The 144,179-nt window shown below is 40.1% G+C and overlaps 3 long non-coding RNA genes across 3 annotated transcripts; 1 reads left to right on the forward strand and 2 right to left on the reverse strand.

Moving 5' to 3' along the window:
* Window positions 1–9,911: 9,911 nt before the first annotated feature.
* On the forward strand, window positions 9,912–66,417 carry LOC123619255 (uncharacterized). Its single transcript, XR_006727805.2, has 3 exons — window positions 9,912–10,060; window positions 62,924–63,205; window positions 64,046–66,417. It is a non-coding gene; the product is annotated as an uncharacterized LOC123619255 (long non-coding RNA).
* LOC123619256 (uncharacterized) lies at window positions 60,379–64,146 on the reverse strand. Its single transcript, XR_006727806.2, has 3 exons — window positions 63,867–64,146; window positions 62,341–62,427; window positions 60,379–61,977 (listed from the first exon to the last, which is right to left on the reverse strand). It is a non-coding gene; the product is annotated as an uncharacterized LOC123619256 (long non-coding RNA).
* A 1,386-nt stretch (window positions 66,418–67,803) lies between the features above and the next one.
* Window positions 67,804–72,980, reverse strand: LOC123619254 (uncharacterized). The gene is made up of 3 exons (XR_006727804.2): window positions 72,345–72,980; window positions 70,279–70,515; window positions 67,804–69,354 (listed from the first exon to the last, which is right to left on the reverse strand). It is a non-coding gene; the product is annotated as an uncharacterized LOC123619254 (long non-coding RNA).
* Between the last annotated feature and the right edge of the window lie 71,199 nt (window positions 72,981–144,179).

Here is a 144,179-nt window from a genome sequence, read left to right on the forward strand (position 1 = left end):
CATGGACCGAAGTGCTCAGCGAGCTTCCCGTACCTGTTGTCCTCCCTCCAGGCAAAGCAGCCTCGAATTCCTGAGGGCTCAGGGAGGGAGTCCGGGGGATCGATGGCCTTGACCAATTCTACTCAGCAGGAGGTAGCCCCATGGAGGTAGACAGGGTTGAAAAATTATTCGGATTAAACACTAGTGAGTTTTCTTTTCTCAAAAGGTTTGGCATAAAGAAAGGGAGAACTCACAAACAATAAGCCTGAGGAGAAAGCGTCACGGATGACGTTACAGAGGCAGCTGGCCAAGTTCCAGTTTGTTGTGCGGCGTGTTGGGGACACAGCTAGTGTCACAATAAACGGTCAATAGTTCCTTGCTTTTGTGTTATCACCCTGTTTGGTATAACTGAGGCCCCTGACGAGGTCCCAAGGAATATCAAAGTGTGAATACAAATTGCCCATCTTGAAAAATCAGTTTGACACTCAGATAAAGCAAATTCCTGACTTTGTCTTTGTCTCCTACGATGCAAAGAACACCAGTGCCATGGAGCTGGTGTGAGAACAGAGACGAGGAGATTGTCAGGCACTAGGTGTGGCCCTGGCGGAGGAAAGCAGTGCTTGAGAGGCCGTTTATTACCAATTCAATTCAGCTTTATTTGTAGATACAAACATGTTACGAGTGTTTCTCCATTTCTCTTTTTTTTTCTTCTTCTTTCAGTTTTTTTTTTAGACAAAACAAAACAAAACAAATCTACAACCCTTAATTTTATAGGGAACAGAAAACACTTGTATCCATGAAGATACCGAGACAAGGAAATAGACAAATTCATATTTGTGGATCCAGGAATTTTCCCGAAGACTGTAAGACAGAGTGAACACAGACGCAAAACCCATCATGCTTCTTGATGAGTATTTAACTGTATGAGCCCCACATCTCACAGGCACAAACTTGGAGACCAGTTTTCATGCAGGAAGAACAAATCTCTCTGCCACTTCTGCCTTGAATCACCTGCTGGATGAGCTTGGGCAAGCTTCTTACTGGCTCTGAACCTTTAATTAAAAAAAAAATGTATATATGACTGAGATAATAAAACCCACTTCCTCGAATTGTTACACATATAAAATCAGGAGTTAAATACCTAGTATGGGATCTGGCCTGTGGACTGGGTTCAAGGCACGGACACTATTACTGCTATGATTATTGTTTTTGTATGAAATAGCACTCCTATATAGTTCTTAATCTCTCCCCCTAAAGCTCAAGACACATCTATTAATGTCAATGCACAGACAGAGAAATTGGCAGAAATACGCAGAACATTGTTAAGAAAGGAAATTCCAGGTGTCCATATGATACAGGACAAATGAATGTGGGCCACGAGGATGGCTGTGTCCCAGGTCTTGGTTGAGCCCCTGGGATGTGCCCTGTTGAGTGTGGGTCCTTGGCTTCATGCAGGAAAGAATTCAAGATTGAGCCACACTGAGTAAAGTAAATTCAAGATTTATTCAGAGAGATGCCTACTCCACAGACAGAGTGCAGGCTGTTTCAGAAGGCAGAGAAAGGCCACGCGGCGTGGCGGTCGGGTACTCAGTAGATACTCACTCTGTAGGCAGAGTGTGGTTCGTCTCGCTGAGAAGGGAGAGCGGCCACAAGGCGTGGCGGTTGGTAGTTTTCATGGGCTCGGTACTTCCTATGCTGACAAGTGGGAGGGTTATTCCAACTACTCTGGGGAAGGGCTGGGATTCCCAGGAACTGGGCCACTGCCCACTTTTTGACCTTTTATGGTCAGCTCGGAACTGTCACGGTGCCTGTGGGAGTGCCGTTGACCATGTTACTGTATTACAAAGAGCCTATAATGAAGCTCAAGGTCCCCTGGAGGTCAAATCTCCTGCCATCTTGGGCCTCAAGGCCTGCTGCGAGTTGAATTTTCCGCCACCTTGGTGTTAATTGCTGTGTTATTTTTTGAATGGCTGTGCCCTGCCCTCTTCCTTCCTGTCTCACGTGTTCCTTGCTGTGCGATTTTCCCACTGAGATCTAGCCTGTCTCCTACGTGAACATGGCCTCGAGGGGACTGCCTCAGCGCTGAGGCTGTTCCATTCATCGCGTGGCATCTGTGAAACTTTCTGGTCGAGTTAACTCCTCTACCTCTGTACCAAGTGGGAGAGAACGTTCACTCCTCTGCCTGTGGCTCTGGGACTCCCCATGCTCACTGAGAGCAGAAGAGCAGAGAAGAAACGGTCCTTGGGGATGACGCTAATCCTATCTCACAGGAGCAAACAGCTCACCTCTTCATTCACAGCCTGATTTCTTGCATCCCCAGCATCCACTGGTTTGACTTTGGATTGTTAGCCCTTTGCTGCCTGAAGCTGTGTCTGACTCCTTCTGCCTCTGAAGTCTGAAAGTCTTTGTGTATCATCCTCACTGACACTGGTTCCTGTTTCACAAGATGTGCATCCCACAGACCATCATCTTGCACTTACTCATGATCCAGATGGCCAATCTGAGCCTTAAATACTGGGAGCAGTCTTTTCCAGCTAACTTTTGCAAATTCAGGGGAAGGAAAAATAAAAAGAAATGTGAAGGCTCTTGGATGTTACTTCTGTTACGGGAAGAAGGAAGCACACAGGTCTTACTGCATGACCCCTCTCCATGGTACCAGCATTATTAACCTACTGCTCACCTGGCATCTTACAGAGGAACTCATCGTTACCTTCAGAAAAGAGCGAAGCATCGTATGGATAATTGAAATTCACATTCAGTTGCCTTATTTTGCCAGAAAGGTTCAACATTTTTTTTTTAAGTTTATTGAGCCATTTGCACAAGTACTGCTGTAAATAAACCTGACAGGTCTGAGCACATAGACCTGTCAGGTTTTCTGTGTGACACACACATGCACTTCCCTCCCACCACACACGTACAAACACACCTTGCCATCAGCATGTCAGATTGGTGATATTTGACTTTTTTTTTTTTTTTTTCAGAAACTGGTAGAACATTTGTATAGAATATCAGCTCATGTTTGGGGAAACTTGACAGATTACTCAGAAATCTCTCTCTCCCCACTAATGTGTACTTGAAACATCCTGAGACGTTCCAAGATGGTCTTAGTGATATGTCTTATGTTCACGGCAAGCATTTTGCTGACATCAACAGGAGTTTTACTCTTGGAAAAGGTCCTAGATCAGGACCCCAGACACGCACAGCAGACAGGAAGCATTCTAAAGGTGCCAGAGAATCCAGGGGTGTCAAGCAAGTGTCCACCATGGGGGCCCCTGGGTACCCATTAACTGCAGTAAACAGAGTGCGGTTGGCAGTGTGGTGTCTGACACGGGTTTACAAAACAGTTTGCCGACCTTTTCCTTTTTCTGTATAAAATGTCAATGAAAGAAAGAAAAGAGGGGGCTGGTGGTCCCATTGTTGGGTAATTGTATAATACTGTATAACAGGGATGGGTGTCCTCATAGTTGAGATATGCATAGTGCTCAGAGGAAGCCATTTGCTGGAGAAATCAACCCCTCTCTCACCCACCTGCTAAGCATTGGCTTAGACAAAGCCCGTCCTGTGACTTACGGTCCCACTTTGGACTAAATAACCATTGTAGACTGCCATATACATAGGTACAAGCATTTCTGATGGAAATTTAATTTAGCAAACTATAAAAACACCCTCTCCTTGGAATACATCTTGTAAACTAGGGCATTGAGACTGCCTAAAATATATTAATTCAATATCTCTTGATTGGTCTTACAAAAAAACCTGTTTAAAACAATGACTTTTTGTTTTTGTCTTAGCAGTTAATTTCATTTACATATGACTAAGACTGTTTCTTTTTGGTAAATTTAATTTGCTGGAGTTTGGCACCCCACACAGAAGGAAAAGCACCCTCTGAGACAAGGCTGCCAACCACGGCAAGTAGCATTGCAAATAAATTTGCTCTATATACTTTTCAGACTTCTCAGATGTGATCACTGACATTTGGCCTGATGAAGGAAACCCTGGGGACTGGAAAAACACAAAGCATGCTACTGTACTGACATGCAAAATGTCTTATAATCTGTCTTTATCTTTCGTGGCTGCAGTGGTCTGGATAAATTAGACCAAATTGGGCTGAACACTGTCCTTGGTTACCCTCACGCTGCTGTTTTCAAAAGCTAATAGGATCTGTGCGTGCACATCCAGGGACAGAATTTGGCCCCTTTTGTCTTCGTACAAACAGTTGCTTTAGTTAAGATGATTTTTCCTGAGTGACTGTTTTATAAGCAGCGTTTGCCCAGTTTAAATCTCTTTTCACTTTATTCTTTGGAGTCAAGACATTTATGAACATGGAAACATGTAACTCAAAATCTTGTTTCCGGAAAAATAAAAACCTCTCCCATAAAACCTGTGAGCATCGCAAACAGACTGGGAAAGGGGTAGAACAAGTCACATTAACGGTGGCGAAAACAGAAGTAACACCGAGAAAAAGTGTTAACGCTCATTAATGGGAGCAGTCTGATCAATGTTTTGGAAGCACATCGATCCTTGGTCTTTCAAAAGGGAATCGCATCATTAAACAATATTTTCAAGGAAAATATGGACTTTCAAATACACATATTTATTCAGATGCAAAAAAAAAGTTGAAATTAACCCTCAGTGTAACTCTCTCCTTTTCTCTCAAAAACACATTGCATAAATCTCACTTTTTCCCGAAGGCCAAACCTTTTGAAATAGAAGAGAAGCAGTCTGATAGAAAAGTTTTTATTATTGGAAATTACAACCTTGGGTCATCTTTGAATTTCCTACTAGAAAATTCACAGACAAGCAGGGCTATAAGGTTTTGTAAGGTACTTCTTGCATAAATCAATACAGAATATAAATAATATGAAAGACATCCTAGGATGTCTTGACTTTTTGAAGCACAAGGGTTACCTCATTTCTTTTGTGCTTGGAGCAAATCTCTTTATTTATGGTTTTTTTATTGCCCTTTTTCTGAAGATGATCAATTGACGAGTGTATTTAGTTATACTTGGGAACACGGGCTTCCAAAAGTTTGTAATTATATATATTACCCATGCATTAATCAATAATTGTGATTTAATATTTTCACTTTTTGCACGGTTATAATTTATACAAAAATAATTCTCCACTGAGCTCTTTGACTGGTTAATAATTTCCTAAAATAGTGAGTCTAGATATATTTTTACCCTACCTGCCGATGTGAACGGATTCCAGGTCTTTGAGACCCATCATATCTCTGCTTGAAACATTTTGAATACCAGCTCCAAAAACTCGACATTAATAAAACATTAAAGTTCCAACTTAAGCCCATAAAAGTCAAGAAATCCAGAGTTAAGATCGACCCAGCTCTCTTAACTCTGTTCTCCTGCATGTATGCATGGGTGATGGGACAGTGGTGCAGGCTGTGGCTTAAATCAGTCTTCCTGCATAATCTGAAAATGTAATTGAATTAGTGTATAAAGTATTTACATACCCTGCAGTGGGGAGCCCCCCACACTATATTATCCACGTCCCCTCTCAGGGCCCTCATTTTAACTCCTCTCCACAGCATTCCTGTGAGGCTGCCTCAAACATTCAGAAATTGGACTTGCAAATACAATTCCCTTCTTTTACGAGGCTTCAAGATGAGTGATGCACACTCAGCTCTCCTAGTTGACTTTCAGCTCCTGGCCAGACAGATACAGTTTAGGTAACATTCTCCCCTTTGGTTCACATCCGCAGGGTTTGCTGGGTATTAGACAGTGCCATTCTGTGGTTAAGGATAAGGTTATGCTCTGATTCCACTAGATGCAAGACAGTTTGCCACATTAATACGAAGATTAGAAACATCAGATTGAGTTTAGGAGCATCTAATTGAATAGCTGGGTTTTAAGAGCGCAGACTTTGGTTTCTGGCAGACCCATGTTCCAAGAGAGTCCCTGTTTTGCCACTTCACTATTTCTTAAACTTTCCACAAACATCTGTTTTCTATTCTGTAAAATGGAGATGCTAATAGCCCTTCTGATCTTAATAGCCCTAAGATTCAGCGAGACTGTGAGGATTTAAAGAGTTGATGCATATGAAGCGGCTGATACGCAGGAAGCCCTTTATAATTGGCCAGTGCAGTTGTTGTTTCCCATTTTGGTAGGAAATAGCATATTGCTTCAATTCATTCTTTTTCCTTCATTTCTCATAGAGTGTGAGACAGGAGCCTCAAGTAGGATTTGAGTGTTCAGAAGTGTTAAAAGTGAAATTTAATAATAAGCATAAAAAGGATGTTTATCTTAGGCCATGACATATGAGCGTACAATGAAATCCCTTTTCATTGTTCAGATTGGCAAAGATTTTTCACAGATCCAGTGATGGGTATGAAGAAACAGGCTCTCTCAGACACTGTTACTGGTGTAAACTGGGTACCATTCTGACAGGCAGTCTGGTGATACGTATAAAAAATGTAAAACATATATCTTGTTTGACTCAGCAATTCTCCTAGAAATTTATCTGAGGAAAATAATCAGATAAATTTTCAGGAATATCCGTATTCATATTTCTTAGAATGTCATTACCAACTTTCTGCATTCAAAGCAAGTTCTGGTTTGAATAGAAAGCATGGCTTTTGGGGGCTGTCAGTGGCCCCACTCACTCGCTGTGGTTGGAACTCCCTCACCTTGTACTTGCTTTGAGTCTCACTGACTCCCACATACCGTGGGTTAGCTGGAGCTCTGCTCAGGCCGTCAAGAATGCTGTTTGTAGATGGAGCAGCAAAGGATGGCGGACACACTTGTATTTCACTTATAAAACACAAATTCAAAACTAACATTTTTAACAATTTCAAGAAAAGAATTCCAAGACAGCAACAGCCGGATATTAAACCATATTTAGGGCCCTTCTGAGTGCAGGGCTTGTGCAGTGACACAGGTCAGAGGCCCATAAGCTGGCCTTGGGTCTCAACAAACAGAATGAGACTCTAAAAAACCAAAAGTCAGGGTTATAGCTTGGTCGGAGAGTGCGTGCTTGGCTTCAATCCCCAGGAAGGAAAGCCACTGCTCAGAAGGAAAGAGGTTCCACAGAGAGCAATGATAATAATTACTGGAAAAAAGTAGAAACCATTTCAAATGTCTGCTCAGCAACTTATGACTCCTTAATCAAGACTATTAGACATGCTCAGTGGTAGAGTGCACGCCTAGCATGCACAGGGTCCTGGGCTGAATCCCCAGTACGTCCATTAAAATAAGTAAATAAATAAAATGTTTCATCAGAGATATGATGGGTCTCAAAGGCCTGGAATCTGGCATTTTCAGTTATGTGAGACCCTTTATGCTCAAGCTAGCATGAATTAGGCTTGGTCACTTGCAACCGAATTCCGACATAGCATCCTTTCAATTAATGTTGGTGACAGCGGATATCTCCACAGATACATCCAAACTGGTCACAGTGGATATCCCAGCCAGGGGAGGTTATGAAGAGATCTCTCATTTACAGTTTTGTGCTATTCTCTAGTGTTAGCATTTTTAAAACAGGTATTTCTTTTTTTTAACCAGCAAAAGCCGTAAAAGTGTTTCCACCTTGGGGAAGAAAAAAAAAGGCAGTGATGCTTAATCTCAGTATAATAGTTTCCCATACTGACAAAAAAGCAAACATCTTTCAGCAGGTCTGACGTGGATTGTTCTGTCCTAGAGCGAGTATTCCCATGCCAGCTTCTCTACAGAACGAGATGGCAACCACAGAATCACAGCTCACGCCTTTAACCGGCAATTTCACTGGTTGGTGCCGCGTTGTTATACTGCAAAAAACAGCCACGAGGAGGAGACGGATGATTCTGGCCTTACTAGTCACTTGGAGGGGAAATATTTAATTCTCAAGGAGGCAATCTTTTGCCTTACTGCGTTCGAACCTGTATGTGTGAACAGAAGGGGAAACTTTGGAGTTGAGGCAGTACTAAACTGGGGGGAGTGAGAAGGCAGAAAGGAGGGAAGTCAGGCAGCTGAGGAGGTCAGAGCAATCTCATGGAGAGCATTCAAAGCGGCCTGCAAAACCTGTTTTCACCCACCTGGGGTCCTGCTGGGTGCATTTGACGCATATCATTGGGCTGAGGCTCCAGTGGACACCAGCAGCGTCAGTGGGGTTGGAGGCCGGCATCCCCGTTTTCCCGGCGTTCTCCCCGAGGTGTGGTCAGTCGGCCTGGCTGCACCCCCGGGGGCTGTTCTCCAGCACAGCATCCCCTACACTTGCTAACCCGTCTGTCTGCAATCTCAGCCCTCCATCCCTTCCCTGCCTAGACGTCCCTCTCTGTCCCAAACCAGAATGTACACAGACCTCTTCCCCAACTGTTTAATCTAGGACAATTTGTTTCCGGTGTTCTCACAATGAAGCTCTGAACAGTTCCTTTCAGTCTGGCTTTGCTCTTTGCCGTACGTGTACGAAAGCAAAACTGTGATTGTTCATTTATAGTCAATAAGTCAGACTTTTTTTGGAACTATCTTTGACAGGGTAAAAATCTAAGGACACTGGCTGAGGTCAGGAAGGCAGGGGGACAAGAGGAACCCACATGAGGGGTCAGCAGGGAAAGGAATGAGGGGTGGGCCTCTGGAGGGCGACCCTGGCTACTGCACCTTGTCACTGCTGCTATCTTTGGGGACCATGTGGGTTGTCGCAGTGCGTGGAGGAGGCAAATATTATTTAGTTATTTGCTAAATACTTTTTTTTCTATTGAGTTATAGTCAGTTTACAACATTGTGACAATTTCCAGTGTAGAGCACAATTTTTCAGTTATACATGAACATACATATATTCATTGTAGCATTCTTTTGTTAAATACTTTTTCATATCAAGTGATACGAACATCAGATAAAATGTTCAAATGGAACAAAAGATGCCCCCATGAAGAGGAATCTTCCCTGTCGTCCTCATCGCTCCTCTTCTGTCCCCAGAGGCCACCGCCGCTGGGCTTCTGAGTCCTTCTGGACAGCCTGTGCCAGCTAAGCACGCCTGTTTGGTTCATCGCCTTGGCTTGACCTTGACTTTGACCTGTTAAGTGAGGGCCTAAATTGCAATTTGAAGATGACACTCAGCTCTGCACTTTCGCATTCTTTTCTTAAGCAAAGTAATGAAACATATGCCAGAGCTTGAAAGCCCTCACTCTGGGTACATGATTCACTTCTGTACCTGGTTTTCCACACCTTTTGTTGCATAAAGCTGAGCAGGTGACTGGAACATTCTCTTTCTGCAGCGTGCGATATTTCCAACTCACTGCAAAACAAAGTTCAAACTGCTAAAAAAGCTAGTTTTTAATTACCTTGAGATACAAGCTGCAAGGAGGCAGCCTGACAGTTTCCATCAATGAGCTCAGTAAACTGTGGAGACATGTGGCCAGATACGTCTTGTCGTTAATGTATACAGTGTGATCAGACACTGTCATAATTGTTTTATTACAGGATCATAACGCTTTAGAGTAACAGAAAAAGCAAGAGCCTTTGTTCGAAAGGTCAGCCAAGAAAACAAACTGAGCTCATCAAATAGAAAAGGGTGCAGAAAGAGTTGAATACTTGTAAGCAATTCTTCTGAAAATCAAGTGAGTAAAGACATTTACAATTGTGTTCAACTGAAATTAGGAGGTGGGCAGATGAGGTCCTGGTAGATTGCTCCACACTGGTGAAACATTCAAGTAAATAATAGCAATGATTTTCTAGTGTCTGTAATTAGCACTGGCTGGCAATATAAATTGGTTTTTTCAGATAACTGTGTATTTGACTAAATTTTCAAGATTGATGTTTTATAAATTTAAGCAATGGGATACATGTAATTCTAAAGTAACTGAGATATGTTTTCTCCATAAAGCAATAATAATGCCTTTCCCTTTAAAAAAAAAGTGCCTGTGTGTGTGTGTGCGTGTGCGTGTGCGTGTGAGCTTGTACACTCTGCCTGCTTTTCCTACAGATCATCACAGGGAGGGCTTTCAAGAGGATCTTTTTCTTGCTGTAGTGTCAGATCTTAAAATAAGATTTAAGGGCTGGAAAGTCTGATTGAGTGGGACTGAGATGTGATTTCCAGCAGTACCGCTCACCAGAGTGTGGAGAACAGAAAATACCGTTTCTGTGTGCTGGAGGTGAGACATTTCTGGACAGACATATTTTAATTCAGCCTTTTTCTTTTGAAATCAAATCTATGCTGTAGCTACTTTGAGATGTGTAGTTGCTTATTATGGCTAATGGATTGTTCATCCTCTTTGTCCTTGAGATAATCCTGAGGATGTGCATACAACTGAGATCAGGCTACCCATAAAAACCAATCAGCCTGGAGGTGGTCCATAAGGTGTTGAACATTCCCTGGAGCAGATGGGAAAGATGTTTAGTCAAGGGTTGGAGGGTTGGGTGTAACAAACAGGCTAAGTGAAAGGGATAATTTCATTTCGGGTGAACCTCTGTGACTTATCTTGTATCCAAAGACAGATCGGAATGGCCCCAGAGCTCTGACTGCCGGGTACCGCCCCCCCACCGCTTACCCTGCGTACGTCGGCAGCCTCTGACTCTGCCAGCACCATTGCCCGAATCTGCGAATGACTCAAAAGACAGTTCCTCAGGTTTATGAAGATGTATGAAGTGAGTCATTCACAAATGAATATACATGTGAGGAAATGACAGAATTCTGCTAAATATGTTTATATTTGAGCAACTGATACATCTGAGGGTGAGGGAGAAAGGGACGTGTGTAAGTTTACACAAATGACTGTTAAAAAGATAACTGTCACAATGTTTACTGATGAGGTATCTATTTATCTTAACTCTGTGGAAGTTAAATGGAAAAAACAAAAAACAAAAAACAGATCGTGGATTACAGCCTAAGCGGTTTGGGGCCTGAATCTAATATACAACTTGTGGCAAATGGAGGGACGGGAGGGTAGGCCCAGGTAGCCAAGAGTCCTCTGAGGAGATAAGGTTGTGAGGCCTTTGACAACAGCAATAAAGCCTCACTTAGCTTTCTACAGTGAGGTGCAGGGTGGAGAGGTGGGGGAGGTGGCTGTCTGGGGCTTGCAGGGCTGGGTGCTGGCGCCGGAGGCGAGGGACCACAGATGCAAGCTGCGGCCACGGAGCGGGAAAGCGCTGGGGGTGGGGCCGGCTGAGGGCCTGGAGCCCTGCATCGTGGCTCCCGCTTTGTCCTTTGTTCCTGGCCCTGGGCTGTGCTCTTCAGCTGCTCTGCTTAGTTTATGGCAAACATTCCAGGAGCACTTTTCATTTTAGCTACTTGCCGTCTTAACTCTAACAGCCTGGAGCAAGTTGCCAAACAAATGTAGCCTCTTCTGTGGGCCTGGCGGCTCTTACCTGTGTTTGCAGAGTGGCTGGCCGTTTGGCAGTGCACGGCGGCCCGTGACCATGTGCTCGGGGAGGTGTTAAACTGGAAGGGGGAATATTTCAAGTCATTCCTTAAGTAATCGAATTGAAGTGTTGTGCTGCTCAAGTAGCCTGGGATGGAAATCTCTGAGTGAAAAGTTGGATCCTGGTTTTTCTTGAAGATGCAATGGAGCCCTGGGGTATCTGGTTTTCAAGCTTTCTCTATTTGTTAATTTTGGAAATGGACTTTTCACAGTTTTATTTCTCTTTTGTGTTAAGCCTTTGGTCTTGTCCCCACGTGCAATGCTGGCTGGAAAAGTTGGGATTGTGCTTTTTGCCTTGATTCTAGTTAATAGGCCCAGAGGCGAAGCCACAGTGGACACAGCCATTAAGAACCTTAAATAAATGCATTTGTTTTATGGTGTAATCAGTGTCCCTGACATGGTAACAAACAAGAAAGAGCAGGGTACCATGCGAAGCATCCTGCAGATAGTCAGGCGTTCACAAGCCCTGGATCTCAGTTAAGAGGCCTGGAAAGAAAAAGATCTAGCTTTTAAAAAATATCCTAAATGGATTTTTTTAAAGCAAAGAAATATAACTTTTAGAGAAGGACAGCACACAGATTCCCTGAAATTTAGATCTGCTGTTCAAGTCTTTCTTTAGGGTTTCCGAGAGTTTGTGCTAGTTTTGAAGGTCAGTGTCTCACAGGAAGACCCCATGGCTTGTGGTCTCTGCGTAGAGATGCTCAAAAGCGGCCCAGCTTTAGAGTTCCCGGGCCCAGGGAGAGTAGAATAACCTTGATTGATCTCATTGCAGTAGTTATCTTTGTCGTTATGGAATAACGTTTATCAGCTGTGGAACCTCCCTGGTGTTTGCCATGACTCAGTCCCAGCGATGCTGCTGCTAATATTTTTCTTCGGATACATTTGGCATGAGGTGTCCAGGTTCTAGGGCTCGGAGGGCAGCCCACAGTGGAGACATGGGCACACTCCTCACTCTGGTGGGGGGCCAGCCTGACTTGATTCATTTGATTCAGGGCAGCGGGGAGTTGCTGTCTTGGAGGACCTGCACCTGCATCTGGGAAGGATCACACACGCTGTTATGAAGCCATGACAGCTCCTCTGCGAGCAGGCTGGGCAAGGATTCCTTTTATGCGCTTTACCAACTATGGAAGAGTTGCTCCAATTCATTCTTCCCCGGTGGAGCCAGGGACTTCGGGAGAAGCCTGTCAAATCGGGCAAAGACCGGGCTTCTTGTCATTACATGCCAATTTCAGATACTGCGCATTTAGTGGACCCCTCATTACAACCTGAGCTAATTTTTAAACTGTCACTTTCCCCATTTGTTTTTTTGACTGTGTCAACCAAATGCTGCTGTCCAGTTTACTTACCCAGCAGCTCGTACTACAGGCTTCACGATGCTGGCATTGAGCTCAGGACGGTTGCCTTCCAATCCTCAGATCGGCATCTCAAAAGGAAAGTCTTTTCTCCCTTATAGTGCAGCTTCCGGTAGCCCGGGGCAGGCACCCCCTGCGGCGCCCAGATCATGCAACAGAGCCTGGCGTCGCCGTTTTCAGGGACGGGCCCTCACCAGCTCTCTCTTGCTTTCTGTTTCGGCGGCTCTGCTTAGAACATTTCCCCATAGAAAACGCAAAGCTGCCTCCTGCCCCCTCCACCTTTTGCCCCAGTACCACTTTCTGGAGCTACAGATACATGTCCCCCCCCCCCCCCCGTTAAATTAGCATTTAAAAATAGTAAACAGAGTTTTCTCGTTCTCCCGAAATGTCTCTTTTCCAGGCAAAACTTACATCACTCATTCATTCAAAAAATGTTTACTGAGGAGAAACCTGAGCCAACGCTGGGTTAGACGCAGGGGATGATGTAAGGGAGATGCAGACCACCATTTCTCATCCACTTTGCTTGCAGAACTGTCAGTCCACACCCACCACCTTCTTCTAGATAAACTGTCCTATTGTTTGTTCCTAGTTTGTGAGCTTGAGGGCTGAGACCACGACGTCACCGGGATACCCATGAAGCTGCGAGAAGACACATAGGAGGAGGCTCAATAGATGCTTCCTGCCTGTCCTCCACTCCTCTACGAATGAGGCCCCTAGGCCTGGGTGGCCTCACACCGCTTGGGCTGCCGCTGCCGCTGCGTGTGGGCTCACAGCCCTGGGTCCACACAGGCTGCTGTAAGGCTCTGTCTGACCCAGTGTCTCATTTAAACTGCCCAACAAGCCTGAGAGGTAGATACCATTCTGCCCAAGGAGAGATAAGCAAGTAAAAATGGTGGGGCCACAGGTGTGCTCCAGTTCTACGTTCGGGACTTTGAAATGTAGGGACCCCAGCCCCTGGTTTCCCACCACCTTCTAATGTTGTATCTGAGTCTTTGAGGCTGGCGTAGAACCATACCATTATCTTTATGAAATTATATCTTACTTTTGGCCTAAACTTCTAGCCCGCTGAGTCCTTCTGGATTCTTAAACACAGCTATTTTATCATTTTGGCGAGTCCTTTCAGTCTGTGTCCTTGTTACTAATATGCTAAGGCTAGAATGTACTGATGAGACCTGCTGATAGTCCAAAGATGGGAAGCTGTGTCATCTAAGAGTCCTTGCTCCGGGATGACGTCGACCCACTCATCAGTACGTTTTGGGTACATTCTTTCAACTGTTCTATTGTGTGGGCCACATTTTCCCATTTTGACCATAAAGATAACATGAAAGTCTTTGCCAAACTAAAGTGTGTTTTGTCTTAAATCAGATGTTTTTCTATACGAGTTATGTTGTTTTCTGTAGAGAAACGTACAACATTTTGTTTTTTATTTGCTCTCCCAGGGAACACGATCTGGTTCACTCTCCAGTTTAATGAATATACTAATGAACGGTGTTTTTGAAAGAAGATCTTTTTCCTTTCCTTCCTGCCTCCACATATTTCTATTTACTGTAGGTTTTAAAATATGGGGGGAAACGTGTGCTTAAAATAAAATGAAAAACCTTGACGCAAAATGATGTTTTTGCCAACAGAAACACACGTTTAATGTATACATGCAGCAGTTTAACACCTGATTAAAAAATGTATGAAGAAACTCTGCCATTCAGGAGCTGAATTATAGGATTTGCCTCTCTTTTTCTCTTGCCGTGGGCAATCTAGTCTAATTACAAAACTTGCCTTTCATTCTGTTTAGTGTTTCTCAGCTATGCATGAAAAAAGTTAATCAAAAAATAAAATGAAAACCTGTGATGGCTAATCAAAGTCCCAGAGAATTCTCTGCTGTTGCCTCACTCGTCTTTGGGGATGAACTCCACGATGTTACCTTTAGCGCATCATCTGATGTACTGTGAACAAAACCATGCTTTTCCCATCTTCAGTCTCAGAGATGGGTAATGTCTCCACGAAGAGCAGATAGAGAAAAGCAGTTTACACCCTTCCTTGTCCTCTAGAGTATTTTGCGGGGGAGGAAGATAACTCTTTTTCCTTCTACCCATCATAAGCTCATTGGCTGGGGCCCAGTACATCAGACTCACGAAGAAGAAACAAATGAGGTTATTAGCATGTGCATCATGCGTTCCCAGGGGAGCGCTCAGTGATGAGCAGCTCAAAGGGGTGGGTAGAACTTGGGCTTATGTAGCCTCTTAACAAACCAGAAGTCCATTTTTCAAGGAGTGACAAGATACAGGAAAAGGACTTGGAGTTTGTAGGGGGGCACGTTGTGGTGGAACTAACTGAAGAAAAGTTAGTAAAATTTGCTATGTGGATTCCTTTGGTGTCTTCTTTGGGCTGATAAAGGTCTAGAGTTGTCTTTGCTAAAGGCTGTCTTTCCTGGTAGAGAGGGGAGGGGGGCACAAATTTTTATCAGGCTTTTAGGCAAAGAGTGGGAGGGCAGAGAGCTTTTCTTTTCTTTTTTTTTAAATTGAATTATAGTCAGCTTACAATGTGTGTCAATTTCTGGTGCACAGCATAATAGCTCAGTCATATATATATGTACACATATTCCTTTTCATATTCTGTTTCATTAAAGGTTACTACAAGGTATTGAGTATAGTTCCTTGTGCTGTACAGGAGAAACCTGTTGTTTATCTATTTTGTATGTACTAGTTAGTATCTGCAAATCTCAGACTCCCAATTTATCCCTCCATCTCCCCCCTTCCACCCTGGTAACCACAAGTTTGTTTTCTATGTCTGTGAGTCTGTTCTTGTTTTTTAAGTAAGTTCATTTGTCTTTTTTTTAGATTCCACTTATGAGTGATATTATGTGGTATTTTTCTGTCTCTTTCTGGCTTACTTCGCTTAGAATGATGATCTCTAGGTCCACCCATGTTGCTGCAAATGATACTACTTTATTCTTTTTTATGGCTGAGTTGTATTTCATTGTGTAAATATACCACAGCTTCTTTATCCAGTCATCTGTCAATGGACATTTAGGTTGCTTCCATGTCTTGGCTATTGTAAATGTAAATGGTGCTGCTGTGAACACTGGGGTGCAGGTGTCTTCGAATTAAAGTTCCCTGGATATATCAGAGGGTTTTTCTTGTCTGTTTTTTCTCAGTTGCCTTCAGCTCAAAGTGATTCTTATTCCATAGAGATATATGTTGGGGTGGCATATTCTGCTACCCTTCACTTTGAGAGAACGCTGGATTAAAAGGGTTATGGGGTCTTGGCCTGTCCTCTCTCTGGCTCCCTTGTCTGGAATGTAGACCCGAATGTCAACCACTAGAACAAGTGGCTGTGCGGGTTTTTCCGCAAGGGCTAAGATGTCATCTCAGTTCATTTCAAATCCTCTATGTGACAACATGGCTGCAAACCAGAAACGATGTGACAAAGTTAGTGCCTTTAACAAATATCGTTATTTAAGCCTGATAACATCATAGACCACTTTGCTGTTCGGGAGGCAGAAGGGAAGGTCCAGGAGCGGGTGGGAGACTGGTGAGCACGTCTGAGAGTCCTCCTGTTGTTCTGATGAGTTCGTGGCCATGGTGGTGGGTTGATGATAGACAAAAACACCATGTTGTGATACAAGTTTGTGGCATTTTTAGCTGAGCTAGTCACACAGAAAGAGACTTCTGGATGGTGTGCATCCGTTGCTCCTGTGGCCTAAATAACCCTCTGAATCTCAGCTGTTTGAAGTGAGTGCTGTTGAGAAGCAACAGATGCTGCTTGTCCTCCATGCTGAGCAGAGAAATTTGGAAATACATGCTGAAAGAGAAAACATAGCTTCCTCTGGCAAATTATCTCCAAGAAGGAACAACTTCCTGGGACAGTGATAATGGGTGCTAAAACCTCACTGAGAAAAATAATTCAGTCACCCAAACCTGGGCTTCGATCTGTTGCAGCTGGCCCAGTAGAGTGACGAGGGACTGTCAGCCTGCCTTGGAGAGCAGCGTCATGCTTGGGAACCACACGGAGGTGGCCTCCCTTCACTGATGCTTAATGTGACAAGAGTCCCAGGGTCTTTCAGAGTGCACCATTCACATAACACAGCATTGTGCACATCTCATGAATTTTTTTTAATGCTTTTTAAACTTGCTTTCATAACAACCTGAATAAATGGATAATATGTTAGAGTCTATTGAGGAAATCTGTGAATGCTTTCTCAATAACAGCCATGTGACCGAAGTCGTATGTACGTGGACCTTCTGTAAACCTTGAAGGCCAGTTACTTCAAGGTGGTAAACCTGTAACCCTCCTCCTTTAATGTCCTGGCTGGGACAAATTTTGCATTCCAAAACGTAGTCAGAAACTGACTCAACAACTGGGAAGCCAGTTCCCCGACAGTTCCAGCTTTGATTATTTCAAGGTCATCTCTATGATGTAAGCAATAATCAGAAATGTCAGGTCTTCCAGAACAACCAACAGCATGGAGTGGAAGTGCAATAATGCAGCCAGGAAGATACTATTATCCCACATGCAACTTGAAGAAACAGCTTCAGAGAGATTAAGTGACTTTCCCAAGGTCACTAAGCCAGTAAAGAGCAGAGTTAAAACTGAGACACAAGACTGTCTCCTGCGGATCTGTCTCTGCTGAGTGCTCCGTGTTCTTACCTGGACCTTTGTCTTTTTCCCTCAGCTGTTTCTTCTTCTTGGAATGAATACCCTTCTTGCTTATCTTGGTCTGTATGGCTTTAAGTTCATTCTTTAAGCCCAACCCCAGGCTAGCAGTTTTAGGAAGACTTCCAGGGACATGCTGATCCACGGGTCTCCCCCGAGTGTAACCTCATGCCCTTCCTGCCACGCTGCTCACTTAGCACTCACTGACATCTCTGGCGTGGTCTTCGTGGCCGTGGATACCTCCCATCTGTCGTGGATCATATTTCAGTGTGACGCTTCTTCTTTCTTCTCTTTCTCTCTCTCATTTGTAAATTTGGAAGATCTTAGGAAAAATAATTAAAGCATAGAAAAGTACCATGTATCCAAACTACCCCAAATTAGCAAAATTTTCCATTTAAAATTATTGGCTTCAAACGCTTTTCTTTAAATAAAGAAATAGCACCTTACCGGTCAAGTTGGAGTTCACATTATACACTTTCCAATCCCTTTCACCTCCTCCCTCTCCAGAGGCAACCACTAATCTGGATTTCGTTCCCAAACACTATGTCTAGGTTTTTAATTTGTTTGTTACACATCTTATACTTGTAATCAGTACATAATGTCATTTAGTAATTTTTTGGCAAGAGAACATAGTGTCAATACTACATATATCTTTTGAAAACTCAATTTTTTCACTTGATATTTTAAAAAAATTTGTCATATTGATGCATTTAAATCTAATTTATTCATTTAAATTGTGGCATTCCATGTCATGTGCATACATGTCCTACTTACCCAGTCCTCATTTTATGGACATTAGGATCCTTATGGAACTTTTCAGCTATGAAAGCTGTGAACCTTTCTCAGTGGATTGGCTCCTTCTTTGCTATTAGACACCAGGGTTTCTGACTGAGGGACCGTGGATTATGCTTCTTAGCATGTAGTGCTGTGACCACAACTCAGCAGGCGTTCAGTAAGTGTTTGCTGAATGAGTTGGTGAAAATATTTGGGGAGAAGTGAAGGTGTTCAACGTTGAGCAGGTGAATATGATTAAAAGCGGGTAGAGGGTGACTTCAAGGAAGTTAGTCGAAGTGACATTTTTTACTTGTGTTTACGGTGATGGAAAAGGAGGGTAATAAAAAGCTACTTGAAATGATACTGAGAAGAGCATGGGTAACCTGGTAAATTCTTTGTCATGATAGTCAGTTTGGTAAGAGCCTGGTTCACAGGAAAAGTGAAAAACGAGTGACAAAACCACAAGTGAAAGGACTTCTAAATGTGCTTCAGGTTATCTGGCCACTCGGCGCCGACGTATGGCCGGACTGCCAAAGTCCTATGCCCGCTTCCAACTAGCTCATCTCCGTGACTGTCCTTGGGGAACCCTAATTACCCTTGAGTGTTTGACCTTTCATGTGTCCACATAAACATTTTCTCCACCTGGCTTCATGGAGACGTGGCAGCTGTGCTTGACAGAGAGAACATTTTTCTTGAGAAATGTCGAAGGCCACGGGCTACTTCCTGTTTGGTATCTCCCCTCCTGACTCTTTTGCAGTTTTGTTGCTTTCTGAATGTAGTCCAGATGGATCACATCCAGGAATCAGGAGAGAGGTGTGAGGTCGGGAGGAAGGGGTTGTCGCAGGGAAAGGATGAGTTTATGCGTGGGAAACCTTAGGACAACGTCTGCCACGTAGCCAGGCCCAAGTAGCTGTTACTTATTGCTCTCCTACATTTCTTACAGCAGAAAGGAAGGGTAGGTCTTCCACAGGCTTTATTCTAAGTCACTCAGGATGTGCACAGAGCCCTTCACGTCTCTTCAGCCTGAGACAGGAATTTGTTCTGAAGATTCTGGTGGATGGAGGTGAAGGGTCTCCACAACGGGAAGACGTGGACTCCAAAGACGCTCCACCCATCAGGAGCATCAAGAGAGCGAGAAGAGGCAGCAGGGTTCAGCACTGACTGGATAATTAGAGTGAGACTGTGTGAGGCTTATTACTTCACATGTAGCTTCTCACGATGTTGGATACAATCTGACAGCTACGGGAACAGTCTTGCCTGTTCATCCATTTGCTCAGTGACCTACTGATTCATCATTCATCGAACGGTCCCAGGCACTTGAGCTCCATCAATGAACAAACAGGAGAAGATCCCTGCCCTCCCATGACTTACACTCTAGCTGGGAAGACAGAAAATAAGCACTAAATATATTATTAAGTAAATTATATAGAACACTGGAAGGTGATGACTGCTATGGGAAAAGAAAAGGTAGACTGAGGTCAGGGGGTCAGGGGTGCCTGATCTGGGCAGGACAGTCAAGGCAGGACTCACTGGAAAGGTGAAAACTGAGCAAAGACGTGAAGGAGGAGAGGGAATTGGCCACCCAGACACCTGCGGGCAGAAGAAGACCTACCCCAAGGCCATGGCTGTCACGTCTGAGGTAAGAGGGCCCGTGTGACTGGGCCGGAGTGAGCGAGGAGGGGAGCGGTAGGAGGCGAAATCAGAGGGGTCACTGAGGCAAGATGGCATAAGGCCTGTCAGCCACTGTGAAAACGTTGGTGATCCAGCGGAGGGCTTGAGTTAGTGTTTCAGTTTTTAATTTTTATTTATTTTTTATTTTTTTAATTGAAGTGTAGTCAGTTTACAATGTTGTGTCAATTTCTGGTGAACAGCATAATGTTTCAGTCATCCATATACATACACATATTCCTTTTCATATTCTTTTTTATTATAGGTTACTACAAGATATTGAATATAGTTCCCTGTGCTACACAGAAGGAACTTGTTGTTTATCTATTTTGTATATATTAGTTAGTATCTGCAAATCTTGAACTCCCATTTTATCTCATCCCACCCCCTTTTCCCCCAAGTAACCATAAGTTTGTTCTCCATGTCTGTAAATCTGTTTCTGTTTTGTAAATAAGTTCATTTGTGTCTTTTTTTTCTTTTTAAGATTTCACATACAAGTTATATAGTATTCTACGATACCATATGAATGGTGTGGTATTCATTTAGAATGATGATCTCCAGGTCTATCCATGTTGCTGCAAATGGTATTATTTTATTCTTTTTTGTGGCTAAGTAGTATTCCATTGGAGTTAATGTTTTAAGAGGCCACTCTGACTTCCGTGCTGAGAACAGATTCTGAGGGCAAAAATAGAGGCAGGGAGGACTGTTAGGAAGCTATGACAGCTCCAGGAGAGAGATGGTCATAGAGATAAGAAGTCATTCAATTCTGATATGTCTTAAATCTACAGCTAATATCCTAGTGGATTAGAGGTAGGGTGTGAGAGAAATAAAGGGACCAAGAATGCCCCAAAGACTTTTTTGACAGATGGAGTTTCCATGAACTGAACTGGTTGGATTAGGTTTGGGTATGAACATCAGGAATTCTTTTTTTTAGAGGTCTGTTAGCTGTCTGGATATACAAGTCTGGATTTCAGGAAATAGGTCATAGCTGGAGATATGAAGTTTTTTGCCATATATATAGATGGAACTTAAAGCAATGAGATTGGATAAGATCACCAGAAGAATGAATGCACATAGAAAAAAGGACCAACAACTCAGTGCTGGGTGGGAATTCAACATTTGGGGGTCCCAGTGAAGAAAAGAAACCAGCAAAAAGAAACTGAGAGGGAGTGACCAGTGATGCAGGTAAAGGGTGAGTCATAGGCGCCCAGTGGAGAAGGTGTGTATCAAGGAGGGGTGATCAAAAATGCTAATGACACATCAAGTAAGATAAGGAGTAACCGCTGACTGCGAGTTTTAACTCTGTGAAAGTTGTTGGTAACCTTGATGAGAGCAGCTTCGCTGGACGTATGGGAGTGAAAGCCTATTTGGGGTGGGTAAAGGGAGATGGAAGGGAATGGATTGGAGACAGCAAGTAGACTGGTGGCTAAGACGAGTATCCTAATGGGATTTGACACCTATCTCCTCAAGTACTCCTCCGTTGGCCCACTGATATGCCCAAAGTACCAAAGTTAGAATTTCCTTGCTTCCCTATAAGAGAACCTTTGTATCCAACCACTGAAAATGTAAATACTGTGAAAGTCATCAAGCATCGTGGTATGGATTTGTCTATTTGCACTGGATTCCTGGAGTGACAGTGCAATTGTAGAATTACAGAGCTGTAAGGGATTTTAGACATGACACAGTCCAACCCCTGTTAACAAAGGAATATGTGGGGAAAGTGACTTGCTCTAGGTCGTGTACGGGTGGATGACGGAGCTGATGGTAGAATCCAGGGCTTCTGTTGTGGTGCCTTTTCAACTGTTCAGTATTTTCTCTTGGATTTGACTCAAATGTATGTAGGACAAATAAAGATTGGAGGAGGTGTCTGTTAAGTGAAAGAAAGAAAGAGTGAATGAACTAAGAGATGAGGGAAGACAAGAGAATATTTGCCTTGTATGGGAAAGCAGTTGAGGGTCCAGAAGGCTGACGATTGGAGATTTGCTCAAAGATACAAGAGAGGAAAGTCAAGGTGTGAAACTATAAAAGCTGAGGGTAAAAATAAGTGGGAACTGCAGATCGCATTGTGAGTGGTTTTTACCCTGAAAGCATCAGGGATGTTTAAAAATTGTTTTAAAAGTAAAGGCAAACAGTTAATGAGGGTTAATGGAAGGGACTGATGATGGAGAAGCTCTTTGCTAACGGGAGTTGGAATGATGGCAATTTTTTTTGTATCCTCACTGACAACTACTGACTTGGTGGCAGCAGGTTTACAACTCCCTGAAAATAACCAGATACAAGAGGTTTCAACTTGCTGGAACTCTTATTATATGCTTGAATGACTCCTGGAACAAAAGAAAGCTGTGCATGATTGTTTAGGAAGGCATAAGATAAACAAAGCATATGTTTCCCAATGTCTACTGACTGTAATCTGATAGTCGTGTTGCACTGGTCTGCTCATTTTGAGGTTATGTGATGAAGATGACTTTAGTGGTTCAGTACATAAATAAATGATGTTAAGACTCCACTTTAACTCACACCCCTCAATTTTTCATACATATTTGCTGTTTTTCTTTCAGAAAGGAAAATGCGCATTACTTGTTCTCTTGGAAACATTCCACGTGCTTTTTTTTAAAAATGCTTTTCCTTTCTCTTTTGTAAGATCCGCCTCACGCTGCATAAATAGAAATGTCCCTGAGATTCACTTGATTTCATGGATGGCAGAGTACTCATTTCAGATATCTTTGGGAGAACCAGATAAAATAGCTACACTGTGCTGCATTACCTGATTCAGTGTGGGGGGCGGTGGAGAACGAGACGGCTGGGGAAATTGTAACGGGAAACTCAAGCTAGTTTTCACTTTAAGTTCAACGCCTTGAATCCAGTGGAGTTGAGGGTAGTCAAGAGTTATTACTATCTGATTTGACTGTTCACTGTTCCAAGTGAGATAAGTGAGTTGTGCCTCTGTTTTGCTGGTAGTAAGGACAATGCTCCTATCACCTCGGTGCTAAATGGCAGTCCTTGAGCAGTGTCAGCAGAGAACGGGCTGGAGAAGGTGACTTGCTCTGTCTTTCTTGCAACCACTACTTTGTCAGGGGGAAGGCATATTGGTGAAGCAGTTGGGGCAATCTCACACCTCTGTTTATCGGGCTGCAGCTATCCTTGGGAGGGAAAAGAGCCATCCATTTCCAAAGCTGCCAATCTGGTAACCCCAGCCACCACCAAAAGCCACTTCAATTTATTTCTTCAGTTCCTCACACTTTACAGACAGTTTATTGTAAAGATGTATTAGCCAGTAAGATGTCTTTAGGATAAATTGCACTCAACTTCGGGAAGAGATGGTAACTTCTGCACAGGTGCTGATGGTGTTTTAGGTAGAAGAAGGAAGCATTAGTGGTACCACGCGGGGTGCGTCTTACCTGCATCTCCACCGTTCTTTTTATTTCTATTAGCATGAAGTTTTCATCTCTCATTTACTCTTGTTCTGACTAGCTTTCTTCCCTTCATATTTACCTTTGTTTCTGTTTATTTAACTCCTTTTTTAAAAATTGAAGTTTAGTCAGTTACAATGTGTCAGTTTCTGGTGTAACGCACAATACCCAGTCATGCGTATACACACATATATTCGTTTTCACATCTCTTTCATTAAAGGTTATTACAAGATATTGAATATAATTTCCTGTGCTCTACAGAAGAAATTTGTTTTTTAATGTATTTTTATGTGCTTACTTACTCTTGCTCTGCTTTTGTTTTTATTTTTATTTTTTTGTTCCTGTTCCCCTTGTGTTTGCCATGCACAAGGAAGAGGCAGGTGTTTATATAGCGCCACTGGATCTTTCCCTCTCTGTTCCAGCATAAACGGGGGGGCTAGCATCCCAGAGCTAGGACATAACACTTGATCTTACTAGCGAGGATTAGCTGATTTCCCGTGGCTTCAAGTTGCTTACATAGAGTTCCAGGGGAAACTGAGGAGGGCCAGTTTCCCTTGGCAGCCAACCCTAATCTTGAGGCCAAGAGGAAAGTGACAGTATTTAGTCCCTTTTCCTCTGCAAGCACAGGAATCATTCATGCTAAGTCTTACTATTTTAAGTTTAAATGAGCCCTTGACAGTATTCTAGGCACAGGCAGTGTTCTGACGTCCGAGTGAGCCATATTATCTCCAGCTTAGACTGTTACTAGTGTAAGAAATTCAGGGATGAGAATGAGTTTGGCCATTTCTTAAGAACTATGGATAACATGGTTCATAGCCAACTTCTCTTTTTTTGCCAAGTGGAACAAAGTAAAATTGGGGGGAGAAAAGATCTTGGCAAACAATTTTGAGTCTGCTACTTTAAAAACAATGTGGATAAATTAAAAAATGACACAAATATGTTCAGTTGAATGCTGAGCAGCAATAATATGTCAAGCCTGCAATCACCAAATGGAAACATAGGCTTGCCCCTTATTTATGTGCATAGTTTGAGGTTTGAAATTCTGAAGCATTTTACAATCTATTGGGAAATGGTACATGTTTTCTTTTAGAAGACCCCAAAATAGGCTATATTCGGGTTTTTTTTTTATTTAGATTTTCTTTAGGTTCTTAGAGATATTCTGAAGAATTTTGTTTCTACTATTAATTGTTTCTTCCTTATGCCACTGAATACGCTTACTAGACTTAGAAATTGTCCAAGGGCTACATCGCATGTCATGACACTGGAATCCGTTCACTAGTTTATCCCTTGGGACTCCAAAACACCATCTGGTGGAGATTAGTTTCTTTAATGCCCTGTAAATGAGTCTCAACTCTAGGATTTATGCCCCCTGCATGGACCCTTTCCTTAACTTTGCTCCACCATTGACGTCTCCTGGTCTTTCAGGCCTCTGTTCAGTATTTGCTGTCTCCAGTCGCTCCAAAGTCGTGTCCTCTGGATTGATATTTTCAGTCATGAAAGTCTCAGTTCAAGGCCTCCTCCCCTCAGCTTTCTCTCCTCTTTTCTGTGAATAATTACAGCATTTCATGTTTGCTACATCCATTAAATAAAATCACATATGTCCTTATATTTTTGCTGAATTGTTTTCTATTCCCTCTATGATAAAAACAAACAAATCTCAAAGGCCAAAATGATGTCTTGTAAGATGTCTATCAGACACTCCACCCCATAGTTCTGATTTCATACTAATTTGCTGTTCAAAGAACATTTAGTGAGTCAATGAATAAACTGGCTACCATTCTGTAAACAAATCTCTGCCCAGAATTGTGACGTGGTACCAAGATACCTTTCTTTCTTCTAAATTTCTCCTAATTTTTTCCCCATATGTTTGGTTCTTTTTTCTTTCCCTCTTTCCTCTTTTTGATTCATGATATTAATTTTTGACACATTATTGTGATTTGAGTAAGAATCCAAAGCATGTGAGAAGAAAAGTATTCAACATCTTTTATTCATTTAATGCAATATTTTCCGCCCTGGATTTTAAAAGCTTCAGTGAATAAATGTAAATTCTATCTAAAAAACAATCAAGAAATCAAAGACCATTTAAGTGAGCCTGCCATGATTTAAGAATTAAAAATACTCATCTTGGTTAGTGATGCTGAGATGAGAAAGAAGAATAGGAAAGGTTCTGAAAAGTTACTTGGTTTGGTACAAAAAGCACACGTTTTAGAAAGTAGTGGGAAAAAGTGAATCACATTTGTAACATTCTGTAACAATTCAAGGCACTATATTGGGTATTTCACATCAACAGATCAACCTTCTGATGAAGGTGCAATTAATCCTCTTCTATAAGCCGTGAAACTGAAGCTCACAGATTTGAGCAGTTTGCCTAGGGTCATGGCTAATAAGTAGCAGGAATGAGATTTCAACCTGTTTGATCCCAAATAACCGTGCTTATTTTACTGTCTTACAGTCAGAACTAAATCATCATTTCTATGGGAGTCAGCTGGGCACAGGCTGATTCCAGTCTCCCAGACTTACTAACTTATACCTGTTTAGCCTGATGGATTTCTCTGCATCTGGATACTGAAGAAGAAGAGTAGTAGCTTTTAATCATGTGTATTTAATACTCTGTGTGCTCCAACAGAGGGAGCTCCTAAAAATTCTCGTTTTCTTTGATAGGTAGCTTGTGTATATATATTTTTTATTGAAGTATATAGTCCTAAAAAATTCTGCTATCATGTCCAGAATCAGAAAATTGAAGAAGTGAAATAAGCCAGAGAGAGAAAGAAAAATACCATATGATATCACTCATACGTGGAATCTAAAAAAAAAAAAAAAAAGACAAATGAACCTATTTGCAAAACAGTCACAGACTCTCAGAACAAACTTATGGTTTTGGGGGGAGGGGGTAGGAGGGGATAAACTGGGAGTTAGAGATGTGCAGATACTAACTGGTATATATAGAATAGATAAACAATAAGTTCATACTGTACAGCACAGGGAACTATATTTGATACCTTGTAGTAACTTAAAGTGAAAAGGAATATGAAAACAAATACACATATGTTCATGTATGACTGAAGCACTGTACTGTGCACCAGAAATTGACACAACACTGTAAACTGACTACACTTCAATTAAAAAAAATACATACAAAAAAAAAACATTAAAGAAATTATGTTAGAATAATTCCCAGTGGTCTCCCCAACAGCGAAAGACAAAAGATGGCATGTAAATTTCTACCTTCCCCGGTAGTGCCTCTGCCTAGAGTTGGGTATTTGTTACAGAAAAGAACTCTCTTCCTCTGGTTTCTGCCACCTTAAGTCATAATTGCTATGGAAGTGACACAAGACATATTAGTGACCTCCCTTAGAGAATCTTTTTTCCATGAATGGCTGAGAGCTCACAGTGAGGTCATCATCCATGAATATGCACAGGAACACTTTCCTAAGGTTAGGGAACAGTATAAATTAAACATGATACAGACTTTGGAGAAATCAAATTAAGGTTTCAGTGCTCCGCTGGGAGCATTAGATAATCCCTGCTTGGGCCTCCCTAACATTCGTTCACTTCCTGATTTTATGTGTAATCTGATAAATCCTTGATTGGAAAGTTCTTAGCCGGCCCCACTCTGTGGAACTCTTCTCTGCGAGTCTAGGGAAATCAAAAAAGAGGACCATGTCTGTGGTTCTGGATGCTCCGGCTACCTGTTGAAATTCTGATTTAGTCAAAATGTCAGTCTGTTTGGGGGCTCCACTTATTTTGTTTAGGGTTTTACTCAGTTCTGTGCAAAAACAGAGGCGCCATCATGGACTTGGTTCTGAGATGTCCTAGAGGGGATGGGGAGGAATATATTTTTTCTGTTTTCATGTTACGCTTCAGTTTCTTATCTGCAAATAGAGGTACTTAGACAACACAAGTAGTTCTTAACATTTTGGGGGCCAGAACCTCTTTTTAGAAGCTGATGGAAGCTATAGATACTCTTCTCAGAAAAACGCGCATACCTGCAATTTCAGGGGGTTGACGTGCCACCTAAAGGACTCCCAGGAGCCCAAGAACCCTGGTTGGGGAGTCCCTGGACTAAATGACCGCTTGGGTTCCTTCTATTTAAGATATTCTATTATTTCACATTTTCTATGATTTGGGTGATTGTCATGTTGCTAGTAAGACTAGGATATGAACTGCATAGGTGGACATGACTTTTGTAGCTGTAAATGACAAAATGCCATCTGATAGTTTCCTTTTTTTTTTTTTTAAAGTCTTTCTGAACCTTGTCTGTTCTTTAGAATCACCTGGGGAGCTTTTAAAAATGCCAATGCCTGGCCACACCCTTAATCACTTAAATCAGAATCTTGGGGGAAGGGGGTGGGGTGGGTGGTGGATCCCAGTCACAGGTTTATTAAAGGTCCTCAGGTGGTTTCTTTGTGCAGCCGGGGTGAAAGTCAGTGCGCTGGCAGGACTGAAGCATCTTCAGAAGTTTCAGTTACTGAGACTAAAAACCACCACCTGAAAATGAAAGGACATTTCAGTCTTTCAAATGGCTGGTATTGAACACTGTATTTCCAGCTCAAAACTAGAGTTTGAGAATGCGTGTGTGTAACTGTGCCTCCCAATGTGTCATGCTTTTGGGTAGCTGGCTGAGTGTTCCTCATTCTGAATGGCCTTCCTGGTCCTGAGTACAATGTGGCCAGGGCGGTATTAGGACACGGCCTGCTCGGCCACAAGCACACATCAGGAAAAATTTGTTTTCAACATAAGAACAATTACTATTGTCATGTTCCAAATGGTGTGCAAATTGTTTTATTATAAACTCACTGTTGGTCCCTATTTAACTGGGAAATCATTTGCTCTAAATTTATCTAATTCTCTCTGCATGGCATTGACATTTGCTGGCAATGCCAGACTTGCTTCGCTTCTCAGAAAAAGATTCCATGGAGAATAGGCAATGCTCTCATCTAACTGATTAATAATCTCCAGAGGATCTTTGAAGCCTTCTCACATATTAACACCTCCTGCTCTCTTGCTAATTTTGACTTTTCACTGAACTCAGAGACACAAACAATGGTTTTCTTGAAGCATAGCAGTAAAAGCTTTCTTCATCAGACCAGCTCTCCAAAGAAAGAATGCTCATTGCCAAAGCTTGTAGATGAGAAATGAGATGTGTAATGAAAAGTTGTTTGTTTTCAAGAGTTTTACAAGTCAATTTGGGTTACTTCATCGGCCCAGTTTTATCTCCATACTAGGTGACCATTGCATGTTTTCAGTTTGAAAAAATGTCCATCATTGCTTTCCGTGGCATCTGTACTATATTCAAGGCACCCTGCAATTTAATGCAGACAAAGACTTTCCAAGTCACATGGTTATTTGAGTCACAGGAGTCCATTAAGAGTAAACAGAGACAACCCGCCTTATAGTGACTTCTCCCTTTATAGGTTTTGCAATCTTCCTACCAAGCTTTGGTGTTTGAAGATGGTATTTTGAAAATTGGATTTAACTACTTGAAAACCTATATATCACATTTTCAGCAGCCAGTTGGTACCTGAAAGGACCTCCCTTGCTCATGACGTATCTGTTTACTGCTACCTTCAGGATAAGGTTAAACTTCTTCAGGAGGATGTCTTGCTTAACAGACATTCTTTTGTAATGGTCTTTAGAAATGCCATTCAAATCCAGAGCTAAGGGAAAAGCCAGGCATGAATTCTGCGTCATTAAGTGGCACAATCTGAATGTAAATGTCATGGCACCAGTGAAGGCTCCAGATCTTGACAGTGACCATGGCTAACACGAAAGTTGCCCCCGAGAAAAGGGCACCCATTAATAATGACTATTCTAAACAAATAAACGGAAACACCTGGGAAATCTTTGCTTTAGCCGTGGTATTTTTGACCACAGAGGGCAATGGCATAAGTGTGTATGAGTAATTATTTCCTATGTATGTTGCATTTTACAAAAATGGCTAAAATTTATGTTGCCTCATCGTGATCGAAACTAGAAGTAACTAAATAATTAAAACAAAAGGCAAGCTGGTCCAACACTGACATGCCAGGGGGCTCCCTTTTGAATGGTATTGTTCACCAGAAAACAAAACACTGGCTCTACTTCGGACTTTGGTTCCAGCACAGTGCTTAGTAGGCTGTTAACGTTACACACAGGCAGAATAAAATGAGTGTCAAGGAACCTGTAATGTATATTTGAGCATAAGAACCAAATTTTGAGTAGAAAATCATATGTACTTTCTTTTCTTTTAAAATCTATAAAATTTATATCAAACCTCACATTTTATTAAAAGCTTTCATGATTAAATTATTGTCCCCTCTACTTAGACTGCTTTTAATATTTCCTTCTTCATGTAACTATGGCAACAGCTTTGGCACCTACACCTCCGGTCCTGGTCTCTCATTCCACAATGGGTCACTTTGCTCTGCATCATTTATGACGAAAACATTTTAGGGCACAGGAGGCCTTGGAATGGGGTTGTGCTCCTTATGTCCTTTCTGTTACAGGCTGAGTTGTGTCCCCCTGAAGTCCGTATGTTGAAATCCTAACCCCTAGTTCCTCAGAATGTGGCTGTATTTAGAGTTAGGGTCTTTAAAGAGGTAGTTGAGTTCAAATGAGGTCATTAGGGTGGACCCTAACCCAGTGTGACTGGTGTCCTTATAAGAAGGGGAAATTTAGACACAGACACGCACAGATGAAAGACCCTGTGAAGACACAGGTCGAAAATGACTATCCGCAAGCTAAGAGAGAGGCCTCAGACAAAACCAGCTCGACAACGCCTTGATCTTGGATGCTCAGCCTCCAGGACTGTGAGAAAACACGTTTCTGTTATTGAAGCTACCCGGTTTGTGGTACTTTCTTACGACAACTTAGCAGACTAACACAACTCCCTTGATTTTCTAGATTGTTACTCTTTGTTGCCAAATATTGTTAGCCTGTGAAAGTTTGAAATCTATCCTAAGCTTCACGTGACGCGCCAAGTTCGCGTGCTTTCTCTGCTTCCCTCAGACCACTCATCAATCTGACCACGTGATTCCCCCCAGATGACCTCCTGCTCTGTCATCGGTAGTTGTGAATTTCCTAGTTTTCGCAACATACAGGAGATCTCTCAGGAAGTCCCTATACATCAGAAGCAGTTTCTTATCCTCGTTTTAGCTAAGTCATCTCTGAGAGGAAGATTTCCCATCTATGGCGTGTGTCTGCATCATTTAATGGAACTTGGGGAGAAAACACCAGTGGATCCAGATTCATTTAGACTGTGAATATATGTAGATTGCACATTATTTTTTTCTGCCTTATCAGCCTGTCCATTCTAATACTCCATAGGAATGTAGAAATACAAAGATACAGAAATGAAAATGATGAAAACTTTGTGTTTGGCATGAGATTGGGTGTCCGCTGAGGTTCAGTTTTAGGGTGGGGGGAGTGAGGTTCAGCCTGGAGAAGAAGGCAGCTATCCAGATGCTAGGAAATGCTGAGGACGCCCAAGGAGACCTCTTTGCCTTCCAAGGTGCCCCTCCCCTCACAGCCGGGGCTCGGAAAGCTATTGCTGGAGAATCTATGTTTTGTGTCAAGAAAATGTTCAATCATTAGGAACTTTTAAAAAATTCCAAATTCTGCCTAGAGGAGCTGAGCTGTATTTGGCCCTAAGTTGGGGTTATCTTTGGTCTGACACGTTGGAAAAACCAAGGGAACCATCTTTTCCTTTGTATGGTGTCGGGGGCTACTTGAGATCGTTGCCTAATCAGAGCTGAGAAACAGCAGCTCCCTGGGGATTCGGATGTGCGTGCTGCTTGGCCCTAGTGTGCCATGGAGCTAAAGGGCAAGTGTGGCGATGGCCCTGTCACGCCCTGTGCATCGAGTAAATTCTAAAGGCTTCACGTGAGGGCAGTGGGCGAACAGCGCCGTGCAATCACGCTTGACGAGAAATCCTACCGCAGTGTACGATCATGAGTGAGATGGCTCCTTACAGGGTCGTGGAAGCCTGAGACTTGTCCTGTTCCTGTAGAAGGAATGCGCATGTGCAGATGTATTCCTTGTCATCCCATTCGCCATAAAGCGCTGTTCATGAGCACTTCTGATATACTGATAATGATGACCCTGAGGCATGACAAAATTCTTAAATGCTTTTGAAACTTCAAAGAGAATAAATTGTATTTCTCATGATCCAAATTTATTTCAATCACAGTGTAATTCTCTGGAAAGTGGTAATCTGTGTACAGTGTGACACGTATGTTCAACATGGCAAATGAAAAAGTAGGTGCTTTGGACTCAAACGGCTTGATTTATGTCACAGCTCCTCAGTGATTTCAGAAGAGTTATGTGACATCACTCACCCTTGGTCTTGGCATCTGAAAAATGGGCCTCACAATACCTGCCTTGCAGTGAGGTGAGGACTAAATGATATAAAATACATTGGACTGTGCTTGCCACGTATCAGTGTTTGAAAATGTTTAATTCCACGGTCCAACACGGTAATCAAAACACACTCTTTGCTGACCATGTCAGATAAAGAATTCACTGTGTGTGTAAACAGGTTTAGGGACTTGGAAAAAGATGATAGTAAGAATGGTAGGAGAGTGTGTCCCTCGTAGGTGGGGCTGCTTTTCACCTGGGCTTGTTTTCAGGGTGCTGGCTGCTTGTGGCTTTAATTTGCAGGCTTATTTTCTTGAGGATGATGAATTTTTATTTAAATTTGGTGAATTTCCTTTGAGCTCCTTTTAAGTCATCTGAACACAGGAAACACTTTTTCATGCTTTTAGAGTTTTTCTGATTGACTTTGTTCTCCAAAAAGGACTGATTTTAATATTCTAAGTGATAAAAAGTGCCTTGACACGATTGAAGCAATTTAATTAGTAAATCCGGAAATTATAAAGGATGGGAAATCACACCCTCCATGCTTTTAATAAAACAGAGTAGTGAAACTTCTGATAGGTGCATACGGTGTGTTGGAAGAATTCTGTACCACACACATGGAGAGAAATAAAGAAACTGAGAGAAATTTGCAAGAGACCTACTGAGGGGATTACATGACCAGGCAATTATGTGATCAGCATACCTCACACCTCATGGATCGAAAGTTCCGAGGCCGGTGTAACTGACGTGAAGTACATGCTAAGCATTTAATGATGCAAAATAATTAAAACCACACATGGACATTCAACATATTAAATTGGAAAAAGGGGCTTGTATAATCGTGAGGCAGTCTAATTTTTTAATTAGTTGACCTCAGAGTCTCTTTTTCCTGGAGTAAGTAATATACAAAGGATCATTTAATGTAGCTAATGGGGTTTTTAGTGTCACGCTGTCCATCTCGTGATGGTGGCGTGTGGCTGATTTCTAGTCAGTTTCCTATGAGAACTCTCCTATAGTATGTCATCACTAAACAGGGAACATTGTTGTAACTGCTAGGCATAAACATAATAACATGTTCAACTGTAAAACTATCTACAGTATATAAATACTGATGCTGCACTCAAAAGCACCATCATTTTTTACTGCCTTGGTAATGGAGTGTTCCAGAGAGACATGTATGTGGATGATTAGTGATTGGTGGATTCTGTGCTGGTATCTTCAGACTGTTTAAGAGCAACCTTGATCACTGGCAGTTGAAGGAATCGAAGAGCCGCTGATTCCTCTTTAGAAAGCAGATTATAGGGTTAAACTCTGATACTGTTTCATCCTACGTCATAAGTGATAATAAGGAATGTCAACAAGTACACTTCAAATGTGGTAGATAAAATCAGGGCATTTTTATAGGAATTATAATGTAATTTTTGCTCATAATAGTTAACAAATCATCAGGGCAACTGGGTAATCTGCATCTTTCTTCAATGTTATTTTAATGATATTTTAATTCAAGTGAACTGTAGTTGTCAATAACATTTTTGAATATTTAAGTGTAGTCGTTGGCTAGGTAAGTGTCAGAGAAACCTGGCAATTTGCTTTGTTTTCACATATGGAATGACCAGTTGGAAGCTAAAAAGTTTAACCAGAGGAAATTAAGCACGTGAATCAGGTTAAGAGTCAGAAGACGATCACACTAATAAGATGCTCAGTTCTAAGCCACAGAGATATTTCCATATTTTTTTCTTTTGCACTAAGCTGATTTTGCAAAATGTGAGTATTCAGGGGTGGGGAATCTTACAGAGAAAGTCTGAAATGGGTGGATCAGTTCTAAGAGTTGAGCAGGGCTCATGAGTCAACTCCAACTCACTACACCTTCGTGAGGTCAAGCCGACCTTTGGGACATGCCTGCATAGAATCTTTCCTGCTTCAGTTATTGGATGCTGGTAAGAGATGCTACATGATTTCCTCATTTGAAGGGTCAGTTCTGGTGTCATCTGAGCAGAAAATTCCTTTAGGCCTTCATTTTTGTTCAGAGGTGCCACATTCTCTAGACAAAGTCTCATAATATGTACAGAAATGATGATGCCATTAGATTATCACTAATATTGGAAGGTGGCTTTTGACCTATTACCAGCATTTCAGGCTCTGGTAACTTTTTGGTAACTGCTAACATTCTTAGTTGTGGTCAAGACATATAGGCCAACTACTCTGAATGTTCTTTGTAGGTAACTGAGTTTTCCAATACTGGCAAAATAAAATGTATAATTTTCCCAAATTTAAAAAAGAACATTGATTTTTTTTTTTTTTTGGTGCAGCAAATAATGTAGAGGTCTTTCAAACATGTGAGTGTAAGGCCAGTATAGAAACTGCCTCTAAATCACTGCACAATTTTGGGGGAACTCACCTTGAAAGTAAAGGTTACAGTCTAGCATATCCCTAGTAAGAATGAAATTCCCTTTAATTCTATTAATAAAGATTTGGGGTGGCACATATGGTTTGCCTGGAGCTGGTTGTTCCATTACTTTCTTTCCTTCCTTTTTTGTTAAGTTTGCAATGAGCCCTAAAGCCCTAAATTGCTTCAGCTGTTGTAAATTGGTTTCCAGTAATTTCACATCTTCAACTTGCATTGACATCAGTAAATATAAGGGCACATGTTAAACCCTTTATTATATTTGTGGAGTGCATGATCGGCTAGGAAGTTGTGTCAAAGATCTCTCTGGCATCGTGCAGCAGAAATCAAGAGGATCCAGGTAGGAATAAACACATCGCCCAGCTGGGAGGACATCAGTTTCAGAGAAAGACGAGACTCTGTTTCATGCACTGCAGTGCAGCTAGGAAGCACATGATGCCCCATGACGTGTCTTTATGCTGTTTTCTGGGGGCCTGAGGGCCCTGAAATGACGTGTCGGAAAAGGGAAGAGAGTAGCCCCTTTGTGAGAACTCAGGGGCAGAGTTACCTCTCAGTAAAGCTGTGAAGTAAGGTGGTATTTATTTTTGGCACCCTCTGACTTCTTTTTTTAGTGCCCCATTTCTCTTTCTAAGGGTTCTCCTTTCTACTTTCAGCTACAATCAGTTAAGGTCCACTAAGATTAGCTGAAAATGGATTATTCTGCCTTTTTGGAGGGATATTTGCAATTTAGTTAAAGTGTTTTGATGACCCCAAACTTCAAAGTAGAAAAAATAATGCATTTCTAATGGTAGAGTTTCAAACTTCATGCTTGACACATAGGTAGAGAGGGAGATAATTTTCAGATGAAATAACAAGTTGAAACGGGCTCTGCTTGGGCAGGACTGCCCCCGGGAAACCCAGCACACATGCCCGAGAATAGACACAGTGACCAAGGGGGCCAGAGTTGGTTTCTTCTGTGTTGATTGTGGTGGGTCTTAGGTTGGGTGACAGGCAATTTATCATGCAAATTTATGGAAATCTGGCCATCCTGGCGCACCTGGAGAACTCTAAGGGCCATTTTAGACCCAGAGCCCTCATGGAGTCCGCTGCGGTTGGCCAGGTCTGCATCACACCTTGACTTTTCCCTCTGCCCACAAGTCCCTTCCAGCCATTCTGGTCCCTTGGACACTCCGTAATCAACACCCTGCACACTAGACTCTGTCTCAGGATCTGCTTCCTGGAGAACTGAGCTGTCCTGGACCAGAAACTGATCTGCTGACTCAGAAATCCTATTGTTTCCCTGAAGTGTGAGGTGTTGGGTGACAAAGGGAGCCCTCAGAATGGGGCAAGGGAGGCCGTCAGGGCGACTGCTGGCTGCCCAGACAGGGGCCTCAGGAGAAAGAAGTGGGGGTGCCACGAAGTCCATTTAGAAAAAGCAAATGCCGGGTTAAAAACTGGCTCTGTGACTTTCTGGTCTGGTCACTGGGTAAGTAACTTAGCCTCTCAGTGCCTCAGCTTTCTCATTAGTGCAGTGGAGATGAGAACAATGATGATGATGATAACAGACTTGAATTAATACAGAGATAAAGAATTTATAATGGCCCCTGGCATAGAGTAAGTGCTAAATAAAAATCTGCCAATATTTAATATTGTTATTTCTCCATAATGGTTCACATTAGGAAAAGTTCCATAGAAGGAGAGCAATTCTCAGGGGGTAGTTTAGATTTCTGAGCTTTTTTTCTTGTTTCTCTGACTAGATCGCTCACAAATGTTACCACTGCTACTTAAATCTGTAAGTTTTGAAGACACCTTATGAGGATACAGTGTTGATAACTCTGATGCTTTTCTCAAATACTACTTCTCAACTATTGATAGACTTTAATGTTAACTTGACCAATAATCTGTGCTAGAAAAAAAGAAAATCAATCAGTGTATTTAAGTCTTAGGCTCATTTCAAAAGATTCGGGAGACTTGTGAATGTACACTTTTCTTTTTTTTAAGCTAAAGTCCATATTCTAACCAAACTTCCTCCCTTTTTTACCCAATGTCCTTTTTGCGCTCTGGGATCCCATCCATTTTACCACATGCATTTGGTCATGATGTCTCCCTGAGCTCCTCTGGGCTGTGGCAGTCTCTCAGACTGTCCCTGTTTTTGATGACCTTGACAGTTTTGAGGAGTGCTGGTCAGGTATCTTGCAGACTGTCCCTCAGTTGGGATGTGTCTCATGTTCTTCTCATGATTAGGCTGAGATTATTATGGAGTTTTGGAAAGAAGACCAGAGAAGTAAAGTGCCATTCTCAGTACGTCACTTCTCAGGGCGTCGCCTCAGAGGTGCATACTCTCCGCAGGACTCATCACTCTGGACATTGACCTTGGCTGCCTGACCTGGCTGAGGAAGTGCTGGTCAGATTTCTCCATCGTCAAGTTACTCTTTGGTCCACTTCCTGCACTGACTCTTCGGAGGGAGGTACCTTGCGTAGCCCACACTCAAGAAGTAAAGAGTTACATTTCATCTCCTTGTGGAGGGAAAATCTGTGTAAATTATCTAGAATTCTTCTGCAGGGGAGACTTGTCTCCCCCCCCCCCCATTTATTTATTCAATCAATCATTTATTTACATCCATATGGGTATCTGCTCTCTATGGGTACCTGCTCTCTATGCTGGATTATAATCCAATGCTACTTTATTTATTTTGTTGTCAAATTTATTTTCATTTTTGATTTTTGGTTTTAAGACACAGATGTTTAAGTGAGAATGAGATGATTTATTTTCTCCATGGCTTGTGGATCTCAAAGAACCTGGAGAGAGAAGGGAATGCATGCGGCAAGTTTTCCTTTTCTCTCTAGACAACTAGCACTTTTAAATAAAGACGATGGCTTCTTTTAATTAGTAATATTTCTTACTGAATTAGAAACGATTTGTTTTTTCTCTTTCACAACCCAAGGTTCTGCCTATTTGATTTGAATTGTATTGCAAGTAGCTTTGCTGGTGTGTAGACATTTTTATTATTTGGAAGAATTAAGTAGCTTAGGCTTTGGTAAATATTAGGGCGACGATTATGAAATAGCATGATTGAATTGGTTGCCACCCAGGGGTGACTTAAAGGTAAATGTTAAGAGGGATGCTTACGAATTTAATTATGCTTAGTACAATTAACAGGTTTAGGCTGCTACTCTAGAAAGTGTATTATGAACACTTAATTCTAGTTGCAGTGGTGCAACATTTCTGACATAGTCTATAACCTTGAACGTTTTTATGCTGATAATGCAGAGAACATGCATGTTTATAAATGACCTAACTTACTGATAAATTGCCACCTAATTAATACCAATTTTTCACTGCATATCTGCAAAGTTTGTAGAGCACCTTTCAATGCTAGTTTTTATTAACATGTTTGGAACATGGCAGACATATATTCCTGGGTATTTAAAATTAAAAGACATACTTACAGGTATTTGAAATTAAACATGAATATCTGCTTCTACGAGGTGATATAAGCAAAACTCAGTGTTGACACTTTAGATAAGCACAGTTTGCTGGAATTACTTGGAAATTATCCATAATTCTGAGTGGTTTTATGGATATTGAATTTCTTATAGTATTTCAGTGCCCCAAACATCAACTATAATGATAATAATAGCATTTGCTTTTTTTGAGCGTCTAAGATGTACTGGGCATCACGGAGGGACTCTGCAAACAAAATCTCTAACAACAGTCCTGCAAAATTGGCATCATTATTACATCCATCTCACGCCTGAGGGTATTTGCCACTCAGAGGGAGTAAGTGCCATGGCCTTACTTCTTTTCTTTAAACACACCAGACTTGCTGCACCTTGGGACCACTGTCCTTTTCCCCTTTGCTTTAAATAATCGGCCCCATCCCAGCCTTGGTGTTACTGGCCCTCCATGTCACTGGACCTCCAGTGGGGGCATCGTCTGCTCCTTGAGGCCCTCCCTGAGTTATCACACATCATCCCACACCAGCAGCCACTCCATTCATCCTTTACAGACTTAACACCATCTGAAGTGGTTTTCTTCCTTTCTTTGATTATTTTCTTCTCCTCATCTAGAGAATTTAACCTTCACAAAATAGGGATTTGAGTCTTGCCACCACCATTGTAATCTGCAGCCCAGAGTAGCTGGTACAGTACTTATCTATTGACTGAATTAATAGATAAACCTTATAAAGCTTGTGAAGGATTGTGCTGGGATTCGAACCCAGGTTTGGCTTTCTACTCTATCACTTTGTTTTCCAGCTGGGTCTAGTAGTTAATGTCTGAATAAATATCAAATATCCAGCCTTGATCCATGATATTTGATGAGAAATACATTTAAGTTTTAGCAAATAATTAATTCTACTAAAAATAAAAGAGCTGATTGCTTCAAAGATTCCACATTATGCTTCTCTTTGCTAGTGAGGATGTGGCCCTAGTTGGCAGTCAATTGCCATGATAATGCTAAGTATTTGTTACATTTTTATAAACATACTATATATTTCACAGACTCTGATTCAAAAAGTGACTCTTTGTTAGCTTGATTTGAGATGTTATGGATGTATTAAAGTAGAAAAAAAAAACCAGTTTGTATTTTTTAAAAAAAATCTTTCACAACTCAGAGCTTTCACAATTTGGGGTAATCCCTGCCAAGAGTTAGGTGGAATTAGTGAGGTTTCACTTAATTTCTAACCTCTTTTTCTCACCAACAGATGTGTACAAATGTCTCTTTGAGGGGAACGTAAACCCTCATGGTTTCAGGAAACTAGACCATGGTTGAGACATTTGAAGGAAGACAAAGTGTCAAAGAACAGCTGACAGCGTAACTAAGAAATCAATCATTGTCCAGGCTGCTTTATTGGCATAATTGGTAATGATTTATAGAATGATGGCAGGAGGCCAGCTGGGCATGTGTATCCTTAATACCATTATAGTTCTCTGCCATGGGATCTTAGTTAAGAAGACATAATCAGACTGGGCAAGAAGTTTTAGAGATACCTATTTAAATTAGCTAATAACCAACAACAAAATATTTCCCATGAATTTATTTTGTCTAACAGTGTGAAAATTTGTGAGATATTTTAATGAAACCCTGAAGCAAATGGTACTTAATGCTAATAAATCAGAAAATATCTCTCAAGTGCTTGCATAATATCTAGTGTTTTGCATGCATCTAGTGTGAATTGCTGTATTAATCAATATTGTCGTACGAAGAAAAGTTATGTACAGAAGATAATTATGTCTGCTGAGTGCTAAAGACACGAGAAGGGGCTGAGGGGCCGCGAGTGTGCAACTGGCCAACAGATAGGTGTGGCTCATTTAAAAGGAGTAACGTAAGGTTTATCTACTGTGCTGCATCTTGTAACTTACTTGTTACATTTATTCCGGAAAGATAGCTTTAGTGATTTTTCTGGAAACTAACGAGTGGGTTGTGAGAGGTAATTAACAACACTTCCTGTTTCTTCTCTTGGAACAGATGGATATTTTTGAAATGCAGCAGAACGCTGAGCTCAGTTTGAGGGCATGCAGAGTTGAATCGCTTCTATTTGTATAATGAGGTGCTACTTGCTTGTATTCCAGAGGTCTGCAGCCTCTCATCTGCACAGTCATACAACTGGTTTCCACGGAACTAAGCAGCTAAATGCAGCAGCCAACACTGGCTCCAGAACTAGACTTCTAAGGATATTGCCCCAAACAGTTTTTTTCCTCCCTGTTGTTTTATTTCTACCTGATAAAACACATCTCGTCTTCCTTATTATCTTAGCTCTGTGGGTGCCAGCATCTCAAAGTGGCCCCAGCTCTCTGGGTTAAACTTACTGAAAGGACAGACATGAAACAAAGGTTCATTGCCCAAGTGCCGGGGATTAGAATCTAGAATCAGTAAAATAGTGAGAAGGCAGGGAGCACGCGAGGGAGGACAGACCAGGCAAGAAATCCTGTTGACTGAATATTCAGATGGTTTTGGCAAATGTGGGTGATTATGGCAGAAAGCAGGGGCTTTGAATGGTCCTCTGTGTTTTTGTTATTTTTTTTTATAACCAAATGGCTAATGTAGGTGTAATTTTAGTGCTAACTCTTGAAAGTACATTGCATGTTTGTACACTTGCTCTTCACAAGAGGAGAATTTACCACGAAACTAATAAAGCTTGGCCCTTTATTTATAAGGAAGCTTGTAAGTTCTTCCAAGGAGCAAAGCTAGGAATCTATATGCATAATTTTGTATTCTGCTTTCTTCAGGAGTCCTTCCCTTCCCTTAAATGAGTAAGGTTCACGTCCATGTCCACACAACCTGAATCTGCTCATGTTTATGCGAAGGAGGTAGAAAGGGCTTTTGGGCTTTTAGGAGACAAATGATATTTTAATAGTTTCTGTGGGAGAAGAAACATGGGTTGCCTTAAGCCACTGCCTTTAACTTACTTGCCAACTGAATGAGAAGCCCAGGGAAGGGGCTGGTGAAACGTGGAAAGAATCAAGGGGTTCCCATGAGACTGGGTGCCTTTTCAGTTTCACCTTCCTTGAATGATAACAGAGAAAAATATGATAGGGCTTGTGACTTTAGACTGTGAGCTCCTTGAGGGCAAGTGGAACAAATGTTGAACTGAATTTGGAAAGAGTGCCGACTAGGAATCCATATTTAAAATAAGCCATAGCGGCTCATTTACATAACTCAGGTCCTTAACTGAAAGAGAAGCAGAGCTGAGGTTGCTTCAAGCCAAGTGACATATTTCCTGACGTATTCAGTACAATAAAGAGTAGGAATCTACATTTTGGGTAAAGCACACGTATAGTCAGGTCTCTTCCCTGCTCAGAATCTTGGGTAGCATATTTATTGTTTAAAAATGCAAGTCCTTACTGTGGTGTCAGGCTGTGACATACTGTTTCAGTTTTATCTTCTACCACCCAGAGCTTCTTCTATATTGTCCCCTTCTCATCACAATACACAGCAGCCCCAAATATTCTGATTTATTTTCACACTGATTCCTGAGGTTGAATGCCTTTGCTTCCTGCCTGCCAAGTATGCGATCTTGCACACAGTAAACCTGCAATGAAAGTTTTTGTCACATTATTACTTCATCTGCAGAAAAAAATCAGAACTTGCTCCAAGAAGGTGTAAAGGATTAGCTCCCATACTGCGCATAGTTCCCTCTGCTGGTTTCAGGAGAAAGTCCACTTTCTTTGACGCAGTAAGTTGAAAATGTCTTTGAATCTGACCTTGGTTTCCTTCTTCTGTTTCATCTCTTGCCCTCTTCATTTGTGGTTCATGACAGGTCCAGCCTCCTGGTCTTCACACATCTTGTTCCGAACACCCGGAATATTCTGTTATCCTCTCTACCTCACCTTCCTTCCCCTGGCTGATTTGTGCTGGTCCTTTGAGTTTCAGCTCAGAAGTCACCTTCCCAGGAAGCCATCTCTCACCTAAACTGCCCATCCTTTTCCACGGGGTTCACTTTTTCTTTTATATGACCTTTTGGCCTCTTATGGTTATTCCATGATGGTGTTAATCATGTTTTTTGGAAACTGGCTGTTTATTTATTTAGGGCATGCTGTCTTGTTCGCTGTGGTATCCCTGGGCAAAATGTAGTGCTCAGCACAAATGTCTGTTGAATAAGTATATTTCAGTCATCTGTAAACAACTAGTAATGGGAGTTATAGACACGTAGAAATAGGTTTGCTTACATATCCCTGAGTTCATTAGAAGCCCGCTAAAGTGGAGAAACGTCGCTGCAGCCTTTACTCTGCCCAGAGTGTAAGCTACATGTCAAGGAGACGCTCTTACAAAGTACAGGCACACATCCCTTCTCGCTCTCCTGAGGAAGAGAAAGCCTGTCTCCTGCTGTTACAACTCTCACAGTAATACGTTAATATCAAAGTGGGTAAGATGTCTTAAAAGAATCAGAAATGGTCCAAGGACACAAGGAAAATTGCTACTGAAAATCATTTAAGCTTTTTTTTTTTTTACAGCGAAGCTTTTAAGATATCACCTAAATTTTAAAAAACGTTTCTAAAGCAATGTAAGTTCAAGAGCTACATTCTACATGAAAATGAAAAATAACAACAGAAGAAGAAGAACACTCTATTCATTCTTTTATTTTTTAAGAAAAGGAAAACCTGGATGCATTTTTCCCTTTGTATCTTATTTTACAGTGGTAAAATACTGAAATATTTACACTTGTGTTTTGGTGTTACTTAAGTTGTCCAACATATTCTTGTGTTTAAAAGTAGCATTGCCGAGATATGGGTGTGGCTGTTTTATTTCAACTCTGTCACCCAAGGGAAACTTCAAGAGTTCTGGTAAGATGGCAGACTGAACACGAAGGTCTGGAAATAAAAGAAAATATAGGAAGTACAAGGGAACACAAGAAAAATAGAAGGATGTCATTTGTGAATCTGGCATGTCAACTAATTTGTGGAAGATGGAAGCCTGTTGATGGACTTTTTCTTTTTTAATTGAGAAAATACCAGTCAAGGAAGCAGGGACTCAAACAATGGAAAGAACTGACCTGCCAGGAAAACCTCTAGAGGAACTTCAGTTCAGATACAGTGAATCCATCCAGATACTTAACCTTAACTAATCAATGTACCAGAAAGCCAGAGCAGTAGGAAAAAATTGATCAAAACAATAGAAGAAAAATATCCAGAGCTGAAGAGAAAGGCAAGTCTTTCTCACTGAAAAATCCCACCTGATGTTGAGATAAATGAGCATGAGAAGACACATCTAAACACAGCATCATGAAACTTCAGATGTCAAGAATAAGCAGTATGTTGGAGAAGCTCCCAGAGCAAAAATCCAGGTCAAAAAGGAGGGAGCGCCAATCAGGCTGACATTTGGTCATCCCAAATGTGTAGGATCTTCAAGACAAGAGAGCAAAACAAAGGCTGCAAAATTCTGAGAAAAAGTTACAACCAGTCAAAGTAGGAAAGGGGAAAAAAAAACTTCTTCAAATATACAAGGACTTGGAACATTTACTTGCAGGCACTTTTGCTTAGAAAATTAGTTTATGTTGTACCCTGGAACAATAAGGGTAAAATCCATGGAAGAGAAAAATGGGGCATAAAAGGAACTATGGAATTCAACCAAGAGTGCAAGGAAATGACACTACAGCAGGACAGTTGTCCTAGAAGCTTCTGGGTCTCCCCTTAAAGCATGACTCAAAAAGAAAGAAGAAAGGAACAGATTCCAAAAATTAGAATAGATTAAAAGTTGATGTCATGAATGACAGGATGAAGCAGGAATGTTTCTTCTCTTAAGATAACAGGAAAGAAAATTAGAAAAGGACAAACGAAAAGCTGTACAGGGACATCACAATACAAACAGAAAGCAAACTAAAATGCAGCATGATTCTGAGCAATTACTGTAGAGTTAGAAAACGTAAGGCTTTGACCTTGGTGCTAGGACTGTTTTCCTCTGAGTTGCTGGGGTTACAGCGTTGGAGCCTGTATCACTTAGGATTTGGCTACAAGTAACAGATACCTCCAAACCACAGAGGCTTAAGATAGATTTTTTTTCTCCCACATGAAAGAAGGGAATTTCAGGGCTGAGATGGTGGCTTTGAGATCATTGAGGAACCCAGGACCTTTCCATCTGTTGCTCTGTCAACCTCCACCTATGGCTTTCATATAACGATAATTGTTGGAAAAACAAAAATCATAAACTATTAAAAGAGGATGCTTCTGGAATTAGAGCTAGGATGGAGAGGGTTTGGACAGCAGTTTTTTTGTTAGCAAATATATTTACCACATACAGGTATTATTTTGATTTAAAATAATGTAAAGGATGAGGGAGATTGTAAAGGAAAAGATTCATTTCATATTCTTTTAGTTCACATGTCACCTTCTCAAAGCAATTGTGCTGATCACCTTTCTAAAATTCCACAGTCACTCGTCTTACCCCCAAGAAACTCTCCAGTTCATCATCTTATTTTTGTTTGTCTTCATTAGCAGTTATCATTATCTGCAAGCTTGACATTTATTTGTTTATGTGAAAATTGATACCTCCTTTAACGAAATGTAGGTTCCATAAGGCAAGGGACCTTTAAAAAATTGTTCACTTCTATGTCTCCAAAACTCACAATAGTACGTGGAAAACAGCAGGCAGTTGGTAAGTATTTATTGAATAAATAAAGTCCCAAATAGATAGACATTATTAGAATCCAAGAAGCTTGGACAGGAGCTATATCATTAAGAAACTCAGAGCTTACATTTGTATCAAGAAAATATTGTGAGAAATCCCTTAAATCCGACTTTCACAAGTTGTGTTCCAGTTTGTTGAGATATTTTTGCAAAATGGCTTCCATGATTGAAATAGCTTTGGGAAATACACCCTAAGAGATTTATAATGTGTATTGACAAACAAAAATTCTGATGAGAATCACAATAAACAAATTTGCTTAATGCAGCATTGACATGTAACTTTTATGTCATAATAATTTTATTGACATCTCGTAGGGCTAGACTTCTGGAGAGCACATTTTCAGAAATGCTGCTAAATGTGTTCACTTAAAGATAATATAGAGCAAACAATACATAAGTTTTGAGGAATTCAAAGAAATCGGATTTGAATGTGGTTGGATGAACTGTTGTGACTGGAGAGAACATTGGGATGGAATTACGTGGCTGTGTGTACAAAACAGCGTGTCTTCCTCAGGCGCCCAGAGGGCCATGCTGCTGTCTACCTGCTGCACTTGGAAGAGAAGTGTAGAGTCGAACACTGTGCATATTAAACTCAATGGACTTTTTAACCCTTTCATTGTTAAGTCACTCAGCTAGGAGCACATCAAGTAGAACTGAGGCTCCAGAAAGACATGAGAAAGGCTAACACTTAGTCAGAAACCCTTAACCATTCTGACCAACTTTGTACTCCTCCCAGACAGCCACAAAAGCTTTGTCCTAAACCTATGTTTATTCCTAAAGATATCAAATGAAGCTAATGTATTTTAAAAGTATACATTTCTTTGATTTTAATTTTCTTAGCACATGGGAATTGGCTTTTTTTCCTTTTTCTTTAGCAATGGAAATAGGTGGTTACCTTCTAAACTCTGCCAGACTTCTTGCTGTGCTATATTAATCATAATTCCCACTCATCGTGGTCGTACTTTCTGTGGATACCCACTTTACGAATACTAATTACAGCATTAAGTACTTACTAGGTACTGCTCAAGGAGCTTTTCCTTGCTTCTAACTTCTGGGCTAAATCAGGATTAGTTTTTCCACTTCACAGTAAGGAACAAAAATCTTCGAACATTCCAGTTAAATTTGGTCCATTAAAAAATCCACAGAGGCATTATCTAATAACATCAAACCTATTCTTAAATGCTGCCATATTTAACTGTTATTGACTAATTTACAAGCAGTGGAAAAACAGTGTAGATTAAAAAGGGCTTCTTATTTTTTTCCCCGTGAGTGGACTCCGCTGGTTGACTCACTGAAGAGTCACTGGTACCACCTTCTTGGCCTTTTACATCAAAACACTGTGTACATGGAAATGCAGTTTGAGTCTTCAGTTAGGGCTCACTCTAGACCGACCTGGAATCAAATCTCTGACTTCTTGGGTCACTTCTCAATGTGACCAATGCATATATATTGAAAAACCTGAAATTCTTATTTTTTTTGTTGGCCAACACTGGTTGACTCTCAGCAGTCTAACATAGGTCAGCACAATAGAGGCAGAGTCCAGGAAGCGTCTTAGTCACATTTGGCCTCAGGACAAACTGGTCTCGCTTGCCAGTCAGCTCTAGGCGGGATCCGCTCAGTTGGCACACTCAACAACAGCAGCAAGGAAGAAGTGATAGAACTCGTTCTGGCATAAAATCGTACTTAATTTTCCAGTTTTGCTAAAAAACAAGAAGGCAATGTGTTCGTTTGGTGGGTAGAGTGAAAATGGAAACCTAATGGTGTGACCAACTAGCGGATCTTTGAATTGACAAATACCACTTTTGACTGTTGAGCGAAAAAATCCAAATCAGTAAGTTAAAGAAAGAACTTCAAAGAGAAATTGTACAAGGCCTATCCTGTCTTACTCTGGGTTAAGAAAAATACTTAAAAATCTAATGCAATTGATGACATTCTGTTTGAATGTCTAGAGTATGGCAGAAATACTGCTGTGTGAACTCCTCCAGATTCACCTGGGTTGCTGATATGTGTGCACGCGGGCTTGACGCCAGGTCACGTGAAATACGAACGTCCTGTCACATTATTCAGCTAAACTCAAGGGGAAAAGCATCTGAAACATCAGTATTTTTGGTCAATCTTTCCTAAGCTTTGGTCATAGAAGAGAATGTTCCATCAATAACTATTTCAATAACTATTATATACCTTCTGGCTCCATGAAGATTTGCAAGATGGTGAGCAGAGAACCATCTCCTTGTTGAACAAGAGAATGGTACGATCAGATCTCTTTCTGGGAGCAGTGAGAAAAATAGATTGACTGTGAGAGAGATTTGAGCTATGAGGTCAGTGTGGCAAATTGTATTATACAAAGATAAATGCAATAATATCTTCCCACCCCAAGTTTTACCACCATGCTGCTCCCCTATCAAGAGGTGAAGTGTACGCCCCGTCCCCTAGAAAACGGATAGGTCTGTGACTCTCTGGACAAATCGAGCCCAGTGGAAATGACACTCTGAATTCTGAGGACAGCATTTCTAAAACGCTGTGCACTTGCCCCATGGGACCCTCGCTCCTGGAATCCAGACATCACGGTGTGAGGACGTCCAGGAAGACCCTGGAGAGGCCCCACAGGAGAAGGACTGAGCACCCTGGCCCACAGTCCTGGTGCAGCTCCAGCCAATAAAGAGCCAGCACCCATTTGCTGGCAGGCCAGGGAATCCTTGAGAAAGTGGATCACCCAGCCCCAGGCGAGCTGTTGCAGCTGAGGCCACGTGGAGCAGCAAAGAGCCATCCTCACCGAAGTCCTACCAAATCACAGACCCAGGAGCGAAATAAATGATTATTATTGCTTTAAGCCATTCTGTTTTAGAGTGAATTGTTAATGTGGTAACAGATAACTAAAACAGCTAATTCAATCAGGCGCTAGTTGAGGCACAGACGTCAATATAAAAGGAGCAAACTGTGAATCCTCCGCAACGTATTTTCCCCTTTGCTTTCTGTCCCTAATCTAAACACCCCAGCTCCCTTTGCCTTTCCTTATACGCCTACTTATTTTTCATTGTTTTGATTACAGTTCCCTAAATCCCCTCTCAGGTTTTAAGACCCCAAGCTAGACACATTATGTTAATAAAGGCTTGATTAAAGCTGAGAGTAATTAGAGGATTAAGTATAATTCTTACATTCTATTATCTTATTTATAGAACTTGATAGCAGACTCTAAATTTTAACAGCAAGTGCTGAATTTAGGACTTAAACTGACATTGAGTTCCTTCTAACTTCAACAGACTTCAGTATTTTTTATTTACATTAAAGGATGCTGGGCACCCAGAAAGTTACCGAGAGGACTGCAACAAACACTCACCCAGTCTCTCTCGTATTAACTCTTAACCTTTTACCGTTTTTGCTACAGATTAAAAAATTACAATACTCAGTTGTGGATACAATTGACTAGCCCTCCCAATGCTGTTCCCTCCCACCAAAAAAACTCCTGTCCTAAATTGCTTGTTCATCATTGCCGTGAATGTTTTGTGCCATCTTGCATGTATGTGTCAATAAATAGTGTATAATATTGCTTTGCTTTAAACTTTATATAAATGGAATTCTTACATATCTCTCTGCTTTTTATTGTATAAATTATTATAGCTTCTATATGTATTTTATCATATGAGTATAACCATAATTAATTGAATTTACTGTTGATGAATACTTAGGTAATAACCAGATATTTGCTGTTACAAATCTAACTGCAAAGAACGCTCTTATACACGTCCCCTTGTGCACATGTGAAGGTTCCCTGGGGGCTGTACCTAGAAGATGAATGGCAGAGAGTAAGGAAACACACAACTTTGACTTCAGTGTTCTGTCAATTCAATTTCCATCAGCAGTGTTAAAAATTCTTTTTCCTTCACATCTTTACCAAAAATTGGAATTACTGGACTTTCTCTTTTTTGCCAATGAAATGAACATGAAATGAAATTTAATGAGTTTTGCATTTCTCTCGTTACTAATATGGTTGAGTATCTTTTGTACATTCATATTCTTTGTCTATTTTCCTAATGCACTTTGTCTTTTTCCTATGCATTTTGAGGATTTCTATACAAGTATTGTATGTTAACTTTTTGTTACTTGTGTGTGGCAAATACGTTCTCCCAGTCTTGTCGATTGCATTTTAACTTTATATAGTGTCTTTCATTGAACGGAAATTTTAAAATTTAATGTCAAATTTATTAATATTTTCTTTTATCATTTGTGCTTTTTTCTCTTCTACTAAGCAGATCTGTCCTTACCTGGAAATCATTAAGGTATAGTCTCCATTTTTTCTCAAATGTTTTAACATTTGCTTTTTGCATTTGAGTCTTTCATTTAGTCCCAATTTATTTTTGATATGATGTGAAGTAGGGGTTCATTTTTCTCTACCTGGATAACTTACTAGTATTGACCACATTTTTTGAATAGTTAGTCCTTTTTCACTGGCTTGTAACATAATCTCAGACACAAACAACTTTTCTATATAGGTTTATGTCAGTTGTCGTCTTTTCTGTTTTCCTGTCCTGTTTGTCTAGCTTTGTGTCCAAATCATGCTATCTTAACTAATATAACTTTATTTTAAGTTCTAATACATGGTAGAATAAATCTATGCACCTTATTTTTCAAACTTATTTAGTGATTCTTGGTCCTTTACTTTTCCCTGTGAATTTTAGCATCAGCTTGTCAAGTTTCTCAAAAACACCCCTTGGGATTTTGCTGGAATTAATTTGTGATAAAATCGACATCTTTGTAATTTTATATAATGATAATTTTTTACAATTATAATATAATTTATGACCATATTTTATTTCCATTTCTTGTTTCTTTCAGTTTTATTGAGATATAATCACCATATAGTGCTGTATAAGTTTAAGGTGCACAGCACAATGATTGGACTTACATACATCATGAAATGATTATCACTGTAAGTTCAGTGAACATCATCTCATAAAGAGACAAAATTAAGGCAATAGAAAATACATATTTTTTCTTGTGATGAGAACTCTTAGGATTTGCTCTCTTAACAACTTTCACATATGGCATACAGAAGTGTTAATTGTATCTATCATGTTGCACATGACATCCCTAGTATTTATTTATCTTATACCTGGGAATTTGTATCCTTCAACTGCCTTCATCCATTTAGGTCTTTTTTTTTTTTTAGGTCCTTTTATAAGGTCTTGTAATTTTCTCCGTAAATACAGCTGGTCCTCTTTATTCACAGATTCCATATTTGTGGAATTCCTGGATTCACCTACTTCCTAAACTGTATTTGTGACTCCAGTGTCAGTACTCAGTGTAATTTCATGATCATTTGTGAATGTGTGGAGTGGCAAAAAAAATTTGAGTTGCTTGACACGCATGCATGTGCTCAGCTGAGTTCCAGCAAACTCAGTTCCAACAAAGTGAGGCTGTGTCTTGCTGTTTTACTTCTCGTATTGTAAATATATGTCTTTTTTGTAGCTTATTTAGTGCCATGTTTTTCACATATTTGCATATTTGTGATTTTTTTTGTTGTTCGTGATTCTACCTCCAAGCAGAGCGCTGAACTGCTATGTGATGGCCCTAAGTACAAGAAGGCTGTGCTAGCCTTATGGAGAAAATACATATGTTAGATAAGCTTTGTTCAGGCATGAGTTACGGTGCTGTTGGCTGTGAGTTCTGTGTTAATGAATCAACAGTATATATTAAATAAGGTCCTTTAAAACAGAAACACACATGAAACAAGCTTATATATTAATCAGTTGGTGAAAATGTTGTGACCAGAGACTTGCAGGAACTAAACATGCATTTCCCCTGGGAGCAATGGTTCACTATTTGCTCCTTGAGCGTTTGCCATAACTTTATAGAACATAATTATCACCAATAATGAGAATTGACTGTACTGTGAACATTTTTTATTGTGTTTATTTCAAGGCACCTTGTAGTTTATGTATCTGAATAGCATCTGTTTAAACGTTACGTTTTGCGACTTATTTGTAGTGAGGGCGAGTCTGTTGATTTTGGATGCTGATCTTTGTGGCTTTACTAGCTGTGTGATCCTCGGCAAGTTCACTGCTTTGCTAGGGCTGCTAAAGGGGTTTTAAAGTTAAATTTGAATGAGTATTAAATACTTTTCCCTTGCATTTCTTAAGATAATTATGTTTCATTCTCCAATATTGAGCTCCTAAGGGTAGCAATCAGCAGCAATTGAACGTTCAGGCTGTGGGTGAGGAGGTGAGTGGCAACCAGTTTGGAATCAGACTGGGCTGGGGACCAAGGGAGATGCACAAATTACATCCAAAGACTGTTTGCCTGTATTGTTTCGTGGATGAAAACGATGTGAATGTGGAGGACTAGCTTAAAGTTTGAAATAATAACACCACCACGATCACTAATAGTTAACAATGACATTCCCCACCACACCCTCCCAACACAATACAAAGAGAAGGACATAGATTTCCTTTTGTACCTTATAAAGTGCAGTAATTTTGTGAACTTATAGGAAGCACCAGCATACAAACAATCCTGAAATAACGAAGGGAAAATGTCCATAACAATTTGACCCAGGAGGCAGTCTGATTGCAATTTCATGCTTAGTCACAAAACCACACGAAACGGTTTGTTGTTTTTCAGCCTGTAACGTGGCGTGTGTTCCCCGATGGGCCAGCCTGTCCCACTGCTCGGGCTCTGTGTGCGTCATTGAGAGGTTGGTCATTTCCTTTTTCTCTTCTTTCTGATAATCAAATAATTTTCACTGTTATTTGAAAGCTCCTGGCCCTGGGACGGATCATCTTTTGGGGCTACGGACAAGGTAAAAACCCGGCTCAAACAAAATATTCTGGAGCCTGTTTGTAATGAGTGTTTGGAACGGCTTTGGAGCTGATGTCTCTGTTTGGATGACAGTGGGGCCTGGCCTGGCGCTCTGTACTCATCTTCTGTTTAAACCGTCTGTGAGGAATCCTTTATTGTTTACACCTGAGGGCTTGCCTCTTGACTTCAAATCTTCAGAGCAAAGGCGGAGCAAGGAGCTGATGGTAACTGGATCCCTTTCAGAGCTTCTCTGCAGTGAGGAAAATGGTGTTGTGTGCTTCTTTGCTTCTGAGCTATTAGTCTTTGTTGTTGGCAGCAGAGTTATTCATGACTGAAGGCTGGAAGTGCAAAAATCAAAAGGCAACTTGGGCATGTTTCTGGCCAGGTTTGAGACCTGCTTCAATACATCCCAATGGAGAAAAAAAAGGATATTTCCACTCGTTCAATGATTTGTTTTTCAAGTTCTTAAAATGACCAACCAAAAAGTAAATGCTCAATAAAGGTTGTAAATTATAATGAAGCTTTCTTCCTTCCCTCCTTCCTTCCTTTCTTTCCTTCTTTTACCCTCCTTTCTAGTAACACACATTAATAAGCATCCATTGTGTATGTCAGAGATAGATGATGACAGTACTCAGTAAGTGAGTACTGTCCCTCATGAGCGCAATGCAAGTCTTGGTGCCATTTGCTGTCACCTGCGGTGAGCACCTTACTAAGGGAAGCCTTCGTCCTGGTGCCTTCTGGTCAGTAGCTGACCTTTGCGATAGCACAATCCACGGGTTGGAAAAATGACAGCAATGTTGACGACAACCACAACGGAGGTATGCGGGGTCCAATTTCTAGTGACATTTCTATAGGGTTAGTGAAACAAAATCTGTCTGAAAGCCTTGACTCAAACATTGGGCTGATAAGGAAATGTGGCAACAGATGATTTGAAGGCTGTGTAAAAGGTTAATGGGTTACTATTTAAATAACATATGTGAAGAATTTTTTTCCGGTTTTGAGGGCTGCTTTTTCTAAGTTCGCACACAAATTCCTTTTTATAATGGGTAGGCTGCCTTTCTCAGCTGCATACTGTCATTCCTAAACAGTCCTGGAGCTAAAAATTTTAAGTGCTGTCACCCAAAATTGCTAAACAGAACGAACTCTCTAATTTGTCTGTCACTCTTTCTGTCACTCCCCTTGTACTTTATGGCGAGGGATTGGTTCAACTGTCATGTCTTGAGTTTCTTTACAATAAAAGGAGGGGGCTCATTTTACCCTTGTGATGGCCAGAGAGGTCACCTACAGCTGCCCAGAGCAATTTTGACCTAGGACTTTGGGAATGAATCCTGCTGGTAAAATGCGAGTAACAGATCTTGACTTTTTTTTTTTTTAAAGATAAATTATCTCTCACCTAAAAACTGTCAATAAGCAGCAAAGACTGGAAAATTGAGAGGCAAAGGATGGAGCTAGGTTTAAAAACCGGTCATCCCAAACTGATGATGACAGTAGTTTAAGCAAATGACTGGCTGCAGAGCCATGCTCCGCAACGCTTCACGGAGGCAGGTAAGAAGCTGCATTCGGCTTCCTTAACAGAAGACGGAAAGAACTTGCACGGATCAGTGCGTAGGAGAGACCATTAGATGGCTGTTTACTTGATTTTCACCTGTTGGGTCTCACTTTCTGTGGCTTCAGTTACCTGTGGTCAACCATCATCTGAAAATATGAAATGGGAAATTCCAGAAGCAAACAATTCATAAATGTTAAATTGCACACCCTTCTGAGGAATGTGCTAAGATCTTGCCTCCTCCTGCTCTGTGCCTCCTGGGACTGGGATGCGAGTTGCCCCTTTGTCCGGCATAGCCACCCTGTATATGTCACAGGCAGCCGTGGGGGGTCCTGGGACAGATCCCTTGTAGAAAGGGGGGAATACTACATACTTAACTGAGGGAGAAACATTTGGAGGGGAATACTTTACTCTGTTCACCAGACTTTTTCTCACTCCAGGGGCACTGAATTTCTGGGAGTAGTGTGTTGGTTTAACTGGGGATTCTGTTTGGACTCCACATTTCAGGTTGAATGCTCAGTTAGGTGTCGTTCAAGGATGCTACGTGTTAGCGGCGAAGGAGGGCATGCAACGTGAATGTTCTGTGTCACACAGTCAGGGTGTGTAATAGGGTCCCAAGAAGAGTCAAAAAGTACATTTCAGTTCAAAAGTCTCTCCACTCCTGCTGTAAATCCTTTCTGATGATTGAAGGAAGCCCTTGGGTGGGGATGGGGTGAAGGAAGTGGACTTCCTCTACTCCAATGTCACCGCCTGCTCCCAGCTGGCACTCCGAGGCCTGGGAGGGGACTGTGACACCACCACGCCGGAGGTGCTGCTGTAGCCGCGCAGCCACGCCAGCTCCTCGACCCCGGACAGAGGGGGCGTCTGTCCCCCGCACCCGTGCCAGCCCCGGCTCTAGGTCGCGGAGCGCTCTGCCGGTGCGCTCTGTTTCCTCCAGAGACTTCAGTAATGCAGGGCTTTGTTCTTGGTATGTGCTCTTCAGTAGAGTGTCCTTATATCTGTGGCTTTGGCTTTGGCCCAGAGGTAAGGGTGGAGTGCAGGCTGAGGTCCATCCTGCTGCTCTTCACATGCTGTTCTAAAAACCGCCTTCTTCTCTAGCCCCTTCCCTGAGGCTGGGACTCAGCCCGACCCCCGTGCCGCCCTGACCCTCCTCCGTCCACACTATCCTGTTCTCCGCTGAGCTCACCGGCTACATTGTGGGGGTGGAGGGAAAGACGGGGCTTATCTCCAGTCCCACTGCCCGTCAGACGGTGCCCCAGACGGGTCTGATTTTAGCTTTTCAAATGAACGACTTGATTTTAAAGCAAACTCATTCAAGGAAAATAATACCAGGAAAAGCTGGGGACATACAACACTTCAAACTCTCCATCTATTAATGATTGTAATCTTTTCTTAGCATGTGAGTTAAGTTTGGGAAAAGTGAATAGAATGACTCTTTTTGGGTCTTTATCAACAGTTGGAGAACACATACCCTGCCCTTGTGTGGAAGTTATCTTCTGGGCGACTCTGTAGGAGTTGGTCCTGTTAACTTGATGCTGATTTCTTGTGTAGCAATGTTCCATAACAGCGGCTGCCTCTAGAATTCAGCTCCCTTTCGCACCCTGCTGCAGGCCCAGTCACGCCCCACCCCTTCTCCCATGCGAGGAGCTAATGTTTTTTTGACTTGTTTCACTTCTGTCCTCCTCCTCCACGAATTTTAGTTAAAATCCATTTTGGGAACTTGTGCTTATAGTTTAAAAATCTTTATTGATGAGAAACTCTGCTCTAATATATGAGTTAGAACTCTGTGTCCAAGACGCTTTTTAAGCGCCAACAGTGTTTTAATTTATACGCTTGAGTCTTCACTTTGTTCTTAAACCTTCTGGACTTGTGTGGTTCATTTATCAAGTATGATTGTGAAAGTTCTTACATGGACAACGTGCAGTGCGGGCTTAATAGATACTGGTAATAAACTCACACTTAATAACAACACTAAAAGCCCTTCCATCTGGATTTACTGGCAATAAAAAGAGACATTACCGAACTTTGGGAATTTGATCAAGGCGCCAAATACTAATCTTACAAGACTGTGGAATCTAACTACTTGGGAAAACAAAGCAGTCAAGGGCAGGCTTTTGGTAAAAGCTTTGGACTGTGGATTAATCATTAATGTGTTAAGTGTACTTTGCAATGAACTGTATCATAATGGATTACTTTTGATCGGCAATAATAACCCAGCATGGCTTCTGCACTGACTCAACCTTTCAATTTTACTTGCTAGATTTATTGGGTTAAAAGACAATGAACCTATTACAAGCCTGTCTTAACTTGTTTAGAAATCATAGTTAACTAAACAATCTTGATGGAGACCAAAAATTATATAAAAGTTGGCAATGTTACAAAAACAAATAATAAAGTTTTTAAAAGAGAGAGAGGCATAACCTACTTTTAAGGTAAATAAGCAGCACTGAGTAGGGAAAAACTTTTCAAAGAAACCAAAGAATATTCTTCCTTCAAGAAAATGTTGAAGTTAGTGCTGAACCGTTATTATATGTGGATAATAAAGATGAAATACTCAGCACGCTCATTGGTCTAAAAATAGTCGAATGTTTTAGAAACAAGCAGCAATAAGTTATAATTGACACCAACTCTGAAGCTAGAAATGAGAAGTAGACATAGGAATTAAACATTTAGAAGACTGAGAAAATGACCTGGTTTGTCCTTTTTTGAGTCCAGGGCTCTCAGCAGTTTTTCAGAAATTGAATATAAATCCCACCAGAATCCCCTCAGAACACACGGGGATGGCGAACCAGATAGGCTGTCTCTGAGAAAAGTGAACTTTATCTCCTCAGTCTTTGCCTCAACCTGAAGGAAGTTGCGTTTATTTCTATCTTCATAGAGCACTTTATTTTCAGAAGAGGTATGTTTAAGGGTCATGCTGGAGTTAAGGTATGGGGTTACTGCAAAAGTCTGTAATTCATCACTTGTTTTGAGAGTCCCTTCACCCCTGCTCCCAAGTAACAATAATCTCACACACATACAGAACTTTCCATGTTGTAGAGGATGTTTGTTTTTCAATACTGTGATACTGTTCACTATTTTAAAAGCTTATATTAAATAATACTGTGTTTTAAGAGTATATGTACATAGATTAAAGGAAAAAAAATGCACCACTGGTCCATTGGTGCCTTTTGTGGAAGGAATAAAGATCGGGGTATTGGTTAAAGAGGACTTTGGCTCACAAAGCACTTTCACACACACTGTTTCATGTACCCTTAAACCAGCCTCGGGAATACTTGCAAACTGCAGTTTGTGTAGGAGCCCCCTCCATTCATTCACAATTAGCTGAGAAGCAACCATATTTCAGCCACTTGGGATATATTGGTGAATAGATTCCCTGACCTCATAGAGCTGACACTCCAGCGGGGAGTATGCACAATAAATCATAGACTAAAAAAATGAGTAGATTATACAGAATGTTAGAAGGTGATAATTGCTAAGAAAAAGAAAAAGAAAAGCGTTCAGTGTGGTGAGGGGTTGTCCATGGGGATAGCCGGGCAAAGAGCGCTCCAAGATGAAAGCTCAGTCAGCGCCAAGACCCCGAGGCAGGAGCCTGGCCGGCCGCTTGAGGAGATGCAGGTGGCTGGCGGGGTCAGAGCAAAAGAAGAGAGAAAGTCAGAGGGATGATGCAGACCTTCGTAAGGTCTTTGATTCTTTCTTGGGGGGAAATGGGGAGCTGTGGCAGGCTTTTAAGTAGACAAATGATAACATCTCACCTGGGTTTTAAAACTTCCACCCAGTTGTGTTGAGTTAGACGGCAAAGAGCAAGTGTCATCAGCGAGCCCAGCCTGGAGGTTCAGGCAGCAGTCCAGGCGGGGTGGCTCAGACCAAGGACGGGGCAGTGCAAAGCTGAAGTGGCAGGAACTTTGTTTGCCAGGGACGGGTGACATGAGATGAGGTTGAAGGGGACAGGAGGGACCAGACCGAGCAAGGCGCTACAGGCCATGTGAGGACTCTGAACTTACGAGCAAGGGAAGCCATTCAAAATGCTAAGAATAAGAAAAAAAACCTATAGAACAATGCTTTAAAAATCTTTAGCTGGGAAGAAGTTAATAATGAAGCATTTCAAGGACAGTGTAATGGGAGTTTCTGCTTAAAATGTATGTGAAAGACAGGAAAGAAAGCAGGATGAATGGCAAAGTTGCAAAACAAGCTTTTGAGGTGCGATGATTTCAACCAAAGCCAGGCAGGAATGTGAGTAGTATTTAATATTACCGTTACGCTATTTTAAAAAGATAAAGTAAGAAACACAAAAGGCGGGGAAGGAATAATGGAAACCAGGGATGTTGGTGTGATCCTCAGACTGAGAATTACAGAGACTTTTTGAATCAAAAAGAAAAATAGAACCAGGCATGGAGAATAATGAGTGATATGGAAAAGACCAGGAGGCTGGTCCTGTTTGTCCTGCATCGCGCTGTTAGGACAGGTCCTGGTTAATGAGTGGCGACAAGTTGTTTTCTATCTACCCTGAGACTCCAAAAGGAAAAAGTGCACCTACTAAGGATTAAGGAGAGGTAGGTGGACACATTTTCTTTTTTGATTTTTTATTACAATGTAATATATTTGTAGACTTGTCTCTTCTGAAAGTCTTTAGAGGCTGGACAGACTGAAGGTTGACAATGTTTAAAATAAGTAACTATGATGAATCTTAGTGTATTTTGCTGGTTAGACTTTGCTGTAATTGCCCCCAAGTAGGAAACCATTCCAGGAGGCTGGGAGCGATGAGAATGGCAAAGTTAGCACAGAAGAGAGGTAGAAGGGAGAGGCGGAGATCTGCGGTGTTTTGCAGGAAGAGTTACCCGGGGTAGCTGCAAAACAACAGGGCACCGTTCAGGGAGTTCTGCGGGCTCTCCTCACAGGATGATTTAAGCCTACGAGGCAGAGTCTCATCTGTTCGGGAAGCTGCACAGATGGAGAAGGACATGATTCTTCCAGCCCGTGTTTTTGTGAATACAATGGACAGCTAATCTTGAATCAAAGGGAATATCTTAAAAACCTTTTAAGAAGTCTAAGATTTCTTGACAACCAAGTACTGAACTATCTTATAGAAATGTTTTAAAGAAAAATCCCATTAGCTTGCTCACTCATTCGTTCAAAAAAATGGTAACTGATCTCCTAGGTGCTTGGAGCAGAGCTAATGCTTGACTGGTCCCACGAAGGAAACACAGCAGGTGGGGAGGTAGGAGTGATGGGTGGGGCTGGGGCAGGGGAGCCATCTGAGACCAGGGGTTCAGGGAGGACTTCTCTGGGGAGGTTGCATTTGACCTGAGACCTGAGAATGAGAAGGTTACAGTCTGAGGGCATCTCCAGTCACATGCCCCGTGTTAGGTCAAGTGGCTTCAATTGAATGCTGCTCTTTTCAAAAATCTTAAATGGTGAAGCCTTTCTGTCAGTTTATGACAACTTCTAGAAAGCCTCACTATCCTGCTACTAAAGTTATAGCTTCAATTTATTTACAGGCATAATCCTTTATTAACGTGAATTTGCATCTATTTTAATGCAACGTAAACTTGATACCTACACCGCTATAATTCCTAGTACAGGCTTATAAGAGAAGAACCATTTGTTAAATAAAATGTTCACAAACAATTTGCATGTTCAACTGTAGGGGGAGTGAATATTCATAATAAGAAAATTCCAGTGCATAAAGTGAATGTAATGGTTACTAGGGACTTAGAAATTTGGAAATATCATCAAAATATAAATATTTGTATATTATCAAGATTATATATTATTCTGTATTATTATTATATTAAATCATAAAGTCTCAACTTTTCCTACAATCAGATTTGAATGCTCAACATTGTCGTGTCATTTAACTAGAACACAGTTTTCTAGATACAAATGGATATATTCATTTCCATAAAACTGTTGTCTTTTTACAGTATATTCAGTTCAGATCCAGTTTCTATTTCCACTAAAATAATTGCTTATAATACACAGACTCAATTTTATATGACTAATTAGAACAGTGTATGGGAAAAAATAGGTTTGCAGGTAATATTGAAATTAAATATGTTAATCTGTACCTCTGTGTGCACATTTTATATGAGCTTTAATTTGCCAAATAAATTATAGTTCTGTGTTTATAAGGTGCCCTTGAAAGAGTGTCCTATTTTTGAGCACTAATACCATGGGGAAACAAATATACAAAGCTTTTAGCTATAGGCTACACTTGCATAAATTAAAGCCAGAGCAGCTGGCTGGTAAGTAGGGCTATGATATCCTTAGCTTTTTAAACACTCTGAATTGTTAACACAAGTTTTTTAGTATGGTTACTAATATTAAGATAATAAATAATATTTAGTTTCAATATCGCACCCTTCAGCTGGGGCATAAATTCATTTTGAATGCTGTGCTGAATTAATGTATAATAAACACACTGCGGTTTGCTATCATGAATTCTCGATGAGATGCAGGAAGTCGGTTCTTTGCTGAAGCATTAATGCTGCCAGTCTTGCTCTGCTTAATTTTGGCTGTTTATAAAGTCGCTCTACTGACAGTCCTCTATTTTAACGTGATTGTTTTAAGGTTAACCAGAAATGGTATGGCGTGTTTCCTGAAGCAGGTTGTAAGTAATGATGTAAGAACACGGATCCTTAACAAAAATCCCTTTCACCATTTAGCTACCTGCAGCCAGGACGTCCAGCTGCCTAACTGGGGGGACTGCGGTGGCCCCTGAGCGGCAAGGACCTGCAAAGTCACTGTGTAAAGCAGGAGCTGTTGAGTGTCTCACAAGGGAGGTGGATCTCAGAGGGCTTGTAAGAACAACACTGCAGGTGGAGGTAGACTCTGATAGCTGTTGCAGCAATTGCCCCTACTTCTAATATTTAAAATGTTATTTAGTGTTGTCGAATAGGTTGGTTCTTCCTTGTGATATTTATTTAAATAACACCTCATAGGAGTTTTGGCTTGAAAGTGGCTCTCAGTCCTGAATCCTGGTGAAGCAACACAGTGAATTCCCCAATAGCACCCAGGTTTGCAACTAAAGGAAGTAGCAAGGAAGTTTTCAAAAAGGAAAAATCTAGTATTGATTTGTATCAGTTTGCTTGAGCTGCGGTAACAAAATATCACAGACTGTGTGGCTTAAACAACAGAAAATTATTTTCTCACAGTTCTAGACGGTGGAAGTCCAAGACTAGGTTGCCAGCGTGGTCGGGCTCCGGTGAGAGCGCTCCTTCTGTTTTGTAGCTGACCATCACCTTGTATCCTCACAGAAGAAAGACTGACGAGCTCTGGTGTCTCTTCTTAGAAGGTCGCTAACGCTATAGGGTCACCTCTCCACCCTTCTGGCCTCATTTAACCACAATTACTTTCATAAAAAGCTCCTCTGCAAATACAGTCACACTGGGGGTTGGTGTTTCATATGAATGTGAATTTGGGGCAGATACAGGTCAGTCCAAAGCATACTCTAACTTATTTAATATGGGTTTTAAACAGGGGTTCATAATGCTTTTCGGTGCCAAAGATCCCTTTGGCAGTTTGATCAAGACTCCTCAGAATAAAGTTTTTAAATGCGTAATGAAAATTACATAGCATTATAAAGGAAACCAGTTGTATGGAAAGGTGGTTAGCAAAATATTAGAACATTGTGATCTAGAAATATATGTTTCTTTATTACTAACACATTAAATAACATGTTCTAGTAGTTTGTCTAATAACTACCATAATTGTGATGTAGTTATGGGTGAAAATGGTATTTTAAAATATTGGCAGTCATTATAATGTAACTTTAAATGTCTGTGATTTTTATTGGTGACAAAATCACAGGTACTGCTAATACTATTGTGGTTGGTTCCTGGAATTCATAATGGAAGAAAACACAGCATTTTAATCAGAGGTTATGAAAATAAAAATGTAATTTTTATTTCTATCCAAATTCAAAGACTTTTAAAATTCTATGCATAGATCACACGTTAAGAACCCCTGAATAGGTCACTTTTTAAAATGTGTTTGCAATTTTAAAATCTGTTTTTATATTGGCAATGCTTGTGATCATAAAAAGTATGTCAGCTATTATTATACTTCATAACAAAGAATTATTCATGGTTTTTGTTATAGTGAAATTTGGTTTTAAAGAATATTTTAAAAGCTGTGGGTTTCAGCTGGGGCCGAATGGACTACTAATTGGTGTAAGGTAAGGTTAAAATGGTAAAATTATTTTAATAAGTAATCCCACTTATAAAGGGATTATTACAACATGAGAATCCATTTTTAAATTCGCTTGCCAGATACAGACATACTTCCTTTTTTTGTAACTGACTGATTTAGGAAAGCTATAAATTTTGTGGGCATTACTAAAATTCCCATCAAAGAAAAAATAAATCTGGGCTCCCTCCACGTGAAAGAGTGTATCCATAATTTGATCTCGCAATCGTTTGTGAGCTTGGCCTTTCAGAAAAGGAAAATATGCCAAAAAGCAGAACTGTTTTCTTCACTGGAGACAAAAGACTGCTTCTGGAATAAGCCGGCCTAAGAGGAGGCAGTGTCCTCAGGAAGCATGGGCTGGAGCGTTGAGAAGGCCTGCTTGAGTCAAAGCTCGAAGATGCCTGGACAAAGACTGTGGGTGCACTGAAAGGTGATTTAATAGCCAGCCTATCCTAAGGGGCAGAAGGCTGATGGCCTGACTCAGTTACGAAGTGCTTGAATCCCAGAGGTCTGCCCGGGCCGCCGTTTGCTTCAGAACCAGTACTGGCAAGGGGGAGGTGACAAGAAAAGCAGCCAGGTCTGTTGAGGCCGAGTTTGAGGACAGTGGGTCTTTTCGGTGAGATGGTCACTTAGCATTCGTGGCTTCCTGTTTTGTGTTCCTGTCCCCAGAATCCACATGAAAAGATTTGGCTTCCTTATTTGTATCTATCTTTTTAGATATTTCATCATCAAATAGACGAACCCACAGCTATAAGAACGACAGTTTGTATGGCACCAAAAACTTGCTTTAGAAATGTTGTTTTTATTGGGTTCCTGGTTAGATGATAAAACTGAGACTCCTGAGGCTTAGGGGCTCGTCCAGGGCCTCCGAGCCGGGATGCTGCGGTGTTAGGACTAGAACCGAAGCTACTGGGGACTGAATCCCACGTCTTTTTTTACTAGACTCTGTGGTCTTACGTAAAACCACCCTAAGGAATGGGTGGTAGCTCACAAGAAATCACATTTCAATCAATAGCCACTACATCTATTTATTAAATGTTCAGTCAATGAATACTAATCCAAAGGTCACAACGTGACAGGTAAAATGCTAGGGACTGACAGTACAGTCATGAACAAAACAGACAAGATCTCTGTCCACGTGATGCTTACAGTCAGGTGGGGCAGGGGTGACAGTAAAGGGGGCCCATGTAAGAGGCTGCATGTGTGTGCGCAGGAGGGGCTGGGTCTTCTCAGAGTGTGGGTTGGTAACTGGGCGTGCTGAGTTGTGGCCTCCATCAGGTCCTCCACACCGCACATACACACTGCCTCGTCCTTCAGAATACGGCTTTGGGAGTCCTTCTGCCTCGGTTTGCATCCTTGCTTCCTCATGTACTTGCTACGTGATCTTAGTCAAGATTCTTAACTTCCCTGTCCATCAGCCTCTTCATCTGTAAGATGTGGTAACAACAGTGTTGTTATGGTACCAAAACTTATGGTAGACGTGTGGTGAGAGAATCTATCTAAAAATTGAATAGAGTGGTCCCTGGTACATGGTAAGTACTCAAATAAATGGTAGCTATTATGATTGATGTTGTTCATTCTTGCCTTGTTTCTTCGAATATGCTCTTTAGCTTGCCCTGGCCACTGTCCACAATTAGTCCTCGCTAATCCTGACCCCACCTGCCACCCTGTCCAGGCCCTGATGTTTGACTTCAAAGTGGGAAGTGTCTTTGTAAATCTTACATCAGTGTGATCGGGTCCATTTTATAAAGCTTTGCCTAATACCCCAGTTAAGACAGCTTTCTTTTTACCTTTCTTTTTTAAAGGAAGCAGAGATGGGCCTCGTATCTTTGTTGAAATTCTGCAATATGCAATTTGAAGTCAGATTGACCTTCAAGCTGACAAAGTAAAATAAACAGTTTTAGAAATGAAAATTGCTAATCTGAAATAGATCATAGCTAAGAACTTCATTTTTTATTCATTCTCTTCATACAAGGGTGATATCATACAAGTGAACATCTAATATTGTACTTCATTGTGGGGCTCACCAAGATGCAGTTAGAGGAAATTAAGGACACGATGAACTAGCAGAAACGAGAGACTATGCCTGTGGTCCCTTATTTCAGAGAGTTATTATGTTTAAATGTAGGTATGCCTAATTAAAAAAAGTTACTACAATTTTACAGTTGGATTCTTTTTCTTTTGAATAGTTACTAAAATTTTACTGTTGGTTTCCTAGAAATCAACTTAAAGCGACAGTTTAATCTGTTTTTATATACAGCAGCACATCACATACTTCAGGAAAACCTCATGAAGGTGCGTAACGTTAGATGCTTCAAACTCATTCCTCTTAAAAAGTACTATGTAGTAATTCCAGTTTTTTTTTCCCCCCAGGAAAGAACATGTATTAATTGAGCCCAAATATTTACCAGAAAATATACTGAAAGAAAAAATGAAATTTTGCAGTAGCATGAGAAATAAATCACAGGATCTAAACACCTCCTCGTACTTGCCTGACAGCTAAGTCTAGGGCCTCTGGACAAAGGAGGTGCTTGGAGAGTGATCTAAGGGCCCGAGGCTGTGAGCCACTGCGCAGTCCGGGCAGCTGGCCCTTGTTCTGGTTCTGCATCTCAAGTTCAGGGAAGACCGTGGACCAGGCTGCGTTAGCGAGGAAAGGTGAGTGTGATAAATAAGCACTGCACTCACGCCTGACTAGACTGTACTGAACTGTGCAGTCATATTATATATGGTATGACACCGAGATTGATGGCTCAGAAGAGGTGGTCCCCTGCACATTTCCAGAGCAGCCCCCATCTCTGTGCAAATACACACACACACACTCTCTCTCATGCACAGACAAGGCTGAGCCTGTAGGAGGGCAGTTGAACTTTCTAAAGCTCTGATGAGACCCTCTCTCACTCATGTGTTGTCATCTTTGTTCTGGATTTTTGGGTCCAGAAGCGTACAATGATGACTGTCATGGGAGTCACTGTTCCTCTCTTTGTTCTAATTTTCCTCTGTATATTTTAGAAAAGTGACTGTTCTTGCTTTACCCAAGTGGTGCCCCGTCCAGTCTTTCTATCAAGCTGAACACAGCAACATGTAGTAAAAGTTTATTGAACGGAATTATACAATCTAAGGTAAAAAATAGTGTGCTTAAATGATGCACTATTCAAATTTAAGCACTGTTAGACGTATATCTAACTAAATTAAACCTCAAAATGCACGGCAATTGAAAAAATAGGGGGAAATTCCGGAAATGGTATTCTAATAGAGAGATAGCTAATACACGGTAACTGGACAGTTACTGACCTAAATTCATAGCAGGAAGTCCTACCTTCTTACATATGCTTGGTATTCTTGGAACACTGGGTTCCTGTGATGTGTTGTTATTTCTTTTCACTTTTTGTGTTCACTTTCCAAAAGGGAGACAACCAAAATATCACCGTTGATTTAAATCTCTCCAGAGACACCCAGTCCCACTGATCGTCTCTTCCCTCTGATTCTTCTCTGCAGAAATTCAGTGTCCAGATGTTTCAGAATCCAGATGGCCTATGAATCCTCTATCACCCAGAAAGGAAGAAAATGTGCATGAAAGTGGAACATTGAAAAGAAAAAAAAATAATTTAGCACTGGCGATGTAACGGCAACTTATACAGAACTCAAGGAAAAGCTTTCTTTCCCCAAAGCAGCAACTTAAGGAAACACAGAGGCTCTATCAGCAAGCCAGATTTTCAGCCTTGTCTCTTCTTCCCATCACCATTAAGAAAAAAGAGGCTTGCAGAAATCCACACTGTTTAAAGGGCAGACAGCATGGAAGAACTATCATGTACAATTTAAAGTAGCAGCTAAAATTGGAATGGTCACAAGAAAGCCTGTTTCTTTGCAATTAAATTGACAAGCTGTCTCTGATTACCCGAGGGAACTTGGCAGCTGAGTGATAAAAAGACTGCAGAGTGTTGAAAGGGCTAACTCAACTTACTAGATGGACAAAGACCACATCTGCTTAATACACTGACCTGGGGGGGCCGTGGAAGGTACTTGGCTAAGTTAGCCGAGGAGGGACACTACTGATGGGATACCTTTTCCTCTCTAAGGCCCTCTGCTCGAAAGGTTTTAGAAATCACCCACAAATATTTGGAAGCATGCCCTGGAGTATAGTTTAGTACAATACCTGGTGTTATTTGGCACGAACCTGCCACTACGAATCACTAGAAGTATAGAAGTTTAGGAAGAAATGAAAAAAACCCCAAACCTTTCCATTAAATGTTGATGCAATTTGTATACACTTGATATAAAAACTGGGTAACCAATAGAAGATTTATAGTGACGTCAACGAAAGTGTTGAAAGGACATGGATGATTTGATGCAAAATATTAGACAAGAATTACATGGGGTTTTCATTGTTGGGGGTCCCTTGGGTTGAGCAAAGCTGAAACTTCGGTTATAAAGGAAAAAAACAATAACCAGATTTTGGGTGGTAGCAACTTGTGAAGACTAACCCACCCACTTGAGCAACATCTTAATTTTAGTGCATTCCTTAAAAGGGCAAATGTACATAAAAATGTGAGGGTTTCTTCTGACACAGTTCACAGCTATTGGTAACATCCTACGCTAAGTGAATGAATGACGTCTATGTCTGCTGCCTATCTGTTCTTTCCGAAGGCTGCGGGCAGGGTCATTCAGCAAACGTGGCAAATGATTTGTGACTATTTCCAAAGTAGGATGCCCTGAGCAGGATTTCTGGAGCAGAAGCGCATTGTATGCTACCTTGGCGTTCACTTCAAAACCAGAGCTTCTTCTCAGTTAGTTGACCAGTGTTGGCCGGTCTTTGAGATTGTGTGGTACTTCAACAAAATTATTCAAAGCTCAAAGTCATTCAAATGCTCAATGACTTCAACATGAGACAAAGATTCCTCAATGGTTCATTTGGATTAATGAAAGCATACCTTACATTAGTATAGCACATTACATTGACGGTAATCTTTTTGCATCCAAAGTCACCTTTTTTTCTTCCCCATAACAACCCTGCAGAGTAGATTTTGTTGCCCCCATTTTAAAGATGAAGGAAGGTAAGCCCATTAAGGTTACGTGAACAACTTGCCTGAGGTCACGTAGTAACGGGCGGAGCAGAGCCTCTTTGCAATGCAAGCAAAGGAAGACAGGGAGCAGGGTCTGCCATGGAGCAGAGCCCGCGATGTTTAAAGAAAGTCCTTCATTTGCAAAACCTAAGTCAACACATTTGTGTAAATTGAACGTTCAAACTTCCCTTTTGGGATAACTGGATGAGACGATACACGTCTGCAGATGCCTTCGGCCAGACTCCTAAGAATCTGAATCTAATTATTGAGGAAAAAAATACTTGTACTTTCCCTCCCATCGTGTAGCAGGTTAGGCACTCATGTGCTCATTACTTGCTTTTTCTAAGAAAATGTGCACATGGTAAGGGGGCTGCTATGACATTGCTTTTTCCAAACGTCCCCACTGCTACCAGCTAGTACAATGCCTGGTAGAAAGGCAGGGAGGGATAAATGCTTTTTACACAAATTATGATTTCTGACAGGTAGCAATCAAATCTTGCTCCAAAATAACAGTTTTCGATTCATCCAACTCTTGATAATCCACAGAAATAGGGACTAGGAATAGCCTGGATAATTGAAATCCACAGACAAACGCACACTTCATTTTACAAATAGCTTCAATCTCCTCCCTCAGCAAACTTTTAACTACAACTAACAACATAATTAGGTTGACTGGTTTGAGGTTTGTTGCCCCCCCCATCCCTAACCCCCACCCCTATTCTGGCTGAGGTACCGCTGAGTGGAAAAAAAAAGTTTATGAAAAATAGGTAACAGGATAAATAAAATCAAGAGTTGATTGAAGTAAAACATCTCTTTGTTTTATTTTATTCTGTGATATGTGCATGTTGGTGCTTAACAACGCTTTTTAATGATAAGGATATACAATGATAAAAACACATTGTTCATCCTACTCATCCTTTCGCATCACTGACTCAGATCCCAATTCCTGAGGTCGCTCAGATATCTTCATACCTGTCTTGTGTATTAAACCATCACTGTGTGTTACCCATGCATTTATTATAAGCCCACAAATAAACTTCCAGCAGTGAGGATGCAAAACCCTTTAAAATATCGTGTAGTGTGAGATTAAGATCCAGCATGAAGTGAAGTATAATATCTTTGGTTATAGTAACATTGGGTGTCTTGACAGCTTTTAAAAATGGCCAGGCCACTTGAAACATTTACAAATATGCTACCTCTTTACCAAAGGAAAGTATGGAGATGTCATATCTCATATGGAGATGAAAATTATTTGACACCTTTATTTTACGGCAGTGCTACGCTGCATGTAAATACAGGGTAGTTGCACGCATTAGTGTGTGGGCCAGCACCTTCTAGAACTGCAGACCCTCAGCACTGGTCCTCTCCCCAGTATCCAGTTTTCCTTTTTAACTAACCAAGGTAATTGGGATTTGCTTGGGACAGCTATGTGTCCAGTAAAAATGTCTCACCTCCTCAGATTCTTTTACAGCTAAAGCCACGAGACCTAGTTCTAGCCAATGGTACGTATGAAGAACTCTACTGGGTGAGGCTCTTGGCAAACTGTTGTTTTTCTATAAAAAAGGGGCAAACTCAGCTGGCACATACTTTTTGCCCTTCCCTTTTGCTGCTTGGAATACACAGTGCCTTGGAGTAAAAATCTCTGTTTTATTTACAATAAGATGGTAAAGGGGCCACCTTGTGACCATAACAAACAACAAAGAAAAACTAGATGACAGAAAAGAGAGGAAACTGAGTCTTCTGTAGAATTGCAGGGTGACTGGGCCAGCCCTGGCCCACTAAGTGAAAAGCAGATTCCTACTCGGTTAAGCCAGTTGAGTAGGGTTCCTGGTCCAAACAGGTGAAGGCAATAAAGTCTGATCCACCAGGTTTGTCAGAGTGCAGTTTCTGAGAATACAGATTCCTAGAACTCTGCTTCAGCTGTGACTCTTATGCTCTCTCCACATCCTTGAAGTCATGACACACTCCAGTCAGAGTTTCCTCTAGCTGCTGGTCATTCATTTGTTGGCCAATCCTCTTAGGCTACAGTGATGTTTATAGTCTATTCATAAAGTCCAAGAACTTCCACGAGTTTCTAATTGTCTGATAATTTTTACATTTGATCTTAGACTGATCTTTCTTCCTTCCTTCCTCCCTCTTTTTCTCTTTATTTTCTCTTTCTCTTTTCTTTCTTTCTCTTTCTTTCTTTCTCTCCTTCCTTTCTTTCTTTCTTTCCTTGTTCTTTTTCTCTCTATCATTCTCTCTCCCTCTCCTTCACTCCCTCCCTTCCTTTCTTTTCTTTTTTGCACAAAGCTTTTTTGAGTTTTATTTTTTCCCTTGGTTTGGAGAGTCATCTTAACATTCATGCATTTGAAAACAATAACAGGATCTCGAATTGTTCCAAGAAGACATCAGACAAGCATGTGGGGTTGAAAATTCCTATTTAAAAAATGGAAATTGCAGTGGGAAATTTGAGAAGTCACAAATGGTGGGGTGGTAGTTCATCCTGCTCCCCTAAAACTGAGTCTAAACTTCATTCACATTTTTTGATCACAGTGGTCTGACCTGCTGCTGGGGTGTGCTGAGCAGCACCAGGCTGTCCCCGGAGGTCCTCACCAAGTGGCTCTGAGCATGGGGAAGGCACTCCTTTGGCGTTTCCTCCCCAGCCCTCAAAGGATCTCAGCATGACTTGCTGGAGACAGCTGTCTCCCCTCCTCCTTTTGGAGGCTCACCTGGTAAGTGGCACGTTTCAGAAGAAGGGCAGGGCTGCGCGCAGGCCCCTCCAGGTGGCTGAGGGATCTGGAGGTGGTCTGAGTGTGTTCTCCCTCGGTTCCTGTGCCCGGGACCCCTCCCCGCACTTCTGCCAGTGAGCAGTGAGGTCCCCGGGGCCAGGGAAGCCACAGCTCTGAGGCCAGAGCCCCCTGGGTTGTTTGAGCACACTGTCCCTGCCGGCCCCTGACGTCGGAGCAGCTCAAATGCTGGGGATTATTGCTGATTTTTTTTTTTTCCTTTCTCCCAACTTGAATTGGTAAAAAGACAATTAGGGGAGTGGGATTGGCTACTGAGAAAAGCCCTGGGTCTTTGGTTCTTAGACCAATATCTTAATGGCATCTCAAGTCACCATAAAATTTGTAATATAATATCCAGAGTGAAACATCTATATATTTAGGCGTACACATACACACATTTAAAATAGATCTCATATATACAGCACTCTAACAAAGCAGTTTCCTCCAGCTCAGTGCTAAACAGAGCATGCCTGGGATTTTTTTTTTTTTAAACGTAAGCCGTATGAAAGAGTGTGTTCTATGGAATCATGCAGAATTAAACTGTGATTGCCAACAGCCTCCTGGAACTGGGAGTCAGTGAATTTTCTACTACCTGTTGGAGATGGGGACTATTGTAGGACGATGGCTGTGACTGGAAAGGGATCATCATGAGGTTCACGAGGTCAGGAATTTAGTATCAAACAATTTTCCCCACTTTTTCCCTCTTCTTATGAAACATCCCAGAGTTTTGAAGCTGGTCTAAGTGCTTATAGCACTAACTATATTAAATATACACTATCTGTGTCCACGAAGCATCCTCCTGGTGGCTGTAAGCTGGAGGGCTGGGCCCATGTTCATTCACCTGCTTCCTCAGAGTCTGCCACGTGGTGGGTGTTCTGCACATGATGATTCAATTGCACACGGTGGGCAGAAAAAGAAGTGCCAATAAGGCATTTTGAATTGCAGGCTTTTCTCTTTTAGTTCCTTTTCCTTATGGCTAGAGACAAAGGTGAAAAAGTGAACAGAAATAGGGCAGATGCAGGGGTTTTGACACTGTTTTTTGGGGATTGTAAATCCTGGAAAATCTTGACCAAACCAGGAAAGATAAATAAATTTGTACTTTTTAGCTTGAGAGGAACAGAGACAGCAAAACCATCATTAAGAAGAATTAATAACCAGTGGGGGGGGGGGAATTCCTAATTGTTTAAAATATCAAGATAGCCATAAACTATGATTTAAATGGCTTATGGGCCTCCTACTTAAATATTTTAAATATTGCCTTTTTTAGTTTATATGCTAATTTTTAAATGATTTCTGACTATTTTAACAAACTTTTTGTTTCTGTAAGAAAAGCTTAGTTGAATGGGAGAACAGGTAAGACTTGTAGATAATCGTGATTAGGGAAAACTTGCTCTTTGGGCCCTGGACTCACAGCAAAGACATCATTATTCATTAGAGAGAAATATTTGTGAGGAAATGATAACTCTGGACGGTGTGCAGATTCAGTCTCTGAACAGATGGTAAACATCACAAGGTATGAAGACTGTCACTTGTCAGATTACCAACACTTTGTGCCTGTTGCTGTATGTAAGGAGAGCTGGCATCTCCTTCCATAGCCTTTAAAGTTTCTAAGAATCAGACACTGGTTTATGTTGGATGTAGTCACCACCGGTTAGCAGGAGTAACCAGGCAAACAGAGCATTACATTTTTCACCCACATAGAACTCAGCTGGATTCCTGGCCTCGTAAGGACAGCCCCTGAAGGGCCGGAGGTTCCATCAAGTAACCCAGAACCCAGGGTTTTAGAAACACAGCTGCACACTCTACCTGCAAAGAGTGTTAGGCCCTTGCCCAGACTGGTTAGTCCTATTTAAAAAAAAAAAAAAGGAAAAAAACCAAGGAATTGGCTATAGGACCTTACCTACTTTTCCACCTCTTCAATGTTAGCCAGGAATAACTAGAATGAAGTACGGCCGTCGGTTTACTTCCGGTTCCGACCAATTGAAATAAACGTTGTCTTTATTGCTTTCAGGTAGCCTGGGCATTTCCAAACTGTGGATGCTTTCAAGTGACAATGAGAATCTTTCCTCTCTTACAGGAGAGCTGATAAATAGAGGAACACTGCAGAATACAGTTTTACTTTATACGTCAGGGTGATCTGAAACAGGAAACAGCAGAGAACTGTGAGGGCCTCCCTTCAGAGCCCCACCTAACTGAACAATTCCAAACCCTAAGAAAGGAAAGTGGTGTGACCAGGGCAGGTTCGCATGGGGGTCAGAGAGCCCGAGTTTTCTCTGCCTGCCGGGGGGCCGCTGGGTGATGCTGGACACCCTGCCTCTCTCTATGCTTCTTCATCTAAGGGCTGACGGGGTTTACGACACTCTCCACCTCCGGGTGGATGAAGCACCCTCGATGTGGGTCAGGCCCTGGCGTTCTCATCATGCTCCCGGGATGAAACTCTCCCAGCTGCCTACAGTTCACCTTGACTGCGACCATTCCGGTGTCCCCGGGCCCCCCTGCTAGTTCATTCTCACCAGGCGGCGTGTCACCCTTTCTTCCTCAGAAGCAACGCGCAGAAGGAACATTTTGGACATCAGTTCACTTACTCCCTCCTGCCTGTCAACACACGTTCCATGGGCTTCGCCTTTCTTCTCTTGATCTAATTTTGATCCCATGTTTGACACATCTTAAAGACCACTTCCTTTCTCTCCACACTCCTTATCTTACCAGATTAATTTTTTTGCACAGCCTCCTCCCGTCCATGGCTTCTACATGACCATATGGCTCCTGATTCTTTGAAAGTCATTTTATCACCTAAATTTATCATTCTAACCTTTCTCATGTCTCATTAATTCTGTTACTGCGTTCCCTTGGTTTCCTTGTGTTTCCTGAAATACTGCTATTGAGCCCTTTTCTGGGTTCCTTGCTTTGATTTCCACCAGAGGCTGGGAGCAGGGAGACCTGGAGTGCGGTGGTGGAGATGGGGTAGAGTGGCCAGTACTCAACTTCTCTGTCTCCATGTCTTCCCCTGTATAGTGAGGTCGTTGCCTGTGGCTCACAATTCCATGATTTTAGGATTTCTTTGTGCTTGCAGAGAGGAATTAGGGAAAATTACATGGTGATTGTTGCACCAGAAAAATGGACTGTCTGCCACCTATGAGCTATTTGTTTAGCAAAAACAAGGGAGTCACGGGTTTGCCTGACACTGCACTGAGAAAGATTGGATTTGGGGCTCAGGGTGGCATAGTGGCTTTTTTGAAGCAGAAGCAAGCTCTAGTGGTTTATTAGATTGGATTGAAACTGGTCAAGTTAAATAGAGTCAATCACACTTCACAGATGAGGCAATCAGGAGCATCTCTGATTTTCCCAACCCGGTACTGGATTTTTAAGATAATGTTAGATGTCCAGGATGGAAGTTTCCATTCCATAAAAATGGAACATAATCACAGCCTTTATTTTAAACAAAAACCATTGCTGAGGTGGACTCAGGATGCGAACAGAAATAATGCATTATTCTACATAGCTGACATAGTGCATCTGAGGCATAAAACACTGCGCACACTATAAACAAATGAAAAGCCCGAGTCAGTTCTGTTAGGCCCAAGCTATGATAGACTGCAAACCGAGGGCTGTAAAATGAGTAAGAACCACGCTTTATCAACAGTTTTTATTTTCCTGAGACAACTTTATCCCAGAGAGCTGGGAAAGTGCTGCGCTGCCCGCCGTTGGGAGAGGAGCGTGTGATTTCTCCAAGTAAATTCAGTTTCACCGTCTAGGGTTTGTACCCGGCAAAGTTGCTTTCACAAACTCCCACACAACATGTATTTGAGCCTAGCAGCTCTCACAGATTTTGTTAGCCCCTTGGGTTGGCCCGGAGAAAAATCCACTCGGAAATGTAAGTCGCAAACTGGAAAATGTTATTTTGATTCTTCAAAGAAAACACGTAAATACAGCAAAACCCACAAAATCTGAAAATGCTCAGCTTACCTTTGTGGGCTGTTTCTCTTTCTTTTCTTTTTCTTCTTCAAGGGAAGGGAATTGGTGGGGTGGGGAGCTTTTTTTTTTTAATTGTGCGTCCTGATCTTTTCTAGTAGTTGTTTAAAAGTGCTTAATAAACTCATCCCTTTCAAGGCCCTCTCCTTTCGTGCGTGATGGGGAGCGGGGAGGAAGAGGGCGCGCGCATCTCACGGCGCCGGTCCCGTTTCTCCGAGCGCGGCCGCCCTCGTGGAACTCTCGCCTTCTTTCCCAAATGGAAACTCCCACCTGCCCAGGCTCCCAGCCCCACGCGGCCGCGGGGGCGCGCAGCCCACCGGCCTTCCCCACCCTGCTCGCTAATTGTTTCCCAGTTTATCCAGCATACGGAGTGAACCGGGCCGCCGGCGCATCCATCCCGGGCCTCCCCGCACCGAGGCGCAGGCGGGAAGCCCCCGGGGCGGAGACGCGGGAGGGACCGGAGGGGATGGGGGCGGGGTGCGGGTCGGCGGCCATCGCCCCGCAGCGGCCGCGACAAAAGGCAGCGGCGACGCGGTGGAGGCGCGACCCGCGGGCGGCGGAGGCGGCGCGCTCGGGGGAGCGGCGCCCGGGGCGGCTCCCGCGGCAGCTGCGGCGAGAGGCGCGCGGGCGGCGCGGGGAGCGGGCGGACGCGCCCAGAGACACGCGGAGAAAGGGCAGCGCCGCCGCCTGCTGCCGGCCTCGGCGCGGTTAATCACGCGCTCCCCTCTCGCTGCTGATTTGCAAGAGCAGATTAATCAGAGCGCGCGGCTTGATGAAATTTGCTGTTATTGTGCCCATTTTTAGCAACATCTTTTATTATCTTCATTATTCATTTACAGGGGACCGGCATCAATTATGCAAATGAGTTCGCAGACTTTGCAGATTACTTCATTTGCCGCTATTGTTTGTGGAAATTTAATTATTAAATATTACTAAGCTTGCGTTTTCTTCAATTTTCCAAGGCTTAGTTTCATTTGATTTTTCCTCCAGCTGCTCTTCTTTCCTTTCAGTGCCAAAACAGCTCCTCATCAAAGCGGCTCTGGCATGTGAAGACCAAATAAAATCTCCTCAATTTAATAATTTTGATGTTAGTCCCTTGTTCTCAGCTGCTTGCTCAAAGCAATGCAGAGAGGAACGCAGAGCACATTCAATTTAATGAGCAGAAATTGAATTCAAGTTTGTTCGGAATTGACTTCAATTAAGCAGAGTCTTAATGATAAATTAATCTCTTTTCTTTATTCCCTAGAATTTGTTTTTCAAAGTAGGAAATTGGACTACATTGAAAGACCGAATAAAGAATACCAATTTTAACTAGATGGTGGAACTGATAGCAAATTTAATTCTTTATAGTAACGGACTTGGACAAATAGCATTCTTTCTATGGCATGTATTATAATTTATATTCATTGTTACCACTTACACTTCCATGGCGTGGATAAAATGGCAGTTGAATTAAATATGGGCTTGTAATAGACTTCAGAGTTTTAATCTTTATTAAGAAACTCTAATTGAATGCATAATTAGCTTTTCAGGCTTTAGGAAATTCAGTTTAATATCTATGTGAACTGAAAACATTGATCAGGAATTTTAAAGCAATTTTTATGCGTGTATTTTTGAGGAGAAACGCTCAGGCTGTATATAAAATGGCATTTTTAAACCGAAGAGTAAGAATCTGAGAGGCAAGGAATTAGGTTCATTCCTGTTTTGTTACGGACACGGAGCCAGGGCTTCCTTGGAACCAGGGCCAACGCTGGTAATTTTAAGTTCCTTTTATTAAAACCTCTAATGGTCCTCCAGGCCACCAAATCCATTATTCCTGTCCAGACCTGCTGAAAATCAAACTCACAGCTACTTGGGGATTTTAATGAGGGCGTCCATATTGGTTGTATGTTACACTGTTTGGGTTTGTTGCCACTGTCAGAAATGTACCTGACATTTTTTTTTTTTTAACCTGAATCCTGGATCATCTTTCCTGAAACATGGAGAGCATAATTCTCCATGCTCCAGTCTGCAAAGCACTCTATCTACATATGCCAAATGTTATTACTGCAGCTCCTTCAGGAGTGACCTTAGAAGAGACGATGTTTGTTCCAAAAGAACTTCAAGCTGTTCACTGTGGTATGTTCACAGCCACAAATTTAAAATACATCAGTGTGAGAAAATACATTTAGGCTGTGTGCTGTCTCCCGGAGTGCATGGGTCCTCTCCCCCCTGCTTCCTGCTCCCTCCATGTATGTGTTTTATTACTCTTGGCCTCTCAGATGTAGTGCGTGCAAATTTGACTTCGCCGTGAATTTTACATTGAATTGCATGTGATGGAGATAATCTTCTTTGTGTGACAGTACAGTATTGTCATTTCTAGTACATTTCAGGGTCCACCTGCCGTAGGTCAGAATTAAAGATTTATATGATAATAGAATTTTAAAACTGACAGGGTGCTTAAAGAGCAACTGGTCCAACTCCTATGTTTTATAGGTGAGGCAACTGAGGTCCATGAATGTTAGGTAATTTCCCCAAGGCCACAGGGTCAGCCAGAGGCAGAGCCAGGACTAAAACTTGCAGGTGTACTAACTTCTCTAAGGAATCTGTTTTTTTCTTTCTTTCTTTCTTTCTTTCTTTCTTTCTTTTTTTTTTTTTTCACTCTTCAAAGGCTGTTTCCAAGTTGTGTAGTGCCATCTTTGAGTAAGTGGAAACTAGTTTAAAAAAGACAGGAATTAATTTATTGTCTTGTTCAAACTGGGGAATATATTGATTAAAGTGCATAAAAGCACACACAAACTCGGTAAGCCTATTTATCTGGAACTTGGACAGTAGGGAAGCCCTGAATACCGGGATTGTTTTGTGCTCTTTAGTGAGATGAAAAGTTAATAGGCTAGTTTTCGGGATTTTTTTTAAACTAAAAAAACCAGGAAACTTTGTAGGGCTCTAGGCTCAGTGCATAGTAAGTCCTATATTCTCCAGTGGAGGTTGACAACATTTTAAATGAGCATTTCCAGCATTTAAAAAATTCCACCCCCCATGAAACAGCGGTATCCCAAACCTCCTTCGTTTTCTTGCCATCTTCCATTTGTTCAACCTTAATGCGCTGTGAGTCCCCAGCAATTTGCTAGGCGCTGAAAGTAGGAAGACTGATAAGGCTGTAAGGAGGTTACAGTCTAGCTAGTGGGAAAAACAGAAAGGAGCCAATAATTATCGTACGAAATGGTAAGCGTTCTAAAGCGCGTGGAGCACCAGGGGTGCCTGGAGGAGTGGACTGGCAGGCCTGGGAAAGCTTCTCCCGGCAGTATTTACTTGAGCCCTACCTCCAAGGGCAAGTCATTGAGGTGAAGAAGGTGATGCTGGGATGGGATGGGGTGGCGTGGGTGCAAGGGAGGCTTCACCAGGTAGAAGGTAAAGCATGTGGGATGCCAAGGAGGCATGGAACGGAAGGAAACGTGGCCACAGGTTTGTGCCAGGGAGTGCTGGGAGGTTGAACTACAAAGTTAGGAGTCAGACCAGGAAGTGCTTTTGTATTAAATTAAGGATAAGTCATTTCTCTGTTTAGTCTGGGGGGCACCTATTTAAATAGTTTCCAGGAGAGGACAAATATCCCTGGATCATGGTAATCTCATCTTCATCCCTTATTAACTAATATCTTATTTATTACTTCAGCAGTGATTACCCGTAACATAAAGCAAGTTAGAGGAATTTGGGGGATGGAATGGGGCAAGAATGGGAGGAGGAAAGCAGAAAAGAACGGAGACATTGATGAGGGTGGGAAGGAGGTACCTGAAATGAACTATTCCCAGCTTTGTCCAGGACCCGGGTAGGTCTCTTCCAACAATGCCAGCCCTCGGGCTGTTAAAATAATCTGTGCACCTTTTGTTCATGGATAATGGCTAGGATTTTACAACTTCTACCCTGGTCACACTGTATAATGAGAATTTGTAATGACGGTTTGTAATGTTTGTAATAATGACATTTTAAGAACTCAATACCCTGATGAAGTCAAGACAGATAAAATCTCACTACGTCTTGTTAGAATACTGCACAAAGTTTTGAGAATCAGTCTTTTTCTTATGGTGACTAGGGATAGTTTAGTTAATTAAAACACCGAGTTAACCAAAATACCACATTCTCCCTCCATTCTAAATAAATTATCTTTCTAAATCCATTTTATTCTGCAGACCTATGAAACTGGGTTTTCAATCTTCTGTGCTAGAACACTAAGCATACACAAAAGCACAGCACTGCACAAAAACATAGCATACACAAAAACATTTCATGTGAAATTAATGACATTTTCTTCCAAATTAAAACAAAAAAAAATCTCTGGCAGAATTACATAATCTCAATGATAAGAGTTCATCACCTGTGTTGACAAAATGTTGAGAAATACTTCAAAGTAGTAGGAATCCAAACAAAAGCCATAAGACAAGTGATGTCACTTCATAGTGAAGGTTGCATTTGTTATCTACGATTGATTCAATTCAGAGAGCTTTAAAGATCTTCTCAAACTTCGGTTAAGTTGGAAAGGGTGGGGACTTCAGCCCTGTGAGCTTAAGCTGAATTAAAACATCAGCTAAGATCATTCACCATAGCCAAGAATTGGAAATAACCTGTGTCTATCAACAGACGAATGGATAAAGAAGTGTTTTATGTATACGTGTGACTTATTTCAGCCTTAAAAAATAAAGGCATCTTGCCTTTTGCAATAACATGAATGTACGTTGAAGGCATTATGCTAAGTGAAATATGCCAAATAAAGACAAATACTGCATGGTCACTGATCTAAAAATGTCAGACTCCTAGAAACAGTGGAAAAGCAGTTGCCAGGGGCTGAGGCGGTGGAGGAAACGAAGGGCACAAACTTTCAGTTATTAGATGAGTGAAGTCTGAGGATCAAATGTGAAACATGCTGACTAAAGTAGATAACACTGTATTACTTAATTGAAATTTGCTAAGAGACAGTACTTTAATGTTCTCAGCACCCCTCCAGATGTAAGTGTGAAGTGAGAGGTGTGTTCCTTAATGAGATGCTGGGGACCTTTCACAACGTTAGCGTGTATCAAATCACCACGATGTATACTTCCAATATCTGAAAATACTGTTTGTCAATCATACCTCAGTAGAGTTGGAAAAAAAAATACTGGCTAAGAAAAATTCTGTCTGTCTCTGGGGGGGGGGGGGCGGTCTGTGTCAGACATTATAGGCTTTTTTTTTTTCTTTTTCAGTTTTATTAGGTAGAATTATTATAGTTAGACTGCACATACATTATATTGCTTATAAATACATGTATACAGTATATTGCACATTTTTTTAGTTTACATATATGTACTAATTATTATTTCTAAGGACAGATTAGAGCTTTAGCTTTTTAAACTTACATAGTTATCAAGGGAATAAGGCCAAACACAAAGTAAGAATCAACAGAATGCAGTAATCCAATCATAAAGGGCAATCAGATGTGCTTACACATATTCAAGAAATCAAAATAATAATTAGTTATGTATAGGCCTTTCAGAGGGCCAGTTCATTGGACATAACTTTAGAACTGTTACTTAGCCAGGTTTGTGTTGCTGGACGCCCAGCAAGCAGAAACTCCAAAACACGGAAATTGGCAGCAGACAGGAGTTATTAACAAGGCAGGCAAGCGAGGAGACAGGAGAACAAATCCGAAGTTCACCTGGTCAAGGCAGGGGGCTTGGGGTATTTACAAGATGGTCAATAAAGAAGCAGGGCGGTCCAAGGCGTGGGGAGCGTCGGGGGAGGGGAAGGTGATTGGGCAAGGCTGTGGTAGCTGTCCGTGGGCAGGCGTGGGCAGGCGGCGGCACGTTCTGAGGGTGGAGCTTCTGCCCTCTGATGTCAGAAGGCCGCCTAGCCGGCACCGCGCATGCCCAGTTGAAGCCTGGCACATCCTATCCAGTCTTAACCAGTGCAGCTGGGCCAGGCAGAGCTGATCCTCCGCTCAGCTCAAGTTAAACTCTGCTGACCCTGGAGGTCCTGGAAGATAACTTGGGCACACATCTACCTTTTAGGCTACGAGCAGCTTGGAGGACAGGGATGTAACCAAGGGTTCCAGAGCCCCCGCGGGTAGATGTTGTTCCAGAATCACCGATGAGAGAACGTCTTCCCCACCTTCCTCCTGGGCTTGTTAGGCTTGAGCAGTACACGACTTCCGCCTTCTTTATCAACTTTACAATCCAGGTCAACCAACCAGATTCTCGACCTTGTATCTGGTGGGTTTCTCTTGAGAAATTGTTGCTCTTGACAGAGCCCAACAATCTGAAGCAGCGTAAGTGATATTTTGGGTTGTGTCTTCCTTCTGTGGTAATGTAACTGCTTTGCCTTTTAATCTTTGAGAATAAGGTAGGTTTTCTAAATCCGATATCCTTTACCATATTTTGGTATTCCACTGGATTCGATGAGGCCAACATTTATTAAACCCCCTCTGCATGAGGCGCTCCATGGAGGGTCTGGGCGCTGCAAAGATGAGCAAGACGGTTACTTTGCCCTGAAGAAGTTCAGAAGTGAGTGGTCAAGAAAGTGAGGTGTAAATAACTGTCATCTGTAGTAAGTGATGGAAGTAGAGTCAGCGATCCGAGGAAAGAGAGTGAAGGAGCAGTTGAGTGGGAAGGAAACTTAATGGAGTGTTAAGGAACCGGGCGGAGTTTGTGAAGGCAGAGGCGTCAGCCGTGGACCAGAGTGGAACGAGCGTGGGCCTGGCAGTCAGATAACTGCCTTAGAATCTGCTAGATCCTTGCTGAGCCACGTGTTCCGTCTCCCTGAAACTCAATGTTCAAGAATGAGGACATCCACCTGGCAGGGCAGGTGGCACAGGTACCTGTCAGAGTTCCGCCAGCTAAGTGCCTATCTGCACCTTTGCCCGAAGTTCTTTAGATTTGGGAAGGAAAGAATCTGGCTATTCCCCTCGCCTCTGCCCCCCCCCCCATTTTTTCCCCTTCAGTGTTCCTAGAAGAAAGGCCAAGTCGCAGGGTGAGGAACACAGGGGCTGGGGGAGGGAGGAACGAGCAAGCCCTCCTGCTGGAAGGGGGTGTGTGTGTGTGTCCATGGCGGGGCGGGGGTGGGTGTTCCTGACCTTGTGTTTCTTTCTGCTCTGGTTTTCTCATAAGGAAAAGGAATAAATTTGGGAAGAGCAAGTAGAAAAACCTTCCTCATTTCCTTATAATCCTTCCAGCAACCTAACCTATTGTTTGAATGCTTAAACTTCCTGGCAAACCTTAAGTACTCAATAAATACATGATGATCAAATGTTAAAAAAACAAAAAACATGGGAAACAAAGCAGATACAGTAAAAGGAGTCTACTTTGAAGAGTTCCTCAGAGCCTTGGCATTTTTGAGGATAAGGATAAGGTTTTATTCTGTACCTCCTCCGCTTCCCCGTCGTTTTACGAGAGCTTTTCAGGTAGAGAGGCGTGAAAATCAAACGCATCTTAACTTGGTTTCCTTTTGGACGCAGAAAGAGTGATATAAAATAATTAATTTCAGCTGATTAAAAAATGACATTAGGGAACCGAGCTTACAGTAAACCTCCAGCACATGTCATTGGCGGGGGTGGACTAACGAGACGTGTGGAAACGGGAGACAAAAGGAGCATGGAGGAGGGAAAGACGGGAAGGGAACGAGGCAGCGGAAGTCGGGAGAGAGAAAAAGAAACTGGAAAAATGAACACAGAATGGGAGGAAAAAGGACAAGGAAAGGGAGTGATGGGGAGAGAGGGGGTCATGAGAGAAAAAGGAGACGGCTCAGGACCTGCCCTTTAGGACACAAGTCTTCACACTGAGGGATTCACTTCTGCAATGGGTTTCACAGTGTTGTCACCTCTTCCTATTTCCTGAAAATCCTCGATACCCACTCTTTATAGCTGTTTCACTGCTGCTTACCTTTGCAGTTTCAACGGCTTGACTCATAATGGGAGAGGTGATCATAGTGGCCCATGTTGGGGAAATAAGGATTCTCCTGGCGGATCATCCCTGGCACGTCTCTGAGCCCTGGGAAAGGGCGTCCATGTTCCTACACTGGGAAGCTGGAAGGTATGTTGCCATTGTCCTCTCTCAGGAGCAGAATCTGGCTTTTTCCCCTCTAAGATATGCTTATGTCTCACAATTAGGTAAGCATCATGTTTTTAAATTTAGTTGCACTTTTGAAAAGATGAATCTTGTTTAGGGTTGTATTTCCTTTTGGGGAAAACTGTTCTTGAGTCATCGGAAAGCAGCAAGGCCACCAGCTCAGAAATCTCCACAGATGAGAGCCAGGAGCAAGGGCCTTGGCAGGAGAGGTATTTATGGGAAGTTACCAGTTTTTTGTCTTAAAAAATGATCCTGTTAAATTAGTGAATAAAGTAAAGTTGACTTGAGAAGGAAAAATAATAATGAAAAAGCAAAAGTCTGCACTTCCTGTTTTATGGTTTCATGAATTCTTAGGGAATGCCTTGCGTTGAGAGGAACTGTGGCTTTAATGCAGCTTTGAAATGTAGCATGAAAACGGGGAGATTTTTTTGTTTGTTCTTCTGCTTGTTTCCATTTCCATGAATAGCTTTCTGCTTTGGGGACCTTTTCCCACTACAGCTTGCTGTGCTGTTTCAGTTTGGCTTTTGAATATCGATACCAAAGATGTTTACTGTCCTTTAGTGGAAAAAAAAAAAATCTTGTGTTTATTTCTTAGGTGGGGAGGGGAGGGGAGCCAACACACAGTTTTGGAGTCTGTATTTTTTTAAAAAAAGTCACCCTTCTTATTTAGTATTGTCCTTCATAATACAAATTGCAAATAAGGCAGCGTGCCAGTGCAGAAAAGTAATTTCAATTAAAATTCCCAGGGCTTTTCAGGGGTGACACAGGAGTCAGTCTTAACACATTGTCCTTGAGTCTGGGCACAGCTTACCTGGAAAGCTTCAAAGAGGGACAAGTAATTTCACTGTCACCTCCCTTGTCCCTCCTGCTTCTCCTGACCCCCCAAGCCGTAAACAAAGCAGCGGCTGCCCTTTCCACAAAAAAGGAGGTTCGGTGACCACTTGTCTGGAAAAGCTGGTAATGGACTATTAAATAGTGGTTTGTGAAATCACTGCACAGAGCAGTGTTTACTTGTTTCTGCAAAAGTATTTCTGTTTACCAGTTCTGGATACAAAGCAGATCATTTGACAAGGCCCCAGAGTAAACAACGTCCTGATAGACCTTCCTGTCTGTGTTCTGGGCCAGGCCTCTGCATTTCCTGTTGTTCTGCAAAGGAGGGAGGGGATGTGTGGACACACTGTGGGAACCGCAGCTAGTAGGGCTGGTCTGGGGTGTTGGACTCCCCTGCACTAAAGGTTGGAATAGCCTGTCTCAAGGGACCCTTTGCCCTTAGCACCTTGTCATGGTGTTTTAGAAAGCATACAACCATGCTCTCCTTTAATTTAAGGCTGCTGGTAAAGTCAGGAGATGCTTTGGAGGAGTGACATTTAGCTGATGCCTATTATGAACATTTTAGATCAAATAACACTTACACTGATTAAGTGTTTATGCACGAGGCACTGGGCCAGAGATGCCAGCCTCCTTACCTTCACGCGAGTGCTATGGAGCCAATGCTATTAGGGTCTTCAGGTTACTGTGAGGAGGCTCAGGCACGTGGGGCCAAGTTATTTGCTAAGTCTCAGAGTTGACAAGCAGAGGAACTAAGTTTGAAAGTGGGTTCTTTGATTCCTGAATGGGGTCCAGAATGGGATCCAGAAAAAAGAGTATACAGGACCGTTCAGCTCTGATGTGGTGATTTGGGGAGGATGTTGTCCTACAGATGAGGGAATGTGCATGAAGGGAGGACTAAGTAAAGGGAAGGTGGATGTCCTGAGCCCCTGATCACCTCTGGGGGCTTGGAAGGGAAGGGCTGGTAGAAATGATCCTGGGAAAAGGGGAGGAGCTAAGGAGGCAGAAGGTTAATTTTGCAGATTTGCTTGTGACTACGCTGGTGGAATCCTTTCCTCAGATGTCTCCTTGATCGTGAATTTGCAGGATTTCTGCCCTTCTCCCATGTTTGTCATTACATGGTTTACATGTCATTCTGGAGAGATGAGGTCTTTTGATCTTCACGGGCATTTTAATTCCATTTTGCACCTGAGGAACTGAGAGGCAGGGGATGGTTTGGTGACCAAGCCAAGAGCAGAACTCTCGTGGTTTGCCCTGAGCCCAGGGCTCTCTCCAGCACACCCTGGGCAGCCTCCCGTTTGTTGCCCAGGTTGTCCTGCAGGCCACTCCTCTCTCCTCTCACACAGAGCCCTGCCATTTTGATCTGCTCTTGTTTTAGCCTCTTTCATTTCTAGGAGATGGCACAAATTATACTCACTACTCCAGTCTTCATCTGATATTTGGGTTCTGTTGATTCATTGTTATGTGGAGAATGCTTTTCAGTAAAACACAACAAGCTGCAGAAAATATAATTCTCCCTTAATGTATATTTACTAAGTGTATTTATTATTCATCAGGATGTGCATTTTAAAACGTGAGTCTAGATTCCCTCACTTTTAATCCCAAACAAATGTTAAAAGATTTATTTTTATAATAATCCCGGAATGAGAGCTAAGTAAGCCTCCCTGACCAGGGCTTGCCAAGTGGTGGATGTGAGCTCTGTATCCGCACTGGATGCGCCATGTGAGCTTGCTTGCTGTCTCTTCCTGTTTCTGGCGGTGATGCACAGACGCGTACGGGCACACTGGGGCCTGCCAGTGGTTGCAGTTTGCCGGCACGGACTCCAGGGAAGGAGGACTGTAAGGGAAAATGTGAAAGTCCCATTTCTTTGCAAGACAGAGATAGATATGGTAGGAGAAATAAAGGCAGATGGATGAAGAAAAGGGAATATGTGGGCCCAGAGACGACAAAATGCACAGAAATAAATTTCAAAGACCTCAAGGTGCTATCAACGTGCAAGTGTTTGAATAGTACATGAAGAATTAAACATGAATGCAGTAAGCATCCGAGAATGAAGAACTCCTACTTTCCCATCCTGTGAGAAGGGAAGACTCTGGGGTGCTGGCGCAGTGCAGGATGCTTTCAGCAGTAGTCGAAGGCCAGCTCACATGACGACGCAGCAGTGTGCGACTGCCAGCCCTCTCTAGCCAGCTAGGAGTCCATGTGAACAGCCTGCTTCAGCTGACTTGAGTGAGGTTCTTCACTCATTAGCGTTACAGTTCTAAATGGCGTCCATTTCACACGTTATGCCAGTTCCCAGGATGTGGACGTGTCCTGGTTTTCTTTTGCTTTTCTTATTTGTAAGGACTAGTGAAGAGCTTCATTTTTGCGCAAATTATATTTTTGTTTTTTGTTTTTTGTTTTTTTTTGAGTAAATTTGTAATACCCGTGAGACATTAATAATAGTCAATGTTGAAACATGAGTTAAAAATAGTTCAATTAAAAAATAGTTCAATTTCATATGTAAACACCCATGAAACTATCACCACAAACAAGATAATGAACATCTCCATCACACAAAAGTTTAAGGCTCCTTTTTATAATCCGTCCCTCCTGCCAGACAACCACTGATCTGCTTGATGTCACTAGATTGGTTTGCATTTTCTAGAATTATATATATATATATATATATATATATAATTATATATATATATATATATATATATATATGGATCATAAAGTATATACTCCTTTTTTTGTCTGGCTTCTTTCACTCAACCTAATTTTTTGGGGGACTCATCCATACTGATGAGTGTGTTGCTAAGTAGTGTTCCATTGAATGGATATATCATTGGTTGATGGACATTTGGGTTATTTTCAATTTTTGCTGAGTTTTAAAAATTTTCAGTTTTGCTTATTTATTTGACAAATGAAGCAGCTATGAACATTCAAAAAATAGTTTAGTTTAAGATGTCATGTGATACAAATTTGGAATTCTTCCTTCTCTGAGGTTGAGCGTCCCTGCATGTAAAGCACCAGGACGGCCAGTTCTGCAGCTCGGGCTGTAAACATGGTTAAGAACAGATGCTAACGAGGGAGTCATACTACAGTTCTATCCAACAACTGTCGTCTCCTTATACTGGGTGGAGTCAGTGAGACTAAAGCAGAGTCTGATGCCTATGGTTTTGAATATATACTCGTGTGAGTAGTGGCAAACATGGAGGAAAAAACTTCTGTTGTCCAGCAGACAGACACGTAGAGTCCTATAAACTCCATTTTGTGATAAGTTCTTCAAATAAAAATTCAAATGGAGAGAAATAATTTGGGGGAAATATTGCATTGCGTTGAAACTTGATGGTGTGTGGTAAAGGGAGGAACCCTGAACATGGTGTCTTGCCTGCATTTCAAATTGCATCCCACCTTGTGTGTCACAGTATGCCAATTAGATAATGATTGAGGTTGAAGGGTCGGACTTATCCAAAGAATCACTTTTACCCATGTAACGTAACAGTTTGGAAAAAAAAAGTAAAACAGTTTTAAGGAAATAATGGAAAATAGCCACTTTCTGAAATTAAAAAAAAAAATGACAATAAATCAAATCAACTGTTTGTACTGTGGTTAATCTCTGGCCTCTGTCCAGTGCCTCTCTGTTCACTGCCACCATTCCTTTTCCTCTGGAAGCTTTCCTTTTGACCAAAGCCTTCCAAGTTCGCTCATCTGACTGGGAACAAAAGTGTCCCCCTTACTATGAGACACTGAGTGACATGACCTCTAAATTCTTGCCATAACCTTAGCATTTGATAAATGAATTAAATAGAAATAATTGGGCATCTTTTGCTGAACGTGACACCTGTAATAAATGTCACTGGCGTCATACAAAACAAATGGTAAATTATTTTGAAAAGAATTTTTTTTAACATTTTTTATTGATTTATAATCACTTTACAATGTTGTGTCAAATTCCAGTGTTCAGCACAATTTTTCAGTCATTCATGGACATATACACACTCATTGTCACATTTTTTTCTCTGTGAGTTATCATAACATTTTGTGTATATTTCCCTGTGCTATACAGTGTAGTCTATTCTACGGTTTTGAAATCACAGTCTATCCCTTCCCACCCTCCACCCCCCTGGCGACCACAAGTCTGTATTCTCTGTCTGTGAGTCTATTTCTGTCCTGTATTTACGCTTTGTTTTTGTTTGTTTGTTTGTTTTTGTTTTTGTTTTTTAGATTCCACATATGAGCGATCTCATATGGTATTTTTCTTTCTCTTTCTGGCTTACTTCACTTAGAATGACATTCTCCAGGAGCATCCATGTTGCTGCAAATGGCATTATGTTGTCGGTTTTTATGGCTGAGTAGTATTCCATTGTATAAATATACCACTTCTTCTTTATCCAGTCACCTGTTGATGGACATTTAGGCTGTTTCCATGTTTTGGCTATTGTAAATAGTGCTGCTGTGAACATTGGGGTGCAGGTGTCATCCTGAAGTAGATTTCCTTCTGGATACAAGCCCAGGAGTGGGATTCCTGGGTCATATGGTAAATCTATTCCTAGTCTTTTGAGGAATCTCCACACTGCTTTCCATAGTGGCTGCACCAAACTGCATTCCCACCAGCAGTGTAGGAGGGTTCCCCTTTCTCCACAGCCTCTCCAGCATTTGTCATTTGTGGATTTTTGAATGACGGCCATTCTGACTGGTGTGAGGTGATACCTCATTGTAGTTTTGATTTGCATTTCTCTGATAATTAGTGATATTGAGCATTTTTTCATGTGCTTTTTGATCATTTGTATGTCTTCCTTGGAGAATTGCTTGTTTAGGTCTTCTGCCCATTTTTGGATTGGGTTGTTTATTTTTTTCTTATTGAGTCGTATGAGCTGCTTATATATTCTGGAGATCAAGCCTCTGTTAGTTTCACTTGCAAAAATTTTCTCCAATTCCGTAGGTTTTCTTCTTGTTTTACTTCTGGTTTCCTTTGCTGTGCAGAAGCTTGTAAGTTTCATTAGGTCCCATTTGTTTATTCTTGCTTTTATTTCTTCTAGGAGAAAATTTTTGAGATGTATGTCAGATAATGTTTTGCCTATGTTTTACTCTAGGAGGTTTATTGTATCTTGTCTTATGTTTAAGTCTTTAATCCATTTGAGTTGATTTTTGTATATGGTGTAAGGGAGTGTTCTAGCTTCATTGCTTTACGTGCTGCTGTCCAGTTTTCCCAGCACCATTTGCTGAAGAGACTGTCTTTATTCCATTATATATTCTTGCCTCCTTTGTCAAAGATGAGTTGACCAAAAGCGTGTGGGTTCATTTCTGGGCTCTCTATTCTGTTCCATTGGTCTATATGTCTGTTTTGGTACCAATACCATGCTGTCTTGATGACTGTAGCTCTATAGTATTGTCTGAAGTCTGGGAGAGTTATTCCTCCAGCCTCTTTCTTTCTCTTCAGTAATGCTTTGGCAATTCTAGGTCTTTGATGGTTCCATATGAATTTTATTATGATTTTTTCTAGTTCTGTGAAATATGTCCTGGGTAATTGGATAGGGATCACATTAAATCTGTAGATTGCCTTGGGCAGTGTGACCATTTTAACAATATTGATTCTTCCAATCCAAGAGCATGGAATATCTTTCCATTTTTTAAAGTCTTCTTTAATTTCCGTCATCAATGGTTTATAGTTTTCTGTGTATAATTCTTCCACCTCCTTGGTTAGATTTATTCCCAGATATTTTATTACTTTGGGTGCTATTTTAAAGGGGATTGTTTCTTTACTTTCTTTTTCTGTTGATTTATCGTTAGTGTAAAGAAATGCAACTGATTTTTGAACGTTAATTTTGTAACCTGCTACCTTGCTGAATTCTTCAATCAGCTCTAGTAGCTTTTGTGTGGACCTTTTAGGGTTTTCTATATATAGTAACATGTCATCAGCATATAATGACACTTTTACCTCTTCTTTTCCAATTTGGATCCCTTTTATTTCTTTCTCTTGCCTGACTGCTGTGGCTAGGACTTCCAGGACTATGTTGAATAGGAGTGGTGATGGTGGGCATCCTTGTCTTGTCCCAGATTTTAGTGGGAAGCTTTTGAGTTTTTCACCGTTGAGTACTATGCTGGCTGTAGGTTTGTCATATATAGCTTTTATTATGTTGAGATATGTTCCCTCTATACCCACTTTGGCGAGAGTTTTTATCATAAATCGGTGTTGAATTTTATCAGATGCTTTTTCTGCATCGATTGAGATGATCATGTGGTTTTTGTCCTTTCTCTTGTTGATGTGATGTATTACAATGATTGATTTGCGTATGTTGAACCAGCCTTGTGTCCCTGGGATGAACCCCACTTGGTCATGATGTATAATCTTTTTTATGTGTTGTTGGATTCTATTTGCTAAAATTTTGGTGAGGATTTTGGCGTCTATGTTCATCAGTGATATTGGCCTATAATTCTCTTTTTTTGTAGTGTCTTTGCCTGGTTTTGGTATCAGGGTGATGGTGGCTTCATAGAATGAGTTTGGGAGTATTCCCTCCTTTTCAATCGTCTGGAAGAGTTTGAGAAGGACTGGTATGAGTTCTTCTTTGTATGTTTGGTAGAATTCCCCGGTGAAGCCGTCCGGTCCTGGACTTTTATTTGTAGGGAGGTTTTTAATTGCTATTTCTATTTCCTTTCTAGTGATCGGATTGTTCAAGTGTTCAGATTCTCCTTGATTCAGTTTTGGTGGACAGTATGTTTCCAGAAACTTGTCCATCTCCTCTAGGTTATCCAGTTTGGTTCCATATAGTTTTTCATAATATTCTCGTATGATATTCTGTATTTCTATTTTGTTTGTTGTAATTTCTCCATTTTCCTTTCTTATTTTGCTAATTTGTGCTCTCTCTTTTTTCTTCTTTGTGAGTTTGGCCAGAGGTTTGTCGATTTTATTTACTTTTTCAAAAAACCAGCTTTTGGTTTGGTTGATTTTTTCTATGGTCTTGTTAATCTCTATTATATTTAATTCCTCTCTGATCTTTATTATTTCCTTCTTTCTGCTGCTTTTTGGGGCTTTTTGTTCTTCTTTTTCTAATTCATTCAGGTGGTGGGTTAAATTGTTTATTTGAGATTGTTCTTCTTTTTTGAGGAAGGCCTGTATCGCTATAAACTTCCCTCTTAGCACTGCCTTTGCTGTGTCCCATAGGTTTTGAGTGGTTGTGCTTTCATTATCATTTGTCTCAAGGTATTTTTTAATTTCAGCTTTGATTTCCTCATTGATCCATTGTTTTTTCAATAACATATTGTTTAATCTCCATGCTTTCCTTTTTTTCTCCTTTGTTTCTCTGTTGTTGATTTCCAGTTTCATGGCATTGTGGTCAGTAAAGATGCTTGAGATAATTTCTATCTTCTTGAAATTGCTGAGGTTTCTTTTTTGCCCAAGTACATGATCGATCCTGGAAAATGTTCCATGTGCACTTGAAAAGAATGTATATCCTATTTTTTGGGGGTGTAACCCTCTGAAAATATCCACCAAATCTAGTTTTTCTATTGTAGTATTTAATTTCTCTGTTGCCTTGTTTATTTTCTGTCTGGAAGATCTGTCTAGTGATGTTAATGCAGTGTTAAAATCTCCAACTATGATTGTATTCCCATCAATATCCCCCTTTATCTCTGTTAGTAATTGTTCTATGTACTTAGGCGCACCTATGTTGGGTGCATATATATTAACGAGTGTGATATCCTCATCTTGTATCACTCCTTTAATCATTATAAAATGTCCTTCTTTATCTTTCTTTATGGCCTTTGTTTTAAAGTCTATTTTGTCTGAAATCAGTACTGCAACACCTGCTTTTTTGGTTTTTCCATTTGCGTGGAATATCCTTTTCCATCCTTTCACTCTCAATCTATATGTGTCCTTCTCCCTAAAGTGGGTCTCTTGTATGCAGCATATTGAAGGTTCTTGCTTTATTATCCAGTCTGCCACTCTGTGTCTTTTGACTGGAGCATTTAGTCCATTAACATTTACAGTAATTAATGATAGATGTGTGTTTATTGCCATTTTGAACTTATCTTTGCAGTTGAATTGGTATATCTTCTTTGTTCCTTTCTTCTTCCTTTTGTGGTTTGGTAATTTTCCTTTGTATTATCATGGATTTTATTTAATTTTTGTGACTCCTTTGTAAATTTTTGGCTTGTGGTTACCCTTTTTTGTAAATCTGTCAACCCATTACTATAACTGTTTTTATTAAACTGATAGTAACATGATCTCAAACCCATCCTATTGTGAAAAAATTTTAAGAAAGAAAGAAAAAAATATTCTATATTTCCCTGCCTCCCTCTCCCACTCTCAGTGATTTGTATGTCTTCTTTTATAATTTCATGTTTACTTTATTTGTAATTCATGAGTTATCAGCTTTCCAGTTGTGTGTTTCTCATTTCTGTAGCATCCTGCTGCTTTTCTATTTAGAATAGCCCTTTCAATATTTCTTTTAGCATGGGTTTAGTGTTGCTAAACTCCTGCAGCTTTTTTTTGTCTGTGAAACTCTTTATTTCTCCTTCGATCCTCAAGGATAGCCTTGCTGGATAAAGGATCCTAGGCTGCATCTTTTTTTCATTCAGGGCTTTGAATATATCTTGCCACTCCCTTCTGGCCTGTAGTGTTTGTGTAGAGAAATCAGCTGAGAGTCTTATGGGGGTTCCCTTGTAACTTACTCTTTGCTTTTCTCTTGCTGCCTTTAGAATCATTTCTTTATCCTTGACTCTGGCCATCTTGATTATGATATGTCTTGGTGTGGGTCTATTTGGGTTCTTCCTGTTTGGGACCCTCTGAGCTTCCTGTACTTGGATATCTGATTCCTTCTTTAAGTTTGGGAAGTTTTCAGTCATGATTTCTTCAAAAACCTTTTCAATCCCCTTTGATCTTTCTTCTCCTTCTGGGACCCCTATTATGTGAAGATTGGGACGCTTTATATTATCCCATAGGTCCCTTATGCTATTTTCATTATTTTTTATTTGCTTCTCTTGTAGTTCTTCTGAATGGGTGCTTTCTATTGCCCTGTCTTCTAGATCACTAATTCGTTCCTCTGCATTATCTAGTCGGCTTTGCACAGCTATTAGATCATTCCTCATCTCTGTCAATGAGTTTACCCATTCTACTTGGCTCTTCTTTATAGCTTCAATTTCATTTTTGACATATTTTATATCTCTAAACACTATCTCTCTTAATTCCTTCAGCAATTCGATCACTCCTTTTTTGAAATCTTGATCTAGTAGGCTATCGATGTGTATTTCGCTGATCTTTCTTTCAGGGGATTTCTCTTGTTCTTTTACTTGGGAAAGGTTTTTCTGCTTCTTCATCTTGCTCATACCTCTTTGGCACTGTGGTTTATGGAGTATCAGTTGTTTATTTTGGTCCTTAAGGATTTTATCTATCTGATGCCTATTTAGGAATAGAACTTAGGAAAAAAAGAAAAAAAAATAGAGAGAGAAAGAATTTTAAAAGAAGGGAGAAAGAGGGTTTGAAAACAGTGTATAATGAATAATAGAAGAGTGAGTTGAAGCAGAGTATTAATCGGGTTGAGACGTCCTTTTAAAACCTTTACAAAAAAAGGGGGGGGGGGAGATGAATAGATGTATTTGAAACCTGTGTCTAATCAATAGCAGGACATCAAACCCCAAGAGAAATAGAAATGAATTAAGAAGTAAAGATTAAGAGAGTAATAGAAAATAGAACAGGTAAAAACAGATTTAAAAGTAAAAGGGGCGGGGGTTTGTCGGTGTTCTCCTGGAGTCTGTGTGCTTTTAATGTGAAGTCTTTCTGTCTTCGTCCTGTTTTGGAAGCTCAGCTTGCTGTTTTCAGAGGCCCTCCGCTGGCGCCCTCTTCTGTGCTGCTCCCAGCACCTGTCAGCAAGCAGATCGCGCCTCCTCCTAACACTGGGTCAGGTGCAGCTCTCTGCTGTGGGCGGGCGGGTCGCTGCCCCTCCGGATGCCGCAGTCAGATGTTGCAGACTGGCCGGGTAGGAGGGCGGGTCGTGCCCCCTCCCAGCACCTCGGTCATGGGCTGTGTTCCTGCCCGAAAGGCGGGGGGCCGCTCTGGCTCTACCTGCGCGGCCGGTAGCTCAGCTGCTCTGTGCGGCTGCGCGCTCCGCCCTGGTCGGCGCTCCGCGGGTGGGCTCGGGGAAGACTGAGGGACAGCCCTGTCCCTGCTCCGAGCCAGAACCCAGCTCCTTGTTTTGTCTTTGTGGAGCAGGTTCTCTGAGGGACCAGGATGGAAGGATCCTATCTGCCCTGGGCTGCAGGCCAGTCTCAGTCTGGCCTTTGAGGCTGCTAAGCCCTTCGGTGCGGATGCAGGTTTCACCCCCGCCCCCGGCGTGAGTGCTCAGCGCGGAGGATATGGCGGCTGTGCCTGAGCCCCGCCTCTCTTCCCCCGAAAACTTTCCGCGGGTTTTCAGAGATGGGGGTGTGCACCCTTCCCCCGAGAGCACATCAACCTTGCTGTTTTGTGGAGGGCCCAGGTTGTTCTGCCCTGTGCACCCACAGCCACAGCGCGCAGCCCCTTGCGTTCCCCGGGGGCTGCCTCCGTGCAGCCACTTCCGTCCTCCGCCCGGCTTGGGCAGCCTGGCCCTGCCCGCCGCTGCCGGCCTGCGTCTCAGGCTGGGTGTCGGGGGGACGCTCTGTGCCCGTTTAACTTAGTTCTGTCAGTCAAGGGCTGCTCTGTACAGATCTGAGCCTTGGAGGCTCCCCCTCCGTCCCACTGGCCTCTCAGTTGGAGAGGGGAGACCCAGCGAGCGAGCGGCAGTCCTCCTTTGCCGCTCCCTCCCCGCGGGACCCGTCCCGCGCTGCTTTGCCTTTTGTTCCCTCTTTCTTCCTTTTCTCCTACCAGATCTTTAGCGTCTTTATCTTTTGAAGAGGGCGATGTTCTGTCGGAGTTCCACAGGTCCGCTGGTTGGCTGAGCGGGTCTGTAGATGTGGGTCTTGGTGTATTTGTGGGAGAGGGTGACCTGCGAGCGTCCTTCTACTCCGCCATCTTCTCCATCTCTGAATTATTTTGAAAAGAATTGTTTCAACTACAGAGCAGGCAGTGAAGGAGACAAATGGGAAGGATTTGCAAGACGGCATTTCTGTAATGACATCACGAGAGCCAAGAGGATTTCAGTAGCAATGTTATACATGCCAAGAAAAGGAACAAAGTAGCAGGCCTAGTATTTCTATGATTTTTTTTAACCCTATATTCTTTACTCTTTAAAAATCCTTGCTTAGGTGATTGTGGAAAATACAAGGAGTGATGGTGCAGAGTTCAAATCAGCTTAAGAATTAGTTTTACTTGTGTGAATTTATGCTTCCTGTTTATTAAGTTTCATGAAACCCCACTGCTAACAAGAAGAACAGTCAGGGACAAGATTACTTGGATTTTATAATCCTTTGTTTCAAAATAGTGCAAACGTGAAAATAACAATGGTTAGCATGCTGCATCAAACAGGTTTTACATTTTTAGTGAAATATCCAAATGAGCATTGTGTCATTGAAATGTTGTCAAAGGTTATGTTTAGTTCACGAGACAGGCTCAAGACAGTGAAGTTCTTCTCATATACAAATTCCCAAGATGAGGACAAAAAATTTAAAAAGCAAATTAAGTGGAGAGAAGTAAATGAGACATTATTTCTCCAAAGTTGTTTTATTGCCTGCCAGGAAAATATCTTCAGGAGATGGACTGAAAAGGAAAAGACTTTTGTAGTGAGCATCTGAGCCATAGCAGATTTGTGGGTATTATTGGTTTTTTTCAGACATCAAAAGCAAACTGTGTGAAAGATGATGGAGGTGCTCAAACAGGAATGGGGAATGAAAATGAGCAAATAGAAGATCATGCTCAATAAAAACACAAAATGATAATCAGAATAAATGAGACTATCAGTGCACAAGTGGAAGGAAATCAACCAGGAACATCTGTTCAGGTGAGGCTGAAATTAAGAGAATAATCAGGCTGTGGTCGTGTGCATTTGGAAAAAGTCTATGAAAGATATGATGAGTAGAATCTCATCCTTTGCCCATGTGGAGTGATCATATACTATCTGTACTTCCATTAAGACTGGGTTTTGTGGCTGTGGCTGTTACACATTCCAAGAAACATAGGTTTGCAGTGAAAATGCAATTGGATGTGCATTGCAGATTAAGAAAATGTTAACGGGGCAATGAAAATTTCTCAGAGAAATATGCAAAGAAATGCTATGAAAAATATTTCTAAGTGTGCCTCCAAATGAATGAAATCACAACAGTATCAAGTTATAAAAATTTTCAGAGAAATAACATACATATAACATATGGAATATTAGAATTAAATACATTGGTTTCTGGTTCTGGAAAAGGTAGGATGCATGTGCTTCTTGTTCCTCCGGCTGCGTACCATTAAAACCTCTGGAAATTACCTATAAAACAAAGGTATGCAAATTCTGAAAGATGGACAGAAGAAGGCACACCAGCTGGGAACCTTGGGCCCTAAGGAACAATATGGGGATGAGTTCCCTGGGTTTTATTTTTGCCACATACATCCCAGACTGGGTGCTGGAGAAGCCCAGAACCTAGAATAGATAATATTACAAACAAACAAAAAAATCCCCAACAAGAGTCTGCTCTCTCTAGCAAAAGTCCCAGGAAGGGTCAGCCTAGCAAGACAGAACTTTTAAGAAAATAACCCCCCACTCCAGCCAAATACCATGGGAGAGAATGATGGCCTTACTCCCGCTCTTGCTGGCAAAGCTGGGTGGGCAGCACGGACCCCCACCCTCCCATGGAGGAAATGAGGCGCCCCTCTCACTCCTCACTAGGGTTTTGCCAGAGCGGCTGAGTGGGGACCTGGGACTTGCTCCTCCACCCGGAGGTCATGGGCCACTCTCCATGAACTGTGGTGTTAGTGGATGCCATGTGTGGAGCAGTGATAAAGCACCTAGTCTTCTCCCAGCTAGGGTGATGTCTCCCAGCCTAGTGGGGAGCCTGGACTTCCATTCCCACTTGGAAGAAATGAGGCAGCTCTCCTTTAGCCTGCTGGTGCTGTGTCAGAGGAAGCCCAGTAAAGCAGAAGACTTAAATTAGATCCAAAATTTTCAGAACAGAATACCCACAATATCCAGAGTACAATTTAAAAAATCATATTTAATATCAAGAACCATGAAAATCTCAGCTTGAATGAGAAAATGTAATGAACAGAAGCCAGCAGCAGGATGGCATAGATGTTGGAATTACCTGACGGGAGTTTTAAAGCAGCCACCATAAAAATGCTTCAGTAAGCCATTAGGAACACACTGGAAACAAATAAAGAAATGAAAAGTGTCGGCAAAGAAATAGAAGATATGAAGAAGAACCAAATGAAAATGTTAAAATGGAAAAATGCAATAACCAACACGAAAAACTTACTGGATAGGCTTAACAGTGGAATAAACAGGACAGAAGAAAGACTATGAACTTGAAAACAGAAATCACCCAATCTGGAAAACAGAACATATATTACAAAGGAACGGAGAGAGCCTCAGGGACCTATGGAACCATAACAGAAGATCTGACAGTCACATAAGCCGAGCCCCAGAAAGAGTGGAGGAAAAGTATGGGGCTGAAAAAAAGTATGCAAAGAAATAATGGCTGAAAATTTCTCAAGTTAGGCAAAGGACAAACCTGCAGACTTAAGAAGCTGAGCTAATCCCAAACAGTATAAATCCAAAGACATCCACGCCAAGACACGTCAGTGAGCAGGTGGCTTCAATGCTCACGTGATTGCAGGAGCACATGCAGGCGTGCTTCCGAGACATCATGAACTGCAAATACTGCAAATGCCCATAGGCAGGTTTCTGAATTGTTTTATCTTTTTTACCCCTAGTTGTTAATCCCATAAAATGGTGCATAATCTATGTTGATCACATTTACACAAATCAATATATTTTAATGATTTTTCACATGAAAGACCTACATTTACAATAAATAAGACATTTACTTATTTTTTAAGTAAAAGACCTGTTCTTGTTGAAGAACAAAACCAAAACACTCGAATAAATCATATTAAATCTTTATGTAGTCCTATTATGTGCAAGGCATTGTGATTACTCTCACCTGAGTGTTCAGTCTGTCATTTTGGGGGAATGTATATCTCTCCAGGTGAGATGTGAATACGGGTGGTGTTTTGTACTAGAAGCCCCATGTTGTGAAGAAGAAGGAAGCGGGTAGAAAGAACAGTTTTGGGAGAGAGATCACAGTTTCCAATTTTGCCCAGCTGTCCTGACTGAAAGCTCCTAATACTGACTATGACTGCTGCAGGGAATTCTATGTGAAAAAATGATAACTAGTACACATGTCTTTGAAAAAAAAATCTCTAAACTGTTCTGCAATAAATAATTTGGTGAATGAACACATAAAGGAAAGAATAAATGGCACACTTGTACCTAAGGATTTAATTTTCTTTTTGACAATATATTTGTGAAAAACAGACTTGCTTAACCCTAAGAGTACCTATTAATCTTGTGTCTTTTGTTTAAGGATATGTGTGTGTTTTAAGAAAGATTTTCCTATCCTAAAGTCATAGACCTCCTCTTCTATATTTTCCTTTAGTTGAGTATTTTGATTGCATACCCTCCCAGTTTCAGAAGAAATCTTAACTGGCAACCTTTGGAAACCTCACAGAGACCTTTCAGAGCCCCACGCGGGGGTTGCGTCTTTGAGTAACCACACCCTCTCGACAAAGGTGGTTTTTTCAAGCCAGTGCGGTGAATTATAATTTCAGTGATACTAACTTACATTGCAGGGTGCAGTGTTTTCTAAGGCCTGTTCTGAAAAACACTAGTTGTGTGGGATTAATGGATGTTACTCAAAACAGTATGTGAAGTCACAAGTTTAAAAGTTAAGCCCATGTATTATTAATGTAGAAATTCTTACCTTTAATAGAGGAGTGTTAAACACTCTGACATGCTCATATTTCAGAAGCTCTGAGATACCTTTAAAAAACAGATTTAAAAACAAATGAATGTATATAACAAAACAGAAACAGACTCACAGACATAGAAAACAAACTAGCGGTTACCAGTGGGGAGAGGGGAGGGTGAGAGGGGAGATGGGGTAGGGGATTAAGAGACACAAAGTACTAAGTATCATACGGATAAGCACCGAGGCTATATTGCACAGCACAGGGAATTATAGCCATTATTTTGTAATAATTTTAAATGGAGTATAATCTGTAAAAGTATTGGATCACTATGTTATACAACTTAATATAATATTGTAAATAAACTATGCTTCAATTAAAAAACATTTATGTTCCTGACCCAAAAGTGTATCCTCACCTCCAGGGTGAGTCCAGATCTGGTTGCTGGGTGGGGTTGGGGTGGGGATGAGATTATTGCTGATTCTGTTAATGTTTTCCAGGTGACTCTGAGATAGTTCTACCCCTCTCCGCCGACCTCCTTGCCAAGCTTGAGAATCACAGGTTTAATGTGTTAAGTGGCTAGTGATTCTCCAGTGCAGAGATAGCTTCCCAAGCTCCCGTGAGCACAGAACCCTGTTTTCATGTGGACCTGTGGCCGGTAGACTGTAAACATTATTTGGGAGCCTCTAGTGCCGTGGTTTTCCCATTGGGTTATTTGATCTTCTTAACTCTCTCTGTGATACAAATATTTTATCTCCATGTTAAAAATAAGGAAACGAAGTTAGAAGTGAGGGGGTTAGGACTCAAACATAGATCTTTGAAATCTAAGCCTGGATCTCCTTCAAAAGTCAAAAGCTCAGACTGAGCTAGGCTGTTAGCACAAAATTTGTTGTGGAAGAATCAGTGGTATTAAAGAGATTTTAAACCCACTTTTTCAAGATTTTCACAGAGATATAACTCCATGTGTTCTATGGAGAAAAATGATATAAAAGATACAGTATAAGGGTTTAGTTCAAGTAATTCGAAGCCCTAGGTCAACATGAACTCTATAAAAATACATGGTTCTTTTCTCAATAATTTAAATTTGTTTTTGAAAGTTCATATTTATATAAAAAAGGAGAGGAACACTAAAGCTGGCATAATACTGTCAGCTGTTAGCCATATGGAAAAATTTAGATTGTCATAAAAGCTGGCCAGTTATAAAATGTTTCAGATAGATTTTTTAAAAATCACATGTTAAGCATTTGAGCAATATGCTCAAAAATACACCGCTGAACTGCATTAGCGATTGCCTTGGCTCTGACTTCACATGGCCCTCCCAGGTGTAATGAATGGTTCTTTGAACTGACCTGTGTAACAGGCAATGAAATACATTTTGATGGGGATGTAGATGTTAAAAAGGGACAAATTTCTAAATACATTTCTTCATCTTTAGCTATAGATCCTTGTGTGTAATATTAACTGGATGTAGTTAATATTCGCTATCATTTATTGAGCATTTACTATGTGCAGGGCCCTACACCAAGCCTGCGATGTAGATGGCACTATATAGAAAAAGAGGCAGAATGAGGACATTTTGCCTAAGCCTGTTTTCAAACCTGGAGCTGTCTGGTTTCAGACGTTTTTCTTTTTGTATTTTGCTTTTAAATTAAAAATCATCTGACCTCAAAAGTAATGTCTTTTCACATTGTAGAAAATTTGGAAAATATTGAAAAATAGTGATAAAATATTGAAAGTACATATCACCTGTAGTCCCACCAGCAAGAAATAACTAAAATTAGTATTTTGAAATGTTTCCCATTCTTTTTTTATGAATATGCATATTAAACTTTTTAAAAAGGGATTATGCTATTTTCTGAATGTTTAAATTAACAGTATTTCTGGGACATATTTTTCATGTTACTGAATACTCTGACAATTTTTAATAGCTATGTTGTATTCTATTCTATGGGTATTCCATATTTTAATTAACTACTCCATCGCTTTTGTTTTGAAATTCTATTTATTTATTTATTTATTTATTTGTTTGTTTCTTTTTCTAACTGAAGTACAGTTGATTTAAAATATTATATTAAATTCGGGTGTACAACAGTGATACAGTGTTTTTATACATTATGCTCCATTAAAATCACTATAAAATCATGGCTATAATTCTCTGTGCTGTAAAATACATCCTTGTTGCTTATTTATTTTATACATAGCAGGCTGTATCTTTTAATCTCATAGCCCTATGCTGCCTCTCCTTGCTTTCCTCTCATTTGTAACTGCTAGTGCATTTTCTATATCTGTGTCTTCTGTTTTTCTGTACACATTCGTTTTATTTTTTTAGATTCCACATATAAGTGATATTATACAGTAATTTCTTTCTATGACTTATTTCACTAAGCATAATATTCTCTAGGTCCATCCATATTGCTGCAAATGGCAGAATTTCATTCTTTTTAATAGCTGAGAAATATTCCATTGTATATATATACCACATCTTCTTTACCCATTTATCTGTTGGACACTTGGATTCCTTCCATATCTGGGCTATTGTAAATAGTGCTGCTATGAACATTGGGGTACATGTATCTTTTCAAATTAGTATTTATTTATTTTTCTGGATATATACCCAGAAATGGAATTGTTGGAATATATGGTAGTTCTTATTTTGGTTTTCTGAGAAACCTCTGTGCTGTTTTCCATGGTAGCTGCACCAATTTACAGTCTCACCAATAGTGTACAAAGGTTCCCTTTTCCCTTCTATTTCACCAACATTTGTTGTTTGTAGACTTTTTGATGATAACCATTCTGACAGATGTGGGTAACATCTCATTGCTTTGATTTAAATTTCTCTAATAATTACTGATGTTGATGCTGAGCAGCTTTTCAAGTGCCTGTTGACTATCTGTTTGTCTCTTTTTGGAAAATGTCTATTCAGGTCTTCTGCCTATTTTTAAATTGGGTTGTTTGTTTTTTTGATACCGAGTTGTATGAGCTGTTTATGTGTTTTGGATATTAACTCCTTGTTCACATCATTTGCAAGCGTTTTCTCCCTTTCAGTAGATTGTCTTTTTGTTTTGTCAGTGGTTTCCTTTGCTGTGCAAAAGCATTTAAGTTTAATTAGGTCCCATTTGTTTATTTTTGTTTATTTTGCTTACTTCTTTTGCTTTAGGAGACGGAGCCAAAAAATATTACTATGATTTATGTCAAAGAGTATTCTGTGGTGTCTTCCAGGAGTTTTATGCTTTCTGATCTTACATTTAGGTCTTTAATAAATTCTGAGTTTATTTTTGTGTGTATAATCTCATTGTGTTACTTTTAGCTGTCCAGTATTCCCAGTAGCACTTATTGAAGAGATTGTCTTTTCTCCATTGTATACTCATGCCTCCTTTGTCATATATTAATTGACCATAGATGCATGGGTTTATTTCTGGGCTCTCTATCTGTTCCATTGATCTGTGTGTGTGTGTGTTTCTATGCTGGTACCATGCTGTTTTGATTACTGTAGCTTTGTAGTATAGTCTGAAGCCAGGGAGGGTGATACCTCCAGCTTTGATCTTTCTTCTCTAGACTGCTTTGGTGATTCAGGATCTTTTGTGGTTCCATATGAATTTTAGGATTATTTGTTCTAGTTCTGTGAAAAATGGCATAGGTATTTTGATAGGGATTGCATTAAATCTGTAGATTGCTTTACCACTTCATTACTTTTAGATGCATAAATCATTTCAACTTTTTATCACTATAAAATGTCCCTATTATCTTTGTCAATAAACATTTGTGCCCACCTCTGATCATTGTCTTTGGATAAATTTGTAAATATTGAGTTTTTGGATGTAAAGCTTACAATGTATATTGTAAGTTGCCATCCAAAAATGTATCAGTTTACATTTGGATTAGCAGTAGATGATAGAAAAAATGTAAAAAAATGAAAGAGAAACTAACAATGAGTATTATATTTTTAAAAACTCACATTCTATGCTGTCTCTCTATGCAGTCAAATTTCAGGTATTTTATGTAGCATTTTAGATACAGTTATTAATCATCATGAATTTCATTTACTTATTAATTCACTAGCAAGTTATTTACTTAGTGCATACATAATGATCCCATGATATGTGCCAGACTCTGTTTTAGGTGCTAGGGATGGAGTGGTGAATGAGACAAAGTTTCTGCCACATAGGGAGTACATTCTAGCAAGCTTTGCTGCTTTTTATGAAGACATCACTGGCAATATAAAACAGTGATATTTTATATTTTGGTATACCTCTTGCCACATTAGATATTGGTTTTGCTTTAATCAGTGTCTTGCTAAGCAGAAAGATTCATAGCCAAAGTGAAAGGTATATAGGTGTATAAAATTAGTGTGATACTTAGACTGTGCTTTGAGTTTAATATTATTATGAAATGACAACTCATTAGAAACAGTTTCACGTATGTTTAGTAGCTTCATAACATGATTCTGTGTTCAAGTTGTCTAGTACATTAAGTATGCAAGTTTAATTAAAAATATATGGAATTAAAAGGAGATTTTAGGCTCTTGCAAAAAGAGAACTTTTGGGAATGAAAAGGAAATAAACACAAAGTGTCTTGGGACAAGAGAAAGGATTTGTGAAATTTATGACCTCCTAGTGCTACCCATCAGAATGTCTGTAACTGGGTCAGAGCATTTATTATAAATAGTACCCCAGCATGAGAAGAAATCAGGGTATAAGAATGCCATGGCATTAGGCTAGTGTTGTCTGCCTTACAGAAAAATTTCAAATTCTGTGTTTTAAATTTCTTTGTGACTGAAATCACAAAGTCAAAAAGACAGTGATAGGGTGAGTATGTTGATTTTTTTTTCCTAGTAAGGAAAAAAGAAATCATCATAGACAGACCTCTTTTGTAATTTGCTTTCTCATCATTTTCCAGAAATTTCCTTTTTTTCCCTAAGAATGAAAATTAGTTTATTTTAGAGAAAGACAGCTAACCTTAACAAAATGTCCCAATGTATTAGCTACCTTAAAATGGAAAACATATTTAGCACTGTTTTCCTCCTTTCCTCTATGTGTTTGATAAATGCTAGATGGTAAAGTGATGTATTAACTTGGGACTGTATTTTCTATCCCAATGATTTGGCTTCACTCACCAAACATACTGTACACCAGATTTTGCAAACCACAGGAAAACTGGCACAAATTTTGAGTATTTTGCTTTATAAAATGAGACACTATATTTACTAAAGTTTAAAAAATGTTTTTTTGATATTGTTTCAATAAATCTCTGGCCTTGAAACAAATGCAAATAAAATGTTTAAGCTTTAAGCATTTGTTACAAGGAAAATTTGATATGCTTTTCAAATAATCAGAGAGAATATGAAGATGGAATTCATTAAAGCCCAGTTACGGCTTTAAAATTTCCAATGCAAAGACTGTAGTGGTCTTGTTTGCATTTAGAAAACATTCCTGAAGTGTTTGGTTTATAGATAGCAGTTATGAAAAGATTAGATAAAATTCTGGTGTTACATTTATGTTTTGAAGACATATCTAATCTGTAGTGGCATGAGAAATGTAGAAGAGGTACATGTTGCTGAAAGTCCCTGTAGCATTACACTTAAACACTTAGAAACCAAGGCAGTTAATATAATTTATATATACATAAACTAAATTATATCTGTCCTAGACTTCTTGGGTAGAAACACTTTTGCCCAGTATTTTAATCAAGTATGCTGCCGTCTCCGCTCCATTCAACGCATGCGGCACACAAATTTGCTGGTATGTGTTTCACTTTAATGGATATAATATGTGTAATGTGCTATTAATGTCTATTAGAAATACATATAATAGTGAGAAGGCACTTTAATCAGAAATAGTGGCTATTTCTTGAAATCACAAAGATCAGGGTAACAGTGAGGTGGGCTTGTTCTATTTTTTAAAGCGACAAGTGTTCTTTTCTCGGAATTGAAATTGTAACACACTCGTATTCTTATTTTGCATAAATTTGCATGACGAATTTCCAAAGCTCGAATTTGAAGTAAAATAAAAGGGTGCCATTGCTTATAACTCTATACATGCCCTGATATTTAGAGAAAGCACACATAAAAGACTTTTTAAAGAATTAATTTGCTTACCCTTCAGGTCGAGGGACAAGGGAATAAAAATTAAAAAAGAGTAGGTGAGAGCAAGAGTGAGGCGGAGAGAAAAAGCAAAGAGGTGCTCATATATGTGTGTGTGTGTAACAGCTTTATTGAGATATAATGCATATATCATAAAGTTCACCGTTTTAAAGTGTACAATTCAATGGCTTTTAGTCTTTTTACAGACTTGTGTGACCATCACACTATCCAAATTTAGAGCATTTTTATTGCACACCCATTAGTAGTCACTCCCCATTCCCTCCTCCTCCCAGGTCCTGGCAACCACTAATCTAATTTCTGTCTCTATTAATTTTAATATATTTTCAGGGCAATACCCAATTTTATTTCACTTCATAGCAGTTGGGTCTAAATTGTTTATGGATTGTATTTAGTGAGAGTATTGATCCTGTATGTATTTTGGAAATTCAGTTTTGAGAAGAATCTCAATTTTCTGATGTTTTTGGAACTAAAATAATTTCAAATAAGCATATAAAATTATTAATAATTATTTGAAAGGGTTTAACTATTATTTCTTTATTTACTTAAATAGGATGGGGTTCAGTTCAAATAGTTGATTTGTTATTTTAACCCCTAGTCTCAGCTGAACCTCGGAAATGTTATTATTAAGGTTAAAAAAAAAAAGCCTAAATTCTCATATTTTCCATGGTGCAGATTAAAATGTTAATGGAAAGTTGTAGCTGTTTGTGATTTTGTCAGTCAATCACAAATTATCATAGCCACTTCCCTCCCAGGTCCCAACCGCTGATTCCTGTAATCATGCTACAGTTATGGGGGAAAAATGATTAAGCTCTCAAGAATTTTACTGTCTTGGTGAATCTGACTTTATTTTCATTCTTTAAGCATATTTTTGTAAGAATTAAAACATCTTTTCTAAATTAATTCTACTGTTGACTCTACTACTCTGAATCTCCTGAGCATTTATTTCTGTCTATACCTGTGACCAGCTCAGGGAGAAAGAAGTTGCTTCTCTATTTCTCAGTTGCCTGTATTCTTTGATACTACATTTACATTTTTAAACTTTGTATTGTAAAATAAAAGGCAAGTACAAGAAATCACACCTAAATGTAAAGCTAGTAAGTTATTATGAGGTGAAAACCATCGCAATCACCATCTGAAACAAGAAATAGAATTTTCCAGCCATCCCAGTGCCACATCACGGTCTCTCCCTCCTTCCAGAAGTGACCATTACTGACTGCTGTGGCCACTTCTTTGAATTTATTATTGGATTCATCATTTCCCTAGACACTATAGTTTAGCCTTACATATTAAAAAAATTGAAAGTCTTTCAAGTCTCTTTTAAGCTACAATTAACATTTTACAATTTACCATTCTTTTATTTATAATTTATCTATCAAAGAAACTGGCATTTGACTTGTAAAGCTTTCCACAGTCTGGATTTTCCTGACTATTATATACTCAAGAAGCATTTCTACATGCTTCCTTGTCTTCTGTATTTCCTAAAAACTGGCAGCTGGATCAAGAGGCAGCATGAGATTTAGGTTTGATCCTTTAGCAATATCATAGGTAGTATTATGTTTTTTTATCAGGAGGCACATGATATCCAGTTTTTGCTCTTTTTGTAGCTGGTTGTTAATGCCTTTGATGCCCAGTACCTGGATCTATTCAGTGGGGGTTGTAAAATGTTGACGTTCTAATTCTGCCAGGGTATTTTTATTTACTAGCTGTAATAATTTTATAAGGAGATATTTCCTCTCATCTATTATTGTCTAATCTATTATTGATGCAGATCATTTAGGAAGACAGAATTAATTCTTGGTATTTTCTTTTTATTTGTTCAATCTTCAAAATAATGAATTGATTTCTGGTCATTATCAGAAGATGACCAATTTTTTTTTGTTTGTAAATATTATAAACTCATGGATTTAAGCATAATTTATGGATTTCAATCCCTGTAAACTTATCCTTATTAAAGCTCAAGTTTTTCCTGTTTTGGACCATTGGCTTTTCCTTTCAAGTTGTCTTCTAGGTTATATATCTACATACAGCTGTATCTATCTGTCTATTGATATATATGTGTGTGTGTATATATATGTATATCACCCTTGCAGTCTTTGATAATTTTCTTGATATCTGGTATATCAAGATGTTCTAGGCCAACCTTGTACATTCACTCTCCTTGACCTGAAATTAGCCATTTGTCTAAGCAGTCACAGTTTCCATTAGAGGGAAATGGTATGCTGCGGGCAGAGTCTGGGCTTTCGAGGTGTCGCTGCTTCTGGGTTGATCACTGTTTCTAGAGCTTTTCAGTAGACAGATCTAGGGAATGTGTGTGTGTGCCCTTAAACTTTAAATACCTCTTGAATTTATAGTGATACTTCCCATTCAAATTTAGAACTTTTAAAAGATTTTTACTTAGACTCTTTATCTTACATCTGTATTTCTTCTGCACTGAGAATCCTGGTTCTTAAGGACAGAGAGAATGACATAATTAGAATGTTCCATAATCACTAAATGTGCCTAGTGTTGATTGTTCTCCAAGTTGATATCCTCAGATACAAGAGTACTCTTTCAATCTGTAGTTTCAAGTCTTTTTTTTTTAATTTTAGAAAAGCCTTTTTGAGTTATAGCATTTAATATTTTTTTCTATTTCCTTGTTTTGGTTTCCTTCTTCAGGGACTTTTATGTATATTGGATCTTCTTTGACTATTCTTAATATTTCTCACTCACTCTTGTATCCTTTTTATATTTATAAATTAAAGCATTTCTCTTTTTAAGTGATTTAACAATATCTAAGGCCTCACATATATCTTTTAGCTACAAAAAGCTCAGCTTTTGGGTTGGATTGGGCACCACTTGGAGTGTAGTTATTTTTGATGTATGGGATGGAAACTTTTTGCCACATGTACAGTTCAGTAATTCGACAAATATTTACAGAGAGCCTATGAAATTCCAGGCAATAAGCTAAACCACTTATGAGCAAGGCAAACTGGAAATACACTCTTTCTAAGGATGGAGACAGACATTGACCAAATAATTTGTGTAATTACAATTTTGACAAGTTCAACCAAACTTGTTCCATGAGAATTTATAATAAAGGGACGTATTAGTTTTATTTCACTGCTGTATCAAATTACCACAAACTTCAAGGCTTAAAAGAACACAGATGTATTGCCTTACAGCTCTGAAAGTCAAAAGCCCAAAATGGGTCTCACTGGGATATTATCAGAGTATCTAGATGCTCTAGGAGAGAATCTGTTTCCTTGCTAATCCAGTTTCCACAGGCCACCTGCATTCCTTGGATGTGGATCCCTTTCTCCATCTTCTAAGCTAGCAGTGGTGGGTTGAGTCCCTTCCACATTTACTCTGATCATCTCTCCTGATCCTTCTTCCGTATTGAGGATACTGTGGCTTACATTGGACCCAGCTGGATAATCCAGGATACTTTCTCTATCTTAAGGTCAGCTGATTAAGAACATTCATTCCATCCACAGTTTCAGTTCTCCCATAACCAAGTATTGTAACAAATTCCCAGTATCAGCAATTTCTGAGGATTAGGATATCATTGAGGGGCCATTATTCTGCCTGCCGCATGATCTTAATTTGTATATAACGAGAGTGTCAGAGATTTTTGTGTTTGTTTTTATGGGGACTTACATTTACATTGAAGGCTGAAGAACGATTGGAGTCAGCTAAGTGAAAGGAAAACAGAGGTACAGATGAGGATGGAGGACAGCACATTCAAAGCTATTGCAATAGTTCAAATGGTAAATGAGCCTGGCATAGACAAAAATGGCGGCAGTGGGTTGGGGAGAAATAGATAGATCCAAGATAGTAATAGTCCACTTTCAAGCACGGAAATGAGACCTCACTGTTGTCAGTTAGTTGTTTTTTTGTTTTGATGTCACAACATTCAATTTTCTGCTCTTGTTTCCTAAGGACACCTAGAAAGTATTCTTGTTTTAGAGACTTTGATGAATCAAATAGAATCTTCTCCAAGGGAGTTATTGCAGACACTTCTGAATGTAGGTGAGGATATGAATTAAAAAAAAAAATCAAATCTCTCTAAGGTGACTGTGGGAGCACAGCTTGACTTGTGATGCCAGGGGACTCGGAGGTTTGGCTCTGTGAGCTGAATGTTCCACCTCTTCAGGTAGTAGTTTTGGTTTTCTTTGGTCAACTTGTGATGATCTAAATGAAACATCTTTAAAGGGCCCAGTTATCAGCTTAGTTGCCAGCTGGTGCATCTTTAGTCCAAAATTGTTTAAAACTGAACACATAGGATTTATAGAATGAAACGGGTTTTTTCTAATCCATTGGTATTTTGATTGGGTCTTTCTTAGTATGTAAATTCCTACATGCTTTATTATATTCAAGGCACCGGTTGTGTCATCATTGGCTTTCTTCCATGTCTGGGCTTGTGTGATACATTGGTAGGGCCTGTTGCACTTAGTGTTTATTTGTATGAGCTGATTTGTAAAAGGAAAGAGATCTACAAGATAACTTCTGTTAGAAGTAGAGTGGGGCCAAGGGAATGAGGGGCCTGGGGAGGAGTGCACGTAGTTCTTCCTTAGGAGAAAGGAGGAGACCAACTTTCCAGAGAGACTGTAACCTCTGAAGGCAGAGGCAGCGCTCTTTTGGGGGCCTATTTGGTGGAATAATGGAGGGGCACATTCTGTTCCTTTCTATGAAAGCTTAGAGAGGCTTCAGTGTAGTGAGGCTGGGTGATAACGCAGCCTTACTTTAACACTTTGGGGTTTGTAGTTTGGGGAACCCTGGAGACAGCATCCTAGGCTGGGGATATTGGTTTTCAAGGATGGCCCTGGTAGCAATGTAGGAGACAACTTTCCCTCAAGTGAGTTTCTGAGCAATAGACATCTAGAAGGAGGGCGTGGGGTGAGGGGAAGACACAGACCTAAGCACATGACATGGTGTGTCTGAGAATATGTGAGTTCCCCTGGCACTCCCTGAACAGCTTGAGAGAGCTGATTGAAGGCGGAGTTCCTGCATCAGACAGAGGCAACCATGAAATTTGGGTTGTTCCTCTCTGGGTAACCTCATTGTTATCGGCATTTCAGAGAGTGTTGGGGAGACTTTGGATTACAATTGCTATATGCTGTCTCTCCTCATTCAGAACAAAGGATCCAATATTGTACTGAATGAGTCATGGCAGGAGACAGATTTGGAGAATAATTTGCGCTGTTAGTTTGATGCCAAACACAGCTAAGCTCACGCTCACATCTGAGGAGTTGTGTTCTTAACTTCACAGGTTGTTGGCATAGCCACAGCTTGAGACGTCAGTTGTTTTGGAAAGCAAAAGGAGGAGCAATTCTGGTCCTCTAAGGAATCTAGATGAAACATTATCAAAATAATAGTGCCATGCTCAGGTTACATTCAAATCTGAACTAACCTTGCCACTTAAACCCAAGATCTGTAGTCTAGAAGACAAGAGGAGCTTTCTACATATTATTGTTTTAATTTACACGCAACTGCAGAGTAGGTGTTATCTCATTTTAAAAAATGACTATCCTGTTTATTTTGAGAATAACTTTATTTATGAAGTTACAAATAATTTTTTTCTTGTGATGAGAACTTTTAAGATCTGTTCTCTTAGCAACTTTCAAATATGCAATTCAGTATTATTAAACTGTGTATGCCACGCTGTATATTACATCCTCATGACATTTATTTTATAGCTAGAAGTTTGGACCTTTTGAGTTTTTTCCATCCATTTTGCTTATCCTTCACCCCTGCCTTTGGCAAACACTGATGTATTCTTTGTATCTATAAGCTTTTTAAGAATTTCAAATATAAGTGAGATTATACAGTATTTGTCTTTCCCTATCTGACTTATTCCACTTAGCATAATACCCTCCATCCTTATTGTCACAAATCATAAGATTTCATTCTTTTTTTATGGCTGAGTAGTATTTCATTGTATTTATATACACTCCACATCTTTATCCATTCATCCATCAGTGGACACTTAGGCTGTTTCCATACCTTGCTATTGTAAATAATGCTGCAGTGAACATCATGGGGGCACATATACCTTTTCAAATAAGTGTTTTTGTTTTCTTTGGATAAATACCTGGAATTGGAGTTGCTGGATCATGTGGTATTTCTATTTTAGTTTTTTGAGGCGCCTTCATACTATTCTCCGTAGTGAGTGCGCCAATTTACACTACCAACAGTGTGCAAGGATTCCCTTTTCTCCACATCCTTGCCAACACTTGTCTTTTTGATGATAGCCATTCTAACAGGTGTGAGGTGATAACTCAGTCTGGTTTCGATTTGCATTTCCCTGATGATTAGGGATGTTGAGCATCTTTTCACGTGCCACCATCTGTGTGTCTTTCTTGGAAAAATGTCTATTCAGATCCTCTGGCCATTTTTAAATTGGATTGGGTTTTTTTTTTTTTTTATTGAGTTGTATGAATTCTTCATATATTTTGGATATAGCCCCTTATCAGATATATGATTTGCAAAAGTTTTCTTCCATTCAGTAGGCTGACTCTCCATTTTGTTGATAATTTCCTTTGCTGTGCAGAAGCTTTTCAGTTTGATGTAGTCCTTGTTTTTACTTTTGTTGCCTTTGTTTTTAGATTCAGAGTAAAAAAAAATCCTTGCCAAGACTAATGTCAAGGAATTTACTACCTATGGTTTCTTCTAGTTTTATAGTTTCAGGTCTTAGATTCAAATCTTTAACCCGTTTTAAGTTAATTTTTGTGTATGTTGTAAGATAATAGCATAGTTTCATTCTTTCGCATGTGATTGTCTAGTTTTCCCTACACTGTTTATTAAAGAGACTGTCTTTTCCCCATTGTATATTCTTGGCTCCTTTGTTATAAATTAATTGACCATATATGTGTGTTTTATTCTAGGCTTTCTGTTCTATTCCATTGATCTCTGTTTCTGTTTTTATGCCAATCCATACTGTTTTGATTGCTCTTGTTATCTCATTTCTAGATATGGAAGCTCAGAAATGTTCCAAAAGCTTGCTAAAACTACATAACTATTAAACCAATTCAATCAGGTCTCTCTTTCCTTACATCATCCCCCGTTGCTGGTCTTTAAGGTACACCAGTCATGACAGAACGATGAAGGAAGTGAACTGGTAGCTGGAGCAAATAAAATTAAACAGCATCCCTTCCATGCTTGGCAATATGAAGTTTGTTTTCTCTTAATTTCAGTTGTGTTCAGTCAAGTTTTCACGTTTATCATGTTGCACGATTTACCCTCCCACATCTGGTTAAGGTATTAAGTATGTATTGTAAGAATTGTATTAAAAAACAAATAGAACTTAAAACTCGCTCTTCTTGTCTTTGTCAGAGTTATTACTTCTCCTTGGTGGAGTCAATATCTTCAATTTACATGGAAACAAACACTGTTAGTCCAGTCATTGCTAATGGTAGGGAACAGTGGTTTCTTTGGCTTTTGAATGCATCTGTGAGACGACATACTTTTTAATAGAACAGCTATTGAAATTTTGGGGTTCATTTGTTACAGCAGCTAACATAATACTAATCTGTATTTCTCCCCTTTATTAATGTGCTTGATTACAGTTCTTTTGGCTACAGAAAACAGTTGCCTACTTAGGTTGTCTGAAGAAAGAATACTTTTTCCTCTGTGGATTTAAATCATGAAGAAAAGCTCAGTGGTCTCTCTTGTAGCATCTCTACTTCCAACTGAGCAACTGGACTGTTCTTGCTTGACCAACGGTTCTCCTCACCTTATGCTCTGTGCCTTTTCTGTTCTCTTGTCGTCAGTGTCTGAATGGCTTTGGCCTGCTACGGATCTTGCCCAGCCTTGTGACTCTCCTCACATGCAGCTTCATTTCTAACTAACTAATCATGTTTGTTTCCCCAGTTTTCTCCAAAATGAAATTCCATTTGCCTAGTTTATTTTTTTTCCCAGTCATTCCATCTCGGCCATTGGTCATTGGCTAGCCTATGGATTTTTTTTTACACCTTGGTTGATGTCCTTTGCTAACCCAAAATGAGCATAGCAGGGTTCATAAACATTTCAGGAGGAGCCAACAACAGGGATGACGGTGGCTCTACTATATATTGCAAATAAATACCAATTTACAACCATCAAAACTTATTATGCCTTATGTTTAAATGTTTTAAAGTGGCCATATGGATGCTTTGCACTATTTCTAGTAGATGATATTTAGAACTGTTGAAAGAAGACTCTTCCATGACCTAAATTGTATATATTTTAAATGGAGGTGGCTGTTAGGGACAAGAAAGAGACAATCTGCAAGTACCAAGTGAGGTCAGGTGTGACATCTCCTGGTCTGATGGTTTATACGTGGCTCACAAATGAAATGGAATTTGGTTTTAATAGTGTCCATCAGTGGATTAAATTGACAAACAGTTACCAAGTCATCTGCATAAAGTTGTTAAGCGTTAGGTGCAGAAAGGATTAACACAAAGCTCACAAGCTGAAGACCATTTAAATCGTTCAGTCACCTCATATTGCTAAACAACACTATGTTCCAGTTAGGAGTTGGGTTGCAGTGACAAACTGTAGATGGCCCTTGTCTTATAACTTATTAGTGGGGAGGAATGAGGAGGCAGACACATATTCTGGACATCTCTAATAGTGCAGCATTCTACCTGTGATAATTAGAGGGAAACAGTGGTGTTTAGGAGCTGTGACAAGAGACACGTGAGATAGACTGGGTGGGTCTAGAATAGCCTTTAGGCCCAGGTTGGGTGTGGAAGGATGAGTGGCATAACCAGGTGAGTGTGCAGTTGGAGAGGAACACAAGTCAGCGTGGGCGTTTCTGCGTGCTGTGCTCTGCGTTACTGAGCTCAAGCTTTTTGCTTGTGTCTTCACTTCGCTAGTCAACAATTAAAAAGGAAGAGTATCACAGTGTCTGCTGAAGATGCCGATTAAAACCCCAATTTAAGCAGAGCAAAGCCTGCTATTATAAGTATTTCCCTTGTCTTTAGTGGCAAATTCCATATTCCATATCCAGAAGTGACTATAGGTGACAAATGTAACTGCAGCATGTTGAGTCTGAAAAAATTTTGTGTGCACTTGGAAAAATACCTGAAGGGCCTCTAGATCTTTCCCATTTACTTATTTATATTTTTCACTTTTAGTGTTCACTTTCTTTTCATGACTATTTTACTGATTTTTTAAAAAAGGCGTGTAGTTTTAATAAAGTTTCCCAAGTACTCTTGAGTTTCAAATGGACTTAAATTCATTTTATTTTTATGGGCTGCTGTCTTTAATCTCTTATCACAGAATCAGAAATGTACCTGTTACATACTGGTAAATTAGTTATCAATCCCTTGGGCAGTATATTTTAATATCAGTATTATAGGGAAGATGATATAAATCTTGTGTACGGTATTATTAGCTTAGGCAGCTGCTGACTTAAAAAGGCCAGTTTAACAAGTCACCACTGTATTATGTTTAATTAGGTACAGTTTATATAATGAGGTGTTCAGTTCTAATGGAAAGACATGCTGTGAGCAGCACATCTGCAGGAGTAACTATTACAATCAGCATTGCAGAGACCCATGGAACTGCAAATTAGACTTACTTATCTAGAAATAAATTACATCCCAATGCCTTCATAAAGCTCATTAATTAATTCCACTGGCATAAAGGTCTTTTTCTTAATTTCATGTTCCATTAGCATAATAAACACAATTTGAGTTACAACAGTATGATCAGTTTAATGGATGCTATTTATTTTAGTTTTTTATTTAAAGTCCCGGTAACGTAGAATTAACATCAATATGCTGCTTGGTCCTTTATTAAAAATTCCCATAGGATAACCAACACAGATGTTCAATACAGCATCATATATTTGCTGCATTTTACGACTCTACTAATTGGCCATATGGAAAGGTGTTGCTTGGGTGTAATTTTAAAAAAAAAATCTGCTAAATTATATGGATTGTAATAATTACAATTAGTTTATACGTAAAGTTGGATAGGTTAATACATATTGCCTATTGCAGGCAAAAGAGAAGTAAACAAACTTTTGATGCCATGTTTATGGTAAATATGAGTTCATTTAAAAAAATTTTGACACTATTTTAAATTCCTGTTAAAATGATTAAAAAAAGAGTAACTTTGCTTACATTCTTAAATTATACAACATGCTCTCCAGTTGTGAAGTGTGTATTTTTAGATATTTGCAGTGTTTTTTTTTGACTGATTCTGTGCACTTTGTTAGTATGTATAATATTGACACATTTATAATGTTTGTACAGTGAAATTCTGTTAGTTGTGCCAGTTAATGTCTATTATGTAATTATAATACGGGCTTTTAGAGCAATCTTATAGTATCTTATTAGTGTTACATATTATATATTATATAATGAAGTAAATTGCATTGCAAAACACACGTAAATTTTCCTCTCTTGAGCCACAATATCTTTCCTCCTGCCATATTTTCTTTTTTTCTCAATTTACCTTCTCTGCCACAAAATATAATCTGTTTTCTTTCATTTTACTTTTCAATTATTGCCTGTTGTCAACATTTAATTAATTTTGTATTTCTGTATAATCTACTATGGCTAGATAAAAAATTATTCCAAAACTTTGTTGTGCAAAACAACAAGAATCACTTATCTCTTTTGCTTTCTGTGGTTTTAAAATTTGGGAAGGGCTCAGCTGGGTAGTTCTCACGTGGGATCTTCTACGCAGTTACAGTCAGATGTTGGCTAGGGTGGCAGTCATCTGAAGGCTTGGCTGGGGCCAGGGGATCCATTTTCAAGGTGGCCCACCCCCTGGTGCTGACAGCTGGCCACAAGTTTCAGCTGTCTGCGTATGGGACTCTCCACAGGGCTGCTTGTGTGTCCTCTCATAAGATGGCAACTGGCTTCCACCAGAGTGAGGGATTCAAGAGGCTATAAGGCAGAAACTGAAGTACCTTTTATGGCCTAGCCTGGAAGGCAGGTTCCATCACTTCCGTCATGTTCTGTTGATCATCCAGATTAGCCTTGCTTCGATGTGAGAGTAACACAAAGGACATGAGCACTAGGAGGTGAAGCTCTTAAGAGGCTGTCACAGTCCTCTGTCCAGGTCCTGATAATTCACACTCCTTCCAGGTGCAAAATATACCTCTCCTTCTCAAGGCTCCAAAAATTCTCATCTATTACGGCATTGGCATTTGCTCTACGTTCAGGATTTTGTCATCTAACTTAGGTCCAGATGTGAATGTCTCCTCGACTGACACTCCTTGAGTATAGTTCTTGATTTAAAGGCCTTTGAACTAAAGCAATATAGTATTTGATTCCCCATCCAACCAACATACAGTGGTGCTCCAGGCAAGGGTAACCATTGTAGACTGGGAAGAACAAGAGGCACACAAGAGCCACTGCTTCCAAGCGCCTGGAGCCCAGTCAGGCACTTCCTGCCAGTCCTTGGATCAGGGCTCACTCTGCTGCCTGAGAATGATTCACTTTGGCTTCTAGGCTCTTGGTTCCACCTCTTGAATCATCCTCCCTTTTCAATTAAAAAAAAAAAAAAAAAGGTCTCCAGATGACTGAATCTCCAGCAAACAACAGTCTGAAATCACATAAGAGACTCCAAATGATAACTACCTAGCTGAGACCTTTCTGAACTCATGGATCACAGAGATCACAAGGGCTAATGAATGATTATTGAATGATTATTGTGGTCATAATCCATGACATTTTGGGAAAATCTGTTGTACAGCTGTAATAACTGATACAGATTTTAGTACCAGAAGTAGGGTGTTGTTGACACAAAAAACAATAAATGTGGCAGCTGCTTTGGGACTGGGTTGTGAGTGGAAGCTAGAAAGGCCTTGAAGAGACTGTTAGTAGAAGCCCTTGAAGAGGTTATTCCTGAGGCTTAAAGAGACGGAGAAACACGTTATGCAGTAAGCTGGAGAAAAGCGTATTATATATTTATGGAAAGTTCAGCACCATCGCTTGTGGTTGTGTTGAAAGTGGAAATTGTGCTTCATAAATTGGATGATCTGGCTAAGGATATTTCCAGACAGAATGTTGAAATTGCCACCTGGTCATTTCTTTTCAGAGGAAAGTGCAAAAGGAGCAAGATAAGTTCAGTTAAGTTCTAGATTAACTACTTAGGAGCTGATTAAAAATGTTTTGTTTCTCATGCCCCGGCTTGCTAGGTAGCAAAAAATGCTGAAAATAAGAAAAGGCTTCTGAGCAAATATCAAACCTAGGCACTGTCAGGAAGTTATAGTCTAAGGATGAAGGTGAAACCCTGTGTGGAAAAAAACTCTGAAATATTTAAGGGAGTACCTGTAACAGAAAAGAAGTCTCTGTAAAGATTTTAAAAGCATCCTTTACAAAACCTTTCATTTAACAACAGAGCTTCTAAGAATCTTTAGGGTGTTTTTCTGTAGCAGGGTTATAGAAGACTTAATGTAAGCAAGGACTTATTGAAACAAGATTTGTGGGTGTTGCTTTTGTCTAATGAGGAAACATTAATAAGATTTGTAGAAGACCCACAAAGTTTTTAAGAGAATTGTACTGATGGAACCACTGCCAGCTTCATCTAAAAGGGACAGAAGCATTCAAAATAAAAAGTCCATCGGACCCTGGAACTGCTGCATGTGGGAAGCAGAGTGCGACGACTTTGTTGTAGTGATTACTGAGGGTCGTCCTGAGAGTGATTTTTGTGAGTATATATTTTATGTTATCATTTTCACAATATTTGGGCTGTGATGTTTCATATTAGCTGCACCTGCTAATGTCTAGTATCTAGTTATCAGCTGAGCTGTTTTTAAATCTCAAATGCAATGTTTTATTAAAGTCCCATAGTACACCTTGCTGCAGAAATAAAATGACAGTGCAGAACATACACGTTTTTACTGTCTTGAAATCATTAGTCATAAAATCTTTCCTTTTGTTTTCTTTTTTCTCACTGCACCCTCCCCTGCTATGAAATACAAATTTCCAATGTTGTATTTGAACTCCTTCTTAATACTATTTAAATTATCTATATTAAATATTTAGTTCATCATTTGTTTTACAGTTCATCCCTCAAATCATGAGTCACTCACGGTTACCCCTTTCCCCACAATATGTGCTAGTATGTTATGTTTTTTATGACTTAGAGGTCTCTGATCTCTCAGAGAATCACATACATACCTCTTATGCACTGTTAAATTTGTAACTGACCACCAAGTCTATAAGCCCTGCCACTGAAGAGCGTCTGCAGAATGAAGTGGCCATCTGAGTTCTCAGTAAAAATGGACTCAAATATTCTTCTCCTCCTTTCTCCTTGCCTTAATTATGAGTCCTGAATGTGTGCACATGACATGTGGCAGAAATGGTAAGAGTTTTCATGGTAGCCTATCCAATTCTTCTCCTTTTCCTTTGGTCTACTGTACTCTGCAATTGCGTCTGGTGGGATTTAAAAAATATATATATATATTATGGGAGGTGAAGATGGATAAAAATGAGGTCATTGGATCATTTTCACTGACTTATGTCACTTTACTGGAAGAATTGCATCATCAGAATTCTCTTTGACACTTAACTGAATATCTTTTATATTTCAGATACTGTGCTAAGTGCTTTAAGTGTGTTATTTCATTTTAATTTTTACAACAAATTAATGTATTATTAACTTTATATGTGAAGAAACTATGAGGTTTGGAAATCCTAAATGTCTATCCTAAGGTTATATAACTAAAAAGAAGGAGAGTTGAGATATTAATTTTTCTAGTTAGTTATGAAGAATGACATTCAGTCTTTATTTTAATGAAGTCTTTATTTTCCTAAGTTTAATGGACAACTAACTGCATATTATATGAAATGTGTTCCATGTCACAGCGGAGTTACTTTCTTCCTAATAGTGTTAAGGGTAAAACAATCTATAGCCAGATCTCAATTGCCTGGAGAAATTTAATCTTACAAGTCATCAACGGTGCACTTTGTGGTTTACACCCTTCTCTCTACCAAACCTTCTATCAGGGTAGTTAAGAGATGGCAAGAGCCAATGGATTTGAATTTCGCCTCCTTTGACTTCTCCTAATAAAGCTCTGGTGAGCATGTTGATGCCTAGAAAAGTGGTAAGGAAGATAAAAAATTAAGGACAACGGAGGGTCTGCATGGAGGCAGCAAGCTGGGTAAACTTTTTTCTTGTCATCAGAAGTATCTCATGTTCCTCTTACAATGCTTTGTGTTTCAGAAATTTTTTTTTTAAAAATTGGAAATGTCCCTTATACTTTAGAAACAAAGGTTAGTAAAGAACATTTAATCTAGTATTTTGATTTATTCATTCTTAAATCAAACTTTCTATTTTTATATTACTTTGAATATCTATGACGCTTAATTTTCTCTAAGAAACATTTAAACATTTAATTCACAATCTCTTACGCTTTTAATTATTCAAAGTGTCTTAAACTGAATTTACCAAAATAAAGTGGTGTATCTAAGTGGGTCCTGAAGTTGACAAAACATGCTCATTTTGGCTTAGTTTATACTTGGTATGATAGGTTTTTAGCTAGAAACTGCTTAGATGAGCAGGAGAAGTATCAGATTTAGCTTTCAATGCACTGTCCTGTAGTCTCTGCTTTAGAGGTTGCCTGTTTTTCAGTGTTATATGTAACCCAAAATGTGCTTGCTTTTTAATTTTACAGGCAATGAAGTGAGAATATAGTTAAGTGGAGTTCAAGTGGTGTTTATAAGTTGGCAGAAACTCAAAATATGACAAGAATCACAATTTTCAAATGTCTAAATGTTGTAGCTTTCTATATACAAATATCTGTGTTTTTTGTTTTTGTTTTTGTTTTTTTTTTACATTGAATGGCAAAGTCAACGTTACTATCCCACTTGTATTGTTTTCACTGTATGGTAACTGATGAAGTGCTTCCCTGCACTATGAAACTACAATGCTGTAAAGCTGGAAGCAAAACCACAATGTGTCTAATCATAGGGTAAGAACGAAATAAGGCAACTCCATTATTTACTGCAAATAAACACCATTTGAAACTTTTCAAACTCAGTATGTCTTCTGGTTAGCTAATGTCAAAGAATCACATTGACTTTAGTCAACTCCTCAGACTGCTGGACTTGATTATATAATTGAAGTCTTAGCATGGACTCTACTCTTTGCTGGTTGGATGACTTTGGGTAAGTTATGTGAGCTTTGAGCTTTAGAATCCTTATCTGCAAATTGTGGATAATACTGCCCGACTCACAGAATGGCATGAGAACGAGATGAGATGTGTATGTAGAGGGTTTATCAGTTGGACAGGAATGTAGTAGATGAGCAAAAAAGATTTTCTATTCTTCCTTCCTTTAAAATTCATTTATACATCTGATATTGTTCAGGCCAGAAAAATAAATTAAATAAGATGAATTAAAACTCTGTAAGTTAATAACACTATTGTGCATAAAAATTTTGGATAAAATTTTGGAGGAGAATGCTGATGCTACTGGCTAAAGTGAGGTTTGGGAATCGTCTCTGAGTTTTGTTAGTTTAAATTATTCCTCCCTCCTACTTCTGTTGCTAATTTGGAATTACAGTAATTAAATCATACAACTTAATATTAAGTAGCCCCAAAAGTCTACCTGGCTCCTTATAACAGCTTACTCAACTGGTTTGATAGTAATTCAGAGATCATATCTTCTGTGTAATTAACGAACTGTTAAGGAATACGATTTTAAAAGAAAAGTCAGTTTCAAATGTCAGAGCTCAAGCCAAGATTGAGTAAACAGTTTCCAAATATTTTATAAGGAACTTAGTGCCACAAAAATGGAGAAAACTTTTAAAATAAGCCATTATTCAGCATGTCAGACAAGGTATTACATTTTATTTGTGCCTTACTAGTACATCCATATAGATAAAAGGTTGTTTAAAAATCTTGCAGAAAACTACAGGTGTCACTTTTCCTAATAAAAACTGCATTTTCCCTATAGTTTATGCCTTTGATCCCTACAAACTCAGAACAAATAAATGGAAATTTCTTTGCTCTCAATTGCAGTGGCATGATGCACATTACTGACCTTAAGGAAACAGTACCCACTCCCCCCAGAGCCCTGGGTCTCAGGGCGCCTGTTGTGGGAGGTTGCTTTCTGCGTGTTTATTTTCTATATTTGTTACTTAGAAAAACAGGTGACTAGAAGGTGGAAACAAATCATCTGATAGTAACGCACCAGGAAACCAAACAATAGCATGAATATGTTGATCTACAGGCTTGGTGACCTTTTGTGTTTGTTTAAACAGCTTGTTTTAATTAGTAATGGATATCGCTTATTCTTATGGATGTTACTGACAATTGAAAACAGCACCTTATAAGCTGAGGCATTGGAGAAACTTAATATGAGTGTTTGAGTTCAGTTTCTTTGAGGGGTTGCTTTGTTCTTGTCATAATGCTTGAAGTTAATGGCCAACTGAAATGGAATGGCTTCACGTGTCATACACTGAGTGAAGACGAGTGACAAAAAGCCATTAGTGTCCAGGGAAGAAAGACAAAGGCAGAAATTCTATCATTTCCAGATGAGTCCTTATGATTCCCCAAACTCTTTATTAGCTTGACAGGCCAGAGGCAAGGCTATTAGCGCAAAGGTCAGATAGTGCAATTTTAGTGAGAGTTTTTTTAGTGAAAAGGTAGTAGAAAATTATCTGGAATGCTAGAGTTATGGAATCTAAAAGGTGATTCTTTTAAAAAACAAATTTAATGGCTTGGTGTGCTAAGTGACAGTTTTACCTGTCCTACTAAAAGGAAAGAATGTAGCTTTTCGTACCCTAGAAGACTAAGCAGTTACTAGAAAAAAAGTTGGATTATGCTTATTTCTGGAGGTACTTTAAAAGGCTTTAAAAAGCAGTTATGTAACTTTGCAGTTTCTTCTCACTTTCAAATAGAGTTATAATATTCTATAGTAAAATCTGATAAAAATGGCGTTATCAATCCAATGCAACATCAGGACCACCAACTCCGTTCTTATCAAATTACCCCATGCATGTAGCAGTGCCATCATCTTTTGTGTGTGAAATATTTTAAAGTAGCTGTAAAAATTATTTCCATAGATTTGGAAAGCCACCTCTGGTGTGACACACATGTGTTCCTTATTCTTTTGCTCTGAACGTAGAGCTTGTTCTACATGGATGCTTGGGAGACGTGGCGGTGGTTCTTTATTATTTTTTTCCACTAGCAAGTTCTTGGTTCGAAACAGTGGTAATGCTATTTCTTAGAAAATTCAGCCATACGGGAACCCTTAGTATCAGCAAGACGGAGACACCCTTGGATTAGTACCTGAGAAGGCGTAACGCCCTTCCTGACCCTCAGCATCCTGTCACGGAAGGAAGCGTTAGGGGAAATACGTTGTGACCTGGGTATGTCATCTGGTCATTTGACAGATGACCAGGTGTGAGTTTGACTTGATTTTCATTTCCTCTTCCACAGTATTTTTTTTTGCAAATGATGGTTATAGAAACTCTGGGTTTACCTCTGTCTGTGTTATTTACCACACAGGAAATGAAGCCCTAAAGAAGCAAAATAAAGAAGCTAAGTAGCAAGCAAGCAAAAGCATCTGAACTAGCAACTACATCGTATCTTATCAGACATTAGTCATTTTTCTCTTCTTTTATACACTGTGGACAATTGGGATGCTATACGTGTGTTCACAAACACGTGGATTCACTACACTATGGTGAAATCGCCCTGGATTGGTGGTCAAGACACCTCAGTATCATTTTTGGTTGATAATTAGTTTTGTGACCTTGGACAAGTTACTTGTCTGGACTCAGGCTTCTTATCTCATTATGATATTTCCTCCCTTAGGTTGAAAATCTTACTATTTTTACATGTTGTATATATAGTTGACCCTTGGACAGTAGGAGTTTGAACTGCATGCGTCCACTTACACCTGGGTATTTTTCAGTAGTAACTACCTGGTACTACACAGTCTGTGGTTGGTTGAATCTGCAGATGTGGAGGAGGCACAGATCAGAGGGCTGACTATAGGTTGTACCATCCATAAACTATGTGGATTAATCCCTGTGTTGTTCAGGGGTCACTTATGCAACATAAATAGGTGTACAGCATATCTATGGTATTAAAACTTCACAGTGGAGGTTATTAGAAATAAAATGTTTATAAAGGTCCTTGAAGGGGGACAGTGATAAAAAAAAGACTGAGAAGCACTGACGTCTGACAAATGACTGGATGGTGTCAAATGTTTATTTCAGCTCTAATTTCCTATATCTTATATAAATAAAGCTTGTGTTTCCAGATTAATCCTTTTCAAGCGCCTGAAAGGTGTATTTAAATCTTAAATATTAGTTATATCTTCTTAAGGAAAGATATTTGGTACTCCTTCAAAAAATAAAACTTACTTTGGTTTTCTCTGGTTTGGGGGAAGCGCATGATTTTATTTAAAACTTTCAAAATAGAGAAATGGAGAAAGAAAAGTAAGATCACTGGTAGTGGCATATGCTATTTGTTGGTCACCAAAGTCTGTTTCCCTTCTTCCTGAATTTATGCAGCTGTATTTCTGTCCTTCTTTGCTGATAGAAGCGCATGTGACAGAGTCCCACTCAATGGACCATACGTAACTGGAAGTATCCTATTTCCAGGCCTGCCCCATCAAACCCTCTGACACAGCCTCCTCCATGCTCCTTCCCATTCTGGTCCAATGGAATTGCAACCCGTGGGGCAACCTTGGAAGTCACTGGAATCCTGAATTCCTGAAAGACTGTATAGCTTGCTCCTGATAAATTAGCTGGTTCAGGCTCATTCATTCATATGATAATACAGACATATTATAGCCAGTGTATACAAGCTACTGTTTTATGCACTTGAGGTTGATCTTCGAACAACCAGACATTTATTTGTGCCAACACGTGCCAATAATATAGCTAATAAAGACACTGACACTCTGTCCAGTATGGTAGCCACTAGTCACATGCAGCTATTTAATTTTAAATTAACTGAAATTTTACTGTCTCAGTCACACTACTCAAAAGTACTCAAAAGTCACTTACGGCCAGTGGCTGCCATGTTGGACAGAGCATACCGAGACCACTTCCACCAAACAGAAGCTCTAATGGCCGGCACTGAGCTGCGTTGTTGAGAACCAGCGCTTGTAGAGGCACGTACACACTTGAGTGCACACACACACGTGCTCGCACACACATATAGATGAACACATAAACACACATATGTAAGGGGAGGGAAAATGTAATGATCCAAATACTTGAACTGTATTGTGATTCTGCACAATATTTATCCTACCACTGGCTAAATGACATGCTGGTTTGAAGAGAAATTATGGAAGTTCATGGGGGAGTGGTGAACATTGTCACCAGAAAGTAAGGTTAAGAATGGACCAGACCCAAGTAACTACAGGTGCTACTCTTCTCTCTTATTCTTTTTCTCTCCTTAAACAGTCTACCTCATTTTATCTTCTCAAAATTGTAAACTACCCTACAGGCAAGCGCTTGGCTGCTTAATGAGTCTACTGAAATGGGAGAATGGAACTGTCATTCATCAGCAGAGTGATTCCTACCTTCTGGATATGATCCCTCCTTTCCGTCAAGGAGGAAGGGAGGCCCTGGCAGCGGTGGCACCGGATTCTGCCCTTTTCAGGTAGGAGAAGTGTAGAGGAGGGTTTAGGAAGTTTGTCTAGTGTAGTGGGCCTCAAGTTTGGGGTGGGGGTATTGACCCCCCAGGGGAGAAAAGTCGTCTTACATGATTCTAATAGTCTCCACCGTCCTTCCCACCACCACGCTGATTCTTGCCCTTCATGTTATGAACCTGACCTTGCTCTTTGGTTTTGTAGGGGGTGTACACAGCTTTGCCTAGTGGGATCTTATATTGTGTTACTTGCATTAGGGCCATAGATTCCCAGACCAGGCTGGCCTGTACAAGTCCCAGACTAATGATTACTTTTCTGTTTTGCCTCATGGTCTTTAAGGGTTTCATCTTACTTAGAAAAATAGGGAAATGGATGACAGTGTCATGTCCAAGTTACATGGACTTTTCAAATAACCTAAGCAACATAGGGCTGCTTCTCCATTTAAGTTAATCTTCAGTTTTATTTCCAGGAGTTGGAAATTCACAGGGGGAAAAATAGGATGGCTGATTTAGTTCCTTGCCACCCTACACTGCAGTAATTAGGACTATATAAAACTTTTAGGTGTCTGGATAGCCGGCAGTTTCCTCGTGATATAAAAGCAGTGCCCAGTGTTTTACAGGGCCTACATATTACGTAACTGTCAGGGAGACGAGATCCAAGCCCTTTCTTCTTAGGCTGTTTACTGACTTAGGAGATCTAGCTGTCAGTAAGTAGGTATGAAAATGAATGCCTAGGAATTTTAAAACTTCCAGACAAGAAGTCACAATCCGGCTTTTCCTCCACTTTCTCCTCTGACTTAAAGCATCTTTCCTTCCATGAAATGACTTGAAAATAAAATCAAGGGGCAGGGTCCCGTACCTGAAAATCTACACCACAGCTTTCCGCAAGGCAACCTAAAAGCTCATCTGTTTTTATTCTTATTTTTTTTTCCTGACTAAGAAAACTGACAAGCCCTTCGGAAGTCCCTGCTGCTAGAATCCCTGTCTAATGTCAGATATGGGGCCCGATTCAATAATTCTTGAAAGGTTTTCAAACTGGTTTTGAGGAGCTAGTAGGCCACTTTGTAATAGGAAGAAGCCTCTGACATTTAGAATCCTGCCCCCCAACGTGCAAACAGTAGACGGGGAGAAGCTGCGCCCTCGCTCGGGCTTCTGCTGTGCTAATTACAGAGATGTAAAGCCCAGCTGTGGTCAGACCAGCTCATCAGGGAGAGATGTGTCAGAGCAAGAAAGCAAAAGAAGGGCTGGGATGTTTTTCATTTTTATTCCTTGCATATTGTCTGTTAGAGCATTCAGCTCTTCTTAATTATAAACTATTTTTTCCCATTTATGAACATGTTCTTTCCCCCTGCGTTTAATGTGAATGAAGTTGCTTCCAGACTAGAGTGTGGCCATGAGATTGGAGTCCAGCTCAAAGACCGAGCTAAGGTTTCTTTAATATCTCTGTGTGCAAATTAATATCAGTCTATAAATTCAGTCTGTTTAAAAATGAAAGGTTCTTGCTCCCTGTTCCAAATCCTGAACAAATTTCTTCTACCTTAAAAACAAATAAAGTCAACAAAACCAAACCAAAGAGAACAAACAAGCAAATTTTAACTTTCCAAAAAAAAAATTCGTTTTATTTTAACAGGGGAACCTAATGTAATTGAAATATATTTTATTTCCCCTGGATGTTTCCTTTGTGTTTGCTCTTCCTGGAAATCTGCGTCCAGATTTGAACTACAAGCATAGCTTTGCTGTAGCTACGTGCTTGTTTTCTGTTAATGTAAGAAATATGAGAAGACATGAACAGAGAAAAGAAACACTGGAGAGACATTGGTGTATATATATATATTAGTCATTGCAAAAATTTTGTGGACTAGAAATTTTACCAGACTCCAAAATATTGAAAAGTCTTAATATTGAGATAATGGCAGGAAGGAGGGGTGTTACTGGGTTCTCTGCTTGTCCCTTGCCTGTTTGCAAAGCTTCATTTACCCAGTTGGCTAATTGGCACTTTTGAGTTCTATGGAAATAAAATTCTTGAGAAGCTGACAACAGAGGACGGAGAGGGATTTGGGTTAAATCAGGGAAGTAACAAGGTCTTGAACGCCAGAGGGACGACTTGAGGTTATTAAACAGGTTGTGAGACTTAGGGGAAACTAGGCTTGCTTCACAGATCTGAGTTTTCCCAGCATCTGAAAAGTGTCTGATGAAGAAGAAACCTCCCAATTCTTATCGCACGAGGTCAGTTCACTATTTCAGCTGAGTGTGCCCCCTTCCACAAGGAGGTGTTGAGTGCTTCGCCCTGTGGCACACACTGATGCGCGGTCACAGTCATCAGGATTTGTAGAGTGCTCTGTAATTTACACATTCATTCATCAAACAGCTACTCATTTAAAACCCATCCCCAGTTAAAGAGGAGAAAAACGAGGCCCAGTGACTTGCCTAAGTTTCAGCACATAAAAAGCGTCACATGTGAGGTTCAAACTCAAGTCTTCCAACTTTGGAATCCATCTCATTTCCATGACACCAGATTCCGCATCCTAAACGACCTTGCACGGTAAAGTAAGAGAAAGAGACATAGCCGCAAACGTGGCGAGAGAGTAAGTGAAACGTAAAATGCCGTAGCAGCATGGTTTACCAAGTGTTACGCCAGTAAGCATTAGATCACAGCCCCAAACTGGGTTACAAGTTCAGACAGTGTGGCTTTTATATTTTAGAATCAGTGTATTTTTCCTTTTGAAGTCTAGGTTCAATTTTTTTTCATATGTTTTCAGAAACCATACTATGTTAGGTCCACATATTTGAGAATTAGACCTCCTTTTCTTTGTCAGGAATAGACAGACAGCTTTGCGTTCTACACTTTAGAAAAGCCTGCAGTAAATTCTCTTTGGCCTTTTCAGTCTATCTCTGTGGATCTTCTCACTGGTAGCGAATTGGAGTTTTGGGCCTGTCTGCAGTTTGATGCAAGTTTTGTTGATGATCTTAAATAGATAGAACCTATGAAATGAGGCATAATCAATGTATGTAAACTCGTAAAAATGAGCAGTCTGCTGGGGAACCAGTGACAGTGAGCTCTTAAGTTTGAGGGAAGACTCTTAGCAGATATCAAGGCTGCTCTGATTCAAAGAGATCTTACAAGTAAGCACTCTAGTGGTAAAGATTTAAGCAATTGCATCTCCAAACAGAGACTAAAATGACTTGAGCTGGTAGAGTTCCATAACCCGCCTGCTGCTTTTGGAAGGTTGAAAACGGTTTTTTTTTGGCAGCTACTTTGCTTTCCGTGACCCTTCGGTTGTGAGCACTTCCTTGCTCTACCTGCCTCTATGTGATGCACTTACTTTTGCCGCACTACAGATCTGTGTAACTTGATTATATTTTATTATTTCCAAAATCAGCGATTTTCTTAATCAACAACGTGTGTTGGACCCTGCTTGACCCCAGATTCCCTTTCCTCTTGGGAGAAATCTTTCCTCGTCCTGTGTGTGCGGTGAACTTCCTTACAATGCTTATGCGTGTGCGTTTTGTGGCACGTGGCCAGCCCCCTCTTCTTTCTTCTGCAGCTCGAGAGGGGTCTGTGCAGCGCACTGCCCCTCGAGGGCTCCTGGAAGAGCCCACGGGGCGCGGGGCACCGGCGCACACCGGAGGTGATGCTGCAACTCGGCTCCTTTATGTGAGTCAAGTATTGTTCCAGCCAGTGTCTCCTGCATCTCCTGTGTTGAGTCCTTCTCAGCACATCTGAATACATTCTCTCCTCCTTGTTAATGTTTTTGCTCCATGTGCTAATATAATTCTTTCTTTTAATCTTTTTCAATGTTGATATCTTGTTGTGTCTGTTCTAATACTTGTCGTTCTAATGGCAGCCGTATTGCAGTGCATTGGAATCGCTGTGCTTCTTACCTGGGCTTGCGAGTTCATTTTCCCGGGGGAGCCCCAGCTGTGCTATCACGTAATGCAAATAGAGGAGGGCCAGACCCTTGTCAAGGTGGGCTCCAAAGATTTTAGTGCATATGTTTTGCTGTGTGTGTGTGTGTGTGAGAGAGAGAGAGAGACCTAGGGTAAAGAGAACAGGTGCCAGAAAACCAGACTGCTGAACAGTTCCTCAGGTCAGATCTTCACGCTTTGCACTGCAAGGCCCAAGGAGGAGCAGCTGCAGGATGAGACACACATAGATGGTAACTCGCCAGCCCTGGGGGTTTGGAAGGAGAAGGGTGAGATGCTACATGTGTGAGATTAGTTCGTTCTCACCTGTTTCTCTCAGCAGCTCACAAGCACAGGATTGTTGTCTTGATCTGATTCAACCTGTGAGAACACCTGGACCAGAAGTGTGAGTTATGCAGGCGTAGGCGCCCCGGGAATGAGGGGAGCAAAAGGTAAGTGGATGCAAGGGTAGACCCCCAAGGGTGAGTCTTCCCTCTTTTGGCCTCAGGCCAGTGTTACTGCTCCACACACACCAGTTCAGTTTCCCCTCCCCAGCAATGCCGCAGGGATTTTCTCAAAGTTTTCTCAGTATCTTGACATATTTTAGTGGCACTGGTCTTGGGGGAGGGACCCAGAAATTGCATTAGTTCAGCATCTTGCTCTAGTACGTACGACTGTGTAACTTACTTCTCTTGTTTATTTCCTGGTTTTCCTACTATAAGATCTCTCAGTGCGGAGATTCTGTCTGTTTTGTTCACTGTTGTATCTGCAGATTCTAGGACAGTGACTCTTACACAGCAAGTCTCACTATTTATTGAGTAAACTTCTCAGAGAAGTAAGGATAGAGGAAGATTCATTAAATTAGCAGTCTGTCTACTAAAAAAATGTAGCAGGTATCTTGCTCCTTGGAGAGATGTTAAACGTTTTCCTTTTGAGAATGAGAGCAAGGCAAGAATGCCAGCTCTCATTGCAAAATCATACAAAAATCAGTAGCATTCCTTTACAGCAGCAATCACTAACTAGAGAATAAGACACTAGGCGTGCTGATCCCTTGGTTCCGCTTTGCCTGTGGTTTTGTGGTATACTTGTGTGTGTGTGTAGGTGCTCGTATAGACACATACATGCACATGAGATTTTGCTTACAGCGGGTGTCACAAATCAATGGGGAAAGGATGGATTTTTTTAATAGGGGAAATTAAAGTTGGATCCATACCATGCATGAAAAATGGCATGGAATGTATAAATGTATAAAATGAAATGAAAAATGGATGGAAGCTCTACAAGTGAAAGATAAAACTATAAAGCTAGTAGAAAAAAACATTAAAGAGTGTCTTTGTAATCTTGAGAATAGAAAGAATCTCAAAAAGGGTCCACAAAGAACAAACCAAAGTGAAAATCTAATGGATTTGACGACATCAGAATTAAAGATTTCCTTTCATTTGAGGATGCCAGAGGGAAATGAAAGAAGACAGCCGCAGATTAGGAGGAATTTTTGCAATATCTAAAACCACAAAGAAATCTGGACTATGTAAGGAACTCTGCAGATGAATATCACAAACACAGCATCCAAAAGGAAAAATGAGGAGTGTAAACAGTAATTCAAAGGAGAAATGAAAAAATGACCAGCAAGTGTACGCAATGATGTTCAACCTAGATTATAACTATGAGGTATAATTTTGTACAAAATAAATTGGCACAAATTAGAAAATGCATAATACCAAGTGCTGGCAGGTACGTGGAGCAGTGAGCACTTCCGAGGACTGCCGGTGGGGTATCAGCCAGTGCAGCCGCTCTGGAGGGAACGCGGGCAGTGCTCAGCAAGCCGGAGCACGTGGCTAAGGCCCACAAGTGGAGATGTGTAAGGATGGCCAGTGCAGGATGATCTGTGGTAGCAAGGATTAAGTCGTATGAAAAAGGTGAGTAAGTAGATTGTGGTATATGCATATGATAGAACGCAGAAGTCAGAAGTCATGAGCGATACTATCTCTGGCAAGTGAACAGCTCTCAAAACCACAATGTTCAGTGAACACATAGGAACCAGCATGTGATTATTAGCACACTTAGTATATAAATATTAACATATATATAATAAAATTATATTTTAAGTTTATATAAAGTAAGCAACACTCTACTTTTCAAGGAAACCTGAGTGTCTAAGGAAAATACATCAAATATAGTGGGTGAAAATAAAATAAAATGGATTTTTTTTTCGTATAGACAGATGACAACAGTGTGTCAAACTGGAGTGTGTGATAACTAAGTTCGATGCATCGGGGATTTAAAAATAAGTAAGAAGATAGGCATGGGGCTGGCAGCTTAGGTATCAGAGGCAGTAGCAGTGCTCCCAGAAGTTCTGCTCAAGACCACTGCACTGGGCTCTGTATTGAATGGAAATGGAGATTTTTCTAGGATTCAATTTATTACAAAGTATTATTTCATAGTGCTAATAGTGGTTGCAATAGTTGCAGACAAGGGAGCAGCCAGCCTGGTTTTTCCTGTGAATTCTCTTCCACTGAATTACTGTGTTCTATCTAATCATAAGAACTGAAGACACTTTCACATGGTGGGGGGTGTCTTAGGTTGAAAACACCCCACCAATAGGGATTCACGCCAGGAATCGTGCTGGCCACTGGATGTGAAAAATTGAGTAAGACAGAATCTCTGTCTTCAAAGAGCTCACAGTCTAGTGGGGCAGACAGAAACATAAAATAAATAATTAAAATGATATGGTACCTGCAATCATAGACATCAGTTGGAATTAAAAAACGTTTGATATTCAGGATTCAAGCTTTCCCCATCGTTCCTTGAACGAGACAGAGTGACTCATTGATACCCACAGTCATAAGCCTAAAAGGTACCCACAGGTGGAGGAGCAGAGAAAAGAAAACTTTGGTTTACCTTTTGTTGTTATGTAAAACCAATGTTTCCAAGACACCCTAAGGAAAAAAAAACCTCTTTACATGATCAGAATGTAGACATAAACAGTATTCACTAAAATAAATAAAACAAGTTTATGTCTCAAATGCACTAGCCTCGGAGGCAACCCTTTGCAGTCTTAGCACTTAAACTGTGTAATATGCAAATCGTTTTCCCAGATGATTTTTTATTGAAGGTATGCAGGTTTAATTTTTTAAAAATCAGCTCCAGCTCTGTACTGCTGTGTATACTGGAGTGGCAAGGTGAAACTATTAGGTTGGGGATTGAGGTAAAACTTTAAGAATTTGTTTTTTGTTTTTTGCATGCTAGTTAAATTGTTTTCACAATTAATGACATTTTAAATACAGAATTAAATTTTCATCAAGTTTTGTTGATAGTAGCAATGCTGGACGGGCAATACTTTCCTCCGCTTTTGGCTTTGATTCATGTGTGTCTCAGAAGACAGTCAGGCCTTTCATCTGCAAGCTGTGGCTCATTTGCATTTGTAGGCACTTGCCTCTTGCTTGGAAATGGACAAAAAACTATGTCACTACCTTTGGGAGATAGGGGAAATTAGTGTGAAGGGTACCGAGGTGTCCTGCACTTGGAAAGACTATATTCAGCCCAAAGGAAAAACCAAGTCTTTGCTTTTAGGATTGTGGTTTGATAGAGTTAGCACTGCAAGGAATAAAGGACTTTGTTATTAAATCTCTACCTAAAAGTTCTGTTTTATTTTAATTGTAAAATATTATGTACTTCTAAAACACAAGGACGGGACAGACATAAGGTGGACATTCCCATCTGAAAAGGAGTAATAGGAAAGGAGGAACGGGTGATGGACCTCAGTCAAGCCCAAAGCCCAGCAAGGCAAACTCCATCAGATCTGAAGGCTTGAGAATAATTCTCTTTGCTTTGATGCTTTGCCTTCAAAGCTCTGTCCATGGGGGCAGAAGAAACACTCCTATGGTTCTAGGTGGGAGTCCCAGCCCTTGGATCTGCAGAATGGCCTCAATTCCAAGGCTTTGACCAGAGGCTGTCTGGCCTATTGAAAGTGAGGTGGTGCCCCTGATAATTTCTAAATTGCTTTTGAGGTCCTTCTCTTTACTTGAAGGATAGAGCACATATGCAGCTGAACAGCTCTATGGTCTAGTTCTGCAGGATTGAAGAAGTCTGGCATCTTCCTTCATTTCATTCTGTCTCCATCTCCTTCCATTCAAACTGGCAGATAATGCCGTAAACTCTTTATCAAGTGATAGTCCAGCTACACCTGTGGTGTTCTTTTCTGAACACAATTTCTCAGTTTTCACAGTATGAACAGGCTGAGAGTTTTCCAGATCTTTAAGTTCAGGTTACTTTTTGCTTAACATTCTTTTTTCAACTCATCTCTTTCTTCTCACATTTTACTATAAGCAGTCAAGAGGAACAAAACCCCTCTCGGCATATTTTCCTTAGAAATATCTTCTGTTAAATATCCAATTTCATTTCTTGCAAAGTCTACCTTCCACAAAACACTAGAACAAAAATACAACTCAGCCAAGTTCAATATCACCTTATGACAAAGTTTGTCTCTCCTCCTGTTTCCAGTAACATGTTCCTCATTTCCATCTGAGACCTCACCAGCATTGCCCTTAATGTTCATATTTCTAGCATGCACCTCAAAACTCTTCCAGCCTATAGTCATTACCCAGTTCCAAAGCTGCTTCCACTTGTAGAGGTATTTATTACAGCAGCAACCCTATGTCTTGGAACCAAAATCTGTGTTAGTCTGGGTTCTTCAGAAAAATAGAAGCTATATAAAAAATATATATATATATATATCTTTATTTAAATAGAAAAATATATATTACATATATAAACATAAAAAATATATATCTTAAAGAAAGAGAGAGAGAAAGATTTACTATAAGGAATTAGCCTCATATGATTTACTTTAGAGGCTGAGAAGTCCAAGATCTACATCTGGCAATCTGGAGACCCAAGAGAGCTGATACCTTCACTCCCGAAAGATAGCCAGGCAGCGAGCAGAAATTCTTTCTTAGCCTTTTACTCTACCCAGGTCTTCAATGGATTAGGTGAGGCTCACCCACACTGGGGAAGGCAATCTGTTTTACTCTATTGATTAAAATTTAATCTCATCCTTAAACACCTTCACAGAAGCACTCAGAAACAATGCTTAACCAAATATCTAGACACCACATGGTCCAGTCAAGTTGACACATAATTAACCATCACAGATCCATCCCTTGTTGATTCCACACCCATATGCATCTTCTCAAACCATGCATAATCTCCAAATAAAGATAATAACAATATCATAATTCCACTCGACATTATACAGCTATCCTGTGAACATCTGGAAATGCACTAATTCCTTCCCCAGAAAAGGAGGTAAAATCCTTAAATAATGTTTACTCTTTTTATTATCCTGTAACTTACAGACTATAATGTAAAACTAACAATATTTAAATATTATAATATAAAGTCAATACATCTTAAATTATAAGAGAATATCAGTTATTTGTATTAAGGACACTATAGCCATGGTGATGAAACATCCCTTACATCAAAACCTGAGGGGAGGAAAAATGGTCCTCAAAACGCTGGTTGACCTAAAAAGTTCCACCCAAGAACTGATTCATGCAGTAGAAAAAATTTATTTAGTTACCTGCTTACAGTATACTTTCTTCCAGAAAGCATTTCTTGTACCTATAAGGTAAAGTGTGTAAAATATGACAAACTGGCAAAACAGAAAAAAGGGCGAGGTTCAATGAAGAGCTAGCCACAAGGTTCTAATCTATAACATGAGACCAAAGGCACAGGGTGGACAAGCACAAATTTATTTCTAAGCTTTCTACAATAAAAACTGGTTCACAGTTTTCATGAAACAGACATTCTTGGCATCGGATCAGATATGAGCTCCTTCTGAGTAAAGAAATACATTAAAATAAGTTAAATCGGGTATTTGATGGTTTAACTGATTTGATTAAGTCTTTCACTTTTCAACCAATTTTTCTGATGTTCTAGTATAGTGGGAAAAAGCCTGGGTTCTGGAGCCAACTCTACTTGGTTTGAAATTCTGGCTTTCTTTGTTGTTGTTGGCTGTGTGATACTGGGCCAGCTACATAATCTTTCTGAGTCTTGACTTCCCTCACTCGTGACAGAGATGCACTAATACTTCTGTCATGGGGTTGTTGTAAGATAAAATGTGTAGAAAGCTCCTTGTGCTAAATTTCCCTTTCCTTTCCTTCCCTCTTAGAGAATGTGGCATTTAATCATAATGCAAACAAATTTATTCCCTGTGAAAACCTGTAAGTAGGGCACAGATTGCAGAATTGTTGGTACAGGTAATATTAACACCAGCTGACTTTCGCTGAATACATGCTTAGGATAAAATAACAAGTTCTTTAAAAATACACACACTCAAACAAAGACCAGAAACACGCACTTGCTTGTGTACACACACACACACACACACACACAGCCAGCCCACAATATCTTATGAGAATTACTTATGATTCTTAACATTCAGCCTGACATTCCCATTTTTTGAAGTATGCGTCCTTAGATACATGTGTCTTAAATATTGTAGTCTCAACAGAGTAACTCTGTGTAGCATTGCAATTGGGTTGAGAACACCATCTTTCTGTAGTGTACTTGTGACCAGTAAGTCCAGATTCAGAGAGTTCTTCCTCTAGATTTGTTGTGAGATAATTTTCACGTGGAGGTGAAAATTAATAGGTCATTTATTATAAAAGGTTTATCTGCTTGTAAGACCTGAGTTAAACCCACTGTATCTCTCCACACACATACCTTCACCTCTCCACATTTTTATGCAGGTGAGATCAGGTTCCAGTTAGCATCCTGAGGACATCTAGAAGACATGAGGTCATGAAAGCATGCACACGGATGCCCGTGCCATGGTGGTATTGCAACTGTTACCTGATTACACGAATACAATCTTGATGTGTCTTCCAGTCCAAAGTGGTGGAGCCCCATCTTTCTGCCCTTATGATGGCCTTTCTGAGTACCCACCCCTATCCTTGGGGATAATGGCTTAATTTGCTACACTGTGGGAATGACTGTAACTGTTATGGGACGTACCTACTGCAGTCAACTTGAGCACCTGTAGTTTGTTGCTCTCCATTCACTGACAGAATATCTTAAATGAAGCCTGCTCAGATCATTCTGTGATATTTGAGCTCATGTTTTGGCTTATTTCTCTCTATATTTCAGAACACTGTGACATTGATGTATTGTTTCAAAAGGTAAAAAGGAGTATCAGGTGCTGTGTTAAAGGTATTAGTTTGAAAATATCACAATATTCCCATATTTTATAAAAACCAGCAAAAGAGTAAACTACAAAAGAAGTGATTCAAAAAAAATGTCTTTTAATAAAAGTTTAAAGTCTTCAAAATATATTTGCCCCTGGAGCAAACTTTTTTCATTTAATATTGTGTCTGTTAATTAGTGCTTCAAATTTGCAAATTCTTTATTGGTTTATATCAATGTAATACCCAAAGCTCATCTCATTGCCAGATTTGAATGAAATATGATCCTGTTTATTCTATTAAAATGAAGGCTTGAAATTGTTACCCAAATGCCACAGGAATTCTTGCCATTTTCTCATCAAATTCCTCATCAGATTTTTTGTTAAAGTCACATTGTTTTAGATTTTATGCCTTGGCATTTAAATGAAATTCAATGTGCCCCACTGGAGGAAACATCTGTAGGGACATATTATGTACAATATCCATTCCAATCAAGCAGGAGTGTACTGAGAGCCTGAATGAGGGAGCTTATTCTTGCCTCACTCTCCTCTGATGTGGCTATTGAGAAGATCTATAAGAGAGGGAGCATTTATGAAAATTAAACCAGCAGTGGAGCACAGTATCTTAAATGCTCAAATCAAATACTTTTTAAAGGCACAATATCAGTTTCAGTGAATGGATTCCTGCATCTTTCTTTTGATGTAACTGATATATAATATATATATATATATATATATATATATATATATATATATATATATATATATATATATATGGCTTCTGATCCAGACTTTAGACAGCTTAGAGAGTAGTTTGGTGGTGAGGATTTTCAAGGTCCATGTGCCCCAGTAAACTCTTGTTTACTTGATTTTAGCAGTCTCAGTTCATACACTCTATGTAACCTTTGGTGTTTGCAGTCTGACACAAAACCCCTACAATTAGTGCCATGTCGAAATGGTCAAGGGGTGAGAAGAGTTCCTGTCCTATTTAGGAGCCACATATCAATGGAAATTTTCCAACATGGCCCTTGGGAAATGACGAGAGTATGATGGCTGGGACTCATATAAAATGGAGATAATTGTTAAACTGACCCCATAGGGCTTTAAGATACGTGGGGATCAAATAAATAATGTGTGCAGAATACTTAGGCCATGGCATATGGTAAGTAAGTGCCTAGTAAATATTAACTGCTGTTTATTATCGTCAGGGATGACTTCACAGAGGAGGTGAGATTGGAACTGGGTGGTTACTTCATCAGCTTCAGAACAGAGCATTCACACAGCAGGGACTGCCTGCACAGTGGCGTGAACGTAGGGAAGCAGAAAGTGCATGAGGGAGGGTCAGTAGAGCAGGTCACTTGTTGCTGAAGGCTCATAGTTATTGTCAACATCAAGTACACAGAGAGCCTATCAGTGGATAATCCAGCAAGCAACATACTGGAATACAAAAAGAGCCATGGAGTTTCAATCTAGACAACTCTCTCAGGCATGTTGAACATAAAAGAGCTATTTCATTTCTAGGTGCTTCAGTGTATAATTAGGGAACCGAAACACAGTATCATGAACAACATGAACCATTCAGCATTCTCCTGTCAAAATGCACTTAGATTCCTGTTGGAAGACAAAGCTGCTTCTAAAGGAAACAACTCAGTCTCCTGCTTTGTACCAAAGTGAACCGTTCTCTCCTCTTTTCATCGCCTCACCCCTTGCTTACTTTTGCCATAGTTATGATGTGTTTCATGGCGTGAACGTGGAATTACGTCTTTACAGGTAAGAGGCGGATCATGACACATTATCAAATGTAAATTATAATTCTCATTCCTTTCCCGCCTTTCAAAATTTGTTTCAGATCCAAAGGCTGGCTTTGTAGGGCTAAGTTTCATTAATTCAGTTCAAAAAACTCTTGTGTGGTAAAGTTTGAACTATGCTTGATTATTTAAAATTATATAGCTTTCCTAACTTTAGGACCTTTCAAGTGTTAATGAACATCTTAAATATATAGAAATAAGATACACTATGCTTGGTTTCTGATGCTTAGTTGGCATGGAAACCCTTTTCTACATAACATGACAGAACTTCTGCTTTTAGGAATAGCCTTGCAATATGATGCTCAGTCCTAGGATCACACAGTTGAAGGGGTATTTATGTAACAATAATGAGTGGTAGTGCAGACTAGAGATGAACAATACATTTTTTAAAGTATTCCAAATTAGTGGGAGTATAATCCTTTACTTTCACATGGCTTGATTCATTTAAGACAATTAAAGCATTTCCTATAGACTTGTGAACTCCTTAAATGTAGGATCCTTTTATTTTCTTTGCTACTGGGAGAAATTTTGCTTAACACTTCTTTTTTAATTGAAGTATAGTCAGGTTACAATGTTGTGTCAATTTCTGGTGTACAGACTAATGTTTCAGTCATACATATACATAATTGTTTTCATATTCTTTTTCATTATAAGTTACTGTAATATGTTGAATATAGTTCCCTGTGCTATACAGTAGAAACTTGTTGCTTATCTATTTTATATACAGTAGTTAGTATCTGCAAATCTCAAACTTCAGTTTATCTCTTCTCACCCCCTTCACCCCTGGTAACCATAAGTTTGTTTTCAATGTCTGTAAGTCTATTGCTGTTTTGTAAATAATTTCATTTGTGCCTTTTTTTTTTTTTTAGATTCCACATGTAAGTGATAGTATATGACATTTTTCTTTCTCTTTCTGGATTACTTCAGTTAGAATGACAATCCAAGTCCATCCATGTTGCAGCAAATGGCATTTCATTCTTTTTTATGGCTTAGTAGTATTCTATTGTGTGTATATATATATATATATATATATACCCCACAACTAGTTTATCCAGTCTTCTGTCAGTGGACAGACATTTAGATTGTTTCCATGTCTTGGCTATTGTAATATAGTGCTGCTATGAACATTGTGGTGCATGTATCTTTTTGATTAGAGTTCCCTCTGGATGTATACCCAGGAGTGGGATTGCTGGATCTATTGGTATATGGTAAGTCTATTTTTAGTTTTTTAAGGAATCTCTGTATTGTTTTCCACAATGGTTGCACCAAACTACATTCCCACCAACAGTGTAGGAGGGTTGCAATTCTCTGATAGTTAGCAATATTGAGCATTTTTTCATGTGCCTATTAGCCATTTGTATGTCTCCATTGGAGAATTGCCTGTTTAGGTCTTCTGCCCATTTTTGGATTGAGTTGTTTGTTTGTTTGTTTGTTTGTTTCATTGTTGTTATCAAGTTGTATGAGCTGTTAATATGTTCTGAAGATAAAGCCCTTATCAGTTGCATTGTCTGCAAATATTTTTTTCCCATTTCATAGGTTATTTTTTTGTTTTGCTTATGGTTTCATTTGCTGTGCAAAACCTTTTAAGTTTAATTAGTCCCATTTGTTTATTTTTGCTTTTATGTCTATTGCCTGCTCTAGGAGAACATTGCTAGAATTTCTGTCAGAGAATGCTTTGCCTGTGTTTTCTTCTAGGAGGTTTATAGTGTCTTGTCTTATGTTTAATTCTTTAAGCCATTTTGAGTTTATTTTGTGTGTGATGTGAGGGAGTGTTCTAACTTCATTGATTTATGTGCAACTGCCCAGCTTCCCCAGCACCACTTACTGAAGAGACAGTCTTTTCTCCATTGTATATTCTAGCCTCCTTTGTCAAAGATTAAGTAACTGTAAGTATGTGGGTTTATTTCTGGGCTCTCTATTCTGTTCCATTGATCCCTATGTCTGTTTTTGTGCCAGTGCCATGCTGTTTTGATTACTGTAGTTCTGTAGTATTGTCTGAAGACTGGGAATATTATTCCTTTGGCTTTGTTCTTTTTTTTCAATATTGCTTTGCCAATTCTGGGTCTTTTGTGATTGCACGTAAATTTTAAGATTATTTGTTCTAGTTCTGTGAAAAATGTCCTAGGTAATTTGACAGGAATTGCCTTAAATCTGTAGATTGCTTTGGGTAGTATGGCCATTTTAATAATATTAATTCTTCCAATTCAAGAACATGGGGTATCTTTCTATTTCTTTAAGTTATCTTTAATTTTCTTAATCACTTTTAATCTTCATGACAATTCTATAATATAAGTATGATTATTATTCCATTCTAGAGATAGGAAACAAAGGTACAGAGAGGTTTAGTAATTTTAATCAAGATCAAACAGCTAAGTGGGAAAACTGAGATTCAAATTTGAGAAATTTCCCTTCAGAGTCTATGCTTTTTACCAATACATTATAAACAGAATTTTTAAATGCTCATACTGTAAGAAAAGGACAAAAACAACAGAGATAATTTTTTTAATTGTATGAAATAATAGACTCAATAATGAGCCTAACATAATTGAGAAATACTGTGACAGTGCTATTTAATCAACCGAATGTATCAAAGCACACTATTTGCAAGCCCAAGGCTGAGTCAGTTAAAATTTCTGAATTCACCAAAGTGTGTCTTTGGTGCTCACACTAAATGCTCACTCTTCATCCAGATAATTTTTGTGGTGGGCTGGCATTGTGCTAACTGTGTTATTGGATTTCATCCACTGGACACATAATTATCTGACTTTTTTGGTCGGAGTGTCTACAAATATCAGTTGGGACTGAAGTTCATCTCTTTCTTAAAGGACTTAGTAAAGACTCTGAGAAGTCATAAACACCTTCCAGTGTGCTTGGAATGGTGCCTGACTTTAGTAAGCACAAAGTGTTATTACTATAACAGTTGAAAAGGCTTTTAGACTTTGTTGAATTTTAAATATAAAATTGTATTTTACAACATTATATGGTTTTATATTTGGAGTACCCGATGAGGGTGTTTCCAGAGATGGTGCTCCAGGGAAAAAAAAGTTGTTCAGAGGGCATGAATTGTACATGCGTCCAACCTTGGAAATGTATCGCCTCATATGTATGCACTAGGTAAGTTCTGTACAAGGGCCTTGGAGGAGGTGTTAGTTTTCACAGAGCAGGAAATAGAGAGACTGTCTTTGTTTCTTTCACCCATTTTTATTTCAAAGTGTGCTAATTAAATCTGTTTCCTGGATGAAAGAAGCTGGGAGGTTTGAGGTTTGTAAGAAATAGCCCTCAGTTTAAGTGGATCCAGAGTTACCTCCACATAGAAGTGTATGAGCATATCTTTCCATGCAAACTTCTGCAGGGTGTGCACTGAAGGGAAGCCTGGCTTTGGCTGCCATAGCGGGCCCTTTCCACTTAAAGGTGGCTCCTACCTGGGAAGCACTGTGCCTGGTATCAGAAGAGCATCTGGGCAACACACACCCCAGGACTGACGACGGTCAGAGATGAGAAATCATGGCTCTTCTATGGCCTTTCTTCTGCTGTAGCCCCTGGGGTTTCCATGTCTCCTCCCATTTAAAGATGTATCGAAATTAAATCCAGTTTTTCTTCTGCCCTCTGTAGTCTGGGCTCAGCAGAGTTAGCCTCTTTATATGTCTACTAAGACTTGTCTTTCTTCATCTAATAATAATAACATACACATTAGGATGAGTCAATAATATATCCAGTCATGGAGTCACATTAAGAGACTAATGCACCTGGGTTTCTTTGGACCAGAGGAATATATAACATGGCCTGTAGTCTCATCCATCCATTTAGTTTACACTGTTTAGATTCTCTTTCATGGACAGAACAGCCAAACAGACCTTAAATGTTGGTCTCTAAAGCACCCAGTTAACATTGACCAGGAAGTAGTAGTCAGAACGGTATTTAAGTACCACTTAAATATGCATACGTACATACATACACATGTGTGTACAGTTTGAGTAAATGTGATTGCAGCTAGCTCTGTGACACTTCCTGTGGCAACACAGATGGCCCCCTGAGTTACCAGGGCCAGGCAGGCTCCCAGACCAGCGCTCCCAGGCAGGACTGCTCTCAGCCTGGACTGGACACCCTTCCAGCTGAGCTGTATGAAACGCCTGCCAGGGGCTTCATTAGACGATAATAGATATTTGGGAAAAATAACCTCTTTTGCAACCTCCAGATAAATACAAAGATACCAAAATAAGTAAAAATATTATCAGGAGGAAAACTCAAACAGCTGAGGTCTTTCTACAGTAGGGGCGAGGTGCGTGAGTCCTTGCTGACTTGAATGAGGTCATGGCTTTTATAACGTGTCTCATCTCTTTTTGATGAAGATTCTCTGTCTGATGTGAGTTTCAGAATATTTCCAACTTTGAAGATGAGTGATTTTAGAGGCACGAGGCTTTGTTTTTCCGAGGAAGCACAGGTACTGCTATCTTCTTAGACACAGTTTTCCAGATCAAAAGTATTTCCTACTCTATTGTCTCTCACTGTAGAAAACAATAATTTAAACAGCATCAACCAATGAATATGGGTCAAGGATAAAAAAGACTATAGCATTTGGGCAGGCTTAAATCCATTTATGCAAAAATCAAGTTATGGCTGGGTTTTTCTTTTTCTTTTTTAAAATTTCTTTCTTTGTTTTATTTTTTCCTTTTACTGGAAACAATTGATAGCATCACTTCAAAAGAAATTAATACAAAGAATTAATTAGCAGAATATAATATCCAATAAATGTAGTCTGGAAAAAAATTTCACGGATGGGTGATTGTAACATTAAATGGAGGCAGAGAGGTAAAGGAGCAAACAATGTTTCTGAGTCAGATTTTTCCCCTCCTTTTATTCATACACTCATTGACAGAGCAATTGAGGGAGAGCCATGAACTAGGAAGACTTAGATCCTCATGAGGAACAAATCGGAGCCTTTAGGTAACATCATAAAGAGCCATTTAGTACATTGACCTCGTGTATTTAAAGATTATGAGATTTTACAGTAGTTGGGTTATAAAATATCAATTTAGAGCAACAGCAAATTTCCTGATATTCATTTCAGCTTATAGGCAATTCCTGCTCTGACACAAATGTGTCGGCCTGGGCGACCGAGTTCTGTGGGCCAGCGCTGCGTTGTCCTCTGGGGGGGGGGGCATGAGGGACGTCTCAGCGTCTTTCACCCAGCAAATCTGTGGGTTAAAAGTCTCCTCCTTAATTGAATCATTTGTATTACAGGAGGCTTTAAAATAGTTCCATTATTTATTGGAACTCTCACAGTTTTTCCCTTTTTAGCTTCTAGGCCAGCAAGGGCAAGGGGGAAAACCAGGGATGTTGGGTTTACAGGATCCTGCTTTGAGGGGTTCATGTAGCCTCTGAATCCTGTACATTGTGAATTGCAACAACTAAAAATAAAGTATGACTGAAAGAATCCTGCCATTATGAACCACTTGCGCCATTAATGTTCAGATGAAGAGTCTTTTTTCCATCGTACTTCATTGCAAAATTAGGGTGGTTTTTTTCCCCTTCCTTTAAGATGTATGCTTATTGAATGTATTTAAATTACTAGCTAATTTTTTCAGGGGGAAAAAACCCTGAGGCAAGTGTAAAACTAGTAGCTACAGAAAGCTGGAGAATCAGATGTCTGCTGGGCAAATTGACAGAACTCATTAATCTTCGATGCAGTGTGCTATAGAGTCTGTCCTTTCATGCACCTGCCCAAGCCAAAAGTAATTACACGATGGCACTATTAATACTGAAGAGCTTGAGTGGGGAGAGGGTTATCTTCTCTTCTTAGTAATTGATTGCCAGCTGATTAGTGGACAACATTTTTCTTGCAGCATAATTGCCTTTGTGCTATTGTAGCCTCTCTGACCCGGGTTTAGGCCATTGCACTGATTTTGAGGCCCTGACAATAGCATCGCAGCCCTGAAAGTAATGAACTGGAACTCAATCACTGCAAATTCCCCAAACAGTAGGTGCCTAGTTAAATCTATTTCAACGATATCCTGAATAACAGCAATCATAGCAAAGATCATATTTTTTTCCCTTCTAGGAATACCAAAGAATTCCATTTGGAAGAGGGTATATTTGGAAGGAATGAATGGGCATCATGAAATATGCCTTTCCTCTTTAATGGCTATGATGAACCTATCAGAAGCTAGTTCTGTGGGATTTTTAAGGACCTTGTGGATAAATGCTTGTGATAAATAGATTCTTACTAATTCTTAGCTAATATTTTGACCTTGGGTTTAAGACTGCTGAAATCATTTTTGAGCCCAAGCAGAGAATTAGAAGATTTTAATGCCATTTTATTGTGTGGTAGCCACAATAATCAAATAATGACCTCTTTCTTATTATAAGAATATTCAGTGATGTGCATTTATGCCTTGTATAAGGTGCTGGGTTAAGAAGGGGAAAAGTGGAAAGTATGTTTTGGAATCTATGAGCTTCACCAAATTGGAAGTGAATGAATAGCATATTCATAGACTTTCCATTAAAATCTCAATGATGCCGACACGAGTTGCTTGGGTTCCCGTGGGCAGTCTTCACATTTATGCAGATAGAAGTAAGAGTATAACAATCTACTGCCTAACTTTAAGAGCATGAAGCATCAAATCTCTGAACTTTCAAAGGAGAAAATACCACCATATGGAAAATAATTTGGTAATCATACAAACAAGTTCTGTCTCCCAAAGAGCAGGAGGTCAAGATTTTCTTCATGTGAAAATTGAGATGCAAAGAGTATCCTTAGAATGCTAATTGTCTCCATTTTTAGCCAAATATTCTAATGCTTTTAGGTACATCCTCTGCAATATTTGCCCATATTTCTAACTGAGAACACTGACCCAGAAAAGCAGCATCACTAAATTAGCTAGGACTTCAGCCACGTTACTAAGCTTACCTCTCAGGTTTCAAAGAGGTATGTTTGCACCAATTTTTGAGCAAGAAAGCTGTCTGCTGGAGCACGCTAGCCTAAACCAGCAGGTGTGGTATTGGCTACAAGCAGCTGACTTATGGTCAGCCATCGTCATTTGTGTAAGCGTACATGCTGACTGTGCTCTTGTTTAGTTTTGAGGGATTTTAGGAGTATTATTAATCCCAACATAACAATAATAGCAGTGCTGCAAATGCTAGTAAGGAGGAGTGTAGGTTATGATGCAGAGCTGAGATAATTAGCAAATGGAAAGGGATGAGACAATGATAAGAACCATGATTTATTGTGAATTAGTCATTTGATACTGAGAAAATTCTGAAGTACAGAGTGAGTCAGCCATAATGCGAAAAGTATTAGCAAGAGATGCAAAAATGTGGTTGATGGAAGATCTTTTGAGTGTGTGGCTAGAGGATCAAAGTAAATTCTGAGTGCATGTTAGCTTAATGTAAATTCAGTGGAGGGTTAAGAATTTGAGAACCTGGAAGCTGAGCATATTGTACCACTAATGAGACATCCATCCAGCCCCAGATGGAACTTGCTCCAATCTGTACAGCCTCAGAGTGAGTGGTTAGCACATCGAGGGTGGGGTGTAACTGCTGAGGAAGGAGTTCTCTGTCACCTTGCTGTGATCATCAAGAAGAGGGTTCTTTGCTTCAGTGGGTCATCAACGGGGATGAAATGCAGCTATTTTAGAAAAAGATGTCTGATAAGATGGTATAAACAGGGTTTAAAGTTACGCTGGGCCAACGCACACACCTATTTGACAGAAATGATCTGAACCTGCAGTTGAAACTCCTCATGCTTTCTGTGCAGAACATCCAGGATCCCTTCAGAATATTGCCAAAGTTCTACCTTTTGTTTAAAAAGCTAACCTGAGTCTAAATTATACTCGGTTTTTGAAGATTCTGTTTTTCTACCACATCATTCCTGATTTAAAAAATATTGTAACCTGAATATGCTACCTTTTAAAAACTTCTTTATCCTAATAATGCCCATGGGCATTGATTTCCAATCCCCCCAGCATTTTTCATTTAATCATCATCATTCTGATAGCTGAGTTGTTTATGTTCAAATTCCACTTCAATTTCATAGCTGATGGGCTAGGGTTTTATTTATTTTTGATTTAAGAAAGATTATCTGAGATTCATGATTTAAAATGGCTAAGTAAAAGCAGTTTTTCTACTTCTTTCACACTAAATTCATCAAAAAACTATAGCAGTGCAAAGTAAAAAGAAACACTCCATAAAGAAGTATCAGCTGCAACTAAAATCTCACGTAAGTAAGCACACTTCCCTTGTGTGAAGTCTGAGTGGGGGCTGACGAGGAGGCTGGGCGCCCGCAGATGCCATCCTGAACCCAGATCAGAACCTGTATTTCCATAACAGTAAGTGTCTTTGATCTGAAAGAGTATTATCTAAGGATATTTTCATTAGACATAAAATTTAGGAGCGTGGGTAGAACAAGAAAGAAGTGGGGAGCATCTCTGTAGAAATTTTAATACCACAAAATTTCAAGTCAGTACTGAATGAGACAGTGTGTCAACAAACCTTACGCTTCATTTTTAAATTATCTATCCTAAAGAGGTGTTTCTATAGGTGAAGGAGGGGTGGCACATGGTGTGGTAAGGGAGCTGCTTTGTAGTTTAAGTGGTCAGCACATTCTGAACATTGACTTTTCAATTATACAATGAACAGACCAAACTTAATGTCTTTTCATTGTAGGCATCATTTCAATATATTTCTTAAAATACTGTTGAAAGGTGCGACTTTTTGGAAAACATGTTCAGGAGCAGCAAGAATTTCCTTTGCTTATCTCTAGCCATACACTTTGCCCAGACAATAACAGAATGTTCAAGACACGTATGTCATAGAAGCTATCTACTACTTTGACTTAACCCTCTCTTCATCTCTTCACACATTCCTCCACAAATAGCTAGCTACATTTTAAGATGAGTAATAATCACAGGGGAATTAAACGGAGATTACAAGCATAAACTATAAAATAAAAGAGAACAATAACATAATCATAAAGCAAATAAAAATATATTACAAGAAGAATTAAATAGGAAAAAGGAAACGTTTCAGGCTTAGGAAACTACAGGCCACAATCTCTCCTTGAAAGGAGCTCAAAGAAAATATGCTAGTCTTCAAAAACAAAAACAAAAACAAAAATACCCCAAAAAACTGGAATAAGTTAAAAGAGCTTTTAGTGTTCAGAAAAGAAATGGAAGATAAAGTAAAAAAACATTGCAGGCATAAAAATCATATAAAAAGCAAAAATGAGTACACATGACTGAAAATGTAACTTTAGTTATTGAAGAAAAGATTACAAAAAAATGGAACAGGGAAAAAGACCATAAAATGATATAATAGCAGATAAGCTCCCTGAAATAAACATCTGGATATATAGATACACAGGATTTATCCTGTCCTAGGAAGCAATTAATATTAAACTATTCACAGAAAGATGTATCTTAGAGGACATCAGGGGTAAAAAGAGAAACTTCTTCTATCAGAAGAGGAAAAATTAAAAACCAAAATGTACACAAACATAGTATTAGGCTAGCCTCAGTCTCTCCACAGCAACATTCAATGCCAGAAGAGGGTAGTGCAATGG

This window comes from Camelus bactrianus, chromosome 13, assembly GCF_048773025.1.
Source record: "Camelus bactrianus isolate YW-2024 breed Bactrian camel chromosome 13, ASM4877302v1, whole genome shotgun sequence".
Lineage (NCBI taxonomy): Eukaryota > Metazoa > Chordata > Mammalia > Artiodactyla > Camelidae > Camelus > Camelus bactrianus.